The sequence below is a fragment of the Meles meles genome, chromosome 9 (assembly GCF_922984935.1).
Source record: "Meles meles chromosome 9, mMelMel3.1 paternal haplotype, whole genome shotgun sequence".
NCBI classification, from domain to species: Eukaryota; Metazoa; Chordata; class Mammalia; order Carnivora; family Mustelidae; genus Meles; species Meles meles.
In genome coordinates this window covers 12,818,449-12,936,108 of record NC_060074.1, presented here as the reverse complement: position 1 = coordinate 12,936,108, position 117,660 = coordinate 12,818,449, and the positions used below count along the sequence as shown (strand labels likewise).

The window sequence follows — 117,660 nt, the reverse complement described above, 5'->3', positions numbered from 1 at the left end:
GCCTATAATTATAAGGTCAATTAATCTTCAACAAATGAGGCAGGAAATACAATGTGAGAAATGCGGTTTCTTCAATAAATGGTTTTGGGAAAACTGGACAGCTACATGCAAAAGAATGAAACTGGACCACTTTCTTACATCATACACAAAAATAAACTCAAAATGGATTAAGAACCTACAGGTGAGACCTGAAACCATAAAATTCCTAGAAGAAAACAGGCAGTAATCTCTTTGACATCAGCCATAGAAATATTTGTCTAGAAGTGTCTCTTTTTGCAAGGGAAACAAAAGCAAAATTAAACTATTGGACTATACTAAAATAAAAGGCTTTTGCAAGGTGAAAGAAACCATCAACAAAACAAAAAGAGAACCCACGGAATGGAAGAAGATATTTGAAAATGATATATCTGATAAGGGATTGATATCCAAAATGTTATACAACTCAACACCAAAAAACAAATAACCAGATTAAAAATGGGCAGAAGACATGAGCAGACATTTCTCCAAAGAAGACATACAGATGGTCAACAGACACATGAAAAAAATCTCAACATCACTCTTCATCAGGGAAATGTAAATCAAAACCATAATGAGATATCACCTCACACCTGTCAGAAAGGCTAAAATCAACAATACAAAAAACAGCAAGTATTGGTGAGGATGTGGAGAAAAAGAAATCCTTGTGCGCTATCGGTGGGAATGCAAACCAGTGGAGCCATTGTGGAAAACAATATGGAGGTCCCTCAAAAAATTAAAAATAGTCTTTCCAACCAGGGCCCGGCAGAATGGCTCTCGCAAAGAAGGGTGATGAGTAGAAGGGCCATTCTGCCATCAACACCATAGTGACCAGAGAACACACCATCAACGTTCCCAAGCACATCCATGGAGTGGGTTTCAGAAGTGTGCCCCTTGGGCGCTCAAAGAGATCCGGAAATTTGCCATGAAGGAGATGAGCGCACTAACACCAGGCTCAACAAAGCTGTCTGGGCCAAAGGAATAAGGAATGTTCCATACCATATCCGTGCGCGGTTGTCCAGAAGACCTAACGAGAATGAAGATTCCCCAGACAAGGTCTACATGCTGGTTACCTATGTACCTGTCACCACTTTCCAAATTCTACAGACAGTTACTGTGGATGAGTTCTAATCGTGAAATGAAGGTGTAAAACTGAAAAAAAATAAAATAAATAAAAAATTAAAAACAAAATTACCATTTAACCCAGTAATTACACTAATGGATATTTACCCAAAGAAAACAGAAACACTAATTCCAAAGGCTACATGCACCCTTATTTTTACTGCAACATTATTTACCATAGCCAAGATATGAAAGCAGCTCGTGTCTATTAATAAATAAATGGATAAAGAAAACGTAGTGTATATATACAATGGAATATTACCCAGCTATTAAGAAGAATAAAATTTTGCGGTACCTGGGTGGTTCGGTTGTTAAGCGTCTGCCTTCAGCTCAGGTCATGATCCCAGGGTCCTGGAATCGAGCCCTGCATCAGGCTCCCTGCTCATTAAAAAAATAAAAATAAGTAAAAAGAATGAAATCTTGCTATCTTTAACAACATGGATGGATCTAGAGGGTACTAGGGCTAAATGAAATAAGTCAGTCAGAGAAGGACAAACACTATGTGATTTCACTCATATGTGAAATTTAAGAAACAAAACAAAAAGGAAAAAAGAGACAAACAACCACCAAAATCCCAGATTCATTTTTTAAAAAATATTTATTTATTTGTTTGACACAGAGAGAGAGAGAGCAATAGAGGGAACACAGAGTGGGAAGGGAGAAGCAGGCTTTCTGGCACAGCAGAGAGCCTGATGCGATGTGGAGCTGGATATCAGGACACTGGGATCCTGACCTGAGCCAAAAGCGGATGCTTAACGACTAAGTTACCCAGGCACCACCCCCCACCCCGATTCTTTTTTTTTTTAACAGTAAAACCCCCCCTTTTATTTTTAAGATTTTTTTTTTTTTATTATTTGACAGACAGAGATCACAAGTAGGCAGAGAGGCAGGCAGAGAGGGAGGAGGAAGCAGGCTCCCTGCTGAGCAGAGAGCCCGATGTGGGGCTCGATCCCAGGACCCTGAGATCATGACCTGAGCCGAAGGCAGAGGCTTTAACCCACTGAGCCACCCAGGCGCCCCCCCCACTCCGATTCTTAAATAAAGAGAACTGAGGGTTACCAGAGGGGAGGTGGGTGGGGGAATGTGTGAAGCAGGTGAAGTGGATTAAGAGTACACTTACCATAATGAGCACTGGGTAACACACAGAATTACTGACTCAGTATATTGTACACCTGAAACTAATATAACACTGTTATTAACGATACTGGAATGAAATGAACGAATGAATGAGATCTTAGTTTCCAGTGAAAACATTAAGTAGTTAAACAATTGTAAACTCTCTGTTACACCAGAGTTTTTAAAAGATTTTATTTATTCGACAGAGACATAGCAAGAGAGGGAACACCAGCAGGGGGAGTGGGAGAGGGAGAAGCAGGCTTCCCACTGAGCAGGGAGCCCAAGAGGGGCTCAAACCCAGGGTCCCAGGACCATGACCTGAGCTGAAGGCAGATGCTTCACGACTGAGCCACCCAGGCGCCCCACATCAGAATTCTTTAGATTGGAAATTTATGAATATATTTCATAATTCCTAGAAATGTTTTTTTTTTTTTTTTAAAGATTTTATTTATTTATTTGACACAGAGAGAGATCACAAGTAGGCAGAGAAAACAGGCAGAGAGAGGGAGGGAAGCAGGCTCTCCTCTGAGCAGAGAGCCCAATGCGGGGCTGGATCTCAGGACCCTGAGATCATGACCTGAGCTGAAGGCAGTGGCTTTAACCCGCCCAGGTGCCCCTATGTCCTTTTCTGGCTGACAAGTTGCAACAGAAACGACATGAACTTCTTTGACCTTTAGTAAGCCTTGGTAGAATAAAAGTTTCACATTTAATGCTGATAGCTCTAAAGACGTGTCTGGTTTAAAGAAACCAACAAATTTAAATCACCTTTACCACTGAACATGTTGCATCTGTGTCCGCTAAAAGTCAGTTTCTTCCCCACCATCCATTTGACTTGGGGCTCCTGTGGGGAAATCTGAAGTGGGTGGTCGAAGTCCAGGGGAGCTCTTGGACCCCCTTATGTTGACTTGGGAGATGCTGCAGTTTGAACCTCGTAGGAGGTGGTCCAGCAGCTCAGGGTATGAGAGTAAGGAGCAGGAGCTGCTGGCATTGCCAGCCCTGAGGATGGTCTGGGAGCGGCTGGTGGTACCTGTTGGTGGGGGGGAGGCGAGGGCAGAGGCGGCCGGTGTGCCGCCCGTAAGGCTGAGGTCCATTTTTTTTTTAAGATTTTATTTATTTATTTGACAGACAGAGATCACAAGTAGGCAGAGAGGCAGACAGAGAGAGAGGAGGAAGCAGGCTCCCTGCTGAGCAGAGAGCCCAATGTGGGGCTCGATCCCAGGACCCTGAGATCTTGATCTGAGCCAAAGGCAGAGGCTTAACCCACTGAGCCACCCAGGTGCCCCAAGATATAACAATTCTTATCAAAATCTCAACTTCCTTTTTGCAGAAATGGATACGCTAATTCTAAAATGTATGTGGAAATATAAGGAACCCCAAATAGCCAAGATAATTTTATTTTATTTATTTTTTTATTGGGGATTTTTCTTATTTGAGAGAGAGAGAGAGAATGAGAGCACATGTGGGGTGAAGAACAGAGGGACAGGGACAAGCAGACTCCAAGGTGAGTTGAGTGTGAAGTCACACATGGGGCTCCATCTCATGACCCTGAGATCATGACCCGAGCTGAAATCAAGAATTGGAAACTCAACCCACTGAGCCACCAAGGCAGTCCCAAGATAATTTCAAAAGAGAACCAAGTTGGAGGATTCACACCTCTCAGTTTCAAAACTTACCACAAAGCTACAGTGAGAATCAAGATTAGATAGTACTTTCATTAGGACAGACATAAAGATCAATGGAGTGGAAATGAGAATGGAGAAATTGGGCAATTGATTTTTGAAAAAGGTGTCAAAACAATTCAAAGGGGGAAAGAATGATATTTTCAGGAGATGTCACTGAGACAACAGAGTGGGGTTGGATCCCTACCTCACACCACAGATAAAAATTAACTCAAAATGGATTATATACCTAAATGTCAGAACTAAAACTATAATACTTTTGCAAAAAAAATAGGAATAAGTCTTTATGAACTTAGATAATGTAGTGTTTACTTTGATATGACAACAAAAGCACAGGGGATAAAAGACAAAAATAGATAAATGGGACTTCATACAGATTCAAAGTTTTTTTTTTTTTTTTTTTTTTTGCTTCAAAGACAGGATCAAAAAAATGAAAAGACAGGGTGCCTAGGTGGCACAGTGGGTTAAGCCTCTGCCTTCGGCTCAGGTCATGATCTCAGGGTCCTGGGATCAAGGCCCACATCGGGCTCTCTGCTCAGCAGGGAGGCTGCTTCCCCATCTTTCTCTGCCTGCCTCTCTCCCTACTTGTGATTTCTCTCTCTGTCAAATAAATAAATAAATCTTTAAAAAACATGAAAAGACAATCTACAGACAAATGAAATATTTGCAAAACATATAAAGAATTATGCCCTTGTATGCAGAATATGTTAAGAAGTTTTACAATAAATGAAAGGTATCCCCACTTAAAAATAGGCCAAAGATTTGAATAGACATAGCTTCAAGGAATATATACAAAGAGCCAAGAAGATATGCAACATTATTATTTATCAGGTTTCCTTGCAAATAACCAAAATGAGATAACACTTCATACTCATTAGGTTGGCTATAACCAGAGGCCAACAATAATGTGCTGAGCATGTAGAGAAATTTGCTAGAGGGAGTGTAAAAATTGTGCATCTATTCTGGAAAACATTTGGGTCCTTCTTCAAAAAGATAGATGTGAAGTTGCCATGTGGTCCAGCAATTCCATCCTAGGTGTATACTCAAGAGAAATGAAAAATATATTCAGGGGTGCTGAGGCGGCTCAGTCATTCAAGGGCCTGTTTTAGGCTCAAGTCATGATCCCAGGGTCCTGGGATCGAGCCCTGCATTGGGCTCCCGGCTCAGCAGGAGCCTGCTTCTCCTCTCCTTCTGCCTGCTTGTGCTGTCAAATAAATAAATAAAATCTTGAAAAAAAAAAAAAGAACTCAGGATCTGTCTGAGTAATGCTCGGCAAGTCTGTTGTTCATCTTCATGGTCCAAGAGCCCAGTTTGAACCCCAGTCCCATGCCCATTTCCCAGCTACAGGAAGGAGAAAGGGAAGACATGGTCTCTTCGAGACCACCGGAAATAGCCCATCCCATCATCTGGAACTTAATCATGTGGCCAGCTTATAAGGGAGGCTAGGAGATACTCCAGTTAAAAGTTGGGAATTCTAAGAAAAAAAACAAACAGGGAATAATTATCAGGGAACACTGTTAGTCTCTGTCACACAGGTGTACAGTGCTGGGATCTACCTGTTTTACTAATAATTTGTTTTTTGAATCTTAACACAGTGCCCTCTTACCATACCCACCATCCATAGCCCCCACGTTTTTGCCTTCTTTCTGCAGATGGTAAACCTTCTGTTTTCTGCTGAATTTAAGGGCAGTCACCTGGAGGTGTAAGTTAAGGGAAGCAGACGGAGAAGGTGGCTACTTCTTTTAGAGACGCTCATCTGTTTTCAGCCCTGCTCCTTACCTTAAAGGAACCAGTGCCCCCTAACTTCTGAGACTTCCCTTGGTCCTGCGGTATCGATCTGAGTTATGGCTAGCTCTCTGCCGCACTACAGGAGCCCCTCAGAACAGAGAAAGCCAAAACCACACCAGTTGCTCACCTGCTTGCTTGCTTTCAACGTATTTATCATCTACCATTGACTCTTTGTGGGTTTCTAACTTTTATACTATTAGAATGGACCTTGACTGTGTACTTGACCACACTCACAAAGTACGACTTTTGCTCTTGCTGCTGGGCCATGAGGATTTCAGCTCATCTCGTGTCTCTCTCTACAGTTGCTAAAGCATGCATGATTATTTTGGGGAAGTTCATTATCTTCTACTAGTTCAAATCCAACAGGAAACCTGTATTCGGGTCTTTAGTAGCGTCACGGGCTTTTTGCTCTTCCAAACACATTCCTGACCAACAGTTCCCGGAGTGATTATTAGGACCGGTAACTGTTTTAAGGCATTTCCTTTTATTTAAGTGTTTTATTATAAACTTCTTGACCACTCCATGAGATAGGCATCATTCACCCATGGTCATTCTTATTTTATTTTTTGATTTTGACAGAGAGAAATCACAACTAGGCAGAGAGGCAGGCAGAGAGAGAGGAGGAAGCAGGCTCCCCGCAGAGCAGAGATCCCAATGCAGGGTTTGATCCCAGGACGCTGAGATCATGACCTGAGCGGAAGGCAGAGGCTTTAACCCACTGAGCCACCCAGGTGCCCCTCATTCTTATTTTATAGAGGCAGAAAACAAGGCTCAGAGGTTGACGTATTTGCCCATCGCACAGCTAGGAGGCTGTTTCAGGGGGGCATGTGTGGTCTGTTTTGTTCAGTGTTAGGGACTTACAAACTACTTTTTTTTTTTAAGATTTTATTTATTTATTTGATAGAGATCACAAGTAGATAGAGAGGCAGGCAGAGAGAGAGAGAGAGAGAGGGAAGCAGGATCCCTGCCGAGCAGAGAGCCCAACGCGGGACTCGATCCCAGGACCCTGAGACCATGACCCGAGCCGAAGGCAGCGGCCCAACCCACTGAGCCACCCAGGCGCCCTACAAACTACTTTTTGAAGTGTAATTTCTCTCGCATGGTTTTAATCATTTACAGATATTGTAACCCTTGACACCAGGCCCTTGGTTTCGCACTCCCCTCACTCTTGATCACCTACCTCCTCTGGAAAACCTGAATTTCGGTATCCAGTCCTGGTCATCACTTCATGATCAGGGGGCGCTGGACGACACGCATTTAGTTTGTTGACCGACAGGTTCTTCTCTTACTGGCCACTTGCCGCGATGCTAACCACAGAACAGACATCTTGGATTTAACCTTGTCTAAGTTGCCCCTGAGTACTTCTGTATACCGAACTCACAGAACTTTGTGCTGGCAACACCCGCTTTTTCCTATCAACGTCCTATTCTGACCAAACCCAGTATTGCGCCTGTTCTCATTTCTTCACTTGCCTAATGTTTAATGCTTGCTACCCGACGATGCTCTTGGATGCTGCACGAGAAAAGGGCAGATGAAGCGAATCAGTCAATCGCGCAGATCCCTCCTGGCAACTGTTTCACTTGCGCTCAGACTGCTCTGCCCGTTAATCGACGCCTGCGGCCTGAACTGGCACTGCGGTTGGGAGTTGAAATGGACGAACTTGGTCCACTAGGTGGGAGCGCTTAAAGGAGGGGAGCTGTGGCTTTCCTGGGAGGGTAGACGCACTAGTCTTCCAGGAAGTGAAACACTATTTGTGGACTGTTTGGGTGAGTCTGAAGTATATGTGAGCCAAACAAGAGCAAAAGTAGCCTGAAGGAGAAGATGCCCGGAGGCACAGTCTGACGGTATTTACAACACCCAGCGCACACTGAAAGGACCAGGACGAGGACCGGAGCCAGAACCAACTCCGGCGCTTCCGGGTGATCAGCAAACCACCGCCAATGCAACAAGAGTCATCGCTTCTCTCTTTGTGTTAACAAGGAGTCTCACGAAATTTTATTCAACTTTAAGGGTACAGACAAGCAGCAGATTTCACAGCTAACACAGAGAGAACGCAGCAGCGGAGAGACGGGTTGGGACGGCTGAGCTGGGGGTGGCTCTGGGTGCCGGCAACGAGCCGCGGCATCAGCTATCCCGCTATCCCGCTTTCTCCGTTCTTCGCCGGGGCGCCATGCCGCGGTCCAGGACTCCGGACTAGAATGGAAATGAGGTGTCTTTACAGAGAAAATATTCTTGAGATGCCAGAGAACATAGAACATCTTTTTGGAGTAATAGAGGCTTCAGTCTATAATGGGTCCTCTATTTCCGTCACAGAGTAACCTCTAGGTCAACCGCATAAGCACAGCCCTTGGGATTTCAGCTTTAAAAACCGGTTTAAACTATTTTTTGTTCTTATTGCAAAACAGTTCTACGGAATGGAAACTCCTGAAGTGGAATAGCTCAATTATATTTGACAACTTTGTCTCACCCCAAATTCATCGTATACACTTAATGCTTTTCTCAAGCCTGCGCTTAACAGTCACCAACATCCTAATGATGTCATAGTTTGAACAAGGTATCGTTCCCTCCAAATAGTCGACGAAACGAGACTCGGATTTCTCACCAGTGTTCCCTCCATGGCACGACCGTGGGCACCACAAGCGCTGAGCTTTTCATTTAAACAAGGTTCTTATTAAAAATTTCTAGGTTAAAAAAAAATGACTAAGTTGACAGTGACTGAGTGCATTTGTGAAGTGTCCTCGCCCTTTTTTCAGTTAAGAGGGGAGACTGTACTCCTAGAACGAGAAAAAACTGTAAGGGCGTGAAAAATCAAAAAGACTGGGTTTGATAAGTCAGTCAGAGAAAGACAATTATATGACCTCGCTCATATGTGGAATTGAAGAAACAAAACAGAGGATCACAGGGGAAGAGAGAAAAAAAACAAAGACAAAACCAGAGAGGGAGACAATCCGTTAAGACTCTTCATCAGCGGACACAGGGTTGCTGGAGGGGCGGGGCTGGCGGACGGGGTAACTGGGTGACGGGCTTGAGGGAGCGCGTGTGGCCTGACGAGCACTGGGTGTTCTGTAGGACAGAGGAATCACTGACCTCGACCTCTGAAACGAATACATTACGCTAACTAAATGGATTTAAATAAAAAAGATTTTTAAAAATGGCTTGGATTTGATATGGCTGCTCACTGCCCAGTTAAACAGGGAGGAAAAAGCTGGCAAGGAAAAGGGAGTCGGGAAGGCTTTCTAATCCACAGTGTCATACAACTGGGGATGACTGGGTTGAGGCCCAAATCTACTGCGACTCGTTTTTAAACAAAGTTAATTTATAAATAATTATATATTATTTTGAAGTCAAAAGTGCTTACATCTTCTAGAGTCCACTTAAAACCTACTGAAAAACTTATTTAATTATATTTTAAACCTTTAGGCCTCAGTAGGCTGGTGAAGAGAAACACCTTCTATCAATACTAAAGGATTAATACTTTACATAAAGATCTTGGCGAGGCAATTTACCAGAATTCTCACAGAAATGCTTTACCTATTTTACACGACACCTGTACATAGTGTCTGAAGAAAACTTTCACAAAGGAAATCCAGTAGTCCAAGTGATTATGCACACTAAAATTTTGGCATCTGTTACACCTAAAGCCAACCAGTATTTGTCAGTTCCTAATCTGTAGTTTCATCAGTAAATTTCAATGCCATTATCCACGTGTGGCTAGGATTTTGACTTTTATGTATTAGAAGGATCCCAAATGATTTTACTTAATGTTACGTTTACAATCAAGTAAGAATCTGTGAAGACCTTCCAAGCCAGTGCGGAATGATATGTCTGTTGTCTATGGCGGGCTGGGGTGTAAAGCCCAATTGTTAAGACTGGCAGGAAAAGTCCCGTCTCAGGAGACGGATGTGCATTAAGAGATGTCTGCCAATGCAAGTGGCTATCACTCGGTCCCCTCCCCTTTAAAATAAGATATACTAGGTCATGCGTTTGCAACAGGAGTGATGTCACTGCCACGCGGGACCAAAAACCAACAAAAATATCACCCTTACTCTTTCTCATGTCTAAAGCAGTTCTACAACTCTTAGACACGTGCGTTTCCTCTCACAACCATCACTATGCTATGTCAAAATATTCTGTGGCATTTTTGGTATTTGGCATTTTCCTAAGAACAGAATAATCAATGTCTCTAGGACAATACTTAAGAAACCTATGATCTTTTATTATGGTACCTAAGAAGACATCCTTTGAAACCAACACCAAGTTTGGAAAATCAAGGAATATTTATCCAATCATAATTACAAGTACAGTTTTAACATTTAGATTAAGCATTACATATTTGATGCCACAGGTGGGCATTGGAGGCTGAGTTCCAAAATTACCAATTAAAATTCAAAATGAAAATCTGCAGTCTTTAGGAAGCATTCCCTTTCTTTACACTTATCCATTTATTATAATACTGTAGTAAGTAAATACTACTTTGTCATTATGAAGGAAAAAAACTACGATCAGACAAAGATCATAATGTAGTTCTGGAAGACTACACACTCTTTCACTATACACAGTATATAATAAAATAGGGTACACTTTGTACGACAATAACATGCAATGGTTTGGCTGTAGATATATTAAATGTAGTTTCGCTACATCGGAATTCTGTGTGGGTGTTTGGTTTGGGAACTGTAAGGATGAGAAGGACAATTACTCAATGCTTACACAGTAGAGATGTCTGAACACATAACATACACCTACTCTTAGGTATTAACATGGAATATATAGAAATAAATGAAAGAAGACTGACCTCTAACCTAAGTGTAAGGATGGACTTTATTTTTTTAAAAAAGTCTTTTGAGGACTACAAATTACAAAGTAAAAGCAGATCACTATGTAGAAACCTAGTGAATACATTTTGCCTGTGCATGAAAACTTTATCAAAATTATTCATGTAACAATTTCACCCCATTCACAATGGTCTGTATAATGCTCTTCTTCATAAGGTTATATATTACACGTTATTCCCTCAAGATGAACTTTTAAACACCAAATTCTTGGCTCATGAGAATGGCACCTTTGAAAGGGGCAATTTCCGCTCAGTCTCTGGTGGCATTATTCCTAGTTTCTTTCATCAAGAGAAAAAAAAAACCCTTTCAAAATGTTCACTTTTATCATGAAGTTTCTCCACCAAAGTGGTCATATGGTCATATTTTGTTTTCTAATGACTATATATATATATATATATACACACACACACGTATATATATATATAAAATATATATATGGGTAGCAGCAAGAAAAGAAAAATGGAAGTTAAAAGGCAGCCATTAAAATAAATGGATCAATTGTACAAAAGAGATATTTGGCTCATGGCAATTTAAAAAGATGGCAGCTTGGGTATGTTAACAGCCTGCCGCTTGAGCTGTAAGCGTGTTAAGAGAATGAAGCTGACCCAGTGTGGTCACGTGGGAATGTATGGCCATTCCACTTCATTCTTTACAACAAATACTTCAAGCCAAGAGGAAATGAGTTACACTTAGAGTCTCAATTAGAACATGCTGACTACTTAACATTTAACAACTCACTGGGTTTAGTATAGTCATTTCCTTTACTCTTTTTTTTTCCAAGAAGTAATCTCTATACCCAGTGTGGGGCTCAAACTCATGACCCTGAAATCAAGAGTCAAATGCTCTACCGACTTGAGCCAGCTAGACGCCCCTAACTCACGTTCTTTTGGGTCCTTTCCAAAACTTCAAACGAAGTGCATGGGAAGTGTAAAATACTTTAAATGACAAGATTTTTCTACGGTACATCTGAAAATGGATGTAATGAGAAGAATATCCCTCTGTTTTTCAGGGAAAGATACAAACTGAATGCAGAAGTTTCTCAATGGGAAAAAGCTCAACTTTTCTTCTTCCCACCACTTCTGCCATATAAAATTTCCCAAAGAACTCACTTTTAAGCTTGTTCTCTATGGCTTTACTAAAGAATGAAAACCAGAGAGCAAACAATTGAGTTCAAGGACATCCAGGGTTAAAAATTTAAGAAAATATCAACATGCAAGCAATGGTTCAAATACTCAAGATTCATGTTAATGGATTCAATTATTGTATATGAGATTTTCATTGATGAGCAGGGCTTTGGGCATACCAAATTATCACACAAAGCATTGCCTTTTGAGACTTTGGATACTTTTACAGTTTAATTTGCAAACAGAATATTTATAACAAATTATTTTTAACCAAATCATATCTTGAAAACTGTTTATATAGAAAACCCAGGGAATAAAGTGAACTGTTCATTGTGGAAGGCCTTAAATTACATTATTACAGTAGAAAATACAGGAGGTAGAAGATAACTGAAAAGACTAATGCAACATTAGATTCAATCTATAGCTCCTGTAGCTACTTAAAACATGGTTTTAGAAACTAAACCCAACATTTCCAGTAACCATAGAAACAGTTAAAATAAAATTTGCCATGAAAGCCCTTATATCATGCTTGATATAGGGAGGTAGGAAGATGTAAGAACCAGGACACATGAGACATGACATTTTATCTACAACTCCTGTTTGCTTTACTGAGGGTGTAGTTTCAAAATTCAGTCACCTTCTTCAGCTTCAGACTCAGATTCTAGAAAAGGGGAAAAATGCAGTCAAACATTATATAAATATCAGAAAGCAAAAAGTTCCCATTTATTAACTTTGAAGCTCTTTATTACAATTAAGTAATTTTATTAATAACCACCTCTTTAAAAGGGGGATATCCAAAAACCTTCATTTGTAAATCTAGTATTTATTAAGTAGTCTCAAATTCTTCATTAAGTAGTCTCAAATTTTTCAATTTCCCTTCGAATACGTGTGTTAGTATATTGGCCAAGCCAGCAGAATACTTTAGCATTTCAAGTCAAGTTTTCCCCACCTGCCTTAAAGCAAATGAGTACTGGCAGGTCTGTCAAAAATGAACAAAAATCTGTACTCGAGGTACAGAATGGTGATCTCAAGGAAAAAAGGTAGTTACGTTCTACGACTGCTTTAAAATTAGTTCTCGGGCTTTATCACACACACTGCGCCAAAGACAAGACTTACCTTCTTCAGCATTTTTGAGCCACTCTACAAACTTTTTCATTTGCTCGAGGAAGACACTCTTCCCCTTTGCAACATGCGCGTCTTTATACCACTTCAGAATGGGCTCCTCACTCAGGACTTCAGCTACAAAGAGAGCGATCATTACATCCGGGGCTTTTCAGGCAGTCAGAGGCCACCTAAAGCGGAACTGCCTGCCTGGCAAAACTGAGTCTACTCAAAGGTATCGATAATTACTGTATTCGAAATGCTCAACTGGTCTCTTAAATTCTGAAAGGCCAGCCCTCCATTACGAAAAGCTTTATCAACTCGTTGCCAATGTATGACCTCTAACTACGAAACACTAAGCCTGTGATTCTCTCAACTCAAGACAACTTAGAGCCCCCTTCGCTGGGACATTTGAGAATGTTTAGAGGCATTCTTGGTTGTCAGAGCAGGGAGAGATGCTACTCACCACTCTACAATGCACAGGATTGTTACCAACTGGAGTTAAATGGCCCCAAAATACCAGCAGTACCGAGGCTGAGAAACAGTGTGATGAACGATCGGGGTGTCTGACGGACGACATCCAATTTTTTATGTGGGACAATGGTGCTGCGAGCTTACTAAAAACAAGGCCACATACTTCATAAACCCGTACTGAAAAATTAAATAAGTTTCTAGGATTTATTTATAAATAATTAAGAGTGGGAGGCGGATGTAAATGGGGGCATACTTTCAAGAGCCCTAACTGTGAGCTATACATAGAAATCTAACTACAACCAGAGCCTGAATACTTGGGAATTCATTACCCTACTCTTTCTTAGGAGCAAAAAATTCTGGGGATGGGGATATAGATCTCTAAGTTTAGAATATATGGAACCAACGAAATCATTTATGAAAACCAGGGCATGGAAATAATACATGTGCATGCAAACCACACTTACTGGGGTCAAAGTGGTCTGATTCATGCAGAGCTGAAGAAAACATTATTAACAACCATGTAAATATTGCAATGGACTCTCTCCCAACAAAGTGCTTATTTTTATTACCACTTTAGATCAGTTTTCTGAAATAGGATCACAGAAATGGAATAATAACTAAACAGGTTTTATAATATTTACAGTCTTGAAGGACAAGTAAAAGTCTACAATGGGTAATGGGGTAGTGTGACGGGAAGTCAACTTGTCATGGGCCAAAGAGTAGAGAAATGTAACAAGTATGTCTGGGGAAGAGAACTGGTAGAGAATGGGAGGTGAAGTTTGAGGCCACATCAAGATGGTTTTAGGTTTTAACTTAAGGTTTAGAGATGTTTTGATATATAAGTGGACTAAAAAGCACCCAATTCAATTAGAGACAATTTTGTCCCATGATTAAAGTAAAATATTTTATGGAGTTGATGTTCAGACAACTACTCACTGGAATTATTAGCAGCATTCTAGGATTTTTTTTTTAAGATTTTATGGAGGGGGGGCGGTTAGAGGGAGAAGAGAAACAGATTCCATGCTGAGTGTGGAGCCCCATGGGAGCTCAATCCCAGGGCCCTGAGATCATGACCTGAGCTGAAGTTAGACACTTAACTGTGTGAGCGAGCCACCCAGGTGCCCCTAGGATTTCTATCACCAAATTCAAATTTCAAATTACCTTTATAAAAAAGCACCACTATTTTCTGGAAGGCTTTCATGAAATGAATGTTGTCATAGCAATACTCCTGAATCTTCAGTAACAGAGTCAGCTCAGACTGACCTTGAGTAGTAAAGGCAGCAAGTAGAGGGCTGTATTGCTTTTAAAGGGAAAGGAGAAAAAGGTTTGCCATTTATTACAATGACCCTCCATTTCAAAATTCCTAAAACACAGATCTTTTAAAATCACTGTGAATTATATTCTATGTTGTGCAAACTAAAACAAGCAAGCAAATAAAACAAAGCAGCAGCTACAAAGTGTCTAAGTCAAATACGCAACACCGCACCAGGGCTTCCAGACAACTGTCAATACGAAGTTAGTAATTTAGAGGATAAAACAGGAGGGCTCTTATTTTCCAATACTCCTGTAAAAGCAAACACCCAATTGCAGGTGTATGCTATTTTTAAATGTGTATTTGTTTTTAACTTGTGAACCAAAGAAAGGTGAAGTCAGACTTTTTTAAAAGATCATCAATAGTTTGTAACTACCATGAACAGTTATTTGTCTACTGGCTGGCGTTTATCCCCAGGAGCCGCAGGGTGGGACGCATTCTCTAAGTACAGTAACAGCTCCTGTGTCCCCACTTTAGAAGAGCAGTCATGTTCTGAAAAGGCATAGTTCTGGTACCTTCAAGTGCTTGATGGCTTGCTCTGCTACAAGCTCTTCCTTTTTGTTCCATTCCACGGTGCTCATGACGCTGGACCAGACTATCCCAATGACAACGGGTTCTGGGATGTTGTTTTTTTTCATCTCCTCCTTGACATACAAAATTATCTGCAAAAAGAATTCAAATTTAGTAAAAGAAATCAATTTTGTTATGTACATTCTACACATCAAACGCAGACCTTTTACAAAAACATAAAAACACCTTTCTGTGCAACTGGCAATGACCACATGTGTACCACACGTAAGCAGAGACCTTTCAGACTGGGAGGGATGGACCTCTAGTCCAAACCTTCATTGACGCACAAACAAACTGGCTAGGAAAGGACAGAGATGATTTATCCACTGGCTGGCCCCCCACAAAATCCCCAAGCATTGTAATTTCTGGGTACCAGTAAAGCACTAAATATGAAAAAGACTGACGAGAAGCCCCAGCAGAACACTCAAGAGCTATTAATGAAAACCCACTGTGGTGAAATACTTGAAAAGTTCTCAAGTGAATAAACGTTTTCTCTGCCAGAAAGAAATCATTAAGATGGTTTAAACAAAAATATCTTACATCCTTAAATGGGTCACCACGGGACATCTGTTCTTGAAGTTCTTTCTGGAGTTCCTTTCGAGCTCCTATGGTTTGCTGATTCCGAACATATTCTGAAAGTTCTTTCAAGCCTGCCTCTGTAAAATACTTCGTGAAGTGTTCAACGCTCTGTTTATTGGCAGGAAAAAGTTCCTGAAAGGAAAATTTAATCGGGTTAAATGATCTTTAATCCTATCAAGAAAAACACCTCCTCTTTTCACAGATTAGAAATTAAAGTTCCCTTATCACACTTCAAGTGTCCGAAGAATGGGAAGCAGGAAACAAACTACAAACCATCAGTCTGTTATCCATGCTCACTTTCCGAAGACTTGCAGCCACTGCATTGATATCTTTTTCATTTATCCATGATTTAAAGAGCTTTACAGCAAAAGCTGCTGAAACCCCTGTAGAACAAAAGAGCTTACTTAATAGGTAAGTGGATTTCAACCATTCTATCTCCTTATTTTCAAGGGGCATAGAATTACTTACTTTCTCCCTAAACTTCTTTCTACCACTAAACTGCTTACCATTTCACTCCAATTTCTCTTCTACAATTTGCTAGTTATGTATTTTTAGTTACTAAAACAGCTTTTGAAATGTGTAAAATGACAGCAATAGTACCGACACTTGACAAGGTGTCTTATTAAGTACCTGGTTGTCTAGTTTTAAAGTTAGTTTTTGGGGCGCTTGGGTGGCTCAGTTGTTAAGCATCAGCCTTCAGCTCAGGTCATGATCCCAGGGTCTTGGGATCCAGCCCTGCACTGGGATCCCTGGTTGGCAGGAAGCCTGCCTCTTCCTCTCCCACTTCCCCTGTCTGTCAAATAAATAAGTAAAACCTTAAAACAAAAAAACAGAACAAAAACCTAAGAAAATGTAAAAAGTTAGTTTTTTAACCATAAAGAATTATTTTAACTATGAAAATGACAAAGGGACCTTATTTCCTTTTTGGCTCAACATTTCCCCCAACTGGAATTAATCTTTCTGGGTTTCCCTGGCATTTCTCTTTTTAGGTTATAACCACATTTTGTCTGAGCTTTGGATATTTGCTGTATGCCTAAAGAGAGCCAAAGGTATACACGAAATATCATCTAACGAATTTTGTTAAATTTAAGGATAGTTAAGAAAACTAACACAATTACACAAGTCATATCTACATAAACTCTATTCTAGCTTTTGTGTTAGTTCACCTCTTTCATGATCTTATCCCCACCCACAGTCAACCAAAGACAACTCTTTACTAAGAGGTCATTACCTTCTTTAACCAAATTCTCGTTATAAAGGCTATTAAGAATGGATGCATTAAGTGTTCCATTAGCCAGAAGAACACCAGTCAACATAGCCAGCTTGTTCCTCTCCGACTCCGAAAAACCCTTTAAGAACAGCAGCAGCTGTAAAAGTAAATAATTAAAGGTTAAAAAGAGCAACTGCATAACATAAAGAGAATCAGTAAGGCAAACTATATTGGTTAAAAAAGTGTGGGCCCTGGGGTCTGACTGTCCAGATTTTTATTTCAGTTGTTTGCTGAGTGATCCTGGGCAAGTTACTTAACCTCCGTGCCTCAGTTTCCTCATAAGTAAATGTGGATAATAAAACTTGCCTCGGGGTGCCTGGGTGGCTCAGTGGATTAAGCCACTGCCTTTCGCTCGGGTCATGATCTCGGGGTCCTGGGATCGAGCCCCGCATCGGGCTCTCTGCTCCACAGGGAGCCTGCTTCCTCCTCTCTCTCTGCCTGCCTCTCTGCCTACTTGTGATTTCTCTCTGTCTGTCAAATAAATAAATAAAATCTTTAAAAAAACAAAAAAACAAACAAACAAACAAAAAAAAAACTTGCCTCACAAGATTTTTGTATTAAATGAGTTAATAATTACAACAGTGCCTGAAACGTGATAAATGTTACTATTAATGTTACGAGATTCTGTTACCATTAATGTTACTAGAGTCTTTGGTCCGCCTATACACAGAATACCCAAGACTCCAACAGCAAGTATGTTAAAATTTCTTTCTCAATATGCTTAGCTCTGATCCTCTATCCCCCATCCTGAACAGACCTCATTTTGACTTTTAGCCTTTTGTCACTTGTTTGGACACCAAGCTAAGAAACTGTGTATAACAAACTGAACTAAATGATATACCCCCAAACCACATTTCAGGCCACATAAATAGCTAATCAATTCAAATCTGTGGCAGAATTAAGATACAATGTTCTCCTCTTTGACCCCAACCTTTTGTTCCCATAAAGCATACTGTTCTTCATACCTTTTTTACTTCATCTTCAAAACCTTTCTCCAGGTATTTGTAGCGCCTGATTAACTTGTTAAAAACCTGTGAGGAAAAGAATTTAATAATTTCAAAACTACAGTTGCCAGATTCCTAAAAGATCTGAGTATCTCTCAGTATCTTTAGAACATCAAAGAAAACCTTCTGCTGGATATGAGTTTACAAACTGTGTAAGCCAGCTTAGGAAGAGTCTGTCAACTCCCAAACCCTACAGTATATGATCTAACTCTTAAGTCACCCACAATAGATTTTTATTGCCAAATGTTAAAGCAAGGACTAATTATTGCTCAAATACAAGTCATTTACCCATTTGTAGGATATTAATAGAGTAAGAGCACAGAATATAGTTTTATTTTTCAAATGACATAGACAACCAATTTCTAGGCTAGATACACTTGAATTCTTTGCTTACAATCACACAAACCTAACTATGTACAAAACCTTCAAATGAAATTTTGATTGGTAAGCTAATCTGCCTATAACCTATTCTTCTTCTTCTTTTTTTTTAAAGATTTCATTTATTTATTTGACAGAGAGAGAGATCACAAGTAGGCAGAGAGGCAGGCAGAGAGATAGGAGGAAGCAGGCACCCTGCAGAGCAGAGAGCCCGACGCGGGGCTCGATCCCAGGACCCTGAGATCATGACCTGAGCCGAAGGCAGCGGCTTAATCCACTGAGCCACCCAGGCGCCCCTTCTTTAAGAAGCTATACGCAGGGGTGCCTGGGTGGGTCAGTCAGTTAAGTGTCTGACTTTGGCTCAGGTCATGATCTCAGGGTCCTGGGACTAAGCCCCTGCTTGTCCCTTTACCCCTCCCTGTTTGTACGCTCTGTCTCAAATAAATAAAATCTTAAAAAAAAAAAGTTAAATGTAGAATAATCCTATGATGGAAATCATGACAGGGAAATGATTTTCCTTTTCAGCTTGAGGTTTTTCTTAAAAAATGGATTAATTCCAAAGGGACAAGTAGGAAAATAACTAATTCAATCTTTTCTGCTTTGTTTTCCTTAACACATTTCATTATATTGCACCAAAAAGTATCTCTAAATCTTCAGTTCAAATTCCTTCAACCTTCTACATGCAACCTCTTAAAAGCAGACTTTTCCTATTCAGACGGATAGTAGCTAACCGCAATAAATAAAGTCTCATTTACCTGAGCAAATGCTTGCATGGTCTCTAGGTCTTCTTGTGCTGCGAACACACAGACATCTGTACGCATCATGTCATCTGCCAGTGTACCACCTGGGGCTGAGGTATATTTACAAAAAAGTTGCAGTGACCTTCATTTAAAATTAATAATTGTTTCCATCTTACTTTCTGGAAGGATTCCCATTATAAAATAAAATGTTAAAAATTCTAAAAGATGATCTGGAAGCAAAGTCAGTATCTTAGTAGGAGTATGACTAGTTGGTTCAGGATGTGTGAATAAAGTGAAACAATTTAAGGGAATAACTCCCTTCAGCAACCCAAATAAATTCACTGTATTAATAACTCAAATAAAGCTGTATTAATAACCACTCAGCAGTATCAAATCTGTCACACAAGTGGAGATGTTGAGTCGGTTTTGATAACGTAACTTTTCATAAAGAAAACCACCCTGTAAGTTGCCGAAGAGGCTGTGTGGTAAATACTTACAAGTTAGACACTTTATCTTTTACATACATTTATATGTATTTACGGATAAAGTGATGTCTGATACATACTTAGAAATATGGGGAGAGGGATGAAGTCAGTGGGGACACAGCCAGATCAGACTGTTAAGCATTACTGAAGTTGGGTAATAGACAAGAAATTTGTTTTACTATTCTCTCTAGGGTATCTTCGAAAATTTCCTTCGTGAAGGTTTTAAAAAGAATTTTAAAAGCAGGCTTACTGGTAGTATTGTAAATAGAAAATGGGTATTTCTTACCATAAACTGGTAACGCAGTGGAAGAAATTCTCACTGGACTAGGCATTAGAACATATGAATGTGTGTTCCTTGGTTCTACCATGAATAATGATTGGGCTACATGTAAGTCACTGAAACCTCTCTAAGCCTCCACCCTAGTTCTGATTCTGTCAGCCTGGCTGTGAGGGGCAACACAGTTATCACTGTGAAAACATTCTGAAATATTTTAAAGAGCCATGGAAAGGAAACTGCCACCATCATTTGAAGATACACAGCTAAATGACACATTCTCTTAAGATTCCCTGAGCGCTGGGAGTGGAGGGAGAAGTTAGAGCAGTGCTGCACAACAGCAATACACTGTGAGCCACACGATGTAACTTTATATTGTGTAGTAACTTTATTAAAAGTACTTAAAATAATTTAATAATTAATTTTATTTTTTAATAATGTAATTTTAGTATACGCTAACCCAACATATCAAAAATACCGATTTTAACATTTCAGAATTCAAAATACTATTAAGAGGGCTTACATTCTTTTTTCTATTAAGTCTTTAAATAAATTAAGTCTTAACAATCCAATATGTATTTGATACTCACAGCACCTCTCAATTCAGATCAGCCACATGCCACGTGACAGATAGCCACATGTGGGTAGTGGCTAATGTACTTAGGAGTGCAGTAGTCCTCAGGCATATAGAAGTTGTATTTCGTAAGACAGAAGAGGTAAGGGTTTCGCTACTAACTGAGAATGTTCAAACACAAGCAGGAAGAATTTATTGACTGGGAATGTAGTAAGGACATAGGTATCAGAAAAGTCATCCCCAAATATTATGGTTTTGTAACAGATTTTAATTATAAAGCTAGACAGAGCAAGATAATTTGCAAAGTTACTATGTTCTGGGAGGAAAAAAATGGAAAAATCTTTTTTTTTTTTTAAATGGAACAATCTTGAGGTAAAAGCCAAAAAGCCACCCCAATTTGAGAGGACTGTCAAACAGCTCATATTCTGAATTCCACATGATCTCTATACATTACACCTCCCACAAAACCCAGACACTTACCCAGCATTCCGCCAGCCACCAGAATGTCAAAGAGTGTTTCTGCATAACGGCGGTAATCAAGCTTTGCTCCAGAAGCATCAAGAAACTTTGCTACTGCTTCCAAATCAGTACCAGTTTCAGTTAAGCCTTGAATAATACAGTCTTGAAACTGAGTAGGGTCAAACCTCTCTTTTTCATCTGGGGGGAAAACCCCACACATTTAGTGTTAACAGGCTTACCAAAATGCCACAAAACCACCACCTTATGAAAGTGTAAGTCCTGAATAAATTAACCACATTTAGCACAATCTCATTGATTTCAACAGCTGTAAAACACCAACATAAGAAAAGACCTAAACACACACCCTCTGCAAAGCAAGGCAGGGACTACCTAGTCACAATGCATGGCTTTGTTCCCCACTATTTTTTCACTTAAGTCTCCTAAATGATGAGTTATAAAATGAGCTAGTGCGTTCCTATAGCCAGGAGACAATTTCTACCCTGAATGCTCTCCTACTGCCTGTGGGCTTTTCTGAAATTTAGGACATCCTCTAAATTTCAGGTAAATTTTATTCTTGAGTGAAATTCTGTCCAAACCCGGAACTCTCCATTCTTTTCTCTAAGTGCCTATAACACTTTCTATGTTGTTTTTCAATCGTTCATTTGGTACTTAACAGTTCTTTACGCACATACCCAGCCTTTACTGAGTTGCTACGACAGGCTTCATCAGGGTTTGACCTCTCTATCTAGGTTAGATGCTATCTTAATTCTCACACGAACTAGAGTAATCAACTCCTCCCTGTCTGCCCAGGACTTTTCTGTTTCCGCACTGAAAGCCTATGTCCTGGGAACTGTGTTTAGTCCCAGACAAATTCGGATGATGGTTCATGCTACCCAGAACCCCATCATCAAGAACTAGGGGGGGCCCAAGTGATCTCTATCTGGAACTGGGGAAGTGACAGCTCTTCCCAATGCCAGTAACAATAAAATTACTTGGTACTAAACATATTCTAAAGAACACAGACTTTCCCCCATCAATGCTGAATTGCTCTGGTTTCCAACTTCTGTTCCTCCTCTTGAGACAGTTTACCAGGTTAAATCTAAAAAATCTAAAATCTAAAAAAATCTGTGAAGACTAGCATCGAATCCTCTTCAGTCTCCCCACTACAAGAGGACAGTCTATGATCAGGGATTACAAGACTCTGTAATATACATCCCGAAGTGTCTGCTACCCAGGGTAAAGAAATACAATTTATTACCAGTAGCTGACCCAATTCTATGTCCTGTAAAATAAGGCCCACAGGTGTTTTTGAGCAGTAACACTGGAAAATTTGGGGGAAAGTATTATGCATGATACAAAATATACCTGTGACCACACCTCATTTAACTTTGTATCACTAGTATAGTGACTTGCTACAGAATTAAATATTCGCCTAACCACCCACTAATAGACAGAAGCAGTTAACCTAATTCTACAATGTGAACTCTGTTCCAGAATTAACTTCCATGCATAAAGTCTAGTTTTTCTCTCACAAAGTTTCACAAAGTTTGGGAGGAATTAGCAATCACAATAGCTCTCCTTTCATTAGCTAACTTTTTCCCTTAAGCGTAAGTCTGCTTGAATAAAATTTAGCTAGTGAAAATGCACTCCATACTTAAAAAAAAAAAGAAAGAAAGAAATATACTTTAGGCTCGCAATAAAAAGATCATTCACTAACATGCTTAAAGATACGTATGTTGATACTAAAAAATAAAGGCTTAGAAAAACAGTAGAAATATTAAGGATATATCTGAAATGGCAGTCAACTACAAATTCAAGTTCCTTTCTGGTATTTTCTCTTAAAGTTCACTATTAAACCACTGCCTGCCAGAGAAACCAAGATATAAAAGTTATTCTGGAGATTTGAAAAGAGATATTAAAACATAAATATTTACCTCTTTTTCTGGTTTTAAAACGCTGGCCTGATAGCGTTGGCTTTTGCTGCTTTTGATTATTCATAAAAGACACCCTAGAAAAGAAAAAATAAGGCCTTAAAAATATCACTGCCATTAACATTCATTTTAAAACCAAAGCATCAAACCTTGGTCTAGTCACACAGAAGTCAAATATTAACACAAACTTTCAGCCTGGCAATAGACCTGGGGGAAACAAAGAATTACCTTCGCCTGAATTAAATGTAACTCCAAAACCTGCATTTCTCCCTACAAGAAACCCTTTAAAGATGGGATGTACACTTTTAAATGCCTTTACAGCACCATAGTGACTGGTGGCAAATCACCCATCATAAACATAATCGGTTTCCTCCTCGTTCCTCTTTAAACTCCCCTATATTCCACTACTTCTCAGTCAGGGGGTATACAGAAACGTGCACGTCAATTTTCAGACGCCGGTCAAGAGGTGAATCCCTTCTACAGAGGGCTTTTTGAGCAGCACCCCCCTGCCCAGTGGTGGCTGTGACCGCAGCGGCCGCCTGCACCAGCCCAGCCCGCAAAACGCCCCGAGAGCCGGCCTAGCCTCCCCGCCCCGTTCCCTGCAACCCAAGTCTCCTCCCCGGCACGTGTCTCCCCTCCACACCCTTCCTGCGCCCGCTGCTGGAACGCGACAACCCGCCCCCAAGCAGGACCCCCCTAGCCGCCGCGGGGAGCCGCAGGGGCTGGTCCCGGCCCGCAGCCCCTTCCCCACTGACCCCGTCGCCGGCGGTGGCGGCCGCCGCAACGAGCGGACCACAGGCGCCGAGGCGCTTCGCGCCGGGGGCCCCGCCGCCCCGTACATCCGCCCGCCCTCCAGAAAGCAGCGGCGGTGGAGGCGGCCGCAGAGGTGGTGGCGGCTCCTCCGCCCCGCCCGCCAGAACCCCCCACGCGTACATCACCCAACAGAGGCCGCAGCGGCTTTGTTACCCAGGCCGGGCAGCGCGGCCGGCGCGCGGGGGGGGGGGGGGCGGTCTGCCTCGGCCACGGCCTCGGTCTCCGGTGCCGCAGCGCACACCGGGCCCCGCGTTCCGGCCCGGGCCGCAAGCCCTCGATCTCCCCGCCGAGGCGGCGGCGGTGACCCTCGAATCCAGGCCCCGGATCCCGCCGGGCCTCATGCGGCGGCCTCCGCTCGGGCCCATTCAAGTGGGGCCGCATCTGACTCGCCACCCCCCGGCCCCCCCCGCGCCCCCGCCCTGCCCGACGACGAGGGGCCACAACCTCGGCCAGGGACCAGCGGGCGTCGCGCCTCACCGAATTTAAGGCGAAGAGAAAAGAGCCAGAAATCCCCGAGGTGGCGGCAACTGCGGCGGTGTCTCCTCTGCGACCGGAACTAACGCGAGGAGGAGGGAAGAGGTGTCACCCCCGCCGCGGCCTGCCTCCTCTCGCGAGATTTCCGCCCCGGCGTCCGCCCCCGCGGCCCTGCCCGGCGCCGCCCGCAGCCTCCGCCTCTTCCATTCCGCGGGGCGCGGGGTGGGAAGTCGGAAAGGAGCGGAGGAAAGTTGACCCGGCTTCTCCGTTTCTCTGTTGGGAGCCGGGTTTTCCGGAAATGTATCCCAGACTGGCCTGTCTCTCTTCCACCTCTGCTTCGTCCGGCCTCTCAGCACAGGGAGGGGTTAGAAGAGCCGATACCCCGCTCCCGCCCCCTCCAGCCTTGAGGCAGTTGGCGCGTCCGCCCGGAGTCCCGCAGCGTAGACGCGGCCCCGGACCCGCGCCGCCACCCACCGAGCCGGAAGTCCAAGCCCCAGGGCTGGGTGCGCTGGGGACCTCCCGGGGTGGTGACGGAGCTGGGCTTCGGGCCCGCCTGCGGACCGCGGCTCCCGCCGGTGGTGCCGGCGCTCTCTCGGGCTGAGTCCGAAGCGGGAGGCCTTTGCTGTGCGGTGCTGGCGCCGTGGGAGATCCAGATGCAGGGGTTCGGACGAAAATCCTCCCTCCCTGTCGTGGCCGCCCCTCCTTGCGGTGGTCCTTGTCGTTTGCTCCTGAGTGTGGTGCTTGCGGGGACCTGGAAAGCATCAGACTCCCCTGAGGGATTTTTAAAAACCCAGTGGGTCCCACCAGCACCGATTATGTAGGTCTGTTGTGGGACTCCAAGGTGTGCATTGCTGACAAGTTCCATGGGATGCTGCTGATGCTGGTCTAGGGACTGCACTTGGAGAAGCACTGGTTAGAGGGTGTCTCATCGGAGAGCTGGGGGACAGGTAACGTGTGTGAAAAGCACTGTGGACATTATAAACCTGAACAAACAGCGATGCACCGTGTCTCCAGGATCCAGCCTCGCCTTTTTATTCCCGTTTGTACTAGCGGTTTGCCTCTGCATTGTTACTTATCCTACCAAACACAAAACAAAACCAAAGTCACCTTCCCTGGACTCTGCTTCTCTTCTTATCAAATGTTTTGGGCATATTAGTTTGCATTAGTTGATACATTTTCTTGAACTCTGACTTCTGACCTCTTCCCTCAACTTTTTGGAACATTATTTTCTCAGAGTTCTTTCCCAGAATTGTTGCCAAATCCAGTGATCTTTCAGTCCTCACGCTCCTTCCCTCCCCTGAGCATTTAGGGCATCACCCATCTCCTTATCCTTGTTCCAGCTGTCCTGGTTACCTCCCGGATACTCCTTTGTAATTGCCGCCACCTCCTTCTTGTGCTCATGCCTTTTATCTTCCATCATGCTTTCCTACATGATACTCTCGTGCATTCCTAGAGATTTAACTTTTCAAAGAATGCCACATTCTTTTATTGAATCATTAAATATTTGTTGAGTCTAGGCTCTATGCCCTTTCAGGCTGAGGGAATAGCAGTGGGCAAGTCCTGAGGGAGGAAAAAGCTGGCCTGTTGGAGGAACTGAAAGGGGCTAGTGTGACTGGACCTCGGTGGCAGATGGGAGGACTGGGGGAGATGGGAGCACGGGTGAGTGGTAAGAGTCGGAGTTTTTTAAGTCTAACCCTTTATGGTGAACTCCATAGTCCCACTAACTGTTATCTCCACTAAATGCCAAACTAAACACTCTTAAGTGCTATTGATTCTTCTTCTTCCCACCCAAAGCTGTTTTTCAGAACTTCTGAAGTTCTGTTAAAGATACAATGTTCTACTAATAAAAATAATAGCCACTGTATGTGGCAGGTATATGTATCATGTATTCCTCTAAGCACTTCATCTTATTTAATCCTCAAAACTACCTTATGATCAAGAAATAAATAAACAAACAAACTACTTTATGATCTAGAAACTGTTATTAGCCCCCATTTAATAGACTAGAAGACTGAGGCATAGAGAGGGCAAGTAACTTACCCAAGGTCATAGAACTAGTAAATGGAAGAGCTTGATTTGAACCCAGGCAGTCTGGCTATATATACCACTGTAGCATTACTGCCTTGGCGCCAAGATGTTAGTTATCCATTCAACAAATAGTTATGGAGCCAAAGGCCACTAGAGATACACAGGTGACACGTTAGACCTCCGACCTCACAAAGCTTATCTTCTATATTTGTCACATTTCTCAATGTCGTCATCTTTTTCTAATATCATCTTCATTTAGGTCTCCATTTCCCCTAACTGGGACTTTTGCAATAACCTCCTAACTGCTATCCCTTCCCCTACACTTCTAGAGTAATCTTCCCAAATGCAGCCCGAATCATTTCTCCTCAGTGTTTAAACGCCTTGGTTTGTACTCCAGATCACTCAGGGATATTTCTGACCAATGTTTCTCACCTTTACTTCCCATCACATTGCTGGTTCTTAACCCGTTATTGCCCTCTATTGTGAGGCACAGAGCAAACAATTTTTGACTAAAAACTATATTAAATTCAACTAGTGATTTTCGTTTTTAAAAAAGATTTATTTATTTTTAGAGAGTGAGAGGGGAGGGGAAGGGGGAAAGGGAAGGAGAGAAAATCCTTAAGCTGAGCCTGGGGCCCGAGCATGGGGCTCCATCCCAGGACCCTGAGATCATGACCTGAGTAGAAATCAAGAGTTGAACGTTCAACCTATTGAGCCACCCAGATGCACCAGCAAGTGGTTTTCTTTAAAAATTAAACCAGATCGAAGATTATCCTTATAAGATCATTCTCACTTATTTCCATTCTGATACCTGTTCCCGGAAGTCAGCGTGGGAGGGGCCCGATGGGAATTATGTATGGAAGGCAGCCTATTTTATCTAAGCTTTCAGGTATGCCCAAAGGAGTAGGTGCGGTGGGCTCGCACGGGAAACGTTTGTGAACTGTACCATGGCAGAAAAGGTTCCAAACACCTGACCTCTGCTTTAGTCAGACTGAGATGTCCCTCTTCTTGAGAGGTCCTTCCCTCAGTTTTTATTGTCAAAATCCTATTTATCATTTCAAGCCTCATCTCAAATACTACCCGTCCTTTAAGCCATTCTTAGTTACTGCAACTGTCTTATCATTTATCCTATACTGAAATTAAAAAAAATTTTTTTAAAGATTTGATTTATTCGTTTGACAAAGAAAGAGAGCACAGGCAGGCAGAGCAGCGGGCAGAGGGAGAGGGAAGCTCCCCGTTGAGTAGAGACCAAAGATGGGCTCAATCCCAGGACTCCGAGACCATGACGGGAGCCAAAGGCAGCCACTTACCCCACTGAGCCATCCAGGTGCCCCCTATACTGAAATTCTTGATGGCGATGGCAATTTCTTGCTCATTTTAGTAGTGCCTCAGTGTATGGCAAGCAACGTGATTTAGTGAGTAGGGGATGAGTTCGATAAAACTAGTACTTTCTGTGAAGGAGACTTGACCATGAAGGAGAAAGAAGGGTGACAAGGAAGGTCAAGCTGATTTCTTACAGCAGTGCTGGAAGATAAAACATTGAAAGGGGAACCTCATCCCTGGCTGTTTTGAGATTTTACCACTTAAGCTCTCTGTAAAATGTGAGTGCGGATGCTTTACGTGACAGCTAAAACCCTTCTAACACTCCTAACTGGGGCTCCGTATCTTTCTGTAGACTCGTTATTGGTATCCGGAAACTGACTACAGTTCCCAACGATATACTGCTTGCGTACCTGATACCTGCGGGACTGCTGTCACAGTTTAAGGAGCTTAAGGTGTTAATTTTAAGTTTAAGGAGCTTAACTTTACTGAGCTTGAGAAGGATGAATCAGATCTTTGAGGAAATACCTTATAAGACAAGGCCCCTGTAGGGCCTATTTAGCCAGAGCGATTCCATCTTGGATTAAACAGTCAATTTGTTTTTTATGCAGTAAAACTTAAACTGTCCCTGCCCCACCTTCCCTGCCCCACCTTCCCCCCAGGGGACTTACTTAAAAACAAGTTCCGGAAACCAGTCGCAGGTAACAAAGCCCAAATACAAGGGTGGGTCAGCCCGGGGGGGGGGGGGGGGGGGGGGGGGGGGGGGGGGGGAGACATCCAGTCAGTGGGGGCACATACTGTCTCCCTAGCTACCAAGGAGTGTGGGCCCCCCCTTTTGGGCACCAATTCTGACCAAGGTGATAGGCTAGTTCAAATGTCTACTATAGGGTAAATTGTAATTCAATTGGTCACTTATGTGTGACCTAGCAGGACTGTGCAGCTTTCTCTGTGTTACAATCTCATTGGTCACCTGTGCGTGGCCAGGCCCAACCACGTGGCCTTTGCCCTTAAAGGCAGTCTGTGGGGCAGAGAGGGGTCACCCTCTCTGTAAGAGGCGCGGCCCCGAATGTTCGGTTTGATTCTTGATGCTTGGCACGAAATAAAGCTTTGCTTGACCTTCGCTTTGTATCAGTCTCGCTCCTTTAATCACGGACCAATTATTGGGGGACCTTTCAGCCTCAAGTTTGCCTGAAATTGCCTTTTGTTTTGTTAGTGCTATGCAGGACTTTGTTATTTAGACTTTCTGTGCTCAGTTAAGAATTCTGTAGGGGCTCCTGGGTAGCTCAGTCATTAAGTGTCTGCCTTCAGCTCAGGTCATGATCCCAGGGTCCTGGTATCAAGCCCCACATTGGGCTCCCTGCTCAGCAGGAGGCCTGCTTCTCCCTCTCCCACTCCCCCTGCTTGTATTCCCTCTCTCGCTATCTCTCTCTGTCAAATAAATAAATAAAATCTTAAAAAACAAAACAAAACAACAACAACAACAAAAACAAACAAAGGTCCTACTTCCAAATATCACTTGGGGGTTAGAGTTAAAAAAAAAAAAATTCTGTAATGGCTAACCTTGCAAACTCCACTGTATAAATAATAAAGTTTTCGGTAAAATATTAGAAACATTCAAGACAATGTCTTATGATTAAAGTATTTTGGAACTTTTTTCTTCATTGCTAGACCAGATTGCATTCCCTGTTTTTTAATCTATCCATCTATTTATCTACCCGTCCATCCATCCATCTATCTATTTGTAAGTAGGCTCCACAACCAACATGAGGCTCAAACTCATGACTCTGAGATCCAGTTGCATGCTCTATTGATTGAGCTAACCAAGAATCCCTGGGTTCCCTACTTTAAACGAAGATTTATTTCATGAATGAAAATATTTCAGTAATCACTCCCAGTAGTCTTCACAACATTTGTGTAGGATTGGGATTATTTCTCTTTCAAGTATTTGGTAGAATTTATCAGTGAAGCCATATGGACTTGGGCTTTCCTTTGTGGGAAGAGTTTTTATTAATAATTTAGTTCCTTTATTTGTTAGAGATCTGTTTAGATCTCCTGTTTCTTCATGAGTCTGCTTTCGTAATTTGTCTCCAGAAATTTATTTGTCTGAGTTGTCTGTTTTGCAGGCATACAGTTGTTCGTAAAATTCTCTTATCATCCTCTTAGTATCTGTAAGGTTAGTTGTGATGTCTTTTGTTTCATTCCTCATTTGATAATTTGTGTCTTCTCTTTTCTGAGTCAGTATAGCTAATGGATTATCAGTTTGGTTGACGTTTTCAAAGAAACCATATCTTTTGGTTTTGCTGATTTTTCTCTCTCTTTTGGTTTTGTTTTTTATTTGATTGATTTCTACAGAATGCCACTGACCTCTTATTCGTACTTGAAGTTTAACAGTTTTTTATGAATAGCACGTGTCGATTTGTTGTTGGCCTTTGTTTGATTATTCTATGGTCTTGAAATGGTGGTTTTGGACAATCTTGCCCTGTTTTTTTTTTTTTTTTTTTAGATTTTATTTATTTATTTGACAGAGAGAGATCACAAGTAGGCAGAGAGGCAGGCAGAGAGACAGGAGGAAGCAGGCTCCCCGCTGAGGAGAGAGCCCCATGCAGGGCTCGGTCCCAGGACCCTGAGATCATGACCTGAGCTGAAGGCAGAGGCTTAACCCACTGAGCCACCCAGGCGCCCCTCTTGCCCTGTTTTATCACTAGTTTTGGAGAGAGGATTTGCTGACACCTTCATTCTGCCACTGCTGCAAGTTCCCCATAGTACTTTTGGATTTAAAATTTTTGGCCTTCTTAGATGAAAGATGCTAGATGCAACATGGGAACTTGATACTAGTTTTAACTTTGGGGGTAGAAATAGATAAGTGTTTCTTTTTCAAGGGCAAGTAACAATAGGTTTTTCTTCCAAAAATTAGGAAGATGCCATGGCCCTGTTTCAAAGAGCACATTGCTTCTGTTAAAGATGGTCTGGGAAAAGTATTTATACTCCTGTGCTTTGGATAGAAGATTGTAGAACACCTTATGAACCTCGCTTATACCATATATATATTTATATATGCATATTTATACATATATATGTTTATATGCATATATGTAGTAAGTACTACACTGCGGCGACCAGCGCGTGCATATATATAAATATATATGCATATTTATACATATATATGCATATATAAATATATATATGGTATAAGCCATATATAAACATATATGTGTTTATACATATATACATACGCACATATGACTGCGCATGTACTCCTACATATATATGAATGTATGTATTGTATGTGGCTAGAAGTATTTTCAAAGGTTCTACAAGATTTTACAATGCAAAAGTGTTGAGGTGCAGTGAGTTTTCAAATAATTTCATTTTAGAAGAAAATGTGTTAAATAGTTGCTCCATATCTCATATATACCATTTATTTATTATTTTTTAATATTTTTATTTATTTATTTGTCAGAGAGAGAGAGAGAGAACAAGCAGGGGGAGCAGCAGGCAGAGGAAGAAGCAGGCTCCCCGCTGAGCAGAGAGCCCGATGTGGGACTTGATCCCAGGACCCTGAGATCATGACCTGAGCCGAAGGTAGATGCTTAGCGGACTGAGCCACCCAGGCGTCCCTCATATATACTATTTAAAATTTTTTTAAAAATTTAAGTAATCTCTAAACCCAAGGTGGGACTTGAACTCATGACCCTGAGATCGAGTTGCATGTTCTACTGATTAACTGCATACTCATATATACCATTGCTTTCACTTGCTGTATAGAAGAGTTTTAGTAGTTATTTGACTATTAATAATATTTACTGTCAGTAATATTTGTTAAAATCAAGATTATGAGAAATAAGAAATAAGCACTGTTGGTTACCTGAACATTTTAATAAAATTAGGTAAAGAAGTTATTCTTTTAAGACACTGATTTCTCAGGGCACCTGGGTGGCTTAGTCGGTTAAGTGTCTGCTTTTGGCTCATATCATGGTCCCAAGGTCCTGGGATCCAGCCCTGCATCAGGCTCCCTGCTTGGCTGGAAGGCCTGCTTCTCCCTCTCCCACTCCCCCTGCTGTGTTCCCTCTCTCACTGTGTCTCTTTCTGTCAAATAAATAAAAAAAATCTTAAAAACAAACAACAACAACAACAACAACAAGACATTGATTTCTCCCCTTGAAACAGACTCTATTATTTAGATTTTTGAGGTTTAGGTATTCAAGAAACAGGGCATTCAATCTCTCCACGTAGGAATGAATGATGGTAGGTTAAGGTGAAAACTCTTTGTTCCTGTAAAGTGTTTATTCAGAAAGTAGCTTGAGGTAACTTGCCAAGTAAGTAATATTTTGGATGACCACGATAGCTACATTCTAAGTTATGTAACACGCAAGGCATTTATTTAAAGGAAACCAGCAAGATTAACTGATGGCTTGTGGTATAATTATAAGTTATAGGATGAAGGACTGCTTATTGCTTATTAATTCTTATTCCTTAATATATTAAAATTCATTTAAAGGACAAGAAATCTTCTTGATAGCCCAGATCCGAAGGTCTCTGTGTTAGAGAATGACCTCAAACGTATGTTGAACTCTTGCCTGGCATGGTAGACAGCCATCTTTCTTCGCTCTCTTTTTATTAACCCGAATTTCACTTTTTAGGGGGCCTCTGTGTGATATAAAGTTATTAGACTAAAATGAGAAAATAAAATCAGCTGAAGAGACACTCGTTGGTGCTGTATTGTTGCTGCCGGGGGTAGCCGCAGCCCCGCTGCTCGGTTGGTAGTAAGTACTCACTGCGGCGACCAGTGCGTGCCACCGTTGGTAGGAAGAGTGGTCGTTGTAGACCTTACCTCTAGAGAAGATGTTATTGCTGACGGAACATGTTCACGTGCATTTTGGGGTTCTCCACAGAAACTCTGTGAGGAAGGGGGGCTGTTTTACTTTCAAGGGAAGCTACATATAATGTCACTGATGATGATTCTTCTTCCAGAAGAAGGTCGTGGACTATCTGTGAGGGAAATCCAATGCCGATTTATCTGATGAGAAAAGTACCCTTTCACTCATGGTGCCTTTCTGATTCTACTCTTAAACTGCAGTATGAAAACTGTCCTGGAGGATTTCCTAGGTCTTTCTAGAACAAAGTTTCTTTGGAAACATAGCTGTATTTTTCAGGACCTGTCTAGAGCAGGTGACCGCAGTCTCCGAGGGCTTGATGTAAGGAGGCTTGTCCACAGCAGAGGTTCTCAGCCTTAGGCCAATTGTCATAGGAGGCGTTCCTGTGAAATTCTGCAGCAATTCTCTACACCTGTTCCTCTGAGTGTACGCCATGTTTCAAAATGCACAAATTCCATGAACTTTTAGAACCCAGGTAAAAAAGTGTTATGAAATAACATTAAGAACTTCGGTGTTTTGTTTTTTTTTTAAAGAACGTTGGTATTTTATGACATCTTGACAATCACTTGCCTACAAAGAACAATATATAAGCAACAGATTTGTCTTCGAGCAAAGCATTTGCTAAGAACAGGGAGGAAGTTCTCCGTTTTTCCTGCGCAGAAGAGGTAAAGAAATGATACGTTCTAGGACCTTCACTTTTGTTTTCTTCAACGCATATCCCCGAAGTACTTACTGTGTGCCTGGTGCGCCATTGTAGAGGTCGGAAGACAATAGATTATGGCTCTTATGACATGCACCGTCCAGTGACGGGCACAGACGATAGGGACAAGCGCAGCACCGCTGTGAACGTGCAGATGCGGAGGTCCACGCCAGACGCCACTAGAATGTGGATGAGGGAGTGGCCAGATCTGCACAGCTGCGAAGGAAGGGGGTCCCGGAGGATTCTGAAGAGGAGGTAGCTGAAGTGGGACTTGATGGAAGAGAAGAGGTTAGTCAGATGGAGAGGGAGCGGCAAGAAGCAGCATGTGGAAAGGCTTGAGGAGTGGCGATGGCCGCTGACTTCTAAAAGCAGGGAGCAGCCTGGTGCGCCTGGTGTGGAGTGCGGGTGGACATACGTCTGCGTGCGTTCGGGGAGGGCAGTGGAGATGACGTGAGGGTTAATCTAGGAAGGACCTAGGTGGATATGTTAAGAAGTTTGGCTTTAATCTGTGTTGTTTTCTGGGTAACGATTTACTTTAAATACTTTAGAAATTTTGTATAAACGATACGATACATTCCAGGTCACCAGAAGAGGCAAGGAAGGGCTCTCCCCTAGAATCCATGGCCAGCTAACATCTTGATTTTGGACTTCTAAGTTTCCAGCCCTGTGAGAGAATAAATTTTTGAGCCACCCAGTTCGTGGGAATTTGGGATGGCAGCGGTACAAAACTCATAAGCCCGGGAAGATGCCGGCTAGTGGACAGGACTGAGGGCAGAACTGGAGAAGCAGGTCTTGAGGCGCACAGGGACGGGGGCGGCTCCGAGGATGCGGCCCCAGAGCGTGTGGACCTGAACTTGTGGACCTGCTCTCCACAGCCGGGCCCTCCAGGCAGTCTGCTCCGGCGGCCTTTTAACCTCATGGACCTTACTCCAGAGTCTCACTCTCGGGAGAGACTTGGACCTGGCTTCTCCCGTGCTTTTCCCAGCAGCGCTCCTGGAACACATGGAGTGGAGGATGGGAACTTCCCCAAAGGAAAAGACCCCCCCCCCAGCAGATGGAAACAATGGGTGATTCCCACACGAACGGCAGCACAGTCCTTTTGGGAAGCAGAAACTGTCCTGTTGGATGCTACTCTTTTACCCAGTGAGGGTAGGTGGTTACAGGTGTTGGGAAAGATTATCTGGCAGCTCTGCACAGAATAGTCTGGAACGAGACCAGTTAGGCAGCTGGTGACATCATCTAAATACCAAGTAAAGGGAGTGTGGGAATGTGTGTCCTGCTCTGGTGGCTATGCCAAGGAAAGAACATTCTCGTTTTGTACTCAGTGGTATCTTAATACAACTCATTCGAGGTTGTGTAAGGAGCCTGAGAAAATGCCTTTATTTTATGTCTCCAACTATTTCTGCCTAATTTTTAAGCTTCTGCATCTTATGAATCAGAAGTCATATCTTTTTGCTATTTGTCTACCCAGGTATGTGAGACAGATCAAATGTTAAATTTCACTATTCCAGGGGCGGAGCTGGGCACAGGCTGCTTTTGCTTTCGCGAGAGAACACCCACTCAGAGAGCCCGGGGGTCAAAGGCAGGAGGACAAATGCCTTCTGGGTGCCCAAGCCCCGTGGGGAAAACCGGAGGCTCCTCAGAGCCATAGTGAGTACGAGGGGTTATACTCCTCACTGGTACAAGCACCAGGTGCTGCTGACATGGGGAAGGGGATAAAATTGTCTAGACGGAGGAGGGGGACCAGCTCATTCAGTGGGTCCGGCAGGTGTAACAGGAGCAGGAACCAGCTGCTCGTCCTAACACCTTAGACTTCCCCTACCATCCCGACATTTGCTCACTGTGTCCCATCTGTGTGTGGGACCAACTGAGAGTAACTACAATCTCGACAAGAGTGGCTGGGCCTTCTGGGACCTGTTGGGTCCCCCAATAATGGGTCCATGGTCAAAGGAGCGAGACTGTTACAAAGCGAAGGTCAAGCAAAGCTTTATTTCGCGCCAAGCATCAAGAATCAAACCGACAGTCAAACTGACGGGTGGGGGAAGTGCCTTACAGAGAGGGCGACGACCCCTCCCTGCCTTATAGACTAACTTTTAGAGAGCAAAGGCCATGTGGTTGGGCCTGGCCACGCACAGGTGGCCAATGAGATTGTAACACACAGAGAAAGCTGCACAGTCATGCTAGGTCACACACGGGTGGCCAAGTGAATTACAATCCACCCCATAGTAGACATTTGAACCAGCTTATCAGCTTGGTCAGAATTGGCGCCCAAAAGGCGGGGCCCACACTCCTTGGTAGCTAGGGAGACAGTATGTGCCCCCACTGACTGGATGTCTCCACCTGGCCTGACTCACACTTGTATTTGGGCTTTGTTACCTGGAACTGGTTTCCCTGACTTGCTTTTTTTTTTTTTTTTTTAAAGATTTTATTTATTTGACAGAGTGAGAAATCACAAGTAGGCAGAGAGAGAGGGGGAAGCAGGCTCCCAGCGGAGCAGAGAGCCCAATGTGGGGCTCCATCCCAGGACCCTGAGATCATGACCCGAGCCAAAGGCAGAGGCTCAACCCACTGAGCCACCCAGGTGCCCCTCCCTGACTTGCTTTTAAGTAAGTTCCAGGGGTGGGGGGGTGGGCAGGGTCAGTTTAAGTTTTCCTGCATAAACAACAAAATGGCTGTTCAACCGAGGTGGGGCCGTTCTGGCTAAATAGGCCCTTACAGGACCAACTTTTTATCCCTGAAGGGGGATAACAGAAGCAGCTAACGAAAATGGTTGGGCGCCTGGGTGGCTCAGCTGGTTAAGTGTCCGACTCTCGATTTTGGCCCGGTCATGATGTCAGGGTCGTGGGATGGAGCCCCAGACCGGTAGGGCTCTGCACTCAGCACAGGGCATGCCTGGGATTCTCTCTCTTTCTCTCAAATAAATAAATAAACCTTTTGTTTAAGAAAGTGGTTATATTTCGTGCTTGTGTGAGAACTGGCTGGATGGGGATGGTATGAGAGTAAGTCCCCGCACTATATACCTTTTTATGTTTTTGAACAGTGCGAATGTATTATTAGCTCAAAAAATCCAGGAACTCTCCTTTAACGATGCTTAAACAGAGCCCAAAGAACTGGTTTCAAGGATGTGGTTTCAAATGAGCCTTTTTGAAAAAGTATTTGATTGATATCCATGCCGTTCAGATTGTGCATCAACTCCCACAGGTAATTTTCATACAGACCCTTCTATTTTGGCTGCTTGAGAGTTCTCAACTGTGACAAATAGAAAATAAATGCCTAGTAACTAACCATCTTTAGCCCCAACAGACCAAAGTTTTACAAAATATGAATTACAGTTACCACAGTTTAAAATGATACAGATGATAAAAAATTTTTTAAAAATATTTTATTTATTATTTAACAGAGAGAGAGAGAGCGAGAGCATGCAAGCAAAAGTGGGGGAGGGGCAAGGGAGAGGAAGAAGCAGGCTCCCCGCCGAGCAGGGAGGCCCATGTGGGACTTGATCCCAGGACCCAGGGATCACAACCTGAGCCAAAGGCAGACAGTTAACCGACTGAGCCACCCAGGTGCCCCAAAACAAATTTCTTATATTCACATTAGATTACACGGTTAAGGGTTCTATTTTTCAGAGTCAGACTTTGGTTTTTTTGCTACTTTCAACTTATTTTGCCCTGGCTACTCCCACTGAGTTCCCAAGCTCTTCTGCTTATGTGTGCAAAAACCTTGCATAATTGTTTGCCCTGCCCGTGACCCTTCAGTTGTCTCCTTTCTCTTTGGGCTCCAGTCGCACTTCTTCCCTTAGACCACTGCCGCCTAGTGACGCCTCCAGAGTCAGCGGACAGGCCCGCGCACAGCCGGGTCCCAGTCGCTTCAACCGGATGTGCTCATGGCCTCCAGGGACCTACGGCTCCGGTAGCCTTCACCCAGGCTCTCAGCTCAGCCCCTCCTCCCTCATTCACTTCCGGAGTCACCAAGGACAGTTGGCTCGGTGACTTTATCATGCAAATTCTGCCCGACAGAATGTCAGTTTACCTCCTGACTTCCTGGTCAAAAAAAGGCCTACTTCCTATTCTGGTTTCTCCTCCTCTGATGGCCTCCAAATATCAGAGTAGTGGACCTGGGTGCATCCCCTGTGTTTTAAACTACAACGTACAACTTAGAACTCTTTTGCTCTGTGTTAGTCCCTTCAATATATGAGAAACGGAGCAGTGAAGTATTTCTGAAACTGATACTAGATCAGGTGTTTTTTATAGACCAAAAAAAAAGGGTTTTATGATAATATATGGAAAACGTTTTTACATTGCTTTTTCTCTCCAAATTCCAAAAGAAGGTTAAACCAGTCGAATAGCTGACTTACACCAGTAAAATCGCACTCTTTTGCTGTCAAATGCGCGTGCACAGACCCACAGCTAAGTCACAGTAGTAATAAAACAAGACCTTGCCGGACTCTTGCGGTCTTCCTGTCTGTGGCCACTGAACCGAACATATCCCTGGGAAAAGCAATCATGTATTTCTTTACCGAGAAGCCTCTTTTATTCTAGGTCGGTAACTTGCATTACTGGTCCTGTCAGACTGGATGGACGCAGAAAGAAACAATTTGCTTTTAGAGCAATATTTACATGACATCTTCAGAAACAAATCAAACTTCAACTTGGCTACTGTGGCTATTGCAAAGTTGGTCTGATGGCCTCTAGCCTAGAAAGTCTAATAATTTATAAATAATGATTCATCTTTAACCTAATCAGACCTGAATAATGTTTCTAAAATTTGTCTTTTTCCCACAACAGTATAAGAATATCAGTTGGGATCAACCAACCACCTTTTCACTTGTGAAAAATTGAAACACCTGGAAAAAAAAAGAGAAAAGAGAATAGTTACAAAAGAGTGCAAGTCCCCCAACTTTTGCTTATAAGGAAGACAATGAATAGTTGTAAAATTGGATGGGTGAAGCTTTATGGGTATGAATAAGCACATTTAGGTCGTTCTTATGCTTCCTTGGCTCCCATGTCTTCATTTATAAAATAAATGAGAAGCTGGAGGAGCTCAGAGACTTTCACACATTTTCAGCAGAGGATTAAAATGTTGTCAGAACAGTTTATAAAAAAATAAGAAATAAATAAAATGTTGTCGGAACACACACACACAATTTTAGTGTGGTATAAATTTAAGAAGGTCAATGTTTTAACATTTGCTTATAAAGCAAATATGTGAGAACAATGACGCTACTTTGACGAAAGCAAAAATCTGAAAATGCAGGTAAAGGATGACAGTTAAAGACTCAGAATGCAATTTATATCTACATCTTTATTTTAATTGCACAGCACGGGGATCATTCGGACACACAAAAAATAGCTGTAAGTGGTAAAGCAGCAAAAGAGATTTGGGGGCTTTGGTTTTGATTTTTGTTTTTTTAAGCTTCTCTTGCGCTCTGAGGATGGCCTTTATGTTGACAAAAACTTGACAACCCCGTTCATTCACTGGTGGTCTCCAGTTTGTTAAAGTTTGGCACTTAGCATATCGGGGTGTGTGTGTGTGTGTTTGTGTGTGTGTAGCTTTCCTTGATCGAATTGTAGTGTCAGGCACAATGCGGTGCCCTTTGCAAACCTTGTTTTATACAGGGAGTAGAGTGAATTTGCCGTCATATCCACATCTTAGTACTTGGAACAACAGAGGTAGGGAGAGAGAGAATAATTAAAGAGCTAGAAACTGGGTATTCTGCCCTCTATACGTGGGTGCATGTTATATAATTAGTATTTTATAATGATTTAAAATATAATTTTAAATGTTGACTATTTTGATTTTTGCTGTTATTGTGAAAAGAGAAACAAAAGTCTCACCAATTGTTTGGTCTGATTTAGCAAAACTATCCATGCAAGTTCTTATGTGACAAAGCAAAATGGAATTAAACATATCTGTTAATATGCGTAGGTTGTTTTAGACATTTAATTGGAAAATTAGAGTTTGATGAAAAATTTTTTTCTCTGAATCTACGATGTAGTTCTCAACTCCGCTTTCATATTCGGCGTTAGAAAATGTTGCCCAGTAAGTGTGTAGAAAAATGGTTTACTTTTCCAACAATGAAAGTATGTTTCTTTTTGTCAGCATAACTCTCCTAGGCGGTTTTGGTGGCCATGCTCCAAAGCCTTCAGTGCTCTGGGTTTTGTGTTAAGCCGCACTACAAAATTGTAGCAGTTGAGCTCAACGAATACAACTAGATACCTCTTTTAAATAGCACTAATTAATTATAAATGTGGGAAGCAATTGATCTTAATTTGGTGTTTTGCACTCAAGATATAAGTAATTCTCAAAAGAATCAGGGGGGCACCTGGGTGGCTCAGTGGATTAAGCCACTTCCTTCGGCTCAGGTCATGATCTCAGGGTCCTGGGATCGAGCCCCGCATCGGGCTCTCTGCTCCGCGGGGAGCCTGCTTCCTCCTCTCTCTCTGCCTGCCTCTCTGCCTACTTGTGATCTCTCTCTCTGTCAAATAAATAAAATGAAATCTTTAAAAAAAAAAAAGAATCAGGGAATAGTATCTTTAAAATATCTTAATCCACAGCTCATTTTATTTTAAGATGAAAAGAAAAACTGGGATGGCTGGCTGGTTTAGTCCATGGAGCATGTGACTCTTGTCACAACATGAGTTGTGAGTTCAAGCCCCATGCTGGCTGTAGAGATGACCTAAAAATAAAAATCTTTCAAAAAGGGAAGAAAATGAAAAGAAAAATTGCTGTTTTTCTTGTGTAAAATACCCTGATTTTCCTTGTCAGCATCAGAGCCATGCATGTTTAGTGTTAAAATGCTGGATAAGATTTAAAAATGAAACTAGAGGGACTCTTGGGTGGCTTAGTCAGTTAAAAGTCTGCCTTGGGCTCAGATCATGATCCTGGGGTTCTGGGTGGCCAGGGGCCCGGCTTATCAGGGAGCCTGCCTCTCCCTCTTCCTCTGCCCCTCCCCTTGGTCCTTCTCTCTCTCTCTCTCTCTCTCTCTCTCTCAAATGAATAAAGAATCTTAAAAAAAAAAAGAAGAAGAAAGAAAAGAAACTCGATTTATACATTTGTGCAATTCTAAATTTCCTTAGAACACAGTTTGAAAGCAGTCAACCAGCTGATGTTTTTTCTTTCTGAGTAATTAAATTACTTTTATCTTACCTTTTAAGAAATGACAGCAATGTTATGCTATAGGTATAGACCAAGGTTTAAATGTCTTCGGGTCATCTCTTGGGATCTAAGAAAGAAGGTAAATAAAATACTTAATGTCATAATGCCACTGCAATAGCTCATCAGAAAAAACTATCCTGAATCTGTAGGTTTTGAAAAAAAAAATTTTTTTTAAAGATTTTATTTATTTATTTGACAGAGAGGCAGGCAGAGAGAGAGGGGGGGGGGAAACAGGCTCCCTGCTCAGCAGGGAGCCCGATGTTGGGCTCAATCCCAGGACCCTGAGAGCTGAAGGCAGATGCTTAATGACTGAACCACCCAGGTGCCACTGAGAATATATCTTAGGAAATGTTTGGGGGAGGATTGTGGGAAGGGGAGAGTGGTTAGGTGAGAGTTGTTTGCATGGGAGCCTACAGACTTGGTCTCTTCTGCAGTGATCTGAGAACAGCCTTGTCTACACCTTTAACCACACGTATGATTTGTGTGGAGCAGTGCCTTTGCTAATTAACCCCAGACTCATTTATTATCCTGGGCTACAAGCGCCAAGAATTTAACTTGTTTATCCGTCTTCCTTGGGCTCCTCAATTCCTGAGTTCTCTGCTGGGAATTCCCCCTCTTAGGTCTGGCAAAGAGCCAATATCCAACCTTCTCCCCACCCTCCTCACCTCCCCACCCCCTGTCCTGTTTCTGTTCAGAGAGTTGACTTTTAGTTACAAAAGTGTTCAAAACAAAACAAAAACAAACTTCCCATAAGTAATGGAAAGTTATTAAGATTCCAAAAAGCTTTTCTCCTGATATTTCTTTCACAGAAATACAAAAAGACAACCAAAACAAGCAAAACACAACTTTTAACTTATCTTTACAAATTCTGCTGTTTACTTTTAGTCTTTATTGAAATGTAAATGGAGGCTAGGTTTGCCTTTCTTAAAGGGCCTTCCTGCATTCTCTACTTAACCCAGATGCTTGGGGGTTGCTTGGCGATCTAGTCTAGAATCAGCCTGGTGCACCTGGGCTGGGCAAGACTCAGACAAAGCTCCTCAGTGTAGTCTGAGGTGGATTCAGGTCAGCTCCTCTGCTACAGGGAATGGAATTTTTACTCTTTTCCAAAACCTGCTTCCAATTCTTTTCACCAGACCTAGGCCCCCGGGGTGCTCCTCTGCTTGGGAACACAGTCATTCCCGGCCTTCTTAAGTCTCACCACTCCCTAGTTCTTGGAGTGAGGACCTAACTTTTTTGGGAGAGGGGGTCTCTGAGGCCCCACCTCTGGGACTTAAGCTGCTCTTCATTGGCTTTTGGAGACCTTCCCTTTATCTTCTTTCCCTGGTGCCATCATCATCTTCTTAATGAAGGCAATATTCACTATGACTGTCAAGATCAATTCTGCTTTTCACTAACTCTCAGCTTCTGAGCTGTCTGTGGCCCCATCTCAGTGGTCTCAAGGTCCAGTGGCCATGCGCGGAGTTGCCGTCAGTGCGGGACTCTTTACCATAGTCATCGTGCAGTAAAGCATTAAGTCAGCAGGCTGGCTTGTCCGAAACTGGCACATTTCAAAAAAAGCTTTAGCCCAGACCAGCTCCTGGGAGGTAACACCAAAGGCCTTAAAATGCCACCTGGTAAGATGTCTTTGTTTACCTCTGGCCTTGAGGCATGTGGTATCATTTGACCTCTGGAAGGTCTGGACACTGAGTAGCTAAGGTCAGATGCAGACAACTGGTGTGTACTTGACTGATCTCTAATAAAAACTCTGGATACAAAGGCTCAGGTAGGCTTTTCTGGTTAGCAATGCCTTGTATACCTTCTCACCCATCATTGCTGGGAGAATTAGGTGTAGTCTGTGTGACTGCCCTGGGAGAGGACAACTGGAAGCGGGTGCCTGTCTGTCCTGGACCCTGCGCTATGTTCCTTTTTCCTTCGCTGATGTCAGCCTGTAGATTTCCACTGCAATAAACCATAACCGTGAGTATACCAGCTTTTCTGAGTTCTGTCAGTCCATCTGGGAACCATTAAATCTGAAGGTGGTGGTGGGTACTTCCGACTCAGTCATCTTCGTTAATATCACCATCACCGTCCTCGTGGTCACTGAGCCTTGACCACTATGTGTGACAACTGCAAAGGGTTTTTCATGCGTTACCTTAATCACTCTTGACTACAACGCTATCAAGTAATTAGAGTTATTCTCTCCGCATACCTCCCCCCTCCTTTCATAGATAAGGAAACACTAAGGGCAGAGCTAGGGCTCCCGCGCACAGCCTTCTGACTCCAGGGCCCGCGTCTGAGCCACCCAGCGCTCGGCAGCTCCTGTCCGCCGCCAGTTCAGCCGCTGCCTGTTGCCCGTTCCCGCTGTGCACTGCTTGCTTCCCTCTCCGCACCCAGCCTTGCCCTGTTCCGTTTCAGGTCTGTGCCTGCCTCCTTCCTCCTCTGCCTCTCTCAGCGGGAGGACTACCTTCCTGACACCAGGTGGGAGAGCTTTTAGCTACAAAAATGCACATTCGGTAACAGAGAGGCAGGGAGGAGGAGAACGTGACGAAGAACGCGAGGGCACGTGCCGTCTGAGCGTGTGTGCCCGTGAGTACGTGTGTGTGTGTGTGTGTGTGTGTGCGCGCGCACCTCACGGGAACAGAACGGCAGACAGCGCTCTGGGCAAGGCCCGCGGGAGCCTCCACCGCGAGTCCGCTCCTGAGCCTGCGTCTGAGTCTGTGCTGCAGCTCCCGGGGCCCACGGCGCTTTGAAGGCCTGGCCAGGTGTGTGGCTGAGCTTTCCGCGGAGCAGGGTGGGAAGGCGTGTGTCTACATGTGATGGGGCCGGTTCCAACGCTGCAAAGGAGCAGAACGCACACTTGTGGGGGGCAGGACGTCTCCCTCTGCTCAGAGAAATGTAAGCCCGCGCACAGGGGATGCGGCTGAGGACTAGCGTTTGGGCACAGACCAGCCGAGGGCAGTGCGGGCAAAGCGGGCGGCAGACAGCGCAGGAAATGCGCACGTGTCTCTCGGTCTGGCAGGGGCGGCTCCCTTCGCTCAGCTAAGCAGGTGGCGCTTCTAACGCTGCCGGCTCTGCTCAGTCTGGGCATCTCGGGATGCAAACGGAGCAGGAAGGGAAGATGAAGCCCGGGGGCGGCGAGGTGCCAGTGCGGCGAGGGACGGGAGCCGGCGCCAGCAGGCCGGATGAGGGTTCGCAGAGCGGGCGGGGCAGGCCTGCAGGAGCACAGAGTAAGCGCAGGCGCGGCCACGGGCGCTGGGTACCGGTGACGATGAAAGGACTCGTTCCCGTGAACCTGCTCTACAGTCCGGCCCCAGCCTAACAGACGACAGAGCCTCCTGTTGCGGTTGCAAGCCTTCCTTACGAGCTGGCGTGATACAGCTGCCCCTTCAGAGTGGGGGGAACTGAAACCCGTCTAGATACTTGCTTGTCAGCTGAGTGTCGGATCGTAGCTTCCAGGGGACAGAAACGATCTGTTCCTTGGCTTTACATGGCTTCCCGCGGTGGCAGCCCCCCACGCCACGGTGTTGTCGCTGCTTTAATAAATACTTTTTGCTGCTAGTGATAACAAGGTTTTTGTATTTGTCCTACTGCCAAATTCTTCAAGGCAGGGTTTTCTAATTTTTAAAGCTGTGGAGCTCTTCATGTCTCTGAATCCTAAAGTTTTGTTTTGTTTTGTTTTGTTTTTTGGATGAAATCACTGTTTCTAAGGCAAAGTTCTAACCTGAAAGTATTAATTCGGTATATTCTGTATATCTTTAAAAGAAATGTCCTTTTTCCCCCTTGTGGAATTTTAAATGACTCTACAAAACACATTTTCCAAGAAATACATTTTTCTTTCTCCTGTCACCAAAAAGGGAACATATGAGATGTTGTTTCTGGTTGTGTCCGGCTGAGCCAGGCCGCTCTGCAGGGCTCAGAGCAGAACCTGCCACCAGCGACGCGTTCTGACCAGGAGCTGACCACAGAGGAACGGGCCCATGGATAAAAACAACAATCAACAACTCTGATCAAGATAAGCAAAGCCGGGGCACCTGGGTGGCTCAGTGGGTTAAAGCCTCTACCTTCGGCTCAGGTCATGATCCCAGATTCCTGGGATCGAGCCCCACATCAGGCTCTCTGTTCAGCGGGGAGCCTGCTTCCCCCTCTCACTCTCTCTCTCTGCCTACCTCTCTGCCTACTTGTGATCTCTGTCTGTCACATGAATAAATTAAAAAAAAAAATAAGCAGAGCCACAGATGTAAACAATCTTTGATACAGTAAATGATTCTTCAAATTGAAGATTTTTTTTTTTGACCTGCTTTTTGTTGAAACTTAAAACTACTCATCTGTGAAAATGAAGCTGCTGGTGTTAAGGTAGATTTTTTTGATTTAGCAGGTCAACTTGGTTTAATGTGGAAACTCTTCTCAAGCCCTTTGGGAGGGGCATATTTTGAAGAAATTCATTAATAGTTATGGGTGTTTGGTGGAAACTTCACTTTAATATTTACAGAGTGACTTATATTTACACAATATTTTTACTTGTGTTATTTTATTTAATTCCAAAGGAAAAGTACTGAGGGTTTGGGCATCATTTCTGTTTAAGAAATAGATATAGCCCAGCTGTTATTTACATTATGGTTGTAAGGAGGTTATTAAAAGAGGCGATTTTAGACTTTCCAATATTCATGCTCTGGTACACAGAACTTCTGAACCTCTTGCCTTCTTATATGTCAGAACAAATTGTGTTTTGACAAAGAATTCAAAGGCCAATATACTAGCAGTGTTAATATCTGTTTCTTAAAAAAAAGCTTGTTTTTGTTTTTGTGCCTAGTACAGTGTTATATGCCAAGGTGAATCATTATATACAGTTGACCCTTGAACAACGTGGGGGCTGGGGTGCTGACCCCCTGTGAAGGTGAAAATCCACTTATAATTTTGACTCCCCTGAAACTTAAGTACTAATAACCTACTGTTGACTGAAATGAACGATGTTACGGATACCAGAGCTGATTAACATACGTATTCTATACTGTATTCTTATTATTAAGTAAGAGATGAGAAGAGGTTATAAAGAAACTCTTAGGGAAGAGAAATACATTTACAGCGCTGTACTGAATAAATCTGGATATAAGTGGACCTACACAGTTCAAACCTGTGTTGTTCAAGGGTTGACTGTATTTCTATTAAAATACCATGTTGTATGGGGCACCTGGGTGGCTCAGTGGGTTAAAGTCTCTGCCTTCAGCTCGGGTCATGGTCTCAGGGTCCTGGGATCAAGCCCTGCATTGGGCTCTCCGCTCAGCAGGGAGCCTGCTTCCTCCCCCTTCTCTCTCTCTGCCTGCTTCTCTCCCTACTTGTGATCTCTGTCTGTCAAATAAATAAATAAAATCTTTAAAAAAAATACCGTGTTGTAGTTTGATTACATGTAAATCTGATAAGGCTCAGATTTGTTCTAAGATGCTTTAACGAGAGGGGTCTGTGTGAGGAGCCAGGCTATGAGAACTTTAGGAAGCCTGCTGTGCGAACAAATTGTAATTTCTAAAGAACCGAAGATATAGCCCTGGGTTGTGATAGAGGCTGACTGGGAGGGAAGCTGGAATAAGGGTTATTCAGGTTTTACCCTCCTGATGTGGAGATAAGTAAGCCATAAATTTCAGTTTAATTAATTAATTAATTAATTATTTTAGAGAGAGAGAGGGAGAGGGAGAATCTTAAGCAGGCTCCACACTCAGCACAGAGCCTGATGCAGGGCTTGAACTCACCACCCTGAAATTGTGAACTGAGCTGAAATCAAGAGTCGAATGCTTAACTGGTTAAGCCACCCAGGCACCCCACACATTTTTATTTCTCCTACCTTTATGCTGGGAAGAACAACAACGGCAGCCTCTTAGTCACATGCTTTTTTCTACCAATATCAGAGATGTACAAGGTAAGTCCATTTTTGAGGGTTACTTGGTCCTGTGCTACTTGGAATCCAATGAAACTGCCACGGGGCCTTTGTATTAACTGTTCTCTAACTATACCATTACCAGCTTTATGCTTGTTCCCTCACTTCATTCAGGCCTCAGTTCAAATGGCAATGCCCTAGAGAAAATTTCTCTAATAAGCCATCAAAAATAATCAAAAATAATCTCTCCATCCCACTCTAGCCCCCGATTTTTCTATTTTGCTTCACAGTATTTATCACCACTTGAAATTATATTGTGAGTCTGTTTACTTGTTTCCTGTCTGGTTTCCCCAGTGGAATGCAAGCCCCCTGGGGACCGGGGTTGACTGGCTCACTGTTTCTCGTATTGCCCAGCAGTGTCCAGTGGGAAACATGAATAAATGATTCCAAGATGAATGACCAAAGCCGGGGCCAAATTTATGACCTCTTTGACTTTAAGAAAAGATCAAGGCTAAGTTAGAAAAGTTTTGTTCTGTTGATGCACAGGCATAACTCAGAGTCAGCTTAGCACCTATAATTCATGATGATTCTTTGTCTTTCTCCCCTGCTACACTGTAAACAACTCGAGAGCAGGCATGTGTGAGTCTGGTTCACCAGTACTCCCAGAACCTCAAAATACGCAAGAAGGAAAGTATTGAATTGATTTCTTGAATTTGATTAAAACTATGAAAAGTGAGTAGGGATTAGCCAAGCCAAAGGCAGAGCTTGGTGGAGGCCCCTGTCCTTGACAGAGGAACAGACCGAAGGCGGCAGGCGTGAGGAGGGAAGGCAGGGGAGGGAACCACGCGCAGCTGGAGAAGAGGGTGAGGCTGGCCATGCTGGACGTCCGCAGGTTTACAGATTTGGCAGGGTAAGTTGAAAATTCTATCTTTATCCCAGGAGCAATGGGAACATTTCACCTTGTGTACGTGCTAGAGTGACATGGTCATATTTGTCACACCAGGACTTTCTGGCTGCACTAGGAATGGGAAGGCCAGCAAAGAGGCTGCTTCGACCCAGACCAGAGAGATGGAGGTACTTGGGGTCTCCAGAAAGGAGGCACCACAAAGGGAGAGCCTGCTGTCTGTTTCATTCACTTCTGAATTCCTAGCCCCCTGAACAAGGTCTGGCACCTGCTTTGCGGTACAGTACGGATGGAGGAGAAATGCCCTGTCCTGTGACAGGAAGTAACAGGATCTGTATTTTGTGTTTCTTGTCCTCTTTGTTACACCAAGAGTCAGGACTTTCTCCTCTCTGCTTCCCTTGGGAGGCCGCACTCAAGGCTGGCTTCTGGTTTTCCCTTTGCTGTTAGTGTTTGGAGGTCAGAACAGAGAAACTCTTGAATCCCTGAAGTGTTGTCAAGAATTTGAAGAAGCTTTGCTCTTATCATGAAGTCACTCCCAATTATACTGTCCAGATCTTTTTAACCATTTATGGCAGGGATATCTCAATTTTGGAAAATGAGTACTAAATAAGGTAAATGGTACATATAATTATGACTTAAAAGATGATTACAAGTGTATATGAATATATATACCAATTTTTTAAAAGATTATATTTGTTTATTTGTCAGAGAGAGAGAGCGCATAAGCAGGGGGAATGGCAGGCAGAGGCAGGGGGAGAAGCAGTCTCCCAGCTGAGCAGAGAGCCCAATGTGGGGCTCACGACCTGAGCAGAAGGCAGATGCTTAACCAACTGAGCCACTCAGGTGTCCCTGAATACCAAAATTTTTATGATTATTTCTGATTAGTGGGATTATGGCTGATTTTAACTTTCATCTTATTCTTTGCAACGTATTTCTTACTTTTCCATAATGGACGTGTGTTACTTTTATGAAGATAAAAAATAATACGTGTTACTAAAATGAGATTTATAATACCAAATCTAGATTATAACATGAGGTGCTATTTAGGTGTGTTTTAGAAAATGTGAAGGGTTGCCTGGGTGGCTCAGTTTTGGTTAGGTTTCTGCCTCCAGCTCAGGTCATGATCCCAGGGTCCCGGGATGGAGCCCTGCATCAGGGTCCTTGCTCTGTGGGGAGTCTGCTTCTCCTTCTCCTTCTGCCCCCACTCCCGGGGCTCATGGTTTTTTGCTTGTGTTCTCGCGAGAGTTGCTCTCACTCCCTTGCTCCCAAATAAATAAAATCTTTAAAAAATAATGGGTGTACATCATTAGTAGATGGGTATACAAGTTAGTAGATGAGTTATATCCACAAAGACATATTAAATTAGTCTTATCAAAAAACCATCAGACTTGGGAGAAAATATGGCACTTGGAATCCAAGTGATTCACTTCTTACCATTGCATGTGACAGACTGACTTTGCTATTAAACTATTAAAAATGGCCCCAAAACCTGGAAACGAAGGAATTCGCTTTCTGGGAGCCAGGCCGTTTGAAGACTGAGGAAGTTAAATGCCGACAAGAAAAGGAGATTAGAACCTGCTGCTGTGTGTTTTTCGTTTTGTTAATCTGCCCCATTTGGGGAAGGGATATTTATTACTGCAAAAGCTGACTGAGAACATTTTTTGAAAGGTTGGGAGTGCTTACGCTTTGGGGTAGAAATCAAGTGATTCCGCAGTTACCGTGTGACCACTACTGTTGGGAGGGGGCGGACAGGGCCCTCGAGGCTCAGGTCAGCCCAGAAGGCTCCCTGGCATGGAGGAAGGCTGGTTCCCTGGCTGTGGCCAGCTGAGCAGGACTGAGCCGAGGCAGGCAGTAGTAACCCTCCGGTGTAGTCAGGTGAGGGGCCGCCTCGGGGGCACAGCTGTTGCTGGGACACTTGGTGGGAAAGATGGGCTGGTGGGTATGGCTGGAGTGCAAGAAATGTGGAGTCAGATTTGGAGATGGGAAGAGGACCGGATCGTGTCAGGGAAGGAAACGTGTCATGAAGACACTTCCTTTCAAGCAGCATTCCCAAATCCTGGGTCACGTTACTCTTTCGCTCTACGGCTGGATGCTTTGAAGAGGTCAGTTAAGTATTGAGGCTTTTTTCACTATAGATCTGAAAACACAAATGTTTTTTAAGAGGTACAGAATCAATTCTTTTCTCTCTAAGAGGCAACGTACTATACTGGAGCCAGACGGTCTGGGTTCGAATCTTGACTTTGGGCAAAGTTTCCTCAATAGTAAAATGAAGAAAATAATATCAGTTACCTGATAGTTATGGAAATGACTGATGAGATAACCTGTGTAAAATATTTAGGACAGTGTTCAATCAATGCTGACTAGTGTTATTATTTACAGTGGGATCTATGAGGAAGTGGGCACAGGTGGGCTCAACGACCTTGCCGAGGGGACATATTTGCACCAGTCGGGGGTTGGGATGGCTGCGTGCGGGGGCATGTAGCTGGTGACGGCCCAGTCCTCCCTCTCCTGGGCTGGCAGGCACTGTCATGCCATGCACAAGCAGCAGCTCGTAATAAGATCCTGTTATTTCTCTGGGAAAAGTGTACTCTGTGTTTGTATAGGGCACATGGACAATGCATTATCAAATGTAGCCATGCGAGACATGGGTAGTTTCTGTGTTTGCTTTTCTTGAAGAGTAGGATAGATTAGGCAGGACAGAAGAGGAAATATTTACAACAGTTCAGTGACATTATCCAGTTGCTTGCTGTTTAGCGACTAGTTTTGACGCGTGATAAATCATCCCGTCTCAGTGCTGCCGAGACAACCAAACACATACCAGATGTGGAAATGCTTTTTAAAACTTTAAAATTGCTACACATAAAAAAGGTATTGTGTGGTTTATTTTTACCCTCTTGTTCTCTGATTAGCTTTTATTTTATAATTTGAGCTTGTAATTTGATCAGATTGGGTTATGAATTTACCTTAGAGGTCTAAGAAATAAGAGACAGAAAAATCACCTTTTAGGAAAACAATCAATAATTCCATACCATTTCTGTGAACCGGTCCGCACAGGCCATTCGAATCCATTCTGGTGTTGCTGGGCTCCGCACTGTGAAGTCCTCAGCTATGCCCCTTTCCCTGTGGGCTGCGGCCACCGCGTCGGTGATGGCAAAGAACACAGATGAGCCCAGGAACATCCCGGACTCCCCCAGGCCCTGCAAGAGAGCATGTTTGTTGTAGAATCTTCTAGACTAGATTGCAAGCTACTGTATTTCAGGACCCAGGTCTTTTTCCACCATTGCATCCCTAACGTCTAGCACAGTGTCTTGCTCACAATAATTCTCAATAATTTGTTCACTGACATATCGACTGAATGAAGCTTGAGTACTCATAACAATCCCACTACCCCCTGAACTTCCGATATCTATAATGTTGTCTTAAAATCTTTGTTCTATGGGAAAGGTAGGTGCGTGCATGTGTGTGTGTGGGGGGGAGGGGTATCCTATTATTTATTTACTTACTTACTTATTTTTAAAGATTTTATTTATTCATTAGAGAGAGAGAGAGTTGGCAGAGAGGGTGGACAGAGAGAGGAGCAGGCTCCCTGAAGAGCAGAGGGCATGATGTGGAACTCGATTCCAGGACCCTGGATCATGACCTGAGCTGAAGATAGATGCTTGACTGACTGAGCCTCCCGGGTGCCCTGTGTGGTATCCTGTTTAGAGAAGCACATTCAATGGCCAACTTCATGAGAGAGAAAAATGCCTCGTTAGGACTGTAGCACCGGGGACGTAGGGTCCTCTCGAAGAAGAGTACACACTTGGGTACCAGATGATGGCGTGCAGACCTATTACCCGCAAGGAACAGTCAGGTAATATACGTGAAGGATGTGGGCAGTTGAAGGACAGCAAGGAGAAGTGGGAATTATGGGGAAGTAGAGATATCGCCATGTCCTGTCTAAAGGAGCCCCTGTTCTTCAGTTCTAGCTAATGGATGTCTTCTAAGAATGTAGCCAAAATTACCAGATCATCCAATTTTTCAAGAGAATTTAGATAATCTCATTTTAATGTACAATTCCCTGATTTTTAAGACTTATTTGAGAGAGAGAGCGAGGAGAGGGAGAGAGAGAATCTCAAGCAGACTTGCTTTTGAACATGGAGTCCAATGAGGGGCTTGATCCCAGGACCCTGAGATCATGACCTGAGCCAAAATAAAGAGTTGATCACTTAACCAACTGAGCCACCCAGGTGCCCCTACAATTCTCTGATTTTAAAAAAACACCGTGTGGGTGGGGCGCCTGGGTGGCTCAGTGGGTTGAGCCTAGGCCCTCGGCTCAGGTCATGATCTCAGGGTCCTGGGATCGAGCCCCGCATCGTGCTCTCTGCTCCGCAGGTAGCCTGCTTCCCCCTCTCTCTGCCTGTCTCTCTCCCTACTTGTGATCTCTCTCTGTCAAATAAATAAATAAAACCTTAACAAAACAAAACAAAACAAAACACCGTGTGGGTCACAGAAAACACATCTGAAGCCTACATTCAGCCAGTGGGCCCCCAGTTTGCAACCCTGAGTCAGAGACAGGAAGTTCGCATCCTGGCCCTTACTTCCTCTATTTCTCTGGGTGGGATTATCTCTCAGAGCCTCTGTCCCTCTATCGGTGAAATTCGGGCAATGAGATTTACGTTACAGGTGTTGTAAAGTTCAGGAAGTGCAAAAGCACCTAGCACGGTGCCTGGTACTCGGTAGGTCCCTGTTATTATTACATAGTACACTCCATGGGGCACCTGTAAACCCTGCATTTTCCTCAGGCTCTGCCTATGGATGGCTGGTCACAGCCACAGGACTCACAGGTCCCCTGTCCTACTGCTCTTGGTGGCCTGACAGCTGCTCTTGGCGTGATTTCCAGCCTACTGAGAACCCAGAGGAGATGCTGATTTTCCTTCCTTTCAAATGTGCAACGCCCCCCACCTCTCCACCTCCCGCCACACCGCAGGCCCAGAGAAAGTTCCTGGGCTGACAGTGCGCTCCAGTTTGGAAAGGAGACCATTCCAGCAGATATAGGTGAACTCATTTTCTCATACATCAATTCGTCACCCCTAGTAAGAAGCCTCCTGAAAGTCTGAAAGGAAGTTTCACATCTCAATACATCTCAAACCTAAGGGAAGTTTCTACCGAGAGTGACTTTCTCATAATCGCCAAGCAGCAATGCCGGTAAACGGTAAATGCTGCCCTTTATTTTCATTCGCAGCTCCACTATGTTAGCAATTACTAACAGTTCGTGTCTTTGCTTCCTGACACCACTGACATTCTGGGCCAGAGAAGCCTTTGCTGGGGGCTCTCTTGTGCACTCCAGGCTCTTTATTTAGCAGCGTCCCTGGCCTCCCTACCCAGAGTAGGCGCATCTCCTTGCTCCACAACCCCGGTTGTGACAACCACGTATATCCCCAGACACTGTCAAAATGTCCCCTGTGGCCCAGTGGAGAATCAGGGTTCTGGATCTATTTCTGGGGATGGATGAGGACCCTGAGCCCCCAGGAGGTGAGTGATTCATCTGCGGTCACAGGGAGCTGGCGAGGCGAGGGTAGGAACCCGGGTGCACTGAGGCCTCGGTCCAGGATGCTTCCCATGCTGCCGCAGCTTCCCAAGATTTCAGGAGTGTGACGCCTTCAATCCCATTTACTATTTCAGCCTTAAGGTTCTTAAGTGAAACTATTATTCTGTCAAATCAGAACTTTTCACCGAATTTTAGCATTTCCAGTGAAAGAGGATACTAACAAATAAAGCCCTTGGCCAAGGATGGCCATTGGGCAGAGATCACTTGTCCCTGGGTGACTCTTCTCCAAATTCTAACAGTCTCTTGTCATTTGCTCCTGATCCAGGTTGGCATGATTATGACCATGATTATGATTATTTTTGTCCACCTGCTTTCATTTACATGAAATGTAAATTGATGATCACACCGCACAGCAGCAGGTGTTCGGGTGCTTACCTTGGAGGAATAGATGGTTGGCGGGCTTTGTGATGATGGCAACAGGGAGACATTGAACTCCTCTGGGACGTCAGTGATGGCTGGAATTTTGTACTCGTCTGGGCCTCGAGAGTACAGAACACCTTCTGGGGAATATTTCAGCTCTTCAGTGGTATAAAGGCCCATTCCCTGAATAAAGGAACCTTCAACCTGAAAGGAGAAAACGTCGAGCTCTGTGATGCTGTATGCCTTTTAGAAGTACTTGGCCACCCCAGAATGACTCTCAGGAAGTGGCATCCATCCTCGTGGGCCAGCACCTACCTGCCCAATGTCAATGGCAGGGTTTAGGCTGCAACATACATCCATGACGATGTCCGTTCTGATTTTCTGCCAAAAATAAAAATGATCTCACCATTAAAAACTTAAATTAAAAAGATTATCTTAAGGTTTATTTAAAGGTCTCCAGTTACTCCAGAACTCCTGCAGGCTAATCACCCCTCCCTGAACCTCCTCAGTTTTAGAGGCGGGAAGAAATCTGCCAAGCCCTTCCACTTTAGTGCTGGGGCTGGCCATGACCCCAGAAGATCTTATGTAATCGTGGTTTTGACTTCTTTTAAGTGACTCCAAAGTCCATGGCATCTGAGTACCTTTGAGTGTCACTTAGTGAATAATTGATCCTGATTGCTCATCTGATTCTAAACCTGGATTTGTTGTTCTGCTGCATTTCACGAGCTCCCGGAGTCCTTGTGATGATTTGTTGGAGGCACTATTATTGCCATTTTGCAGAGGAAACCATGTGGCCATAGTGGCATGTATGAAATTGGAGTCATGAAAGATCTTGGAACACAGGAGGGGAATGTTGAGACTACCTTTGATTATGTTAATCTCCTTCCTTCCCTGAGAAACATCACACTAATTTGGCCCTTATGGCTTGTTCTGACAATACCAGCATTCTCTGCTTGGGCTTACCAGCTGGGCTCCTCCTTTCTATCAAGCCCTTTGGGTCGGCAGTTCTCTTTTGACTCAAAAAGTGACCTTTCAGACAACCTTCTATGGGCATTGGGACCAGCCTTCATTTATTCTCAACAGATAGGGCGGGAGGTTAGACACATCTCAGAGTGGGCCTTGAGTTCACCTCCATCTTGAAAACTGGTATATTTTGCATTAAGGGTGTTGGGCAGTGGGAAGAGATGCTGCGCACTCACGGGACCGACGCACGTTCCGGCTCAGCCAGCAGGAACAGGCCTGCCATTCAGTTTCTCTGCTCTCCCTTTAGTTAAAAGAAGTTTGCCTCTTCAAGGAATAAACTCTTTCACGGGCTGAAGTGATACCATAATGGCTGAACTTAACCAGTAATAAGGAAGCCACAGGGACAATCAGATTTTAACTTTACTGGTACCATAAATTCTGGAAGATCCCCATGGGATTGGATTCTTCAGGGATTTATACCAAAGCCCTCAGCTGGACTTGTCAGATAGAATACGTGTGTCCCCAATGCTGCAGTGAGCATATTTATACTGGAAATTTATTTGCTGCTTCTCTGAAATTCAAATTTAACCAGCCATCCTGTATTTTTATTTGCTAGTAACAAATCTGGCAACACCACCCGCGGGGTGGAGGACCAGAAAATTAGTTGATTCCTAACAACACTTTCCAGGTGCGCCTGGCTGGCTCAGTCGGTAAGAAGCGTCTGCCTTTGGCTCAGGCATGTCTCAGGGTCCTGGGATCGAGCCCCCTGTCAGGCTCCCTGCTCCACGGGGTGTCTGCTTCTCCCTTGTCTTCTGCCCCTCCTCCTGCTCATGCTCTCTCTCTGTCAGATAAATAAAATCTTAAAAAAAAAACAACAACAACCCACTTGGATTTCTGCGAGTCTGGGACAGGATCCTCAGGCTGGTCACCTGCAAATATGAGTTCCTTGTTTGAAAAACTGTGCTGTGCCAATATTATCATTATCTATGTGTGCCATGATGTGAAAAATGTTAGGAAAGACAGTTTTAAAATAATCATATGAACAATCTGTGATCCTAATTTTATGAGTTTACTTCTTTTTTTTTTTTTTTTTTAAAGATTTCATCCATTTATTTGACGGAGAGAGAGATCACAAGCAGGCAGAGAGGCAGGCAGAGAGAGAGGAGGAAGCAGGCTCCCTGTGGAGCAGAGAGCCTGATGCGGGGCTCGATCCCAGAACCCTGAGATCATGACCTGAGCCGAAGGCAGCGGCTTAATCCACTGAGCCACCCAGGCGCCCCATGAGTTTACTTCTTCACAATGATCTAGAGTGAAAATGGAGAGATAATGTACCCTAAGGGTGAACTCAAGTAGAATGGAGGGCGACTGCTCTCCAGACATCCCTTCATTTACTGTATTTTCTATCTTACTTATATAAAATTTAAGTGATGGACAGATTTACTGAGAATGGGGCGACAGAAGTCATTTTGATAAGAATTTCCAGTAAGTATTTGCAAATTCCTTCCTATTTTACATAAATTGACCATTTCTTCTTTTTTTTTAAGATTTTATTTTCTTATTTGTAAGAGAGAGAGAGAGCACAAGCAGGCAGAAGCAGAGAGAGAAGTAGGCTCCCCACCAAGCAAGGAATCCGATGTGGGGCTCAATCCCAGGACCTTGGGATCATGACCTGAGCTGAAAGCAGATGCTTAACTGACTGAGCCACCCAGGTGCCCCAAATTGACCATTTCTAATTTCAGCTAAGAATGGTTCAAGACGATGCTGGAATAATCTGTATATGGAATTTAGATGTGTCATCGGTCCATTCTGTAAGTTTCCTAACAATTACTATACTTTGGCTATTCTATATTCTTTTTTTTTTAAAAGATTTTATTTTTAAAAAAAATTTTTAAAAAGAGTTTATTTATTTATTTGACAGACAGAGATCACAAGTAGGCAGAGAGGCAGGCAGAGGGAGAGGAAGGGAAGCAGGCTCCCTGCTGAGCAGAGAGCCCGATGTGGGGCTCGATCAGGACTCTGGGATGATGACCTGAGCCGAAGGCAGAGGCTTTAACCCACTGAGCCACCCAGGTGCCCCTAAAGATTTTATTTTTTTATTTGACAGAGGTCACAAGTAGGCAGAGAGGCAAGAAGAGAGGTAGAGGGAAGCAGGCTCCCCGCTGAGCAGAGAGCCCGATGCGGGGCTCGATCCCAGGACCCTGAGATCATGACCTGAGCCGAAGGCAGAGGCTTTTAAACCACTGAGCTACCCAGGCGCCCCTATATTCTTTTTTTAAAAATAACTTATTTTATTTAAATTCAATTAGTTAACGTATAGTGTATTGTTAGTTTCAGATGTAGAGTTCAATAATTCATCAGTTGCATTTAACACCCAGGGCTCATTACATCAAGTGCCCTCCTTAAGGCCTGTCACTAGTTACCCCATCCCCCTCCCCTCTCCTCTTCAGCAACCCTCAATTTGTTTCCTATAAGTTAAGAGTCTCTTACTGGGTACACTATATTCTATTTAAGTTTTCTGTAATCTCTCTATTCCAAGAACGATACCTGAGGTATATTCACGGTTTACCTTTTATGGTGGAAGTCAACATTTTTTGGGGGGAAGTTGTTAGCTTTTGATTAAATAATACTCTGCCTCCAGTAGGATGCTTGATTAAGTAGTAAACATAAAAATTATTTTCTCACCCTTCCCCCATCTGTTTTGTTCGGGACAGTAATATCCTTGGGATAACTGACTTCAGAGAAACATCACATTGCTATGTGTTCTCGAATGTTTACTCAAGACAATTTACTAAATGACCTATTCCTTTAGGATTAGATAACTTGACCTTTCTTTAGGAACAGATCTTTTTTTTTTTTTTGGCAAAAACTTTGGAAAGCAATTTTGTTGCCTGAAATGGAATAAAAAACAATGCATTTTAGGCTATCATGAGCAATTCTTTTTTGACTACATCTTTAAAAATTTTTAAAAATTAACTTAATTTTTTTGTTGAGGTATAATGGACATATGACTTTATATTAGTTTCAGGTGCACAGCATAGCAATTTGATATTTGTGCGTATTACAAAATGACTATCACAGTAGTCTAGGTAATATAGTTACCATTACCACACATGGTTAAAAATTTTTTTTTTCATGTGATGAGGAGTTTTAAGATCTACTCCCTTAATGACTTTCAAATATGCAATACAGTATTATTAACTGTGGTCTCTACATTACACCTTACATCTACATGACTTAATTATTTAATAACTGGAAGTTTGTACCTTTTGACCCCCCCAACTGAAAAAAAAATCCTCTTCTTGTTGCACAAGTATTACAAAATTTACCATATAATTACAAGTATTTGTTGTATAGCACAATTTTGTGGTGGTTGTTTCAATTTGCCAAGAGGGAAGTTACATTTGGCTGACCTTGTGACCTCCCGTCAGGCAGTCAATTTCAACCTCGGAACAGGCTGCTCCATAGACATAGTATGGAAAAGGGTCTCCTTCTCCCTTCTCCCAGTCCATGAAGGCCTTGTAGCCCCTGATGGAAGAAAGAAAGCAAGCCCATCAGCTTGTGGTGGTGGGGGGGGGTGGGGTTCCAAACAATGCTGACTCATTTTAAAAGTCATGATAGTATTTTATTGTATTGATAGTTATTTTAACTGCTTTTTAAGCTCATTTCAGCAGCACTCTCACATGCCTCCATTTAAAGAAGATACTCTTCGTGCTACAGTTAGGATGCCAAAGAGAGAGACTCTGACAGACTGTTTTGGTCTGGACCTCCCAGTGTGTCTGTATCCATGGTTTAGGGTTTGAGCTTTAGTCCTGTTGATTGAGAACCTCAGCTGATTCTATCAGCATTCCCAAAGGGACCCCCTAGGCTGTGCTAACTGGGGAATTGATGATAATTCGGGGATGGTTAAAAAAAGGGCATGTAATTCAATGTCTTGATGTACAATGGAACATGTACCAGGCTAGAGGGCAGATTTGCTCTCTTCTTGGTAACGGAACTCAGAGATTTAGGGCTCGTTAAGTACAGGGCACTGGGCTGGGCTGTCATCTTCTTTACTTCCTTCTTCATGAAAAAATTGCTTTACTATTTTCTTTCTCTCTCTCCCTGTGCATGTGTGTGTTTAGTTTGCTGATTTGTTTCCCAAGGTTATAAAACTGATGTCATACACTTCCCAAACTTGACAGCCAGCTCTCCTCTTAATGCTTCATTCAATGAGCATGAATTGACTGAGGGCCTCCCACAGACAGAAATTGAGCCAATGATGATTGGTGACCATCCTATGAGTCTCTCCCTGCCCACAGAGGAGCCTCAAAACAGAGAGGTTTTATGGTAAAGGGAGGCAGATTTGTAAAACCGAGTTGGAAGTTGTTTCTAGTGATGGCATTTTCTACTACTCAACAATAAATAGTAAACGATGATCAGATGTTCTAAGTTATATTAAATTTTTTTTTTACCCAATAAAGGTATTTTTATTATTTAACATTTCTTTGGACATAATTCAAAGGCTTACATACAATCATATAATCTTGGGCTTAGAAGGGACCTCACTGATCACATAATAAAAACTCGTTTTACAAATAAGGGAGCAGGGCGCCTGGGTGGCTCAGTGGGTTAAGCCTCTGCCTTTCACTCAGGTCATGATCCCAGCGTCCTGGGATCGAGCCCCGCATCGGGCTCTCTGCTTGGCGGGGAGCCTGCTTCCTCCTCTCTCTCTCTCTATGCCTGCCTCTCTCCCTACTTGTGATCTCTATCTGTCAAATAAATAAATAAATAAAAATCTTAAAAAAAAAACAACAACAAATAAGGGAGCTAGGGGCGCCTGGATGGCTCAGCGGGTTAAAGCCTCTGCCTTCAGCTCAGGTCATGATCCCAGGGTCCTGGGATCAAGCCCCGCGTCGGGCTCTCTGCTTGGCTGGGAGCCTGCTTCCTTCTCTCTCTCTCTCTCTGCCTGCCTCTCTGCCTACTTGTGATCTCTATCTGTCAAATAAATAAATCTTTAAAAAACAAAAAAACAACAAATAAGGGAGCTAAGCCCCAGAGCAATTAGGTCATCTTATATTTTATCAGCTCCGTTCAGACATTATTGTAATTTTTACCTGAAGTATCCAGTGGCCGAAAGACTGATTCTTTGTTCAAAAGCAGCTTGTATCTGCAGAACAGGCATATTTAGTCAGAACAAAACAGATCATCTAAGAAGTGAAAATGAAAATATTCCCTGTATCAAAACTGACATCTGGTAATTGTTGCTGGTGTTTTGTTACCGTAATAGAACTCACTGTAATGTTTTCTCCCTCAGCTGGTACACTAACGGCTTCCTTCTGGTTGGGTTGAGCTGTCTGAATTAAGCAAGTACAATAGGTTCCTGCTGCACATCCATGACGGAGGGGCTGAGCTCGCAAGGTGTTGTGGGGCTTCGTTTCTAAATGTTAGGACTCTCGATGAGAGTTTGAGTGTGAGATAACTGTTCTAATGAGATAAGAAAGGATGTTGTAAAGTTGGATTAGATGAATCATTTCCTTTGAGACATGTTTAATAACAATTAGGCCTTTTGGTTTTCCTCCTCCCCATTTAAAACAACTTTGTGTGTGTGTGTGTGTGTGTGTGTGTGTGTGTGGCTTAGGAAGGCTAAGTTCTTTCCTCTTCTTATTTAAGCAGAGTGGTAAGGCTTTCTGGGTGTTCTTCATACGCTTCCGTTCCTCCTCTCAGTGATGCTGTTCCCTGTGTGCTCTCTCACATGAGCCTGGTATACAGCATGGAGTAGCTGTGTCAGGCTTTCCTGATCCTGCCCTTATGCGGAAGTCCACTCCCAGAAAAACTGTGTGTGGTGCGGCTGGAGGCTGCTGTCATCCTCTCGGCCCTGCCTGGGAGTGTTTTCTCATGTGTCGTCACAGAGTGGAACACTTACCCAGTCTTCCCATGTACCTTCTGGATTTTTCTTAATGATGGGCTCAAGGCGTTTCAGAAGGATCTGACAAGCATCCTTGAGGGGGTAAAGAAGGGAAGCCTCATTAGAGAAGGACCCGGTGGTTGGGATTTGTGTGGAAGAATAGTAATTGATAACTGATCAGGTTGGTGAATGTTTACAAAGTGCTTGATACGGATACACTGGGAACACAGACACAGTAAAGACACAGTCCCTGACCTTGAGGAGAGTATCAGTTACTGCAGGGTTTTTTTTTTTTGTTTTTTTTTTAAACCTCCCTGGTTCACTTCCTACAAAAATACAGGCTCAGCTGAATTTCTACTTTCAGGTCCCCTTTCTAGTTGTGCTCTTAATTCCTTCTGTTTTTCTACATTTTGGACTTATACCTTCTTTTGTATTTTCCAGCCATTAAAATCAAAGGAATAAAAGATGTTTTCTTTAAGCTATAGTATCTTTATTTAATTTTTTTTTAAAGGTTTTATTTATTCGTTTGTTAGAGAGGGAGAGAACACAAACAGAGGGAGTGGCAAGCAGGGGGAGAAGCAGGCTCCCCGCTGAGCAAGGGACCCAATGCAGACTCGATCTCCAGGCCCTGGGATCATGACCCAAGCCAAAGGCTGATATTTAACCGACTGGGCCACCCGGGTATCCCAAAACATCTTATGTTCATTCTAATTTGTGCTCTCCTGGCTGCAACAATAACATAGCAATGTCCCCGTGGGTCTGGAATATTATCGCACTCTCTGTCCGTTCTTCTATCTGTTTATCCGTCTGCCCCAAACCACTGTCATGCAGGTCTTGGTTTTGGGTGTGAGGTGAGAAGATAACTAAATTTGTCTTTATCATAGTCCAGATCTGCAAAGTTTCTGATCTTTAACACAGAAACAAAAAGCTCTAGGAGGTGGGTCAATGCTTAGTTTGGGTTGACGACCCCCATGCGCACTGAGCTATTCCTATCTTGTGCTTGATCCGACCCAAAACTGGGTCTCAAGCAGTTTCCCACGCGTTTGTTCTGAGGGAAAGAACCTCAGGATTTTAGCCCTTAACAAGTGTGTCTGTGGAGATCAGATGGATTTGAAAGCGGTTCCTTTTGGTAGCATAAGCGCAGGGTTCGGAGAATGTGCCTCTCTCCACAACGTCCCAGTGGAAAAGGTTTATAACAGAAACACGACGTTACTTCAGAAGTATACGCCATCAGGTCTCTGAATTAAGGAATACTGGAAGCATAGTCTATTCTGAAAAAGTGAAAATTTAGCAGTCTTTAAAAAACATCAGTTAGAAAATAAGTACAAAGGACGAGCCGGAGTGCTGTGGAGGGACGGCACTGATGGAGACTGCGCCTGAACCACACCTCCTGGGCCGGGTTCTGCCTGCTTACCTGCCTGCAGGACCTGGTTAGTGTCCGAGGAAACCTGCCCAGCTCTGCAATACTCGGCACCCAGATTTCTTCTCTCTGTGTCTCCCAGGGACGGAGACTGCTTATTCACCAAAGAGCATTCTCCCCCTGTTCCACAGTAGCTGGCCTATGGCGTACCCCTCCTCCCCTGCACTCAGACGCGGCCAAGACTTGTTCCTCTAGGCGATGACTAGTGGCAGTGACTTGCATCTCTTCCCAGTCTGCCCTCCGTGCCTTCTCCCTGGTGATGATGCTCAGGGCAGCCTTGAGAGCCACATGCTGAAGGCGGAGGACCTGCCATTAGTCTCAGGTGCTCTAATGACTGAGTGCTCCCTCTGGACTGCTCTGTGGGCAAGGAAGGAGCTTTTGCTGTGTTTGAGCCGAGGTCACTACGTGTCTACGTGTCCCCTCAGTGTCCCCTCCTCAAGCGAGCACGCTCTCCTGACAGTTTGGTTATCCTGAGACTGTGCTTAGTGCCACAGATGACTTCTCTGAAGCCAACTGCTTGTGTCTGCATCGAGCTAGGAGAGCCCGTGATACGGACAAGGTGCAGAAGGGAAGGACAGGCGGGGAAGGGCACCTGCACGGCTCTGCCGTTCACGTCCGAGCCGATGGAAGCTGCTGTAGCGACGGTGTTGGGTACCATGGCCGTACTTGTTTCACAGATGTGCACCGAGGACATGGGGATTTTCAGTTCACGGCTGGCCACCTGGGAGGAAAACAAATATTTTCGAGTCGGGCAAAGTCTTCTAGGAAGATATGAGTCATTTTTTTTTTAATTAAAAAATCCTACTGTTTTATTACATCCATGATATCCTTGAAAGCCTAAATTAATGTATCTTAAAAAAATTAAAACCACTTTTTAGTAGAGCCCTGCTGATTTTTAAAGCCTTTTCTTGGTAATATTCCATAACCGTTCTTCCATTCAAAGTTAGTGTGTTTAGCATGTGAAGGGTTTCCTTTTTTCTGAGTTTTGTTTGGTGACAGTGGCAGGGAGAGAGGGATCGGACTGACTGGTTCAGAGGTTGGTCTTAAATCTGCTGGTATGAGCATCTGACGAATTCCAAATGACCTTGAGAGCCTGTCTTTTCTCTTGTCCTCATCCCAGCCTTATCTTTTGATTCTCCCTCTTTTGTCTTCTATTTTTTCCCTCCTCTAGTATTTGCTGTTTGCTTTCTTCTTTTCTGCTCTTTTTCTTCCAGGTTCTCTAGCAGACACATGTGGAAAGAAAGATATTTAATCACAAAGAAAGAAAAAGAGAGAAAGAAAGGGAGGGAGGGAAGGAAGGAAGGAAGAAAGGAAGAGAAAAAACATGATTTTGGTTTCTGTGGTCTTTTAGTTTTGGCAAAAACACTTTTCTCCAGATGTCTATAGTTATGGACTTGTTCCCAAGTGCCAATCTACAGACTAACGCTGTTATAAGATTAAGTTTGCCCAGAAAGAGGCAAAATGGGAAAAGAAAAAAAAAAAAAAAACAAGGACAATTTTATTGGTGTTTGGTGATGAGGAGCCCAAGAGATGTGCTGGGTCCCCTCGCTGGGAAGGACAGGGGGAGCGAGTGTCCCATACATCCGCATCGAAGTCTTTCTGGTCTCTTCAGGGTCCTCTCACTGCCTCGCTGCCTCTCACATTTATTTTCTTCCTACGATGGCTGTTTTTTCCAAGAATAGGCATGTTTGCTCGATGGCACAGGAGAAGGGCCTCTGACAACTCCTGGCTTACAGCACAGGAGCTCAGCAGCCGTAAGGGAATGCTAGTTCTTTTCTGCCAGCACCGACACATCAGTCCGGGAAAGGATCTCGGCCTCACGCTTCTCCCCCGGACCCATCCCTGCAACCGGTGGTTCAGGAGCTGTGACCAGCCAGACCTGGCACCTGCGCTTCTATCTGTGGCCGGAGTTGGGGAAAGGAAGGAAATGGGGCTACAAGGTACCAGGATTGAGGAATCCTGTAGGACCCTGTGGAATGTAGGGGGCGTAGTCCAGAGGAGCTAAGGGGCCAGAGAGCCAAAAGCTGAGCTATGTACTGTAGTAATCTCATAAATTGGTCATGGTTCAATGTATTCAATTTAAAGGATTATTCTCTTTTTTCTCTTGAGATCATATCTTCCTCCTTTGTGCATATGTGTGGGGCATGTGTTAAAATATACTTTAGAAATTATAACGTGGTGACAGCTGATGACATACTTGTCCTTACTTGTCCAAATTGTGTATTAGCAACCTAATGTCCAAACTTTAAAAATCATGCATACTGGACGAAATAGAAAAGCTGAGAAACTCTTGCTGTAGGTAAAGCCTGCACGGGGCACCTGCCACAGTGCTCCAGGGCTCATTGGTGGTGTTGTCACTAACCACAGCCTCCACCCGAAAGCCTGGCCACGCTCTGGGACTATTTGTCCATACATGGGATTTCTGCTACCTCACACATTCCATTTGCTATGGACGAAGTTTTTCAAGCAAATAGTCAAGACCTTAGGGTTTGATCATATCCCCTATAATTAGTGCCAAATGTCAGTCATGTCAACAATGTATAGAGAGATAAATGACTTAATTATAGGCAGCTTACCTGCAGCATTTTGGTGTGAATACCTTGTCCCAGTTCGTTGCCTCCATGGGTGACCAATACAGAGCCATCCGTGTAGACATGAATGAGGGCAGCTGCCTAGTAGAACAACCCAGAAGGCACAGCTCAGTGCAAGTTTAGTGAGGTTCGATGTAAACCAATGAGGCATGACACCCCTGTCTCACAGAGTGTGGGGAGGGTCAGAGAGGGAAGATTTCCTGGAGGGATTCTGCAGTCAAATGCTCTATCGCTGAGCTATACCCCATCCTGGTGGGATTCTGAAGCTTAGCTCTGTTCTAAGCAAAAGTCACCTGTAAAGAACATTCCTATTTAGGAAACTGGTTTTATTTATTTATTTATTTTTATTTTTTAGAAAAGATTTTATTTTTTTATTTGAGAGAGAGCACGAAAGAGAGAGCATGAGTAAGGATGAGTGGGGGAGCGGGAGGGAGATGGAGGGAGAGAGAATCTCAAGCAGACTCCACACTGAGCATGGATCCTGACATGGGGCTCGATCTCCTGACACTGAGATCAGGACCTGAGCTGAAACCAAGAGTTGGATGCGTAATTGACTGAGCCACCCAGGTATCCCAGGTTTAACAGGAGCCCCTTTGGATACTCAGGAGTTATGACTATAGGTTCCAACTCTTTGCAAGTCACTCCCCTGCTTAAAGTCTCTGGCGGACCATTGAGCTAACTAATTAAACATTTACTACGTACTTGACGTGTGTTATGTGCCAACCTGCGTTCCGCTCTGGATATACACAGATGAACAAGATGTGGTTCTTCCTCAACAATGTAGTAGCTCCCGCTGTGCTGGGGGGCAGTTTGGAAAGCAAGTCACAATCCTGAATGATTTGTGAGACAATGGGCATGGTATAAGGGGCCCTAGGGACCTGGGAGGGCAGATCCAACCTTTTGAGAAGCCTGGGAAGGGCTCCCTAAAGACACAATCGAATGGAATCATGAAAGGGAAGAACGGTTTACCACTGAGCAAGTTGGGCCCAAATTCCCCATTGTTTGTATGGCAAAGCCTAGCTCCTTATTACAACATGAGGTCTTTCAGGATTCGGTCTAGTGTACTTTTCCGGTCCCATCGCTATCTTTTCCTGCTTTGCCTTACCGCTGCTCCTTCCTGACCTGTGCTCATGCTAAAGTTGTTCTCACTTCCTGGTCTGCTTCCCAGCCGCCAGACCCATACCTATGGTCTCTGTTCTGTTAAAGCCTCCCCGAACACTTCTCATTCCCATCTGGGAAGGACCAGTTACCTGCTTCTCTGCACCTCCTCTTACGGGGGCGAACTGGACTGATTAGTGTCCTCTGCAAATTCCTGCCCACCTGGAACCTGCCAATGCAACCTTCTTTGGAAATAGAGTCTTTGCAGATGTAATTAGTTAAGATGAGGTCATAGTGGATTAGGACAGCCTCTAAATTCCATGACTGGTGTTCTTCTAGGAGGCTGTGTGAAGACACACAGCAAAGAAGGCCACGTGAAGATGGAGGCCGAGACTGGAGTGACCTGGCTACAAGACAAGGGACCCGAGGAGACACCAGAAGCTGGGAGAGGCAAGGGAATTTCTGAGGAACATTGCCCTGCGGACACCCTGATTTTGAACTTCAAGCCTCCAGAACCAGGAGAATATACATTTGTTGTTGGAAGCCACCCAGTTGTGGTACTTCCTTATGGCAGCCGCAGGCAGTGAATAAAGGGGGTGACCGCTCTTCTGGGAACATCTCATGGAAGAAGGGCACTTGGTCTCGTTCGGTTTCATGTCCTAGAGAGAACTCGGAGCAAGTCTGAATCACAGAGACACTAAATAAATGTTTGTTGAATTGGACCAATGGAAATGTGGTATTTTTCACTCCAGGAGAAGGAGGAAGGGAAGGGGAAGGAATTAGGACTTCAGTGTATTCTGTCTCAGAATGGCTTGGAGGAGCTTTGGGGCACCCAGGCTTATAGATGCTAATAATAGTATTTATCACTGTGGGCCTTCTAACTCCCTCTAACGGTGCTCCCCATGCCTAGTTTGGAGAGTAGGTGTTCCAGCTTTGTGAGTCATCAGCTGCCCTGGAATAACACGTTTCAACTCTGAGCCTGGTGATTCCTGGATGCATCAGTTTGGATCTCTGTGCAGAAACCGGAGGCCTTTCAAATAGAGCTTTAAAGTCATTGCTTGATTTAAGGCTGTGTGTGTGTTTGTGGGGGGTGGTGTGTGTGTGTCGAGGTGAGAAGTTGGCTCCCTTGGACGATGGCAGAGTAGACTGGTTTAGGTGAGGGGCAGCCATACAGGTGAGGGGACGTGTCATATAATAAAAAATAAATATATGGTCTTTGTCCCTGATTTTTGGCACAGAGGTCCAAAAATTCTGAGAATTTACTGTCTTTTGTCGGATGATTCTTGGGAGAAGCCTAGACAGTTTAGGGGGTAGGAACTGTTGCCAGAAAAACCAACCACGTGGTTAGAGGGTTGCAGCTTTTAGCCTCACCCTCTGACTTTCAGGAAGGGGAGAGGAACCAGAGATAGAGTTTGATCACCACTGGCCAATGATTTCATCGACGGTGCCTGTGTAATGAAACCTTCATAAAACTCACGAACAACGGGGTTTCGGGAGCCTCTGGGTGGGTGGCCACAGCCACAGGCTGGAAGGGAAGGGCGTGAAAGCCCCAGTCCCCTCTCACACATTTTGCCCTATGTGTCTCTTCCTGGGTGGTGTCCTTTGTAACAAACTGGTCATGATAGTAAGCAGAGTGCTTTCCGGAGTTCTATGAGTTGCTCTAGCAAATTACCAAACCTAAGGGAGGTGGGTAGTGGAAACCCCTGAATTCGTAGTTGCCTGGGTGGAAGTGTGAATAGCTTGGGCACCTCACTTTTGCTGGTGATGGAAATGGAGGCAGTCTCGTGGGGCTTAGCCTTTGATCTGTGGGGCCTGTGCTAACTCTGGGTAGTTAGTGTCAGAATTGGATTCCCGCTCAGTTGTTGGAGGATTGGTACCGAGAACACAGCATTTGGTGTCAGAGGAAAAGGAGAAAACCATACGGGCGGATATTTAGACTCACTCCTCTGGTTGTTGAATCAGTCCAGGCCCACAGTTGTGACTGTTAGCCTTCCTGCACCGCCCTGTAGATAGGCATGCTGGCCCTGACTCAGGAGACCAGGAGTCTCCTCCTACCCGCTGGGGGAGCCGTGGCCCTGAGAGGTGCTTCTGAGGTCTCCTGGGGGAGGGTAGTGCGCGGCCTTGGACAGCTACGCAGAGCTCCAGGAACCCTGCCAAGTGCTTTGCATTTATTAGCTTGTTGAGTCCTCATCAACCCTGAGAGAAAGGATTATTATTCTTATTTTATAATCGAGGAAGCTGAGACTCAGAGAGGTTAAGTAACTTGCTTAATATCACACAGCTAGTAAGTGGCAGGGCCAAGCATTGCTCAGGTCCACCCGACACCGGTTGCTTGGAGTCTGGGGGCAAGTGCTTTATGCCCTGAGAAGGGTTTCCTCAGGCAGGGCAGCTTTTGACATGTGTGCATGCATGGGTGTCTATTAGCTACTGGTAGTTGGGTGTTAAGTGGGGAAATGCTTTCACTAGCACATGCACAGGGAGATCTAATGCATTTTTAGATTTAGATTTATATCTAATGCATACAAGCTTTTTCCAGTTGCAGAATCTCTGCTTCTGGAGGACAATAACGGGGAGGCAATAACATTTCCCGGTTTTCTAAACAGCTTTCCCATAGGGACCCATTGGGATTGCTGGGAACACTCATCTATACCAGTGCTGTGTTATTTCATGGACTCATCTCTTCGCCACCTTTCCTCCTGCCTTCTGGATGGGGCCTCTGAGGGCCTCTCCCAGAGGATGACTGCCTCTCCCTTTTGCAATCTCCCTGGAAGCACTTTTGGACCATGCACCTGTTTCCCCATTAGAACTGACATAGATTCCTGCGAGAGGCGGCTGGAAATAGCCAGCTTGTCAGGGCAACATGCCGTGACCTCTCTACCGAGACTTTGGGGCACCGAGGAGAGCTGAGGGGTCTGAGGCGCAGACCGGAAGAGGCCCACTTCCTGCCCAAGCCGCAACCTCTGGGCTCAGAGAGCTCAGCACCCCAGGCCTTGTGCGCTCTTGTTCCCTTTGGCATAGGGATGATTCGGGGTGGGGTGGGGTGGTCGTCGTGGTCACGGCTGAGTCCCGGCAGCTGTGCTGGTAGCAGGCTTCCTGATGCCCTTTTCTGCCACGGAGCCATGTTTTCTGCGGGACCGTGTTGCACGAGCTTGCAGATGGGGCTGCTCGGAGAGTTCTTACATTTCTCCCAGGTGCTGGGGGAGGGAGGGGCTGGGTGCCTGGGGAATGTGACCATCTCCCAACGTCAGCATGAGCTGCCAGGGTGAGAAGTGCGTCCCACCTGAGGGCTATTTACCACGGAGAAGAGCCTTACCTGATGATAGGCTGTGGCGGCAAAGCCGACTGAAAACTTCATGGGGACGACGGCCACGCCTTTCTTCTTCCAATAATTCTGCTTGTTAAACTCTGCCGCGTGCACTCTTCTGCTGTGAAAGGAAGACTTGTCCAGACACTCGTTCCAACATCTTAGCAGGGGCTCAGGGCTGAATGCTTGTTTGTAGATGGTTTTATCAACTGTTTTGTACATGTTTTTCTCCCTAATCTGAAAGGGTGAGGAGTTGATAGTTATGGTAAGACAGAAAGTGACTGCAAAAGAGAGACTTGAAAAACTTCCAAATTAAAACACAAACTTCGGTGGGGAGAAGACAGGTGCTGCTTCTTTCTTTGAACAGCGTGTGCTTTTGCAAAAATAATGGGAGTCAGGGGCACCTGGGTGGCTCAGTCCATTAGGCGTCTGCCTTCAGCTTAGGTTATGATCCCAGGGTCCTGGATTTGAGCCCCACATTGGGCTCCCTGCTCAGCAGGCAGCCTGCTTCTCCCTCTCCCTCTGCTCTTCCCCTCCTCTCCTTGCCCCTCCCCTCCCCACTGAAAGAGGAGGGTAGTGGTAGGAACTGGTCCCTGGAGGGCAGCAGGATGGAGGGGCTGAGGGAAGCAGATACTCCTTTTTTCCTACAAGGTTCAGGGGAGGAAGAGTTGGTAGATTGTATAACAAAGCGAGGATGTATTATAATAACTGAAGATTTGTTCTGCTACAGAGGAATTGCATTGCAGCTGGTGACAAACAGCGGATCTACTCCAAGCTTTCCCATCGCCTCTGGAATGTGTGGCCAAATGTTTTTTAAAAATGTATTTGATAAAATTAAAAAAAATGTATTTGAATATGGGGTGTCATATGGAAGTCTGCAAGATTTGATAAAGAAGGAGAACCTACTGAGATATGCTCTGGAAGTCTTCATTCTCCCCATGTCCATCTAAGTAACACTGAATAATTGTCATTATGAGCAGTAACACTGGAATAATACTATCCAGTTTACGAAAACAAATGTTTTAACAAGTGCTAACTCATTTGATTTGTGCAGGAACTCTGTGTGGTGAGTCATATCATCCTTGTTTCACAGATAAGGAGACTGAGTCACAAAGAGGTTTCCTCTCCTTGCTGGAGCTGCTGGGTCTGCCTGCATTATCTTCCCATTATCTTCACTCATCATTCTTCAAGGCCTATCTTCCGTGTCATCTTCTCCAGAAAGTTCTTGCTGACTCTCCTCCCCTCAAGCCAAAGCGATGTCTTTCTTCTTTGTACTGGCAGAACATTCTATGTGACTTCTCTTAGAATATCTATGGTCTTCCTTGAATAATGTGTAGGTGTTCTCCTGTGTGTAGGGAGTACCCTGGCAGTCACAAACCTGGTGGTCCTCTCTGCTGAACTTTGGGGCCAAAGGGTTCAAAGGGCAATATTTAAGTGTGGCTTCTGGAGCAGAGGGACTATATTGGGGAAACAGGGAAAAGAAGTATAAAAAGTAGGCTAGGGTCTAATTGAAACGTCTGAGGGCTAGAAAGGTGTTATTAGTAATTATCTCAACTGCCAGTGGCTGCCTCTCTCTAGCCTAGCAACCTATCTATACTGGGCAACTTCTAGGATACTGTAAAATAATATATTTGGGAGGCATCTTTTGGTAGTAGATCTCTCAAAAATTTTCAAGTGTACTGGCAATTCCACTTCCATATATTTATCCTACAGATATATAATGCAGGGCAAAAATACATCTACATTTTGGTGTATCTGTACCAAGATGTTTCTTGCAACATTATTTTGGTAGCCATAAACGGGTAACAACATAAATGTGTATCAGAGAGGATTGGCTAAATAAATTATAGTAAGTCCCTATTATATAATACTGTTCAGTTATGAAAAAGCATGAAACGGATCATTCTAATGGAAGAGGAAGGTAGCCATGGCTTACTGTCAAGTAGAAAAGTATGATTTGCTTACCATGGTCCCATTTTGGTAAATAATTCTCTATGTTCATATATATGTGTGTGTGTGTGTGTGTGTGTGGGCGTATGAGTGTGCATGCGTTCGTGTGTGTGTATGTTACGTCAGTGTTGACCCATGTGTGTATGACTATAGAGGGCTGGAACACAGAACTATGAACAGTGGTTACTCTTGACCAATAAGGATGATGGGATGAAAAGGGGGATGTTCACTTTTTATTTTAACCACACCCTCAGTGTGGTTAGAATTGTAAAAAGAGTATTTTTGTACAAATTAGAAAAAAGAAAGAAACAGAAAGTTGTTTGCATAAGGAGGTAGGAAGATAGTGAAAAGTCATTTCTTCCAAGTAGCTCTGAATTTATCTCGAATTCTGAGCCAAGGCTAAGTTGAGCGGTTCTCCCAGGGTCTTTCCTTGGGTAGCTAGCACCCTAGCTCAGATGAGCCTTCACCAATCTTGGTTACAACCTTACCTTTTCTGGCGGAAGGCCACATTTGGCTGCCACAGCTGTGATGCAAGATTCTGTTACCAGGGTTCCTTGTGGGAAGCCAAATCCCCGAAAGGCTGTATTAGATGGTAGATGTGTCATGCATGCCCGGCCGCGGAACCTGAGGTTGCGGATTTTATATGCATTTTCCAGCTTTAATATAAGAAATTCTGTTACCTAAAGTGAAAGGAAGTATTAATATATATTGGCCAATACTTTTTTTTTTTCCCTGTAAAAGTCAAGTAAGGGTCTAACTGCTTGTGAAACTTGGGTAAGGACTTGAAGAAACATGCTCCATAAAGACTCATCTGGAAATTCTGTACTGGGGTCAGGATCCAGAATGATGCCGGTTTCTGAAGCACATACCAGCTCAGAGTCGTCCAGCATGCATCCTCCGTTAAGGAAGCACTCAATGTCCAGAGCTTTGATTCTCCCATTGTTCATGAACCCCACCTGTCACCAAATGAAGGACATTTTATGATCCGTTTAAAATTTACAAGCCAAGTTTAAGTCACAGCCCAGCTCTAGGATTGGGCAGGACTGAAAGCAGACAATGCTTCCCTTTGCTTGGCGGTGTGCCATACCTGGCCATCCCCTTGTTTTTCAGGGCTTACCTGACAAAGACTTCCTCTGATCAGACTTTGGAGGAGCTCTTCCTTTCCAGGAGTCCTTTCCTGGCTTCCCAGTCAGTAGGGAATTCCAAAGCCCTTGCTTGCCTGCTGGTGTAGAATTGCTACCCTCTCCTTCCTTGTTTCTGGAAGAGCCTCCTTCACTTTTTTTTTTTTTTTAAGGTTTTATTTATTTATTTGAGAGAGAGCGAGCACGTGTATGAGTGGGGATAAGGACAGAGGGAGAGGGAGAAGCAGACTCCCTGCTGAGCAAGGAGCCCCACGTAGGGCTTTTCCCGTGGGCTCATTCCCAGGACCCTCAGATCATGACCTGAGCTGAAGTCAGATGCTTAACTGACTGAGCCATTCAGTCACCCCACGTCTCCTTCACTTTTTACTACTTTTCCTTCTAATTTAGTCTGTAGTCTCTCTCTTTTGTGGAAAAGTCTCTGGAATTCCAGAGTGCGTGGGAATGAATCACAGAGCATCTCATTATGGGGAAGCCTTGGAAGCTGAGGCCTGGGGCACAGACACGAGAAGGGCTGCTCTCATTGTAGGGAGCTGCTCAAGTGCTTTGTGAAGAAGGGGGCACAGATGTGGGCTAGTGCTGCCGTTCCTACTGGGACTCAAAGAAGGACTTTGCGTTTTTCTGAAGCTGCCACTTCCCTCCTACCCACTTAGGCCTGTTGGTCTGCACAGCCCAGACTGAAAATCTCCCACTTCCTGTTGTAGCTCTACCAGAAAAGGATTGGCCCTGGTCCCTTTGCCTTTTTGGAAATGGGCACAACCATATGGCTCTTACCATCCATGGAGATGTTAGATAACAAGAGCACTTAGCACGTGTAGAAAAAGCCACAAATTCAGAATTTATGGTAATTTTGACAAATGCTAGGTTGAAGTTTATCCGTGACTTTTCATGAAGAAAGGATTGCTAAGCAAAACAATGTAATAAATAAGGTAGTAGAGAAAAATCTTAAACTGTTTATAAACTTTTCAAGAATTTCAGAAGAACCTCTTTCGCATAAACATTTTTATGCTAATTTACAAATAGCTCTGATGAAAAGAGCAAAACTTTGTTAGCTAGTTTTGAATGTGGATCTCTCTCTCTCTATACATACGCATACACACACGTCTCTCACACTAACATCTTACTATACTGGAAGTAAGACTGTATTTCTTTAAAAATAAAATAAAATTTGCGGGGAACCTGGATGGCTCAGTTGGTTAAGTGTCTGCCTTCGGCTCAGGTCATGATCCCAGGGTCCTGGGATTGAGCCCTGCATCTGTCTCCCTGCTCAGCTGGGAGCCTGCTTCTCTCTCTCCCCCTGTCTGCTGCTCCCCCTACTTGTGCTGTCTCTCTCTCTGTCAAATAAATAAATAAAATCTTTAGAAAATAAAGAATAAAATAAACTTTGGATTTTCCAAAGTCTATTTCCCTCATTTTAATTATATTTTATGTTACTATAATTACAAAAATATTTACAGTCTAGAATCTTCTTAATAAGTACTAGTACTAAAATAGTCGCATAAATGCAATATAAATAAAGCCTAATTTATAACTCAGGCCAGAACCAAAGAACTCCACAGCCACCATAACAAAGCACATAGCCATAATCCTAGAATGTGCCTCTACGCTGTACTTGGTGCTAGAAGATAATAATAGTTGTATTGATTTCTGTGCATTTGAAGGCAAATGAAAAATTTAATGGCCAACTGTGGTCTTTTCCTCCCTAATTATAAAAATCATTGATGCCAAGGGAAGAAAATAAATGGTGCTGTGGTATGGCTTTAGTAATCCAGGAAATATATTTTAGTAATCTAAATCATTAGACAATGACATCAGGTAGAGACTCTAACCATGTGTATGCTATAAGCAATTCCCAGATAAAACATCTTTGATAAAGAAATAGCACATTAGAACCATCCTAAAAACTCGGTCACAAATTTGAAAAGTACTGTTGTTGTCGATTAGATGTTACAGTATTTTTAATGCTGTTTACGCCATAGTTGTATAAAACACAATGAGCATGGTTTGAAACAATTTAAAATTATTTCATTAGTTAGTGGGGCTTTTTTTCCTATTTGCAAAGAACTTTTGTGATACTTTCATAACAACTTGGCAGAAACACTTATAAAAATGATTTTGTAGTTAAAATGGCAAAATTGTTTCCAAACATTTCAACTGCAAAATATTTTCTTCTTTTTTAAAAAAAGATTTTATTTGTTTTTTTTTTTTTTTTTAAAGATTTTATTTATTTATTTGACAGACAGAAATTACAAGTAGGCAGAGAGGCAGGCAGAGAGAGAGAGGAGGAAGCAGGCCCCCTGCTGAGCAGAGAGCCGGATGCGGGGCTCGATTCCAGGACCCTGGGATCATGACCCGAGTCGAAGGCAGAGGCTTTAACCCACTGAGCCACCCAGGCGCCCCAAGATTTTATTTGTTTGATAGAGAAAGTGAGCGAGAGAGACAGCACTCATGAGCGGGGGTGGCGGCAGGGGCCACAGGGAGAGGGAGAAGCAGGCTCTCCTCTGAGCAGGGAGCCTGATGTAGGGCTCGATCCCAGGATCATGATCCAGGATCATGACCTGCGCGGAGGGCAGATGTTAACTGACTGAGCCACCCAGGAGTCCCGACCACAAAATATTTTCATAGTCAGGAAGTTTTGGTATAACAAGTGCTTGTAGCTTCCTTCATTTTTTGTCTCTGAGGAACCACTAACGAAAGTCTTATTCCTTCAGTAATTTCTTTATCAATTGAAATTTTGTTTTTATCATTCAATTTCTTCACAATCTATACTAGATTTACTAAGAGTTCCCTATAAACTTTATGAATATTCAAATACATAGCATTTTCATTGAATATTTTAGGTAAGATTATTGTTTTTAAAATTTAGCAAAATCAAAATGATAAAACTACTCAGATAAGATGAGGTATTTTAATAATTTCATCTTTAATACTCACTTTATATTTTCCAAATAATGGGTGCCTTCCCCCAGTTATTAACATATCGTCTTCGCGATCAAGAACAAGACGGACAGGACGACCAGTTCTAAAGAAAACAAATCTTCGTGTATTCTCCCCCGATTCCACCCACCCACCCATCCATTCCCCTGTTCATCCATTTACCCATCTAGCTTCCGCCCACCCATTTCTTCATTCCCTCATCTAATTGTCTACCGCCCTCCCATCTGCCCACCTTTCTACGCATACATCCTTCATCCATCATCCCACCCATTTATCCAACCACTCATTTCACCGTCCAGTCGTCCCCTGTGTATTCCCTGAGTGCGTGCAGTGAGCTGGGCGCCGATCTGAATTGACATGTGGCCAAACAACACTGTCTCTGCAGCCTATGATTCAATGGCCGGAGATCTAGCTAAAGCAATATTGATGTCACACGCCAGTTAACTTGTGTGTGTGTGTGTTTTAAGATTTTATTTATGTATTTGTCAGAGAGAGAGAAAGGAGAGAGAGAGAGCACGAGCAGCAGGAGCAGCAGGCAGAGGGAGAAGCAGGCTCCCCACTGAGCAGGGAGCCGGATGCGGGGGCTCCATCCCAGGACCCTGGGATCATAAGCTGAGCTGAAGGCAGATGCTTAACCGACTGAGCCACCCAGGAGTCCCTAACGTGTGTTCCTACGGCTTCAGATTTGATGCTTGACCAGATCCAGCCATTTGGCATATCCCCACCACCAGCTACAAAAGAGAGGGAGTGAGAATAGATAAATGCAAACTTAGCAATACAACTGCAAAACCAAGGCCAAGCCCTTAGCCAGCTGGGTTAGCATCTTCATCTCTACCCACGAATGCTACTCTGTTGGCCAAGCTGGGCCCTCGGGTACTCGGAGCTTTAGCCTTGCTGTATCTCTAGGGCAATGGTTCCTGGACTCTTTGGAGTACAAAAGAATCATCTGGTGTGTTGGTGAAAATGCAGATTCCTGAGTCTTAGCACTAGGACCATCATTCAGTACATTAGGGAGGGGCCTAGAATTGGCATTTTTCTCAGTGATTTTTTTTTTTTTTAGGCTCTTATTTATTTATTTTACAGAGATCACAAGTAGGCAGAGAGGCAGGCAGAGACAGAGAGAAGGGGAAGCAGGCTCCCTGCTGAGCAGAGAGCCTGATGTGGGGCTCGATCTCAGGACCCTGGGATCATGACCTGAGCCAAAGGCAGAGGCTTTCACCCACTGAACCTCCCAGGCACCCTTCTCAGTGATTCTTATGCAGCTATTTTTAGGTACATGTTGAAAGCTACAATTCTGGCACAAAGTTTCCTGTTCTTTTTTTTCTTGTGTGTGTGTGTCTGGTTTTTGTTGTTGTTGTTGTTGTTGTAGTTTTTAATGGTGAAGTCTGCTTGGAGCATCAGTTAAATGGAAAGCTTCTGGGACTACCCCCTGGTGATTCTGATTTGATGGGTCTGGGATTTCTAGGAGCCTGGGCGAGTCTTATCAACAGTTTGGGAACTACTCTGGGAACTGCTAACTGCATGCCAGATGTGTGCGAAGGCAGGGCTGTAGCTTAAGGCACTGGTTCCCACCCTTGGCTGCACAGTGGCACCCCTGGGGTAATTTTAAATATGGTGATGCCGGACCTTCATGGGGCAGCCTAGGCACTGGGATTTAAGTGCTTCCGGGATGATCCTAAAGTGCGGTAATGCTCGAGAGGTCTTAAGGGCACAAAGCCTGGTAGGAGTATGATGAACTGATTATCCCTTGCTGGGTACTTGCGGGGTGCAAATAGAGAGGTTCATCATGGAGAGAACCGGACATGGGATTCAGATCTTGTGATCTTCCACCGCTCACTGCGGAACGAGGCACGCGGCTGAATGCTTTGGGAACTAGCTCTGAACTACACAGGCAAACTTCCATTTGTCAAAGGAAGCAGGACCTTTGAACTTTGTGGGCTGACTGGGCTCTGACAGTACTTTGTTACTACCAAGAAACAGCCACAGAAAATGAACAAGGAACAGAAAAGCCAGCAGCTTGAACAGCGTGGACAGCAAAGGAGCAAGCGTTGTGGCTGAGGTTAACCCGGGAACTTTCTTTGAGGATGTCATCTGTCATTAAGCAAACACTGACTAGCCAGCCCTTCCCAGGTGCAGAGAGGCAGAGGGTGGGAAGCTTTCTTTCCTCACTCCACCCTGTCTGCAGCTAGAGTAGGAAGGAAAAGTGGGGGAGGACCCACACCCATGGTGTTCCACTCGCCCAGGATACTTGTCCCACCCCTAAATGGGTCACTTTCCCTGAAGCTCAAGGACAGGGCAGCTGCAGCCTTGGAGCTGTTCAACTAATAATACCACTTCACCTTTTTTTTTTTTTTTTTTAAAGATTTTATTTATTTATTTGACAGAGAGAGAGATCACAAGTAGGCAGAGACGCAGGCAGAGAGAGAGGAGGAAGCAGGCTCCCTGCGGAGCAGAGAGCCCGATGCGGGGCCCGATCCCAGGACCCTGAGATCATGACCTGAGCCGAAGGCAGCGGCCCAATCCACTGAGCCACCCAGGCGCCCCGACCACTTCACCTTTTTATAGCAAGTTATCCTCTTTGCCGTCCTATGTACATTTGACTTTTCCAATAACACTAGGAGGGTGAGTATTGTATCTCTAATTACAAAGAAAGAGAGACAGGAGCCTGAATTGCCCAAGGACACTCAGGTGGTTATGACAGCAGTCCAAGTGACTCTCATTCCTCTGATTTATCCTTAGTTCGCACATTTTACCCCCTCCTGTATCCCCAAGCGCACTTACTTGACGGCGCCCACAGCTGCAATAGCTCCAAACACAGCTGGTCTTCCTACCTTCCCGCCGAACCCGCCGCCCACCCGTTTGACGTGACAGGTGATCCTGTTGATGGGGATGTTTAAAGTAGAGGACACTGTTTTCTGTAAAAGTGAGGTAATGGAAAAGTTTTTACGAGAAATGGCAAAGAAGCCTTTTGTTTTCTGAAACAACATTATAGCAATATTCAACCATACCTCCTGTCAGAAAAAACAACCACAAAAAACTAAGATAGTCTAAATCTGTCTTGCCGAGCTCTATTGAGTTCATAAACATCATTAATCTTAGAGAATAGCCTTTCCAGCTGAAAAATGGTGTTTTCCAGAAGGGAAACTGCCTGAGTCCGAGATTCCTGTCAGAAGCTGGAATCATGGCCAAATGCCTAGACCTGAAGTCCTGACAAGGTGAAAATCAGCAAACGCAGGACAACTTGCTAAAGAAGATGTTTGCAGCTAAAACTTAGGGCACTTTGCTACTGGGAAATGAAAATGTGCTATAAAGTGATATGTTCACTCCAAAGATTATCCATGGTGATTACTTTAGAGAAAAGTCATGTGCAGATGTAATTTAGCGTGGTTATCTAACGATAGAGCTCATGTAAGCATGCTGCAAATGAATGCACTCTTCAGATCTGAGTGACAGTGGCTGTTCTTTTTTTTTTTTAATTTGATTTATTTTATTTAGTTTTAATTCCAGTATAGTTAACATAATGTGTTATGTTAGTTTCAGGAGTGAAATATGGTAAGTCGACAATTCTGTACTTTACTCAGTGTTCATCATGGTAAGTGTGCTCTTAATCCCCTTCACCTCGACTTGTTTTATTTACCTGTCAAGACCAGAAAAAATTAAAGGTTCTGGTATCTTAGCTGCTCCACTGGTGTCCAGTACCTGGACATCAAGTTCCTACAGGTAGAATGGCTGCCAACTGTGAAGCTGTGGGGATCGAAGGCCGCGATGGAATTAGGAAGCTGGGAAGGTAAAGACGATCCCGGACCTCACCTGCACATGGGCTGGATCCTGCGTTGACCCATAAATGTCCAGTTCTTTGTCCTCGGCCTTCGGAATAACAAGCACTCTCTGTGTTTCCATATAAAAATGTTCCTGCCCTCCAACATGGACTTCTCCTGTTAAGTGCAAGGTAGGGAAATTCTTGAAAGTGTATGTTAGTTGGAAACTACCGTGTGGAGGAATTCAAAGGCGGGTAAGGTGTGGACCGACCAGAATGGATCTGTTTGGAATAAAGAGCTGATGGGTCAGGCATTTGTCCTGTGGCAGCTGAGGGCGATCTGTTTCCAAAACTGGACTGAGGGCGATCTGTTTCCAAAACTGGACAAGTTCAGACTGTCTGCTTCTGTTCCTCTGTCCTCGACTAATCAAAGCACTAGGGACTTTTCTTCTATATATTCTGTTGCTCCCCACCCCCCAACCTCTAAAGGCAACACACGTGTACACACACACACACACACACACACACACACACACACAAAATCTGAAAGGAAGAGATATAAGTGAAATTTGGCAAAGTGCTTAGTCTTTAGAGAATGCCCTTTCTGAGAGGAAATCACATTCTCTCTCTGTCTGCTTTGGAAGAGAATTGTGCAAAGATTCTGTTAAATATCCTGAGCTACAGAGGTGGGAAAGCATGTTCCTGCTTGGGATACAACTGGAAGGAGAAGCCTATAAAACTTGAAGATGAGTTGAATGTGAAGTTAAAGAAAGAGAGAAATCAATTATGACTTCTTAGATTTTGGGCCAAACTGGGTGAATGTTGTTCATCTTATCAAAATGGAGAAGAAAAACTATCTTTGTTGTTACCAATGTTGTGGTCGTTAGTTTTGCTGTTGCTTGTTTGCTTTAGTTTGATTTTCTTGTTTTGGAATGCATGGAGGAAGAAAATAAAAAAGGTCTCATTTGGGGAGAAATAAATCAATAAATAAATATCCTGTACAGCTTACCTTCAACAATCTGATCAACTTTTTCAAATGCCTCCTCGACATTTCCTTGTTCAAGTTTTTTTTCAGGGCATAGGAATGAGTTGTGCTTTATGGCATCCTAAATGATAGGCAAAATACCCAAGCCAATTAAAACAATTTTTTTTCTTCCAATGGCAATTTTTTTTCCTTAATCAAAGGCCAGTAAACTCCCCAAAATAGCCACGAAGGGTCATCAACAAAGGAAGTACTAGAGTCGTGAGCTCGTGGCAGAGACGAGATGGTTGTGAGAAGGCTGTCTTCCACACTGCAGGGAAGACTGACAAGAAGGATTAGGGAAACATCGAGAAATGAGATCTGGGAGTGCAGTGATGGTCCAGGACAATATCTACTCATTTCTCCTCTTCAGGGTGGGTGTCCAGGGAACAGCGATGGGTCTAACTGCAGTGGGGGTGAGGTTCTAGGCTCTCCCTCTATATGCTCTCCCTGAAGAAAAAGACTTGTGTGAGACTTCGGTAGCTCATGGACAAGAACCTCCAACTCAGGGATCTAAATTGCTGAGGCCAAGTGAAGGGAGACGACTCAAATCCTGACACATCTCTGGGGAAGAAAGCCCAGGAGACATGGTAGGAAGTATGTTCATTTCTTTGGGTTCATTTCTTGGCAAATCTCAGAAGGGCCTTTCTAGCCCTTTCTTCTGTCTTTTCTTTCTGACGATAGCGTGAACTGATTACACGTGAAGACTGAAGCTGTCCCACTCTGAGTCCCTGTGGATTCACCTACTGACAGCCCATCTCCACTGAGCCTATAGGCCCAGCGTGATTTTCCACACTTCCGAATGGCTCCTGATTCCCGCATTCTGACTCTCCAATAGCCTTCGAGTTCACCGGCTATCTTGCTCATTGTGATGATAATGAGAACAGCCAATATTAGTTGACTGCTTGCCTTGTGTCAAGCACCGCACAACACGCAGCGCACGTACACGCATTCTCACGTTAATTCCAGATGCAGAGACTGGGCCTGGAGAGCTTAAATACCTCTCCTAAAGTCATGCTGCAAATAAGGGACGGAAGCAGTGTTCAAGCCCCAGCTCGGCTCTCAGAAGCCTCTAGCCTGGTGACGAATACTTGATTTCTCCAAGCAGCAGAAAGTGCGTACCAGATAGTGGACTTTTTCACTTTCTGCTACGCCAAGATGTCAATGAGTCACCGAGTTCATGGGGAAGCACGTTTATTGCTATACTGGAAATGCAGCATGAGATCACGGAATCTTGTAACATGTCCTTTACTTAGTGAGGATTGAATGTGTGCTAGGCAGGGTGCGAAGTGCTTTCCACGTAGTAGCTCATTTGGTCTTGTAACACCTGGATGAAGTAGCTATTATTATTATCTCCATTTTACAGGGGAAGAAACCATGGCACCTTAACTCACCGAAGGTGACATGGTTATCGGGCGTTATCAGGGTTCAGATCTAGAGGTCTGGTTCTAGAACCTGTGCTTTTAGCCACTACCCTCCACTGTCTCTCATATATACAGTTATTGAAATGAATGGATGGATGAGTGAGTAAATATTGGTATGTATGATTATTTTGTTATCTACTTTCGTTCACAAAAGAAATTTTTAGCTGACTCTGTTCAGTCCCATTCTGAGAGAACACTAGATCTCTAACCATTCTAACCAGTCCCAGGATGTTTCATGGTTTTTCTTCTGGGTGTCATTTCCCCTTGAGAAAATGAGATTTCAAAAACTGATATTAGAATCCGAGTACAACCCAGGGATGGAGAGTGAGTCAAGAAAAAGTTCTGGACTTCTTGCAAACTTGGCAAAATGGGAATTTGGAACAGAATTCATTTGGTTTAGAAAAATCAAGAAACATGACCTTTTTAACACTTTGAATATTGAGCAAGTTGTACCTTTTAGGCACATTTTAAAAATGTCAAGTAATTCACTGGGCCTTTGAAAAAAATCTATTTTCTGTCACAAGTGCACAAATAAGAAAGCTTTTCGCAACTTAATTACTCTGAACTTGCTCTTTATTGAGTTAGAACCTCCCAATCCCAGTCTATATCTGAATTTTCTATTCTAACTTCATTATTTCTGCTTTGGAAATAGTATTTGCATTCCATCAGTTATACCCAAAAATAAAGTGTGTAAATTTCTGTGGAATTCCATCGTGAAAGTCACTCTGTTTTTGGGTCCCACCTTGAAAACATAATTGTTCTCAATATCCATTCTTCTCATCTTCCCCAATTTTTGGCGGATATGTAGTCATCCTGGCATAAAGCCTACATTTCCCAGCTCCCCTAGCAGGTAGGTGTGGCATCTGGCTAGGTGTTAACCAATGAGATACGGGAAGTGTCCTTAAAGGGAGGGGATATTCCTTTCTTCATCCTCTCACTCTCTCTGCTGTCTGGAATGTGGACTTAATGGCCAAAGCTTCAGCAGCCATTGTGGACCAAAGTGCGATCTGGAGTACAGAAACCAGGCAGCAACTAGATAGAAGGAGCCCAGATCCCTCACATTTAGAACCCCACATAAGCCCTGGATGGACCACTTCTAGATTTTCTGAATGTGAAAGAGAAAGAAACTTCAATGCTTGGTGTGTCGTTGTCCCCTCATTTCTTACAGCCAATGCTAATTTCAATTCATATAAGTCCTACCTTCCAGAGAAAGCTGATTTTTCCAGAACAAGTCAGTGACAAGAAAACGTTAGAATTAGTCTTTCATTAAGAAATTTACAAAGGTGGGTGCCTGGGTGGCTCAGTCAGTTAAGCATTTGCCTTCAGCTCAGGTCCTAATCTCAGGGAACTGGGATCCGGCCCCTGCTCAGTGAGGGGTCCGCTTCTCCCTCCACCCCTCTCCATGCACGTGCTCTCACTCTCTCTCTCAAATGAATAAATAAAATATTAAAAAAATTAAAAAAAAAAGAAATTTACAAAGGTGCTTTTGATTCTACACCCTTACAGGAAAGAAGCCAGCCAGCCCTGCTTACGCTGATGGTGAAGATTACGGGCTCCAGATCTTCGTAGGTGATCTTTATCTTTTCAGCTGCGCTCTTTGCTTGTACATCGGTCTCTGCAACCACAGCACAGACGATGTGGCCCACGCAGAGCACCTGCGGAAGGTACGGGCACGAAGCAGGTAGAAGAACATCTGTAGAAACCGTCGTTCCCCCCCCTGGCTGGTGTCTTCGTTCTCATTGTTTAGCAACAATAACCATACTGGAGGTCACGTCCAAACACATGTGCTTGGCTAACAAAAATTTCAATTAAAAAAAGAATTTAACTATTACAGATGATTCCATTGGCCATTTTACTCAATGAATGTCAGCCCCCGAGGGGGTGTGAGATTGGCTGTGACCTGAATCTGCTGTGTCCTCTGTCACGTGTCATTTCATGGTATCATTTATCATTTTAGAGTTTAAAGATAAGGAAAGTGTTTTTTGTGCAAAGTGATTCCTGCCAGGAGCTATACTGTGTCCCCTCCTTCTTCCCAAACTTGAATGTCGAAGCCCTGAATCTCCAATGTGGTGGTATTTGGAGACAGGGCCGCTAGAGGGGTAATTAAATGTAAGTGAGGTCGTCAGGGTAGCGCTCCAGTCCAATATGACTGATGTTCTTACAAGAAGAGAAAGGATACCAGGGAGGCTCACCCACAGACAGAGGTCGTGTGGGGACACAGTGGGAGGATGCCCGCTCGCAAAGCAAGAAAAGAGGCCTCAGGAGGAACCAAACCTGCCAGTGCCTTGATCTCGAGGGATCAGCCACCAGAACTGTGAGAAGATAAATTTCTGGTTTTTTCTAAGTGACCCAGTCTGTGGTATTTTGTAATGGCCTACTGAGCAGATAATATAGCCCTTAAGCAACAGCTGACCTCTTCGTCTGGAGTGCAACCAAGAGAACAGTGATTCGTTTCATGGCTGAGGGAGAAACCGTCTGTGTGACTCACGGAGATGTGACGAAACTAGCTAACCCTTACCGAGAGCCTGCGGGTGCCAAGCACTGTTATAAGTGTTTCACATGCATGAACTCATTTAAATCTCACAACGACACCATGGGGTTGGTGCTATGATGAGTCCCATTTTACAGATAATGATACCCAAAGGCACACAGGTAGTGAGGGTAGAACAGCAACCAAGGTAGCCTGGTTCCAAAAGCAGGTATTCAGCGAAAGGTTGTAGAATTGAACTAAAAGGTCAAAGAGGCAAGAGCACCTTCATCAAAAATGGCAGGTGTAAGAGTCAGTGGGGGTGTGGGTGTGTATGTGGGGTTGGTCCAGGAAGGGAGGAAGTCAGTATAAATAACAGGGAGTAGCTGTATTTCTTGTACTCTCCTTTCTAGTTCTTTCTAGGGTATTCTTTCCGGATACAGTCAGGTCCTACATTTACTCTTCAGGCCAGGGTCAATTGAGCACACTGTGGGAAGGCTAGGACTCGCTTCTCTGCAATAAATGTCCTTTTTACGATGTAATTGCTAAGCCTGTCTGAATAAAAATGTGAGGTGTAGAGAGAAGGTGTAAAAATTGGCACTTCTATCGCCCAATGGGTGGGGATGGGAGGTGGCTGAAAACCAGCTGAGGGGCTTCCTTGGTGGAAGGAAGTCACCTGAGAAGGCACGTTCTGTACCTCATCTACAGCCATCAACTTGTCCTCCTCAGTCCCGTTGGTGCCTGGAATGTCCTCAGCTGTTACCACATCAACCACCCCGGGTAGTTCAAGGGCTTCAGACCAATCAATTGATCTGAAAAAAGATAAATATTTAAGAAATAGAAATCAGCAAACTCTGAAGGCCCTAGACCTGGGAGGGATAGAACATTGTTGAAAATCAAAATATATAACCACTGGTCCAGCTTAGGTCCTGACCAATAAGAGCTGACCTGCCTCAGGATCCAGGAGCCCCCTGCTGGGTCAGGGTAACCCTTCAGCTGCTGGAGGGGAGCAGGAGTTGGGGCCCGTGTGGCTGTGGCAAGGACCTTCTTAGGAAGTTTAGGACAGTGGGCATTTACCATTCAGAAATGCAGTATTTCAGGGTTTTATCACCGGCTGGGTATCGCCCTACCCAGAGTTACTCCTGGGAGCCGTGCCTGGGGCTCCAGCAGAGAGCTGAGGAGTTATGAGGTTAAAACAGAAGCAAGGAGCCCATAACCACTGTTTTTGTTCTCTATTTCTTAATGGTCATTTCCAGATCCCCTCTGCTCCTCCTCCCGGGGATGGTGACCTTTTCTTTATTCTCTCAATTTTAGGTTCCATGGGTTCAGAACACTGCGGAACAGGCAAATTCTTCTGTGGGAAACTGCAGGTGTGCTTTTACAAGTTTTTTTTTTGAAAGTTTCCCCTTTACTTACATGATTTTTGCATGGGCTCTGGTGCTCGTCACCAAAACCATGAAAAGCTCTCTATCCACCATCGGAATGTCATCACAAAATACGGCTTCACCTGTCGCATGTTTAAGACCTGAGAGGTGCATGACGGGGCGTCCCACTGGGTCCTGGAGGGCCTGGCGAGAATCCACACTCTGCAGACGGAGATGAGAGTTGCCCTGGGAAACTCGAAGCTCCAGAAGTGGTCTGGCCAATTACCAACACTCCCGATTCAGGATTAAGAAATCAGTCACCCTCAGGCAACAAACCCTGGTGTAGGTCAGATGATAAATGGGACAATTTGATGGTGTAACTAGGCGGGGGAATTGTCCCGTCAGTTATGTTGTAATGCCGACCTTTTCGCAGAATTGTGAAATAGGTGAAAGGGTGCCCCAGCTTTTCCTTTTGGCATCTTCTTTTTCCGAGTCCTTCCCTGGACTTTTTCTGCAATTCAGAGGGTCTCCCTGTCTGCCTTCTTACCTTTCTCATGACCAAACTGTTCACAGCTGAAGCAATCATGATAATGAAGCCTAAAGTGATAAAAATCCTGATGGTGGGGGACCAAAATCAAAGCCAAAAGCTTGAGGGCCAACTTGAATGGGGCTTGGGGTAGGGGAGAGGGGAGGAGAGCCAATGGCAGTAGAGTCCCCCCGGATCCGGACCAAGGTGCCTTGGCTTTCCCCGCAAGTGGCCCAAAAACATCACTGGGAGGATAAGGGAGATGGAGAAAGGGTTTGCTCTGGAAGTCTTCTCAGGGACGGTCTGTGTGTAGATGGGGTGGAGGGAGGGGCTGGGTGCTAGCAGAGAATAATAGATACTTTCTAAATTGTCCTTCAAGGAGGGGGTGCGGTTCACGTACCGGCAGGGCTCTTGTTTCACTGACTGCAGATCAGACCTTGGCAATCAGGGCTGGAGGCTGAACCTTGCTACTGTCTTGCTCAATCCTCCCCCCACACTTGGCTTGGGCGCTCTTCAAACAAATGCCCAAAAACATCAGTCGGAGGAGATCATCAATTATTAGGTGGTCAAGCCATTCCAGGGTGGCTCAGCCTCAAGTGTGTATAGTGGTAGCTCAGGCCTGATCCTAGATTCAGTGTCTCCCTGACTTGGCTCAAGCAAAGGGCAACAGACCAGCAAAAACAAGAAGGTCAGAATTATAAATCTCAACGCTGATGAGCTTGCTTTGTTCACATAGCTATAGCTTATCTCTTAGTTTCTAGCTTTCTATTAAATTAGACTCACTGACCTGGTACCTCTGTACTCCCTGCGGTCCTGTGATGGGGAAATCTTCTAGAGCACTTAGGAACCGGTCTGAAATTTCAGGATAATGATGCCCGTCCTGAGAGACAATTCAAAACAATAAAGATGAACTGATTAGTCTGCGATTAAACTGGGCTTTGATGTGTGTGAAAATGACTCGGCTAAAGCATCTGAGAAATTACAAGGTCAGGGCAGCCTGGAGGACCACAGTCCACAGCACCTCCCAGGATCTCCCCTTGTATGAAGGCATTTTGCCCTCCCTCCCTTTCCACATAAGGAGGAACTGGACTGATCTCAGACTGGTCCTCAAGTCACCCTGAGGCTGGAGAGGCCTGTCAGAGAGCTGAGTAAAAGCAGGAGAAGCAAGCAAATCGGGGGCTGGCTCAGCTAGCCCAGAATGAGCCGGAGTTCACCGTACACAAAAGAGCCCACATCCCGATGGCTTTTCGCAGCAACGCAGCAGTAAAACTGGGAAGGCTCTCGGGTTTCTGAAACATACCAACTGTCTTGACTCGGAAAGGAATGGCAGCGATGATTGGCCTGGTGAATGCGGCTGGCGGGCGTCTACTCTGAGTACATGGAAACGGGACACTGGGGGTGACGTGAGGAGTGTCGGGTGGGGGTGGCTGGAAACAGGGCTACAACGTAGGGGGAGAGTTACAGTCATAGGGAAGGAAGGAGAGAGTGCTTAACTTAGTCCAGAAGTTTCCAATTAGAAATTCTAGGAAGTAGCCACTTAAATAGTTGCATACAAATAAATTTTCATATTTTTTTGAAGAATAAAATTTTATAAAATTTTATCTGACATTTTATATTGAATATAAACCTTCAGAAGAGGTGAACCTAATCTCTAATGCCATGAAGCAGATCAGAGGTTGTCTGGGGACAGGGCTGGGAGGATTGACTACAAAGGAGCCAAAAGGTACTTTTGGGGATGATGAAAATGCTCTATACCTTGTTTGAGGAGGCTACGTGGGTTTGCACATTTAAACTCACCGAGTTGAAATAGGTGCATTTTATTATATGTAATTATACGTCAGTAAAGCTGAATTGAAAAGAAAAAGAAATTGTCCACTCGAGGCAGGGCACACAGCGAACGTCTGTGAAATGCAGACAGCCTGGCGTGCCGAACCTCAGATAGTAGCCCTCCAGGGCTGAACGCCTGATGGAGGGAAGGCTGGGAATGGACAAGGCCTGACTCAGAGCAGGTGACAGGTAATGGCCCGGGCTGCCCACAAGACAGGTTGCAAAAAGAGCAGAAAAGCTGGGAGCTTTTGGCTGTAAGGAGCACAGGCATGCCGGACACTCACAGACATAAACTTCGCCAGCTTCTTCAGTGCCTGCAGAACTTCCAGGTAGAATTTGAAGAAGAAACTGACCACCAGAGACCTCTTGAATTCCACTTTCCCCCCTGGAGCCCCGCCTGGGAGGGAGACTTCTTCCAGAAGCAGCCGGCAGGCTTCCTCCAGCATCGGCTCATTCCAGGGCCTGGTGGGGTTGGAGGCAGGGAAGGGACGAGCTTAAGGCAGGTTTCAATTGCACAGCATGCACTAGATATTGGACAGTGACAGTTTAGAGAACCCCAGGTCTCCTTTTACGAGTTGGAAGGGAACTTAGAAATCACCTAGCCAAGCCCTTCAGGAAAATCCAGGCACCGAGTGACCTGAGAGTCATGGCAGAGTGAGGACGGGACCGTTTCACTGTGACATGAACCAAGCACGTCTGAGAGCCAGACCATGCTGGGACCCGGCATTAAACAAACAGCCCATTGGGGACAATTCCATTGGGAACTAGACAGGCCTTTATCGAGGAAGAAATCACGTGTACCCAAGCGGCAGCCATCAGTGACCTTGGACACCAGCTGGTGTGGGTTAGCTGGAGTGCGGGTGTGTGTGTGAGGGCTGCGGCTGAATGTGGTCTCAGGCCAGTTTTGTTATATCCCTCACCCAAGGAGTGGTCCCTCGCTAATCAAAGTCAAGTTTGATTTATTGGCAAAATTACCAAGAGAACAGGCAGTGGTTCTACAGATAGGAATTTCCATCTTCCCAGGGCTGTTAACAACATTGACCAGAGCCAGATTTCCACTTTTTTTTTTTTTTTTACATTAAGTTTCACCTTTGGGGTGCAGGGTTTGCTGCTTACCTCCCCATGAGCTGCTCGCAGGACTTCTGTGCGCTGATCGTCGTCGCCCCAACCCCTCCATAGGAGACGCTCAGGTCCTCAATGGTGTCTGTGCCTTCCCTGAGGAGGACTCGCATGCCAGCAGTCACATCGGCTAAGGCATTTTGCTGGCACTGAGCCTGTCGGAAGGCTGACACAAATTCCCACTGCGGAGACAAGAACCATTTGGGGTCGTTTGACATGTCAAAGCTAAGAGCATGGTTTCTGCTTCTTGGTGCCACTAGTTCATCACTTAGACTCAATCCAAGGGAACACTAAAGTCATTTGGCACAATCAGAGGACAAGTTGGGGGCCTTCTCATTCAAAGTAAGAATGGCGTCCTCCAAAGGCCCATACCCCGTGCCCAATACCCTTGAGGAACGGGGATCACTGTACACTTTTCCTGAGGCCAAGATGCCGGGATCATGTCTGTGTGCTCTGTTTCCAGGGGCTCTTCCCTCTAGTCTCCAGATGCTTCTGTCTTCATGAGGTGGAGGAGCCCTCCCAGCACAGGCTCTTTCGCACGCAATTTGCTTACAGTGTGAAAGAGACCCACCACAGTTCTCAGTTTGTAGAAACGACTGCGTTTCCACTTTGCAAAAGTCACAAAGAAGTCGACTAGAACTTTCTAACAATGGACTACGGAATCCTGTATCAGGAACAAGAGTCAGGAGGGCGATGTCTGCCCCACTGGGCTCTTTGGGACGGTGACTGTGGGTGTTTTGACGCGGAGTTAATGGTGATGACCTGTGTCTCAAGTGTGTTTCCATCTGTGGGGCCACTGAGGGTGCTGTGTTAGAGTCGGCCTGGTTTTCTGTCTGGGGACTTTACACAGATGCACACTTGACTAGAACACATCTCAAAGTTTCCACTGCCAAGGAAAAATAAATGAAGGTGACACATGGCTGGAAACATGACTTAATGTAAGACTTCCTGCATAGCCAAGCTGACTCCTGGCTTTTGATCATTGTGTGTGCGTGCGTGCGTGTGTGTGTGTGTATGGGCTGAATCGCCTCTCTCTGGGAAGACTGTCCTCTTGGATTCAGGTACAGTTTTGGGGAGAGACACGGAACATGGAGTGAGGAGCCACAGCCAGCTGGTGGTCACGTCAACCCCAGATAGCCCGTGTTCGCAAACATCCGGAGGCCCTTGTGTTCCTAGGAGCTGTTGGACTTAGTTGCAGTGGGAGTTGGGGAGGCTCAGCCCCAGCGTCCGCCTCTTTGTGGGTCAGGCAGAGGAGCTCATTCTGTAACTGGGAGCTTTAATTTCCGCCTCCCGGAGTCGATCTGTAGATGCAAAGGGGTGTGGAAGCGCAGGCGCCTGCCCTCGGTGGGCCCCACTCCACAGCTGAAACAACAGCCCCAAACCCACAGACCAGAGCTGCTCGCCCAAGGGTGTCTGAGGGCTTTGGCGCTGGGCCAGCCCGTAGTGGACAGGAAACAGGTTTTCGGGGCAGAGTTATTTTTCTTCCATCTGTTTGCAGATTTCTAACGATGCCTGCATTCGGGTATGAAAAGGGAAAAAACAACTCACAAACGCCACCAGCAGAATTCTTACCTTTCGCGAGTGAGGGATGTACACAGATTCCAAAATTTCCTCCGGCTTAAGGTCTGCACTTGCCAACCCGGCAAGAAAATGCTCATTTAGAGGAATCTGCCGTGTACCTTCTGTTGAAGAAAATGATATTTCTTCTCAGCTGCAACAAGGAATGCCCGAGTATTCTGTACTCTGATATGTCAGTGGCAAAGCAGAGAAGGTCACCTTCCTTTGCCCCGAGTGAGGCAGCGGTCAGTGGGCAGGACAGTCCAGGGCTCCCCTGTCCCCCTGCCCAGGGAGGGAGGCAGTGGCTGCTCTGTGCTCGTGTGCCCTGGGCGCTGGGGCTCTGGCCCCCTCCCAGGCCAGTCCAGCAGAGGCTGGTTGACTAACCAAACTCGTTCAGCGCTGTGACCAAGGGAAGGGTTTAGCTTCCGCAGAAACAGGGATCATCTCCACTACTGGCAGAGCTCAAATCTTCGCATTTGCTTTTTGTGCTTGCTGCTGCTGCTGGATACCTACACTCTTAAAAGCAATTCAGGAAACCCCCTTTCTGCCCAACTGTTACAATGTGGCAGTCAGAGCCACACCCCCTGTTATAAAAGTGGTTTGTGGCTCCATGGCGGTGGGTTCTGTTCCTGAGGAAAGCAGTGAGATGCTGCTTGGAATGTAGGGGTGGTCCCGAAGGAGGCAGGGGCGCCCCAAAGGAGCCCCTGCTGACCCTTGCTGGCCTGTCCTGCTGCTGGGTCGGCGAGCTCATCCACCAGCCTTGCCAGAGTGGGCTGAGCTCAGGGTGGACGTGGCTTGGGCGAATCCGGAAAATGCAGACCTTAAGCCAAAGGTGACGACCAGCAGCCAGTAGAAGAACACCACTGCACTACGAGTCCTGCGACTCCTAATGCAGCAGAGGGCTCCGCGTGGGGGCCAGGCTGTCCTCGCTATCCTGATGCTCCAGAGTCTTGGCTTTGTCTTTCCTAGTCTTTGGGGGTCAGGCTGGGGTTGTCTTGGGCCACAGGCGGGGAGGACTCAGGAGAGTGGCTGACAGGGCGAGGCCACGGTCAGGCATCTTGGCTCCTCCCTCCTGGGCAGGCCCCCTGCCAAGCTGAATAGGGGCACAAGAGTTTTCCTCTACCCCCCCCCCCCCCCACTTAGGGATGGGCTCATATTATGGCCAACAAACCCCGTGGGAGGGTTACAGTCGCCTGTGATGTAATTCCTGGTCAGACACACCCCCCAAAGTTCATGCGGGGAGCAGACTGTGATAGCTTCCCTGCGTCCCATCGCCCACAGGAGGGGTAAAGGACTGGCAGGCCAAGTGGGAAGGACAGAAGGAGTGGGCATCTGATGGGTTGTGGGGAGGGGCGGGGAGGAGCGATCACAGGGAGCAGCAGAGGCCTCCGGGAGGCAGCCTGTTGCAGACAATGGTCCCCACCCCGTGTCTTTCTCTGCAGGTGACCTCAGCGGGGCAGCTGGATGGACGAGCCAGGCTGTGCCGAAGCTGTCGGCACAGCCTGGTGCACAGGACCCAGTGAAGGGGCATGTGGCATCCCTGGAGAAGCGGCGGCACAGAGGGAGAGGAACGTTTCCAGAGACCGGGGTAGTTTTGCACAGAACAGCCCCAAGGGAACGGTGTTCCCTACCAGCATGCAAACTTTGTCATTCCCTTCCTCCTGTCCCCAGAGGGCCCGTGGTGTGGGCAGTGTGTCCTCCCTAGACTCTGGCTTCACACCCAGCACCTGAGCCGGGTGGGCATGAAGAGGAGGAGGGAGCGGTCCTCAGGCAGCAGACAGCCTTCCGCTCAGTCGTCACACACCGCCCGCTGTCACAGGCTGCAGTAGGGCGGGTGTGGCGCGGGTGTGCATGCGGAGCCAGCAGGCGGCACCAGCCGCTCCCTAGCCTCCGTGTGCCTTCCTCCGGAGCCCGAATTCCCCACGCTGGATCAAGAGCCGGAGAGCAGGGCTTTCACTTACAGCCGTTCCCTAAAAAGACGGAAAATCCTAGGCGCAGTTCAGAAAGTTCTGGGCTAGCTTACCTTCTGATATCACATTGAGGGTAGCATTGCCCACAGCCAAAACTGGATTCAGATCCGAATAGAAGTGCCGGCTTATAATGTGTCCCCCTAAGGACTAAGAAGAGATAGTTAGAGCCTTGGTCATTCTATCCCTCAGATCCTAAGCCCCACAAGCATCTGCTTAAGTTCCTCTCACAGTGAAAGTGTCCCAAGGAGTCTTGGTCTTGTTGGCAGAGGGACTCCTTTCCGACCGTCTGGGGGGCCGCTCCCGCCCACTTTTTTGGATCCGGAGAGGAGCGGACGGTAACTATCACTCACATGGCATTCCGTCCGTTCTCTCTCTTCACACTCACACTCACTTCTCTCAACGGCCCAGTGAAACTGATGCCATTATCCCCATTTTCCAGATGGAGACGCTGGGGCACAGAGGAGTTATGAAAGTTGAGTCCCGTCTCCCAGCTAGGAAGGGGCGGGACTGGGATTCAAAGCCAAGTGGCCCATTGGGAACCAGCCCCTGTTCAGCCCTGGCTGCAGCACAGGCGGCTGGGATACGGGCTACAGAGCTGCTGTCCCACATCTAACACTGCCTCCGTCAAGGCCAGACCCCCCGTGGCTGTGCTGGCGCCCCGGGCTCCCACACCACTGAGGGAGAGTGGCCCTTTTCCTCTTCTGGGATCTGGGGAGTCTATAGCATCTCAGAACTTGGGAGAGAAATTCAACTTAATATTCTCCTCCCCACACAGTGATGGCACCTCCGGCGACCATCTTGGGTGGCTGCAGTCGGCGCTGGACCATTGGTGAGGACAGGGAACCCCATTCCTCTAGGAACAGCTTGAAGTTCAAGTTCTTGTTTCCACGGAGCTGAATTTACCTCCCTGGATTTTCCCTATCAGGCATACTTCTACCCTCTGGGACCGTATGAAGTAAATCACATCTCTCCTCATGAGTCTGTACAGATTTGAAGGCAGTGCTCACCCTTCCTCTGGCTGTCCCAGGCCCCACCATTCCTCTGTCTGATGTGGTTTCCAGCCCTGCACTCTCCTGCCATCCTCTCCTCACCAGGCTGCAGGTGTTACTCACAGTTCTTGGCAGGAGGAATCCCTGGAAGAGCTTTTTCAAAGGAAATATGTCCTTCCTTGAGTCCCCATATCCCAAGGATTTCTCACATACCATTTGGGGGTATGTAGCAGAGGGAACACGCCTATCTTGAAAACCCATGTCTCTTCTGTTTTTTCTGAGGTCAGAAACAGCCCGACTTTAAAGCGTGGCTCTCAGATCTGAGCATTATTCTCTAGCTGTGGTCTGAACAGTATGGAATAGAGAAGGCTACCCTCCTTATTTTAGGTACAATGCTTCTGTTAATGCAACCTAAAACCAAATTAGGTTCTTTGATAGTCTTATGAAATTAGCAGAATTATGACCTCCTTTCCCACTTACATTGCTATTTGGCTATTATAGTGAATGTGACTTAGAATCCTCTTTTAAATATATTTTTAAATGTTAGTTAAATTTTAAGTGTTTATTGTGCCTGTCGTTTCAATCTGCCGAGACCTTTTTGCATCCTGATTCTGCCAGTGCTTATTTCAACACTGCAGCTGAGATTAAGAAATAGGTACAGGGGCGCCTGGGTGGCTCAGTGGGTTAAAGCCTCTGCCTTTGGCTCAGGTCATGGTCTCAGGGTCCTGGGATCGAGCCCCACATCGGGCTCTCTGCTTAGCAGGGAGCCTGCTTTCCCCCCTTCTGCCTGCCTCTCTGCCTATCTCTGTCTGTGAAATAAATAAATAAAATCTTAAAAAAAAAAAAAAACAGGTGCAGTGTGTCTGATGAGTGGCCCCAGAACATACTGCCATATTCCGGATCTGCTGGCCCGCCAGAGTCTTCAGCTGCTTCAGGAGGGCTCGGTATGTCTGAGTTTTCTCCTCTGGAAGCTCGGAAACTTGCTCAGCCAAGATGTCTTTCACTTGGGTCAGACTGCAGCCAGCACCTATCGTCAGTCCTAGGAAGCAAGTTGTTTTTACAGGTGACGTGGAAGGAACCATCGTGGTGCCGGCACCATTGTGTGCAGCCGGCGTGTGGCTCTCTTCCCCGGCTGCACAGAGAACGACTGGGAACTTGCACCAGCACAGTTACTCACTCCCAGATCAATTCAGTCAGAACTTCTGGACACAGGGCTTTTTTAAAAGCTCCCCAGGTAGTGCTGTGCAGCTAGGAGGAGCCCCTGGGCTGGTCTGTACTCTTCTTTAGACAAATACAAGGAAACAGGCTAGAAAGAAGGAATGACAGTGACGACTAGCAGGGGGCAGACCCTACCAGGACTTTCGCCATCCTGAGCACAGGGAAACAATGCAAAGCTGTTGGTGACTAAGGGGAATAAATCTGATGGCATTAAAGTAAGGACAAGGGACTTTCAGTCACCTACATCACTCTATAACCAATAATGCTTTGCCGCGGATTTGCACCCCCGCGAGCGGTGCTGCTACTCAATATCCCTGACAAGCAGTTCCACAAGGGCACGGCCAATCCGAATGAACGCAGCTCCCGGAGGGGTGTCCCCAGATACTATGTTGGGTGTTGTTGGGGGTCCCCAGGGAGTGGCCAGGAAGTGGGAGCGATAGGAGAGCATCCAAGAAGATTGGGGCGATGCTATTTGCTCCTAAATGAGGAAGCGAGTAACGACTGAAAGGTGTAGCCGGCATGCTTGTTCCTATCCGCAGGCCACAGCAGCAGCTCTGGGTTTTCCCTACAACAGGGAAGACACAGGTTCAGATCAGTCTTTGAAAGTGAAGAAGTCACCCAAACCATCAGGAGATCACTTCGCTGGCCTTTTCAAATGACTCCTTGACTTCCCCGGGTTTGTGGGATGCACGGCTCACCCATATAGTCTGATTTGACATCACTTCCAGGGCTGGGTTCTAACTTTAAGTTAGTCTGTTTTCAGCAGGTCGCAGGCTGGGCTTTGATTTTTCTCTTGTGGATTAACCTTTGAAGAGACTGTTTTACCCTCCCACATAGCTTTATCTTTTATCAATATTAAAAATATAGTTGGCACAATACCTCCCCCACCCCCGCCAACACACCGACCTAACACATTACACACTGCAATTCCGGTCATCACAGCTAACCTAAGTGATCAGGGAAACCACTATCTGTTCCTCGTTACCCTTACCGGAAGCAGATCTTGCCTAAAGAACTCAACTGCTCCGCCCCCTGGAATGTCTCAACCCAGAGTCCGCACCCTGTTGGTGCTCGGTGTTTCAGGAAAGGCACTCTCGGAACGTGGGAGCCCACCCCAGACCCACCAGCGATGGCTCCTCGCTTCCTAGCACTGCAGGGTCCACTGGAGCTTGGTCTTTAATCTGCAAAAATCCATACTTTTCTCTCCGGAGCACTGGGAAGTCCAAGCTTGTTTCCTGCCATGCATCCCTCCTACCCTATGGACCCAGAGCCTTATTTGTAGGGAAGAAGTCAGAAGTAAAAAGATGCTGCTGTTGTTGTTGGTGGTGGTATTATTATTATTTTAAGGGCAGAAGCATCATACAGACCAGCATGACCATCTTGTATTCAACACAGGTACAAAAGGGCAGTGCAGCCCCGGGAGGGAGTGAAAGGCTGCCTGTCTACTCTGCTTTATTTCGGTTACTTCGTGCTGGGCTTGACATGGCTGTACTGAGAAAACTCTGTTCACTCTATTCCTAGTCATGTTTTATCCCATCTTTGGTCAAAAAACCTATCCTGTATTTCAATAGAATTGGAAAGAGCTCTGACTTTGTTTATTCTCAGAATGCGGGTTTTGTTCTAACTTCATGTTTTTCGGAGTGCAGGGGTCTAAGGGAATGAAAAGTCAGGGGGCTTTCTGAAGCACTTATTATATTAAAGATTTTGAGAGGAAAACATGTACACCGAGTCAGACATTTACGTGGTTTGGATCAGCATGCACAATTTAACAAACATAAGCCTTCACAGAAACTTATTTCCCATGGGAGGGATCCTGGGAGGGGGGAACACACATATTTGGCTCCAATGTACCTCTCCCCTAACAATGCTGGCATTCTTCTGGGCCTTAGGAAAAATTGGGGAATCTTGGGAAAAGTTCTTGGAGGAACATTCTGCCACTAGAGGGTACTCACACTTTAATTTTAAGAGGGCCTGAGGGAGGCATGTTGGCTCCCTCAGATGTCAGAATCTGGCTCTACTTTGTCTGCAGATCCAAACAGAGCAGTCCATTCCAACAACCAACTGGGCAGGCCATGGAGTGGGCCTGGGAGGTGGGGAAAGGCTCACCAAGTAAGGAAAAGAGTTCTCAATTGGAAATGGGAGATGTGATGTGTGGCTTGGTGTCCTGGCCACCGGCCAGTTTGGGGGAACTTAGGCAAGTCTACTCTCCTTTTGCAACTTGGCTTCCTCATGAAGAATTCCTAAAAATAAGGGATTTGAGTAACCCCAAGGAATCTGAATTGTGTTCTGAAGGTCCTCTCGGGCACAGACATAAGGGGGCTCAGTGATAGGGGGTGGAAAGTCTCTCCTCTCCTCAGAACAGAGCAGCCTATTTTCATTTATTTATTCTGTTTAAGATTTTTTTTTTTTTTTTTTTTTTTTGAGGACAGGGTTGGGGAGCTAGAGAAGTCTGAGAACTGGGCTAAATGATAGCTGGGGTGAAGATAAAGGAAGGTTTCTCCTGCCTTAACTTCCTGCCTATCCTGGTTACGTCCGCTCCCCATCTACCCGTTCTGACCCCCCTTCTCATCCTTCTGCTCTCACCAAGATTTCCCCCAAGTCGAAGCACATTCCCCTCGTTTTCCCAGGGACATGTGGAAGTGCTATGGGAGTTGTCCGGAGGCTGGAGCTGTGAAATGTGGGGGGCGAAATGAGGACGGGTCCCTTCCCTTGCAAATGGGTAGGTGATGCCAGGGAGAGGCACGCTTGCTGGTCTGCTGGGCAGTCTGAGTCTGGCTGATGACAGTCGGGAGCCAGGAGAGTAGGACCCCTGGATGGCAACGATACAGATAAGGGGGGTCCCCTCCTCTGCCTCCCGCGAATGCCCACAAGTACACAATGGCCTACAAGTCAGTCCTGACTCAGCTTTCCGTTCAGTCTGCCTCCTTGCTGCCCAAGTTAATACAGTCATCAATAGCAAGCATCCCAAATTCACGTTCCTGACCCAGTCATTCTTTTATTTTTTTTTTCCCATTAATTCATTCATCAGTCATTGAAGCGAGCACTTATATGCATGTATTGTACTATACGCATGAGCTCACATGCTAGGAGCTCTGGGGGGTGAGGAAAGGAGTAAAATAAGGTTCCTTTTGTCAAAGGGTATGCCGTGCAAAGTCTTGCAGGTTTTCTGTCTACTTTGTGAGTACCTGCCTTGCCTGATGTAGTAGCAGTTGCATGGAGTGGGCCCTTAAGGACGTTGTGAGTGACTGGGGTGTTCGCCTGGACAGGTCTTTGTCTCATTTTACCTCTTGCTGTTGTCCGCATGAAATCAGTAGCATTCGAGTGCCAAACAGTATTTCTCCTACTTTCTCCTTCAAACATCCTCCCTCCTAGAAACTGTCAACTGATGGACAGCACTAGTCCCTTGCTGTCTTCCCATCAAAATTACACTGCAAATTTGTTCTCTTTAGGTCACCACGGTATTTTATAGGCAAGAATCCTGCAGGTGACTATAAGGTCTTGAATGATATCATCTGAATACTTCATATTCTGTGCAAAACTTTTGATAGTAAGGTTTTATGGTGGGGATATTATATCACATCAGAGAAATGATGAAGGGTTGGAAATAGGTCAGATGAGACTAATGTGTAAGTAGGTTCCAAGCTCCTTGGCAAGTGTAAGCTTTGGGCAGGCAATGGTTCACCAGGGTTTTCCTAAGAACACCAGGAACTCACCATCACTTGTTTTGGATACCACGCTGAGCTCAGGAATCCTAGCAGGAGAGAGGAGAATTGGGTGAAAATGTCCTTGAGATTTCATTGCAGGTCCTGAAAAGTAAATATGTGTATTTTAGAGAGATTTAGGGAACAGAAAATGCCCTTTTTTGGGGCATTAAAAGTTTCTCATAAAAATATTCAGATACTAATTTTTTAAAAATTGAGAATAAATGTATATAGATATAAAAGCAGTGGCTATCTACCCTGCAAAGTAAACTTATAAGGATGCTTTTCCAGTACAACTATTTGCTTATTTTATATATATATATATATAATGGATGGGAGGTTCTTAGAAAACTCTTACACATTGGAACCAGGAGACATATATAAGAATATTCATAATAAGAAACATATAACCTACCAAAACTGAAGCAGGAAGAAATAGGAAATTTGAACTGACCAATTACTAGCAATTTGAAGCAGTAATAAAAAAATTTCCAACAAACAAAAGTCTGGACCAGAGAGCTTTGCAGGTAAATTCCACCAAAACACTTACTTTTTTTTTTTTTTTTTAAAGAGTTTATTTATTTATTTATTTATTTATTTGGCAGAGAAAGAGAGCAGGAGAGCACAGCAGGGGGAGCAGTAGAGAGAGGGGGAAGCAGGCCCCTGGCTGAGCAGGGAGCCTGAAGCAGGGCTCAACCCCAGCACTCTGGGATCATGACCTGAGCCAAAAGCAGACGTTAACTGACCCAGGCGACCCTACAGCAAACATTTAAAGAAGAGATAATACTTATTCTTCTCAAACTGTTCCAAAAAATAGAAAAGAAAACTTCCAAATTCATTCTGTGAGGCCAGTATCACTCTGATTCCAAAACCAGATAAAGACATGACTAAAAAGAGAACTACAGGCCATTATCTCTGACGAACATGGATATAAAAATCCTCAACAAAATATTAGCAAACCGAATCTAACAGTACATTAAAAAAATCATTCACCACCGTCAAGCAGGACTTATTCCTGGGATGCAAGAGTGGCTCAATATTCACAAATCAATCAGCGTGAGGGGTCACATCAGGAAGAGAAAGGATAAAAACCATATGTTCATTTCAACAGATGCGGAAAAGGCATTTATGAAGTACAACGTCCATTCATAATAAAAACCCTCGACAAAGCAGGCTTAGAGGGAACATACCTCAATATAATAAAACCCCACGGCTAACAACATACTGAATGGGGAAAAACAGAGAGCTTTTTCCCTAACGTCAGGAATAAGACAAAAGATGTCTGAGGACTAGTACTTAATCATAGTACTAGAAGTCCTAGACACAACGATTAGACAACGAATAGAGATAAGAACCACCCAAATTGGTAAAGCAGTAAAACTTTCACTATTTGCAGATGTCATGATACTATACATAGAAGATCCTAAAGACTCCACCAAAAATGACAACAACAACGTAGAACTGATAAATGAATTCAGTAAAATTGCAGGATACAAAATCAATGTATAGAATCCATTGCATTCCTATACACTAATAATGAAGCAGCAGAAAGTGAAATGAAAAAAACAATCCCATTTACAATTGTACCAAAAATCACAAAATACTTAGGAATATAATTAACCAAAGAGATGAAAGACCTGTACTCTGAAAACTTTAAAATACTGTTGAAAGAAATTCAAAAGGACACAAAGAAATGGAAAGACATTCCATGCTCATGAGTTGGAAGAACAAATATTGTTAAAATGTCTATACTACCCAAAGCAATCTACAGACTTAATGCAATCCTTATCAAAATATCAACAGCATTTTTGTTTTAAAGATTCTATTTATTTATTTGACAGACAGAGATCACAAGTAGGCAGAGAAGCAGGCAGAGAGAGAGAGAGGAGGAAGCAGGCTCCATGCTGAGCAGAGAGCCCAATGCAGGGCTTGATCCCAGGACCCTGGAATCATGACCTGAGCTAAAGGCAGAGGCTTAACCCACTGAACCACCCAGGCGCCCCACCAACAGCATTTTTTAGAGAACTAGAACAAACCTACAGTTTGTATAGAACCATGAGAGACACCTCCCAAAGCAATCTTGAACAAGGAAAAGAAACCACAGGTATCACAATTCTATGCTTCAAATTATATTACAAAGCTGTAGTAATCAAAACAATATGGCATTGGCATAAAAATAGACAGATCAATGGAACAGAATGGAAAACCCAGAAATAAACCCACAGTTATTTGGTCAATTAACCTTTGACAAAGCAGGCAAAAATATACAATGGGAGAAAGATGGTTTCTTCAACAAATGGCGTTGGGAAAATGAGACAGCAACATGCAAAAGAATGAAACTGGACCACTTTCTTACACCTTACAAAGAAATGAACTCAAAATGGATTACAAACCTAACTGTGAGGTCTGAAACCATACAAATCCTAGTAGAGAACATGGGCAGTGATTTCTCTGACAGCATCCATAGTAACATTTTCCCAAGGCAAGGGAAATAAAAGCAAAAATAAACTATTGGGACTATATCAAAATAAAAAGTTTCTGCATGACAAAGGAAATAAGCAACAAAACTAAAAGGCAACCTACTGAACGGGAGAAGATATTTATAAATGACATATCAAATAAAGAGTTAGTATTCAAAATGTGTAAAGAACTTATACAACTCAACAGCCAAGAACCAAATAATCCAATTAAAAATGGGATTTGAACAGACATTTCTCCAAAGAAGACATACAGATGTCCAATAGACACATGAAAAGATGCCGAACATCACTCATCATCAGGGAAATGTAGATCAAAACTAGAGTGAGATATCACCTTACATCCGTCAGAATGGCTAACCAAAAAATCACAAGAAACAACAGGTGTTGGTGAGGAGGTGGAGAAAAAGGAAGCTTTGTGCACCGTTGGTGGGAATGCAAACTGGCACAGCCACTGTGGAAAACAGAATGGAGGTTCTTAAAGTTAAAATTAGTTAAAAGTTAAAGGTAAAATTAAAAGTTAAAAATAGAACTGCCCTATCATCTAGTAATTGAACTATTGGGTATTAACCCCCCAAATACAAAAATACTAATTCAAACGGGGACAAGTCCCTTTATGTTATTGCAGCATTATCTACAATAGCCAAATTATGGAGGGGTGCCTGTGCTTCAGTGGTTTAAAGACTCTGCCTTCAGCTCAGGTCATGATCCCAGGGTCCTGGGATCGAGCCCGCATTGGGCTCTCTGCTCAGCAGGGAGCCTGCCTCCCCTTCTCACTCTGCCAGCCTCTCTGCCTACTTGTGGTCTCTGTCTGTCAAATAAATAAATACAAAATCTTTTAAAAAAAATAGCCAAATTATGGAAACAGCCCGGGTGTCCATCAGTAAATGAATGGATAAAGAAGATGTGGTGTACACATGCAAGGGAATATTACTCAGCCATAAAAAAGAATGAAATTTTGCCATTTGCAATGACATGGATGGAGCTAGAGGGTATAATGCTAAGTGAAATAAGTCAGTCAGAGAAAGACGAATACTATATAATTTCACTCATATGTGGAATTTAAGAAGCAAAACAAATGAGCGAAGGCGAAAAAAATAAAAAAAAAGGAGAGAGACAACCTAAGAAAGATTTTTAACTATAGAGAGCAAACTGATGGTTACCAGAGGGGACGTGGGTGGGCGATGGGTGAACTACGTGGTGGGGATTGAAGCCCGCACGCACCACGGTGAGCACTGAGTGACATATAGAACTGCCTAATCGCTACATCGTATCACCTGGAGCTCATATGACACTGCATGTCGACTAGACTGGCTTTAAAATTAAAAATAAAAAAAAAGAATATTTGTAATAGCCAAAACTTGGAAAGCGCTCCCTGTCCTTCAACAGTAGAACAGATAAGCAAACTGTACGCGGTGATACAATGGAACCCAGCAGTCACCTGCACCACTGGGAGTGTGTTTCAGGTCAAGGATGTTGAACAAACAAAGCAAATTGAGGAAGAGTAATACTGTGTCAGTCTATTTCTGCAAAGTTCAAAAATATGCTAAAGTAAGTGGCACATGGCTTAAAGACTCAAATATATGTGGTAAAATCGTAAAAAGAAAGTGACTGACCATCGCCACGTTCAGACGAATGAATGCTTCTGAGAGGAAGGGAAGGGAAGGAGGTGTGGTTTCCGAGGGCTCAGGGGGCTTTCCAAGTTCTCAGCAAAGTTCTCATTCTTAAACCGGGTGTAGGTGATAACTGGGTGTGCACCGTTAACATACATATTTTATAAACTTCTATTATATCTACTCATTATTTAACAAAAACAAAATTAAAAAGATAAGATCAATGAAATGATTAAAAAAACCCTCTCATATTTTTTCTCCACACCTCAGGGGTGTCCATACTGCATACTCTCAGGGTATAGGTACATCCAACTTCGGAGACCGTATTATTATATTATAATATGATATTTGTATTGCGCTTTTATATTATTAGAATAATATATACAATTTATATGTTGTTTATATCTAAAATTATAGAAATAATTAGATCATTGTATCATATATATCACATATATTCCTGACCTGAAACAAATAGCATCTTGTGTACTTCTATATGACATATTATATGATAGAATGATCTAATTATTTCTATAATAATTTTTATAATGCACCATTATATTATATTCTTTTTATTATAAAGGATGAGGTTTTATCCTTGAAATGTAGTGCTTGTAGACTGAGAGTGAAGCGGGGGACAGGAGGTTGGGCGTGGCTCTACCGGTGGCGCAGGAAACGCTGTACTCACTCACCCAGGGCGGTGTTGCCTGAGATGAGAGGGGCTTCAGGATGTTTGGCTTTCAGTTCCAGGAGATCCTTGAGGGTGCCAGGGGAGATCCAGGTAACCCTCTCTCCACGAAAGGTCAGAGTTTGTTTTTCTGGCTTCTCTGCCATTCTCTAAGTGCAAAGGACAAGGGTGTATGCACATGGGCACACCTGCCTTTCAGGTTCCCAGAGGGAGGAACATTCCTCTAGAGAGACTGCAGGAGTCTCGGGGTCCACTGGACCGAAAAGATACTCATTACACCACATCCATTGAATACTGCCTGTATTTCCACAATTAGGTATTCACTTCTTTAAGACTTGTTAATACATGTAGCTCTTGGCTGGCCAGGGATGATATAGGCTGGCCTCTGTCAATACCACTTCAGTATAAAGTAATTGAACACAACTGTCAGCCTAGAGTTTTCCTCTGAAATCCAAACATAGATCTAAATGAGAACTTGGTGTCTCCTCTGAGATGTCTAATATGCATCTCAGATTTAACATATCCCAAACTGTGCTCCTCATATCCCATCCTTTCTGAAACCCCCAAAAAGGATCCCCCAAAGACCAAAAGGTCTTCCCCTTCTTTGTCAGTGGCCATTGTCCTTTCCAGCTGCCCAAAGTCCCAGAGTCAGCCTCGATCTCTCTCTCTCCCACACCCCACATCACATCCAGCAGCAAATCTTGTTAGCTCTCCTTCACAATATTTCCAGAATCCATTCTCTTCTCAGCTACATGCTGACAGCCTGGTCCGACACCACCATCCCTCGGGATGGCGCTAGTGCCCTGACAAGACTCGCTGTTCCTCCCTGTGCCCCTCAGCAGGCTATTCCCATCCCACCAGCCAGAATGATCTCATCACAACATTAGTAAGAACTCATCCCTCCCCTGTCCAACCTCCCTAATCATTTCCCATTTCTCGCAGGGTAAAGTCAGCAGCTTAAGTCCTTGTGGTCTGTTCCCCAGTAGCTTTCCAACCCCATTCTCTGTGTTCCCTCTGGGCCACACCCTGTTCTGGTCCTTGGTCAGGACAACGGTTCTCCTACCGCTGGCCCCTTTGCACCTGCTCCGTGCACTGCCCGGACTGCTTTCCCCCTCCTGTGGAGGCTGCTCCCTCACTTCTGGTAGAACTTTTTCAAACGTTATTTTCTCAGAGAAATCTTCTCTGGCCAGCATTCTAGCCCCCTTCTCAGTTGTTTTTTTTTTCTTCTTATCACTTCTCACTGGCTACCACACTGTATCTCTTATCTGTTGTTTTGCTTATTACGTGTCTCGCCTACCAGATGACAACTCCTTGTGAGTAGGTTTTTGTGTTAGTTTTAGTCCTTGCTCTATATTTAGTACCTAGAACAGTGACTGGCATGTTGCTGGATGATTGGTATTTGCTGAATGAGTGAATTAACACATCAGAACCCCTTCAGAAATAGGTATTTTATAGAATGGGACCACTGGATGCCAGTGAGGAGAGAGAGATGCTGATAGAGGTAAGGGTAGGGCTAGGGAGGGCCCTGGAAGTGCTCCTTGGGGTCAATCTATTAGCACTGCTCAGGTTAGAAGCTGAGCAAAGCTGGATGACTAGGACAGTCAATGGGGACACACCGCAGATGACAACGATGAGAGTATTGACGAAGCCATTCAACAGAGAGCCTCCCTTGAGGCTTCAGGGAGTGTGTCCAGGGCATCAGCCAGGGAGGGCTTGCTGAGCTGGGCGGGGACAGGCTTTTTGGTGTGATCAAATATTTCCATAGTTTGACAACTTCACAGGAAGGAAAGGGTGGTTTTATAAAACTGAGTTTACGACCATTGACATTTCAACAAACACATAAAGCACTCAACTTATCTTACCAAGAGTTCTGGGGGAAATATGAGCTCCTGGGTAGGGTCCAAGGGCTGGAACTCATCTTCCGCAAATAACTCTGTGCAAATCTTTACAAAGGGCAGAAAATGGCCTTGTTAGCCCAGCTAAACCAGAAACAGCATTATAATTCTTTACATTAATTAGGCAAAATGAACATACTCATAACTCTTCTACTCTCCTAATATGAGAGTAGTGGGAAATAGTTCAAACCAAATGAAAGTTTTAAATAAGAATCTTGTTGTAAGAGAAATACTGATTTGCCCCTGATAGGATACTAAGGAAAAGACCTTTCCCTGAAATAGTTCAGAGAGTCCCCTGTGAAACACCAAGACAATGTATGAGAAACTACCAGAGGTCAATACGTTGGGGGACTGGTCTCCACTGTGCCCTAGCCACTGTCCTTTCACCTGTCAAATCAGGATTCAAAATGCTAAAGGCTCTGAGAAGTCCTGAAGTTTGAATAAAAATGACTCTAGACATACATGCCTGTGCACAAACCATCCCCACTAATTTTAATAACAACAGCTAACATTTATGGAGTGTTACATTCCAAGTGCTTTTACATGTATTAATAATTTGTTTAGTTCTCACAACAGTTATAGAAAGAATGTAAATTATCATCATCTCCATTTTCCCCAACTGGGAAACTAAAGCATAGTGGAAAGTTACCCAAACTCTAATCTTGTCCGAAAGAGGTCTGTTTTAGCTTTGGAAACACTTACTCCCAGAAAACCTTCCTGAAAACGTACAGCAAACCGGGAGAACCCTGGAAGCAGAGCAAGAGGTCTGCGTAGTGGAGAAGAGCACGTGTAGACATCGGACAGAAGGGGAAAATCAGAGCCTGGCTTTGAACCACCCCATTACCGGGGGCAGATCTGGGTTCATTCTTAGCTCTGCTGTGACTTGGCTCCCTAACCCTCCCAAAGGAAAGATACTTAACCTTTCTAAAAGTAAATGGAATCATGATATATTTGGAAGGGTAATTTATGACAGTTAGGTGAAATGGATTGATATTTGTCCAACACCCTCTCTCTTTTTCTATTTCTCTGGGGTCTTCCCAGGTTCCAGAAGGGAAACTTGCAACCGCTCCTTATAAAGGTTCTTAGTAAGACCCTAGATTGAGGAATTACAGGTCAACATTTTTGCATTAACTGGACTTAGAAATGCAGGCAGGACTTGAGGACAATAAAGTGGTATGTCTAAAACCTAGGACTAAGATAGTGTATGAGAATGAAAACATTAAAAAACAAAAAAAAACCCATAATGAATCAGATCTGAGGAATTAAAGTTCTCCCGAACAGGTGTTAGGCCAGGACTTAATAATAGAAGATCTTAACGTAGCTTTAAGGGAAGGGAGAATCATGGGGCAGATGCCAGCCATCCAGCTGGTCTACCCTGGTGGAAGAGAGGGCTCTTCTGTGGTGTCACCCTTAAGATTATGAAAGTGCTCTGCATCCATGTTCACCAAGCAACCTCATTATAATGTGGCTTCCCATGTGTGTTTTCCTATAGGGAAAGAACCTGCAGTTCAGTGACCGCTGGATCCACTTTATAATTGTGTTTCTGTAAACGAATATTAGGGCATATTCCAGTTTAAGTATCATGTTCTTTCAAGTTTGGTTAAAGTGAATCAGGTGGTCCCCAGAGCCCAATCATTGCCCAGATGGACTTCCTGAGGCCACAGAATCGAGGATCCGACTTTAAAATGTATTACCGCCTCTGAGGCGCACTGATCTTCTGTGAAGTGCTCATGGGGGTGGGGTGCAGCTGCCCTCTTTGGCAATAGCCTGTTTCACCGCACATCTTCTTCAGACCAAAATGAAGTGAAGGTGGGAGGCTGAGAATGGGAACAAAGTAGGTGTGCAGGATGGAAATAGAACGGGGGTGATGGGCTCATTTTCGTCTGAGGGCAGCTCTGTTCTCTCGCATTTTCTTGTCTACAGGGAGGAGACTCTATTTTGTCCATATTCCTTTAAGAACTTGGCAGTGGGTCTCTTTTGGAAACTAGTGTCTCTCAGAGAGCAAAGCCAGAGACTGCAATGTTTCCAGCTTGACTGGGAACCACTGGGAACAGTGGTGATGATCGTGCCCTCTTATGTGACTTCAGACAGGCTCCCTTACCGAGGTTGCAATGCCCTCTCTCTGCAAAGGAGGGGACACGGTGATAGAGGACAGCTCTGCCTGTGTGGGGGAGGCACAAAACCCCTTTCCCACCCAAGGGGCTCATCATAGTTGGGGCAGGTCTTTTCCTCTTGTCTGAGTGGTTTATGTTTTCTTGTTTCATCCCGACAGAGACAGAAGGGGCAACCAGAGCCTGGCTTTGAACCACCTTGTTACCGGAGACAGAAGGGGCAACCAGAGCCTGGCTTTGAACCACCTTGTTACCGGGTTCCAGATGAAAAGTGCTTTATCTGCGCATGGGCTTAGGCGATTCGAAAGCAATGCAAAGTGTGACCATCAACACTTACAAGCCAAGTTTTAACACACAAACAGGGACTTACATCACTTTCCCTGGGGAGCAAGGAAGCATCATTTCCTCCAGGATCCAAGCAGCATTTTCCTGTTCCTTTCCGTTGACAGCCATCTGACTCCTAGGACAGCGAAATGCCTTCAGATGAAAAACTTCTTAATAGGTAAACGGGTGTGTGCCTTGAAAGGCTTGTCAATTGAAATGAGACTTCCAGACTTCTTTTAGTCATTTTTGGTAGTTTCTGTTGGAACAGGACTAATCACAAGATCTCTCTTCTTTTGCTTTATTTCAAAAATAGAATGACTGGGATGCCTGGGTGGCTCAGTGGGTTAAGTGTCTGTCTTTGGCTCAGGTCATGATCCCAGGCTCCTGCTCAGCAGGGAGTCTGCTTTTCCCTCTCCTTCTGTGTGAGTTTGCTCTCTCTCTCTCTCTCTCTCCCCCTCAAATAAATAAGTATCAAAAAAGTAAAATGAGGTGCACCTGGGTGGCTCAGTGGGTTAAGCCTCTGCCTTCAGCTCAGGTCATGATCCCAGGGTTCTGGGATCGAGCCCCGAATCAGGCTCTCTGCTTAGCAGGGAGCCTGCTTCTCCCTCTCCCTCTGCCTGCCTCTCTGCCTACTTGTGATCTCTCTCTCTCTGTCAAATAAATAAATAAAATCTTAAGGTAAAATGATAATATAGACCATATAAAGTATATAATATGATGTATAATATATACAAAAATATATAGTGTAATAATAAAGAATGTAAAGAAGCATACAGGAAACTATCATTACCCTATTCCACTGATAAAGTTTTATATATCCTATATTTGTACTATATTTAAGTACAATATTCTTTTTGTCTTTTTATTCATTTATTTGCCTACTATTTTGTTCATTTATGTGTTTATTTATTTATTTATATTGTGAATCTTTTTCCATATCATTAAAATGTCTTTATTTTTTGAAATTTAAAATTTTTTAAAATTTAAATTCAATTAGCCAACATATAGTACATCTCAAATGGTCTTTAAAATATAATTTGCTGATCATATAATAGTCCATCTTCTGGCTATTCTGTGAAATATTCATAACATTTGCTATTGCTATATACTTGGGGTTTTTCCCCCTACATTGTATAAATATAAATAACATAATGAACATTTCTATTCATCACATGGACAGCTTTGTGTACGTCTCTGAATTTTTTCATAGGTGAACTCCTAGTGGTAGAATTAACTGATATGATACCTTTTAGGGCAATGATGATTTATTCATTCTTTAGCCTATATAAGATCTAGCAATACTAAATGTTATCACTTATATAAGGACCTTTAAGACACAAAAAAAGAAAAAATAAAGAAAGGTGGAGAAAAAGACTTATTTTGGAACTGGGTTTTCTAGACATTTGGGGTCTGCAGGGAACTGACTGGAAATGAATGGACAATCGATGAATTTTACAGCAGGTTTCCATTTACTGGTTCCTTCATTTCCCATTTCCTCCAAATTTACCTCTTGTGTGTCCTTCTTAAATAATTTCTCCTTAGTATCTAGTAAATACTTTCTTTTAGATATCCCCGTTCTCTGCCCAAATGCCTCAGGCTGTCCTCTTCCTAACTCTGTCCAAGACGCAAACCCACCTGGGCCCAGTGACCAGAGCTTCCTTTCTTACGCAGGGCTCTGAGAGGCCCACGATGGGCCAGGAGTCAGCTACAACAGAAGCAGCCTGTCTCCTTTTGGCCGAGTAGATGTGAGCCTCGGGTGTTCCCACTGGAGGCCCAGTTTCTTTCACCCATTAAAGTCCTTGGGGCCAGCTGGAGGCATGTGGGTCTCCAACCATATTTTTGCCTTTATCCCCAGAGTCTGTGCCTGGAAAGGTGAATAACATCCAGATTCCAGAGGGAGAGAGGTTTCCCTTAACTTCCTTTATTCATATTTGATATGTGCTTCCCTTACACTGGCAATTTAATGGGTTTACAAGCTCTTCATTTTGCATCAACTCTGAGATGAGAAATCAGCTTCTCAACTTTGGCTCCCCCGTGTGGAAGCAGAAGTCTGGGACATGCTCCTGCGAGGACCTGGGGAGAGGGATACACCTGCTGGTCCACTTCCAGGCTCACCCCTACTACTTGTGGTGGGATGTGGAACATCAGAGGTAGTGGAACTCTCACCCTATCCTCAACAAACAGCTAAAATTCTCACGAGTCAGTTGGAACTAGCTCACTTGGTCTCCTTTATTGTCTGTTTCAATGATCTGAACCGTTCAGCCCCTGTATTCCCAGCCTTGGCCCGCTGTCACTGCCATTCTCGCTCTGCAGGGCATCCCCAGTCCCCTACTCACCACACAGAAGGTCCTTCCGCCTGCGAGAATGGGCCGATACCCGGTGCAGCGGCAAAGATTACCTTAACAGAGAAGAAGCATGCTTATCAGTAGGCTTTATTATTTTTTTTTTGTAGGCTTTATTTTTCCTAGTTTCTTTTGAAAGTTGAAACAGACCTAGGTTGTTGGTTTTTTTTTTTTTTTTTTGAGAGTGTTTAAATATCTGCCAGACTGTCCAATGCTTTTTTCCTCTTCTTAGAATACGAACCTTCCCACCACATCAATTCCAGTTTTATTCTCTGTCCTAGAGGAGATGGTCATCTATCTGGTGAGCTCACTTGAATCCACTGTTAGTTTGTTCATTCATTCAACATGTATCTATGTAAGATACAGGGGATACAGGGGATCCAGATACAGGGGATCTGAGAACAGGAAAGTATAGGCCAGATTTAAGGCACTATGTGATTTTCTGTAATGGGGCGGAGAGAGTAAAGGGAGCAACTGCCAGCAACTGGCAGATTACAAGAGTGTGTCTGTGCTCACCCCTCAGGTCTCGATCTAAGAACTTGTGTATTTAACAGATGACTTGTTGAGGGACTGCTGACACTTGAAAATGGTGTTTATTGATCCTGAAAAAGCAATATGAGTAGATACTCCTCTTTAGTAATTTCAGCCCATTGCACAATTTAAAGCATCCTTTCAATATGTGAAGGCTCTGTTGTGGGCTGAATTGTGTCTCCCACAAAGATATGCTGAGGTTCTAACACCTGGACCTATGAATGTGACCTTATTTGGAAACAGGAGCTCTGTGGAGAGTTAAATTGAGGTCCTACTGGAGTAGAGTCCATTCTAATCCTTATAAGGACTTGGGTCCTTATAAGAAGAGGAGACTCTGGACACAAACACAGTGGGGAGAAGCCCATGAGAAGACAGAGGCAGAGACTGGACTGAGGCATCTCTAAGTCCAGGAATGCCAGGATGGCTGCCAGGCACCAGAGGCAAAGAGGCAAGGAAGAATCCTCTTCCAGAGCCTCCAGGGGGAGCACGACCCTGCTGACAGCTTGGTTTCAGACCTGTAGCCTCCAGAGCTGGGAAAGAATAAATTCCTGTTGTCTTAACCGACCCTTTTGGTGGCACTCTGATGAGACAGCGCCAGGGAAGGCAGCCAAATCAGTCACCGGAGAGAGAACCGAGGTGTCCAGATGGGCGTGTGGTCTCTCCAGCAAGTGCGCTACCATTCTTCTCTGCTCCTGGGTGAGCTGTAGCTACTCTAGAAACAACCAGGGGGCCCCTGGTTGGGCACTGGGATGACCTCGTGAGTGGGCCGCAGCAGCCTGAAGCATGATTCCCGCCAGGCCTCAGGCGGGTGGTGGTCTCCGTCCATGTCCGCCCTACCTCCCAGGGCTTCCAGGAGCTGCTCCTCTGAGGGCTGCTGGTGGTTCCTAAGCAGCGCATACATGGACATCACCATCCCAGGCGTGCAGAACCCACACTGGGTGCCGTGGCTCTTGGCAATCCTCTCCTAGAAGGACACATGCATGATCACAGGCCTTTCTGCTGTCACCACGCCTCACCAAAGTCCCCGTCTGGCACCTCCCTAATCATGGTGGAACCCAGTCCCGGAGCAGTGCATCCCTCCCCTTGCTCAGAGAAGGCCAGCGCCCCTTTCCTTGGCTACTCTGGACGAGGTACCTCAGAAGTCATAGTCTATCATTACAATCATCTCTCAAGCTCAGATCCTTAAATCCTTCTAACTGGGAATTAATGGGGTGCAGCTTCTGTTCCCAGAATGAGAATTCTCCAGAAAACAGTAATAAGGAAAGGTATGTGTAAGTTTCAAAAACAATTTTCTTGAACACCTCCACATCTCGTCCAGCCTAATTCCGACCATGGGGCCACCTCTTTTTTGATTAGTTTGGAGACTATTTACTGTTGGCCTCACTTTACTTTCTTCTTTAAATTCTTTTGTGCTGGCTCCAAAGGAGTTCTACTTTCAAAGATCCAAGATTTTGGTCTGTGTCCCAGATCCTTGCTATCTGAAGGCCGGTGCATGGACCAGTGGGGTTGGTCCCACCTGGGAGCTTGTAGGAAGTGCAGGACCTCAGGCCTCCACTCAAACCTCCCGACTCAGAATCTGTATTTGTAACAAGTTCCCAGATGATTCTTCGCACATTAAAGTTTGGGAAGCCCTGTTCTAGATTTCACAGTGTTATCCTCTCTGATCTCCCCAGACATTTCAGTAAATTTTGCTGGGTCCATGGCCTTTGCTGAGCTTTCCTCGAATTGATTCTCATGTTGTGAACCCCAGAGACCCTGCTAGAAGCACCCGTGGTCCTGGTGGATTGGGACCTAAGATTCTCTAGTTCTCTGTCTCCCTTCTTTGTGACAAGGACCGAGGAGTCCATGTGCTTTCTGCCAAAGCTTAAAACCAGCCTCTGTGTTCCAGCTGCAAGTTAAGATTTGGAGAAATGATTGTCCTTGTGCTCTGGTACAGTCAGCCTTGGCTCTAATTTTCCTCCCACGACCTCCTATGCCACAGGCAATAAGTGTGGGTTTTATCTTGTTCACCTCCGACCTTTTATTCTATGGAGAAGAGCCCGTGCACAGTATTTACTCCAGCTTATAGTCACACAGGCTTTAGTTGATGTTTTGATAATCCTGCTTATCACTCAGGTGGGAAAAGTAGGAAAAAAGATAATCACCTAATAAAATGTGGATGGATTTCCAGCTTTCTTTAAATCACCTGGGTGTTATCTTGATCAATACACATCCAAAGCATCTACTTACCTGAGTACAATCTAGAAGCTCCAGGCAGTCAACACAGTCAACACAGTGTTGGTTAAAAAGAAAAAGTTAAGAAGTAAGAAAATGACAATGTGCTCTTACCTGCACGGGGTGAAGCCTGGTGTTGATGCTTCCAACACCTTCCACAGTGGTGACAGCAGCCCCATAGAGAGAGCAGATGGGCACCAGGCACGCAGGAATGGAGAAGTGCCTTCAGAGGAGGAACACAAGGAAAATCAAGGGAAGTAACACAGTCCTGCCTCTTGGGAATCTGGGAATGAAGAAGGGCAGCAGCATACCCCCCAAGCCTGTCATTCAGCCTGGGGGATGGGGAACTGATGGGGTGACAGGGAAGGAAAATTTAAAGTCCTCTCTGCTGACTTTGTACTCTCTGTAGGAACTGAGGATCCTTAGAGGGAACCCAGGCATTCTGAACCTCAGAAGAACTTTCTAAGCCCGTACAGACCCACTTGAGTCTGGACTCAGCGGGAACGGACTCATGTTGCCAGGAGTATGATTGGATATGGACTAGCATTCATTAAGGATGCTGATCCGGTTACAGGCAAAAGGCACACTTAGGGCTTTTATGTCTACATTTGAGAATTTTTTTGCTGTTAATTTTAAACACTCTGGATAAGGGCATTCAACAGAGAAATGACATGTGTTCTGAGGCCATTTCTTGATTTCTTGAGCCAGTAGATTTGAGAGTAGCCCAAGTCCTGGAATCTGACCCTTAGTGAAAGGCTGCAATCGTGGCCCAGGTCCCTGCTCGGCTAGGCTGGTCCAGTCCAGCAGTAGAAAAGACATTAGCTTCAGAGCCAGAAAATATGGGTTCAAGTCCTTGTTCTAGAACCTTGTGTGACCTTGAACAAGTCACTTTATCTCTTTAAGCCTCATTCATTTGTAAAATGAATGGTTTCTTAACCTGGGACACATAGATGTGTCGGTTTGGCCAGCAAACCCTGAGGTGGTGGATGAAAAGATCACTCCAGACACCTTAGTAGGAGAAAGGAGAAGGCAAGGGTGGGGGGGGGGTACCAGATGCTTTAGTGGCGAAAGGTCCCAAGCCAAATTCTGCCCCCACCTTTATTGTGAATGTTACCAACACAACAAGGGAATAAGAAAAACAAGACGGAATGTGAAACTTTAATCATCAGGGCAATGGCATAGGGAGTAGAGTGTGAGGAGGACAAGCTGTGCTCGCGATGAGTGTGCAGACAGGGAGTAAGTGACTTCGAAAGACGAATGCTTCTCCGAAGTCAAGCATTTACTCCCGGATGAGAGCATTGAGCCGCAACGAGGATCCAGCTGTTTTCAGCCCAGAAACCTTAAAAAGGGCCCAGTTTTCTGGACATCCCTTCTTTGCTTTTCAACTGGTCTCACCAGGGAGGCGTGTGTTTATTAAATCTTATGAATTCCCCCATAGATGGGCCTTAGGTCTATAATCTCCCTAAAACTATGTGCAACAGAGGATTCGTTTATGTACCTTCTGAGTAGAGAGCTCATAGCTTTTATCTGATTCTCAGAGGGGCTGAAGGTCTAGAGAGGTTAGAATCACATGATCTTAGAGACAGTTTGCTCTCTGATGGGAATATAAGCCTGGCCAAGAAACCAAGGCCCCCCTGGCCTCTGGTCAGATACCTGATCTTTGCAGACAGCAGGTCATGCTTAGACACCATAACAGTGCAGGCCCCGCAGCCTCCTCTTCCGCAGGCGTATTTGGTTCCCGTGAGGCGTACTAGAGGGGCTGGTCAAGGAAAGGCTGCCATGGTACACGTTACCCGCTATGGCTGCCTCCCTAGTGTGTCGCTAGTGAGGACGGGGAAATGTAGGGCTGAGAAGTCATTTCCTTGCCAGGTCTCAGCAAAGGCCACTCTAGATCCTATAAGTTGCGCAATACCAAACCCGCTAACTTTTCCTGTCTGTTTTCTCACTTGCTAAGAGAGAAAGGTAATACCTACTTTACCTTCACAGGCTTATCATGAGCATCTTACAGGATGGTGGCTGTGAAAACCCTTGGAAAAGTCCTATTTCATTATAGGTATTCCGGGTTCCAATTTTGTAACTGGGAGAGAAGAGCATTTATAGCAATTCAATGTATTTTAGTTTTGTCCGTTTGTATTGCGTTTGTTTGTTTTTTAATTATTTTATTTTTCCTTTTTAATTTTTTAAGTTTAAATTCAATTAATTAACATATAATAAAGAATTAGTTTCAGAGGTAGAGCTCAGTGATTCATCAGTCTTATAGGATACTCATTGCTCAGGATTACGTCACGAGTCCTCCCTAACGTCCGCCATCCAGTTAGCCCATCCCCTCGCCTGCTCTCCTCCAGCAAACCTGTTTGTTTCCTATGATTAAGAGTCTTGTGGTTTGAAAACAAGTGAGTGAGTTGTGGCAGAAACTCTCACCCTTACTTTCAAATCTCACCTAAACTGTCCCTCTGCTCTCGCTTGGTGGGTGCTGGAGCCCAAATCCAGGCTCAGACTCCACCCGCTCTTTTTACTCCTCCTCCTTCCTGCGCGTGCGTGGTCCATTTCCACCCCGTTCAGTTTTCGAGACTGGATGTAATTTATTAGACTCATTCAGAAGATTTCAGAATCACTGCTTTTTTTTTTTTTTTTTAAAGCCATAGGGCTTATTCATTTAAATTAAAACATCAGATGCTTATCAGAGAGGCATGTAAATGAGCAGAGTGGAACTGGGGAGCCTGTGGCCCACTCTAGGTAGGACACTAGGGACAGTCCCTTCTCTGCTCAGCAAAACGGCCTCCACGCAGCAAAGACTATTCTCTCGTTTCTCATGAGAAGCTGAAAAATCTTGATTTTATAAAATATGAGACTTCCTAATTTTCAAACATTGATAACTGACTAAATACCATGTGGACTTTTAAGCAAAAATTGTCCATGGGTCGACTCCATCCATTTATAATTCCTGCCATTTCTTTATTTACCTTTCCGTTTCTCGGAGAGATACATTAGACTGACCACTTCAAACATGTGGCATTATGGAGATCTAAATCTCAGAATACAAAATGGTCGGGAAAATCTCTCATCAGAGAACGGGTGGAGGGAAAGGCAATCTTTTCCGATGACACGTGCTCTTCCTGAATCTGGAGAATGTGGTTTCCTGCCAGGACAGGGTACATGCAACACAGACCTCTATTACATAACCGCCCTGCTGGGGATTTGGAGAGCCCTTAAAGAATAATTAGTGCCGAAGTAAAGAGCTTAGCTTCTATTTCATTGCTATTAAATCCAGATATAAGAAGCTCTGGGGAAACTTCATCCTCTCCAAATAGCCCAATTAACTTAATATCCTTAAAACCACTGCCAAAAGCAAAGAGACAGCAAGGGCCAATGGGACTGACTGGAGATGGAGAGGTTAGAGTATCTTTCACAATCACAGCAGGCATAAGTTTTAAGGTGAACACAGACACCGCCCAGACTTTGACCAAAAGGATCCGGTTCTTTCGTAGGAAGGTCAGCAGAGTGACTTCTGGGTCCACATTCCTCTCTATTACCTGCATTGGAAAGAGGAAAGAGATTTATTATGGGGATCGAATGGGTGACCCAGGGTAATGTCTGCCATGGCCTGCTTGATTTGGCAGCTCGGGTATACTACTTTCATCTGCCCATTTCTTTTTTCCTCTGAAGCCAAACAAGTTTCACATACATGTACAGAGCGGGAGACTTACCAAGTAAGTGCGACAACAATGCTTTTACATGTGACTAGAATGGGGACCAACGCTGAGGGAGCCCCCACTGGGAGTTAATGTTCTTCGTGTTTGCTCCACTAGCTGTGCGTGTGGACTCTTCCAAATCAGGCTTTTGTACTCTTAGGATATTTGAAATTGGGAAGAGACTTGGATGCCGTGTGTGTGTGTGTGTGTGTGCGCGCGCGCACACACACACACACACACACACACAATGAAGGTTCCTGGAGGGAAGGCATCTAGAGAGGAAGAGATTCTCTTCCTGGCACCTCTGAGACACCCCTAGTGCGGAGCACACATGATAACATGAGGGATCTCACGAGTTGGTGGCAGAGATGGGAGGTGGGGAGAGTTGCTGTCATCCCGAAGGGGTCCCTGAGTGTGCCAGTCCCCTCATGGCAGAGCAGCTAATGGGGAGACTTGTCCCAGCTCAGGGCCCAGGGTGTCTCTGGTGGTGCACTAGAATTTCTCCCCCCACTCCTTGAAAAGCAGGGAGCTATCACTCAGAAGCCTGGAGGGACCTTCCTCGGGGCTTCTTTCCTACTTGCTTATTGCGGGACATTTCATTTGCTTTTATCTTAGAGGATCCGCTAAACACCTGGAGCCGTGCTGTGGCATCAGAGGAAAGGAGACACAGTGGGCTATTCATGTTAGGGCCTACTTTTTTCCCTAGAAGAAGAACTTGAACCTGTGTAGACCCCCCAAAGTAACTCTGGGCTCATGATTCAGGAGGGATTTGGAACAGAAAATTGACAAAGGAGCCTCCAAATCCTAGGCGAGTGAAACAAGTGAGTTGGGACTCCGCTCATGGATGAAGGTTTGGGAGAATGTATGGTGGCTGCTGGCTGCGGAGACTGGTTACAAGGGAGTTACAAGGGACATGACGAAACTATGTTCTATCTCTTTTCCTGGGGTGGGAGGCTGGACGTGGCCAAATCGCAGTTAGGTCTGTGGAGCTGGAATGCTGAGAGGCCTTGGAGGAGGTGGCAAGACCAAAGCAAAGCCACATGCTTTGGGAACTACAGAATGGTTCCCCTGAGAGCTAGACGTTCCTGAGAAGAGGGGGCCTGGCTGAGGGCACTGAGGGTCAACCAGCAGCCTGTGTGGACGGATGGTGAGCACTGCCAGGGGCTTGCTAGGGGGCAGCGACAATGGCAGAGCCCACCGTTCTTGTCATACAGGTGCCCCTGGAACTCAGTTGCAACCTCGACTGAAAACTGACCGCAATTACCTTTTGACTAATTCTGATTAAGGAAGTCTTGACAGAAAAATTAAGTTAATAAATAGAAAAAAATAAAGTTCTATTTCTTGTCCTTCCGAGCTGGAGGATCAAGATGTGTTACTCGATACAGTGCTTCCAGGATATCAGGCCCAGCATAAGTGCTTTATAAGGACCTAGGGAATTCCTGATCGATGAAAGAAGCAACTCTATTTTAATCTGTTTAAGATTAAAGTTATAACATTCTACAAAAAGTTAAAGTTATAACAATCCATATATAGTATATATATTACAGAAAGTTATAACAATCTATAACATAGTGACAGATCCTAGAGATGGGTCCTCTGAGGCTCAGGGAGGTGAAGTAACTCGCGTACAGTTATGCAGTAAATGGCAGAGCTGGATTGGAAGCAGACTGCCTGAGGCCGGAGCATGCGTGATTCACCCTGATGCTTTACCATCTCCCCATATTCTCAGAAGCTGAGCCTTGGCTGAGCGGGCAAGAGGCCAGATTAGTATGGGTTCCGAGTCCCTGACTTCCTGTCCCTGACTGGACAAGAACTGCCCTCAAGCTGGTAGTTTCCTGCTGTCTCTGCGAGCCGGGGTAGAATCACCCAACGCTTACCTTTCTCCCATTCACAAAGAAAACCAAGTCATCCGACGTCGATGGGCAAGGCATTGCACCTGTAAATAAACTTTGCCTTACAACTCTAAGCGCGGATGTTCTTTGGCACCAGAGAAATGAGAATTTAGTGCCAAGCAGCTGAAATCCCTCCCTGTGCAGAAGCAGGCAGCTGAGAGCCCCAGAGAGCAGGGCAAGGAGTGGAGACGTCCCTGCTTGTGGCCTTTTAAGTCTAGGGTACCCGTGTGGCCCAGCCTCTTCCTCTCCTTCCCACCAATCCTGGCTTCCAAGCACAGCCCACTCTTCTGGCTTTCTTGTGAGTTGAATGGCTTTAGTGTGTGAAACCCATAAACAACCACCTAAACTTCAACCGACTCTGCACGCTGTCTCATCCCCAGGAATATATTCTGGACAGATTTCACTCTTCTCAAAGAGAGCCAGGAGTGGGCTTTCTGAGGCCTCCCGCTTTCCCTGACACTTTCCTTACTCTAGCTGCAGAAATGTCCTTGTAGGAAATCACATGGATAAGTGTACTCTGTGCCCTAAAGTGGAGGGGTGGGATCCCACAGTCACCCAGCCCTTCCCAACCACACCCCCTGCTTCCTCCCCCACCCCCCCAAATTGCTCCATTGGGACAGTGATGCAGTCAAGGCAACCATGTTGCAGGTGAATAAAATGAGGCCCAGGTATGTGAGATTGGTCGCCCAGGGACACACAGAAAGTTAAGTGGCAAAGCAGGGACCCAAACCAAGATCTCTTGGCTTAAAACGCCTGAAGTTCATA

The 117,660-nt window shown here is 44.7% G+C and overlaps 3 protein-coding genes and 1 pseudogene across 5 annotated transcripts; 2 read left to right on the top strand and 2 right to left on the bottom strand.

The window, feature by feature from the left end:
- The first annotated feature begins 785 nt into the window (after positions 1–785).
- On the top strand, positions 786–1,146 carry LOC123950376 (annotated as a pseudogene).
- Positions 1,147–7,678: 6,532 nt separating this feature from the next.
- On the bottom strand, positions 7,679–24,246 carry BZW1 (basic leucine zipper and W2 domains 1). Of its 3 annotated transcripts, none has more exons than XM_046018946.1 (13): positions 24,088–24,180; positions 22,834–22,907; positions 20,921–21,097; positions 19,123–19,217; positions 17,951–18,016; positions 16,947–17,082; positions 15,989–16,098; positions 15,677–15,847; positions 15,082–15,228; positions 14,416–14,554; positions 12,796–12,918; positions 12,317–12,340; positions 7,679–7,913 (listed from the first exon to the last, which is right to left on the bottom strand). In XM_046018946.1, the coding sequence occupies exons 2-13, from the start codon at positions 22,895–22,897 to the stop codon at positions 7,849–7,851; spliced, it is 1,317 nt and encodes a 438-aa protein (XP_045874902.1). In that variant the 5' UTR covers positions 22,898–22,907; positions 24,088–24,180; the 3' UTR covers positions 7,679–7,848. The 3 variants fall into 3 exon arrangements, with proteins under 3 accessions (XP_045874902.1, XP_045874900.1, XP_045874903.1); XM_046018944.1 differs by having other exon boundaries at positions 7,680–7,913; positions 24,121–24,246; XM_046018947.1 differs by lacking the exon at positions 7,679–7,913 and having other exon boundaries at positions 8,261–12,340; positions 24,121–24,246.
- LOC123950374 (translation initiation factor IF-2-like) lies at positions 23,126–24,203 on the top strand. The gene is made up of 2 exons (XM_046018193.1): positions 23,126–23,195; positions 23,314–24,203. Exons 1-2 carry the CDS (start codon positions 23,126–23,128, stop codon positions 24,201–24,203), a joined length of 960 nt encoding a protein of 319 aa, XP_045874149.1.
- Positions 24,247–36,533: 12,287 nt separating the features above from the next.
- Positions 36,534–116,934, bottom strand: LOC123950789 (aldehyde oxidase 2). Its single transcript, XM_046019211.1, has 36 exons — positions 116,881–116,934; positions 114,787–114,844; positions 112,965–113,061; positions 111,426–111,534; positions 109,935–110,061; positions 108,561–108,622; positions 106,271–106,360; positions 103,757–103,837; positions 101,899–102,043; positions 97,132–97,224; positions 93,088–93,239; positions 91,265–91,358; positions 89,257–89,366; positions 87,682–87,866; positions 86,850–87,027; positions 85,526–85,618; positions 84,265–84,434; positions 83,546–83,660; positions 81,914–82,036; positions 78,946–79,042; positions 77,990–78,114; positions 76,961–77,094; positions 74,177–74,264; positions 70,973–71,059; positions 70,592–70,783; positions 68,163–68,390; positions 63,737–63,832; positions 61,753–61,881; positions 59,759–59,833; positions 58,950–59,002; positions 57,267–57,381; positions 53,209–53,274; positions 52,909–53,097; positions 49,973–50,140; positions 40,186–40,261; positions 36,534–37,882 (listed from the first exon to the last, which is right to left on the bottom strand). The coding sequence occupies exons 1-35, from the start codon at positions 116,932–116,934 to the stop codon at positions 40,208–40,210; spliced, it is 4,032 nt and encodes a 1,343-aa protein (XP_045875167.1). The 3' UTR covers positions 36,534–37,882; positions 40,186–40,207.
- Positions 116,935–117,660: the final 726 nt, after the last annotated feature.

Bases quoted from the DNA above. Each gene is read 5' to 3' on its own strand.
- BZW1 (XM_046018944.1), bottom strand. From the start codon at position 22,897: ATGAATAATCAAAAGCAGCAAAAGCCAACGCTATCAGGCCAGCGTTTT. The intron at 12,341-12,795 runs GTAAGTCTTGTC...CCCCTTTTCTAG, and splicing joins GCTCAAAAATGCTGAAGAAG to AATCTGAGTCTGAAGCTGAA. The intron at 7,914-12,316 runs GTGACTGAATTT...TTTCCATTCTAG, and splicing joins TGAGTCTGAAGCTGAAGAAG to TCCGGAGTCCTGGACCGCGG.
- LOC123950374 (XM_046018193.1), top strand. From the start codon at position 23,126: ATGTACACTTTTAAATGCCTTTACAGCACCATAGTGACTGGTGGCAAA. The intron at 23,196-23,313 runs GTTTCCTCCTCG...TCCCTTCTACAG, and splicing joins ACCCATCATAAACATAATCG to AGGGCTTTTTGAGCAGCACC.
- LOC123950789 (XM_046019211.1), bottom strand. From the start codon at position 116,934: ATGCCTTGCCCATCGACGTCGGATGACTTGGTTTTCTTTGTGAATGGG. The intron at 74,265-76,960 runs GTAAGTGCGCTT...TGTTTTCTTTAG, and splicing joins GCAGCTGTGGGCGCCGTCAA to AACTGGTCGTCCTGTCCGTC. The intron at 57,382-58,949 runs GTAAAAATTACA...TTCTTCCATCAG, and splicing joins TCGGCCACTGGATACTTCAG to GGGCTACAAGGCCTTCATGG.